At 42.2% G+C, this 144,179-nt stretch overlaps 1 protein-coding gene across 3 annotated transcripts; it reads right to left on the minus strand.

Annotated features, from left to right (window-relative positions):
- Positions 1 to 23,816: 23,816 nt before the first annotated feature.
- LOC112228033 (enhancer of polycomb homolog 1) lies at positions 23,817 to 97,704 on the minus strand. Of its 3 annotated transcripts, XM_024393156.2 has the most exons (15): positions 97,409 to 97,704; positions 85,479 to 85,586; positions 59,488 to 59,647; positions 48,182 to 48,327; positions 47,827 to 48,033; positions 47,369 to 47,517; positions 45,886 to 46,042; positions 40,354 to 40,512; positions 38,243 to 38,332; positions 37,873 to 38,021; positions 34,890 to 35,311; positions 26,594 to 26,748; positions 26,228 to 26,363; positions 25,598 to 26,021; positions 23,817 to 25,360 (listed from the first exon to the last, which is right to left on the minus strand). In XM_024393156.2, the coding sequence occupies exons 3-15, from the start codon at positions 59,585 to 59,587 to the stop codon at positions 25,288 to 25,290; spliced, it is 2,367 nt and encodes a 788-aa protein (XP_024248924.1). In that variant the 5' UTR covers positions 59,588 to 59,647; positions 85,479 to 85,586; positions 97,409 to 97,704; the 3' UTR covers positions 23,817 to 25,287. The 3 variants fall into 3 exon arrangements, with proteins under 3 accessions (XP_024248924.1, XP_024248922.1, XP_024248923.1); XM_024393154.2 differs by lacking the exons at positions 85,479 to 85,586; positions 97,409 to 97,704 and adding an exon at positions 72,002 to 72,467; XM_024393155.2 differs by lacking the exons at positions 59,488 to 59,647; positions 85,479 to 85,586; positions 97,409 to 97,704 and adding an exon at positions 51,881 to 52,056.
- Positions 97,705 to 144,179: the final 46,475 nt, after the last annotated feature.

The raw sequence follows: 144,179 nt of genomic DNA on the forward strand, positions 1-144,179 counted from the left end.
AACGAGAAAGGTCAGCTTTAGACTACTGGAATTCTTTGCAGTTTGGTCCTTTTCACTTAAAAAAAAAGGATGAAAATGTTTGCACTCTGGATAAGAGAGTCTACTAATGACTAAAATGTAATGCATTCCTTCTGCAACGGAATTGAATGATCAAAGATGAATACAGAGTTTAATGGTAAAAAATCTAAACAATTCCACTTCTCCAAACTGTCATAGATGTAACCATTCCCAGTTGGTCCTTTACCAAGCTTGAAACAATGTATGGGTCAGCCAAAAAGCAGGAATCCACTATTTTTTGCTATTTTGATAGGTGAGGCTTATTTGATCGAATAGAAGTTTCATAATGCTTACGTGGTTACACTACGTTTGACCAGGGCCAATGGTCAAAAGCAGCGCACTCACTATATAGGGAATAAGGTACCATTGGCGACACATCCGGAACATAATCAGAACTGATTATGTGAAATAAATAAACTGAACAAGTGGTCCCCAGATAGACAGTGCATCCCAAATGACACCATATTCCCTATATAGATCTGGGCAAATGTAGTGCACTACATAGGGAATATGGTGCCATTTGGGATGTATACCATATTTCTTGGAGAAAGCTGCTGCCTGCTGCAACAGAGGGGGTTCAGGGGTGTAGGAGATCAGGAGATTCCACTTTGGGGATGTTTGACATCACTTTGAGAAATTGAAAGGTTTTTAGTCTGTTCTCTGCTTTGTGATAGAATTATATAAAATCCAGTCAAACCATGGCAATAATATTTCCAACACATAAACCAGAGCCAGTACATGGTGGATGCTATAGTCCTCCACTGTTGGTGGATGGGATGAGTTTACCCTTTCTGTAAAGTCTTCATTCATGTTCATTCTTTCCTCATCGATTTATCAAACACTGCCACCTGGTGGTTAGGATCAGTCTTTCAATGAGGAATGGTTTTAAGATTGAGGGCCATGGCTATCAGCGTTTCAGATGAAACATAAACCTGCTATGAAATGATGACATTCTTATGTAGATTTTTAACTTATACGCACGCCCAGACGCAGGCACACGCAAACATACAAACGCTCTAGAATGAAAGCGTACCCAAACACGGTTCAGCCCAGCTTGTACCAAAACGCACACACTCTCTCATTCACTCACTCACTCACTCACTCACTCACTCACTCACTCACTCACTCACTCACTCACTCACTCACTCACTCACTCACTCACTCACTCACTCACTCACTCACTCACTCACTCTCTCTGAGAATGCCATCCTGTCCATCTCCCAACAGAACAGCCTCTTAATTATGGAGGTCTCTGCTGCTGCCAATTAGTGTAGCAGTCCCACTGGTCTTAATTATACAAACTACACTGATAATGACTACAACACAAACACACGCTGTCATTAGACTGGCTGCACACAAACACTGTGCATGTAATTCAAAACAACATGATGTTATACACAATTGCTGGAAAATAGAGCAGATTCTTAGTATTGAATTCACAATATGTTCTGAAGATTAAAAAGGATTATTCATCTAGGTATGGTACACAGTCACCTTGCTATTCATATGAGCTATTCATAAAATAAAAGATGGTATTGAGATGTTCTAGACATTCATCTAAAGCGGTTTTTCACGAAGGTGTGGAGTACTTAGATAAGTAGCTGTGTGAAAAGTAATACATTTTTTAGGGGACCACTAGATGGCAGATGGAGCTCTAGTCTGAAAATGGGTAAATTTAGATAGTCTGGTTGATACCGAACTCAAAATCCTGCTGACTTCATAATCTGGAAAAGCTGTTTTGATGTTGTCGGCACGATGCGTTGATAATGAATGAGGGCTGTACTTTACTGGTTGGTTCTCCCATGTGTCTTTCTCACTCAAACCCCCACAGGCACAGCCACACACACAGTTCCCTGTGTTGTTTTTGTGTTATTGTGAACAAGCCAACTCTTTCTACTGACACACTGGACTAATCATTCTTGAAGTACGTTGACGACACTATTATCAATGGAACCATTGGAATTTATGGCTCAATTATTCTCATACTTTGAAATCAGGTTGTGAGAAAATGTCTTCTTTTGGATTATTTTGTTGACGAGAGGCAAACCTTCTTATTCTGCCAGCCCTTTTAAACACACACCACCAAACTCTGTTTGGCTAAAATCAATCAGTGCTTTAACCTCTTTGACTGGGGTCATACAATTTCCTCTATAACCCCACCCTCTCTGTCTGGGTCTACAGTAATTACCAGGCCATTTACTGAGTGACGTTCATGCCACACTGTCACGCGAATCATTTCTGAGCTAAGGGAGTGGTGAAAAAGCAATTCTGTGCAAAAGCGGGCCCCCAGGTGTGCGGTTGATGGAGATAACAGGAATTTTCTGTGTGCGCGTGCGTTACACTGACTCCTTTCCTTGATTATACATGTACACGGGGCTGGACATCACACACACACATTCACTCTCAGAAGGATGGATATAGGATACAAAAAGATGAGGGCCAATTCAGGATTATCCAGGGCCACACTCCAGTGTTAATACCACATTCAATCACATTGATTCAAGATACAATTTGAAGGTTGTTACAATTTGTTCCCGAGGCAACCAGAAAGGAAGGAATACACTGTAGCAAGGAAAAACATCAACTGAGTCTGAAATAAATGTAATGTTTGTTTTCCCTGTAATTCTACCATTCATTCATGATGCCCATTTAATCTCTGCTTCCTTCGATATGCTCCCCATTAAATTCCCTTAAAGCAATACAGTGGCTTGTAAGAAAGTACTTTTTTCTTCTTCTTTTTTTTTTTACAGTGAAACTCATTCTCACATTTCACTCTTTCTGTTCCCTTTTTTCCACAGTGAAAAAGAAACATTCACTCCAAATGACATCTTTTGTTTTATTTCTTATCAAAGACATTGTTTTGATGCAAGAACATGATATCAGTTTAAATGTTACTCTGCTATAATACGATACAGATCCTTATTTTTTTTTAAAGCGGAACACATTACACTACGGGGGAGGAAGATGATGTTATTCTCCATTTCAGTTTTCCTCGTTATTTCACATATAATCCCAAAGGCTGGCAACAACAAAAAAAAGCTCTGGCACACAAAAGGACTAAACCACTTTGATCCAGAAGACTGATTAAATATAACTACACTTGTTTCTAAACAAGCTTTGATGTGAAAGACTATGATAACAGCACCACTGCAATATGGGACACACGACTCCAGACTCACGAACCAAGCAATCTACATATTCTGGACAAGAAGGTTTTGGATTGGTTCACCGTTTTTCATTTCCTTCATTGAGAAATATGAGATGTAACCAATAAAGTGAATAGTTTGTTTATTTCAGATAAACACTCAATCTCAGGATGGATCAATAATCAACCTAAAATCAAAACAAGGATTGGGGATCCACACTAACTTGCCCAGTTACTTAATTGCCATTAGGAACTATGTAAAACGAGACTATAATATCTATGGGATTGTGTGCTCTGTCTTTGAATGTGACTCAATCGATGAACAGGCACCCTGTTATTCATGTTATCCTGTTACCTATCCTCGAGAAACTGTGACTCTACATATGAGGGGTGCACATCAGAACAACCCCTTGTGACCCAAGTTTCAATCCATTATTTGTTCAATTGTTGCCATGAGGTTATGTCATTAGGGTGGGACTAGGGAACCAGATTGATACTTTGTCTATCTTATGTTCTGAATGGGATAACCAGGGGTAATCTGGTAAAAGGTTGATCTCTGTGCAGAGGTTGATCTCTGTGCAGATCTGGTCATTGGAAACTAGAGTGTTGGTCAGGGCCTGATTAGTGCTAGTCCCCTAGTATAGTTTAGTGCAGTTACCATAAGATATCTCCAGATTAGGGCTAAAATGTTTGTTAAAACGTTATTCAACGGATTAAAATGTTACTTACTCAAAGGTTAAACCTGGACAATACAACAAGCACTGTGCAGGCAGAGGAGATTGTTGTTTTCCACAAATGCTATAACTGAATAGACAAAAATAACCATTGTTATTAATAGAAAAGGCTTCTGATAGCTTCACCAATGACTTGGTTAAATATCAGAAATGATTTATTGTGATACTTTCATTCAGTCCCCTCACTCTTCTCATTTCGCGAGTGTTACTTCATCCTAGTACATGGAAAAGAATGATCTGATTATAGCCAAACAGCATGCTTATCGCAAAAACCATTCCACTACCACTGCATTGGTTGACATGACTGACCAGTGGCTCAATGCTATGGATAATGGCAAATTTGTAGGTGTACTATTTTTATATTTCGGTGCAGCATTTGATTTAGTGGATCATTAAATAATTTTGACAAAATTAATGCATTATGGTTTTAAGGAGGTAGCATTGAAATGGGTCAGTCATATCTAACTGACAGGAAACAGTCCACCTATATCAATGGTTCAATTTCTTCCCCTCAAGTGTTAAACTGTGGAATACCGCAGGGCAGCTGCCTTGGGCCACTTCTTTCATTTAATATATACCAACGACCTTCCCTATGCCTTAGTTGAAACTCAAGCTACTATATTTGCAGATGATACTACAATTTATGCAGCAAGACAATCGGTTCAACAGGTACAGCAGGCTTTACAAGGAGATTTGGAGAATATCAGGAAGTGGGTTTGCTAAAACAAACTTGTTTTAAACACCAAGAAAACCAAAGTTATGTTGGTTTGTTACACTAGGAAAAGGCCAAAACAGCATGGGATACAATTAAGTATGGGAGGAGTACAAATTGAAGAAGTGGCAGAAACCAGACTACTGGGAGTGCAGCTAGACAACTGCTTATCATGGTCATCTCAAATAAGTAATCTATGGAAAACAAAATATTAAAACAGCATGCATAATCAGAAGGATAGCTAAATATTTACCAGGAAAAATTCTCCAGCAAATAACACAAGCTTTAATTGAGAGTCAGGTGAACTACTGTTCAGTGTTCTGGGGAAATGCATCATCAAGAGAAGTTAGGAGGCTGCAGAATGCACAGAATAAAGCAGCAAGGATTGTTTTAAGGTGGAGATATGGTTCTTCTGTTGCAGTCATGCGCAGTGTTCTTGGTTGGTCATCAATCAACAAGATAATTGAAAAAAACATGCTTATTTTATTTCATAATATACATAATTTAAAACGGCCAAGTTCTATTCACAACGGTATTCAGTTGGTAAGAGACAGACATTCCGTAAATACTAGGAATAGATTGTCCACCATCTATGCGTTAACCAGAAAGAAAAGAGAAATAGGTAAAAGAACATTTCGATTTAGAGCAATAAAGAAATTGAATAAATTAACTGAGCAAACTAGAAACCTTTCAATATATACATTTAAACATTATTTTAATATATATATAATATAATACATAGAAATGTTGTGGGACTATAGTAGATGAAGAATCAATATTTTTTTAGATTGAGTATTTATTGGGTCATTATGCTAGTATATTATGTATGTTTCTAATAGTGTGTTATATTTGAAATGTGTTTGTATTATAAATTCTATTTGAATGTTTAAGGACTCTTGGAAAATTAGTCCAAATGGTCACTAAAAGAGATCCAAATCAAATCAAATCAAATCCTAGGGCACGCCAAACGCCCAAACCAAAGCAAGGGGCGATTAGGGACTGTGATACCTGCTCATGAATACATTTCAGATGGGATATGTCCCAAATGGCAGCTTAGGTAACACTGTATTTGAATAGTCCATCTTTAGATGCTCAAGAGACTATCAGTAACATTTCAACTATCTACTAACCTTAGCTCTAACTCTAACCTTAACCGTTATCCTAATCCTAAACTTAACCCTTAACCTAACCCTAACCGTAACCATAGCAAGCAGTTGCATCTAGAACTACAGATGGAAAATCCAGACTATCCAAATAAAGTGTGTGAAAACCTTGTGAAGACTTACAGAAAATGTTTGACCTCTGTCATTGCCAACAAAGGGTATATAACAAAGTATTGAGATAAACTTTTGTTATTGACCAAATACTTATTTTCCACCATAATTTGCAAATAAATTCATTGAAAATCCTACAATGTGGTTTTCTGGATTTTTTTCCCTCATTTTGTCTGTCATAGTTGAAGTGTATCTATGATGAAAATTACAGGCCTCTCTCATCTTTTTAAGTGGGAGAACTTGCACAATTCGTGGCTGACTAAATACTTTTTTGCCCCACTGTATAGTGTACTTTTGGTCATGAACTGTACATTTTCCAATTGTAAATGTAACCTTTATTTAACTAGGCAAGCCAGTTAAAAACTAATTCTTATTTACAATGACGGCCTACACCGGACGACGCTGGGTCAATTGTGTGCCACCCTTTGGAACTCCCAATCACGGCCGGTTGTGATACAGCCTGGAATTGAACCAGGGTGTCTATAGTGATGCCTCAAGCACTGAGATGCAGTGCATTAGATCGCTGCGCCTTAGACTGCTGCGCCACTAGGGACACCAGCATGATCACAGTTTGCCAGTGAACTGAATCAGTCCAATTTGCATGTCAGGTAGCCTACGGAGTCAAAGATTTTGTCCCAAATGGTACCATATTCCCATTATAGTGCATTACTTTTGACCAGAGCCCTATGGGCCCTCACAAAATGTAGTGCACTATATAGGGAATAGGTTTCCATTTGGGTTTTACCCGAAGGTTCCACAGCAAATAAGCAATGAACTGAGAGTAGTGGGAGAGAGGAGAGTTGAACGAATAGCCCACCACACACAATGGATAGGAAGTCAGCTGAATGCGATTTGAAGGGGTGAGGGTAGGGATTAGGTGAGTGTGAGATGCGCTGGCTGGCTGGCTGGCTGGCTGGCTGGCTGGCGTGTGTGCGCGTGTGTGCGTGTGTGCGTGTGTGCGTGTGTGCGTGCGTGCGCGCGTGTGTGCGTGTGTGTGTGTGTGTGTGTGTGTGTGAGGAGGGATTCTCCCCCAGGACTGGAGGCAATCCTAATCCACGTCATTAACCACACACACTAGAGCGATCATTAGATAGACACACACAGCTCGTTTGTATATGCCTATTTGCATAGCATACACACTCTGATGAACAAACAGTCACACACAGTGGTAAAACACACAGGCATTCATTAATTCTAACACACAAATATATCAATGCTTGCATCATGTATAAATAACAAATAAAACAGCCTATTTTTTATTATAATGCACTGACTATACCAAACACTAGGAACACCTTCTTAATATTAATTCCCCTTTTGCCCTCAGAACAGCATCAGTTCATTGGAGCATGGACTCTACAAGGTGTCGAAAGAGTTCCACAGGGATGCTCATGCTCATGTAGACTCCAATGCTTCGCACAATTGTGTTAAGTTGGTTGGATGTCCTTTAGGTGGTGGACCATTCTTCATACACACGGCAAACTGTTAAACGTGAGAAACCCAGCAGCATTGCAGTTCTTGACACAAACCAGTGCACTTGGCACCAACTACCATACGCCGTTCAAATGCACTTAAATATTTTGACTTTCCCATTCACCCTCTGAATGGCATACATACACAATACATGTCTCAATTGTCTCAAGGCTTTAAAAATCCTTCTTTAACCTGTCTCCTCCCCTTCATCTACACTGATTGAAGTGGATTTAACAAGTGACATCAATAAGGGATCATAGCTTTCACCTGGATTCACCTGGTCAGTCTATGCATTGGAAAGAGCAGGTGTTCTTCTGTTTTGTATACTCAGTGTATATTCATAGCTGCCAGTAACTATCTGTAAAGATGCATAAGAAATAGAGGAAATAGAATGGAATGTTGCGAAGGAATAGAATAGAATGTTGAGTAAAGCCAGAAAGGTTTAGTGACACAGCAATGGGCTCTATATGGGACACACACTCCTCAGATCCTGTGCCAAACTGTGTGGGTGTAACACACACACACTGCCTGGGTGTAACACACACACACACACAAAACCTTTGTGTTACAATCTATAAATATTGTTTCTGTGTAAATCTTTAAGCGGTTTGGCAGAATTCATACTTTTGACATAAGCTGCCTATTTATTTATGCTGTCTTTTCCATATTGGCAAAAAAACAACAATAACAAACTGCTTCGTAGATATAACAGTTTAAATGAATAGTAACTCAGATTTTTTATCATCCATTTAGCTCTGATGGTTAGAAGAAATTGGACCGATACAACCAAGCAGAACAATGCAACCTTTGTAACCTAAATGATCAACATGTATCCATGGACTACAGACCAGGTGGTCCATGTTGACACGTGGCTGCCTATTTAGCCACACACCATGCCCCAGATCTGTGTGTGCTAATGGCTCTCTCTTCCCTGCATCATGACACATACCATGGTCCACCACTTTCTAAATGACTCCCTATTTCCTATTTAGTGCCGATACCATAGGTCAAAAGTAGTGCGAATAGGGTGTCTTTTGGGACACATGTTATGTCAGGTGTCCAGAGTTTAGGTTGAGCAGTCTGTAGTCTGCTCAACTTAAACTCTGTAGTCAAGTAGTCTGATGTATGTACAGTATATACAGTAACATACAGTGGGATTAGTTACAGTGCCTTCATAAAGTATTCACACCCCTTGATTTTTTCCACATTTTGTTGTGTTTCAGCCTGAATTTAAATATATTCAATTTAGATGTTGTGTCACTGGCCTACATGCAATAACCCATAATGTCAAAGTGGAATTATGTATTTAGAAATGTTTACAAATTTTAAAAAATGTTAAAGCTGAAATGTCTTGAGTCAATAAGTATTCAACCCTTTTGTTAAGGCAAGCCTAAAAAATTCAGGAGTAAAAATATGCTTAACAAGTCACAATAAGTTGCATGGACTCACTCAGTGTGCAATAATAGTGTCTAACATGATTTTTGAATGACTACCTCATCTCTGTACCCCACACATACAATTATCTGTAAGGCCCCTTAGTCGAGCAGTGAATTTCAAGCACAGATTAAACCACAAAGACAGAGAAGGTTTTCCAATGCTTCGGAAAGAAGGGCACCTATTGGTAGATGGGTAAAAAAACAACAACATTGAATATCCCTTTGAGCATGGTGAAGTTATTAATTACACTTTGGATGGTGTATCAATATACCCAGTGACTACAAAGATACAGGCGTCCTTCCTAACTCAGTTGCCAGAGAGGAAGGACACCCTAGTGATTTCACCACGAAGCCAATGGTGACTTTTAAACAATTACAGAGTTTAATGGCTGTGATGGATCAACAACACTGCGGTTACACCACAATACTAACCTAAATGACAGTGTGGAAAGAAGGAAGCCTCTACAGAATACAAATACTCCAAAATGTGCATACTGTAACAAGGCACTTAAGTAAAACTGCCCCAAAAATTGTCAAAGAAATGTACTTTATGTCCTGAATACAAAGCGTTATGTTTGGGGAAAATCCATCACTGAGTACCACTCTTCATATTTTCAAGAATGGTCGTGGCGGCAAGAGTGTTGACAGAATTTTTGGAGACCATGAAAAAAACCTGCCGGGCCCCTAACATAGAAATCAGAATGTTTCAGATTAAGATAACGTACTGAACAGTAAGTTTAATTAAATGTACTAACTATAAGCTTCTGCTGCTCTCTACTACAATTGTGCAGATTCTAGTTTCCACCCTCATCATTTTCCTATATTAACAGTATTGCAAATATTCACAAAAGTTCTCTGTGTCATGAGATTTTTATGATGCTTTATTATAAATAACTACACAATTGGTGACTTATTTTTAATATATGGTATTGTAGTCAGTTTTAATGAAGAAATTACCAATGATCTATGTTTCAGATGAAATAATTGATTACCAACTCTTATGAACAAGGCTAAACCTCTTCTGCCCTATGCATAATTCCTAAATATATGCCTAAATATCACCCCCAAAATAAAACAAAATCCAGAACTATGTGGACTGCAGGCATAAATGTGGTACCTGCAGAGAACAAGCATCTGTGAAACTGCAACTGTGGTGTCAAGACCTTATGTGAGCATTCCTGAGTAAGTTCAACAGGAGATAAACAGTCACATCCACAATCCTTTCTAGAAGTGCCTTGTTTTTATACATTCCTGACTGGATTTGTTTCTGCAGCTGACTGTCTATACCTGTAGCTGTTGTTACGGTATGCTGCAGATTTTTTTCCATTTCCAGTAACAGTTCTTGTGAGACACACATTTCTCATGCTCTGGTAGTGTGTCATACATTCTCTGCCATTTCACTGATGATATCTTATAGCCATCCTTACTATTCAGAGAACTGGGTGATGGTTTACTTTGCTCATGAGAAAAAATAAAACATGGAATGCAATATAATGCCTTTACACTCTTACTATAAATAAGCCAGTCTCTCCGCACCTTTTCTCTTCCGTTTGCTGACTTACTGTACTGTAAATAGTTGGGGAATAGCTTGCCTTCTGAGTCTGGGGGCATGACTTTTTTTTACAGTTCTCCTCACCACACCTGTTGTCTAGTCTGCAAACAATAGCTTCTCTTTCATGGTCTTGTACTTTCTCTGGCCACAGTGCTGGATCATCTAAAACCTCATCTTCCTCACTTTGAATCTGTCCATACTCTTCCTTTCCCTTATTACTTGCTTGTTCAATCTCTTCTGTCACTCCTTCACTGGCACTGCTGCTACTCCTTAACTCCTCTTCCTCCTTCCTGCTCTCCTCTGCATCAGAGTCTGTCTGACAGCTTTTTGCTGAGGTTCTGCCTACCTGGGTCACTCTAGGCACTAGGAAGTGGGTAAACAAAGGGAATGTTTGGGTTAATGTTCTCTCCTACAAAGGTTACCATACTAAAAATCTACTGCTGAAAGAAAAAAAGTTTTAATAATATACATATCAAATAGGATACGTATTTAAGTGTGTCTAAGTCATCATGTGCCTAACTTTACAAGTTAAAAATGGTCTAGTTATGCTGCTGCTACAAAACAACTGCCTCACCTCCAAGATCCACTGTTTCAACTTCATGTAGTAGACACACGTTGGGATGATTGGATAGAGAAGCCTGATCTGATTATGGTTATACGTTTTAATTTTCATCACAGATTTTTAAAACACCTTTAAAATTATAAACAAATCATTCTCTAAACATTTAGGGGGCCCTACCAGGCGAGGGCTCCATGAATCATTCATGTTTTCCCCACCTTAATGATGCCCTTGGGTGGCTGCATCATGTTATGAGTATGCTTGTCATCGGTAAGGACTAGGGATTTTTTTTTTTTTTTTTTGGGGGAAATAGAGCTAAGCACAGGCAAAATCTGAGAGAAAACCTGGTTCAGACCTCCTTCCAACAGACACTGGGAGACAAATTCACCTTTCAGCAGGACAATTACTTATTGGTGGACACAAGACCAAATATACACTGGAGTTGCTTACCAAGATGACATTGATTGTTCTTTAGTGGCCTAGTTACAGTTTTGAATTAAATTGGCTTGGAAATCTACAGCAAGACTAGAAAATGGCTGTGTAGCAATGATCAACAACTAATTTGACAGAGCTTGAAGAATATTGTACAATCCAGGAGTGCAAATATTGTACAATCCAGGAGTGCAAAGCTCTTAGAGACTTACCCAGAAAGACTCACAGCTGTAATCACTGCCAAATGTGATTCTAACATGTATTGGTTCAGTGGTGTGACTCAGTGGTGTGAAAATGTATGTAAATGAGATATTTCTCTATTTCATGAAAAACAAAATGCAAACAAATTCAAAAACATGTTTTCAATTTGTCATTATGGGGGTATTGCATGTAGATGGGTGAGAAAAAAAGCTATTTAATACATTTTGAATTCAGTCAAAAAACAACAAAATGTGGAATAAGTCAAGGGGTATGAATACTTTCTGAAGACACTATATTCTTGTTACAGTATGTAAGGACTCTTGAACAGGAGGACAAAAGGTGATGCAAAGGACTTCTACAATATTTGTCGACATAGGCAAATAAAATAAAAATACCAGCAAAGACAGCAGATAAACCATTGCAATCACGGTAATTATTATGTTCAAACTGCATTCTGTATTTCAAGATGAAGTACCATCGATTGACCATTGACAGGAAGAATGTATGTCCTTGTAGAAAATTGCTTTTCAAAATGTTCCAGTTTTTTACATTTTATCCTAAGATGAGGAAGGAAGGTGGATTTACCAGAAATTACGTTTTACTGTCAGTCTCAGAAAAAAAGGAAGTAGATGCCATCTCTAGTAGACTTGGGGAGCTGGTATCTAGCTGAGATGCTAGATAATGGCCACATGCAGGTAGCATTTTATGAACGGGGAGACAAACAACTTCAAAAACCACTGTTGGGAGGAAGTAGCCTACCTGGCATATATAGAGATGTTTTTGTCTTTAAACTGAACCGTAAAAAGCCCTCTTTGTTTGTCTGGATCAGAGCTTCAAATGCAGCAGAGAGAGAGAGAGAGAGCGCGGGAGAGAGGACATACCATCCCCCTTAAAGCTACTGAAGCCTGTTCTGAGAGGGGCCCTCTTTGGTGGGTGGTAGAGGGAAGGGAGGGATGTAGCTAGGGAGGAGAGGCAGGTGCTGAGGAACAGTGACACTGTTGTGGGTCCTCTCAGTCTCTCTACTCTCATCCCTCTCTCCATCTCTCACTCCCACCATCACCAGGAAACAGGTGTGTGTGAATCCCTGCCTCCCTGTCTGTCAACTCTCTGCCTCTATCCCTCCATCTCTTCATTCCCTCCTCTCGCTCTCTTTCTCTCTCTCTCTCTCTCTCTCTCTCTCTCTCTCCCTCTCTCTCTCCCCCTCTCCCTCCCCCTCTCTCTCTCTCTCTCTCTCTCTCTCTCTCTCTCTCATGCATGCTGTTTTAGAATGCAGTTTATTGACAAAATATATTTTTGTGTATTATATTCTCATCATCTTCAAGGTCTCTTTCTGTCACACACAAATTCTGAATCCCCTGAGTCTATCAGACCCTGGACTATAGAGGAGACAGGGTGCCATTTGGGACGCCCACATTCCTTTATCACCTGAACATGAGCTCATCAACCCCTTGGAACCCTGCGTGCGTGACAACATCGTCAATGTGACAACATCGTCATAACAACATCGTCAAAGGTAATGTGTTCTGATAGGAGCCATAAAAGTAAATTAAACAGCAATCAACTTCCATTTGGGTTGGCGTTGATGACTAGCACATGGCGATAATGCTGAATTTATTCATTCATGCTGCTCTGCTGAGGTCACCACAGCACAGAGGCAGAGTACAATCCACCAATAATAACATGAACACATTTCTAATTTAAGGCGTAATGTTATCATTTCAGTGTGTCAATGTGAAGTAGGCCTAGGCTGCGTCCTAAATGGCACCCCATTCCCTATATAGTGCATGATATAAGGAAAAGGGTGCCAAAAGGGTGCCACATTGCCTTTGACTGTTGGATGGATCAATCATAGATAGACGCAAGGCTGAGCTGTCTATTCAAATCAAATAAAATAAAATGTTATTTGTCACATACACATGGTTAGCAGATGTTAATGCGAGTGTAGCGAAATGCTTGTGCTTCTAGTTCCGACAATGCAGTAATAACCAACAAGTAATCTAACTAACAATTCCAAAACTACTGTCTTATACACAGTGTAAGGGGATAAAGAATATGTACATAAGGATATATGAATGAGTGATGGTACAGAGGAGCATAGGCAAGATACAGTAGATGGTATCGAGTACAGTATATACATATGAGGTGAGTATGTAAACAAAGTGGCATAGTTAAAGTGGCTAGTGATACATGTATTACATAAGGATGCAGTCGATGATATAGAGTACAGTATATACGTATGCATATGAGATGAATAATGTAGGGTAAGTAACATTATATAAGGTAGCATTGTTTAAAGTGGCTAGTGATATATTTACATCAATTCCCATTATTAAAGTGGCTGGAGTTGAGTCAGTGTCAGTGTCAGTGTGTTGGCAGCAGCCACTCAATGTTAGTGGTGGCTGTTTAACAGTCTGATGGCCTTGAGATAGAAGCTGTTTTTCAGTCTCTCGGTCCCAGCTTTGATGCACCTGTACTGACCTCGCCTTCTGGATGATAGCGGGGTGAACAGGCAGTGGCTCGGGTGGTTGATGTCCTTGATGATCTTTATGGCCTTCCTGTAACATCGGGTGGTGTAGGTGTCCTGGAGAGCAGGTAGTTTGCCCCCAGTGATGCGTTGTGCAGACCTCACTACCCTCTGGAGAGCCTTACGGTTGTGGGCGGAGCAGTTGCCGTACCAGGCGGTGATACAGCCCGCCAGGATGCTCTCGATTGTGCATCTGTAGAAGTTTGTGAGTGCTTTTGGTGACATGCCGAATTTCTTCAGCCTCCTGAGGTTGAAGAGGCACTGCTGCGCCTTCTTCACAATGCTGTCTGTGTGAGTGGACCAATTCAGTTTGTCTGTGATGTGTATGCCGAGGAACTTAAAACTTGCTACCCTCTCCACTACTGTTCCATTGATGTGGATAGGGGGGTGTTCCCTCTGCTGTTTCCTGAAGTCCACAATCATCTCCTTAGTTTTGTTGACGTTGAGTGTGAGGTTATTTCCTGACACCACACTCCGAGGGCCTTCACCTCCTCCCTGTAGGCCGTCTCGTCGTTGTTGGTAATCAAGCCTACCACTGTTGTGTCGTCCGCAAACTTGATGATTGAGTTGGAGGCATGCGTGGCCACGCAGTCGTGGGTGAACAGGGAGTACAGGAGAGGGCTCAGAACGCACCCTTGTGGGGCCCCAGTGTTGAGGATCAGTGGGGTGGAGATGTTGTTGCCTACCCTCACCACCTGGGGGCGGCCCGTCAGGAAGTCCAGTACCCAGTTGCACAGGGCGGGGTCGAGACCCAGGGTCTCGAGCTTGATGACGAGCTTGGAGGGTACTATGGTGTTGAATGCCGAGCTGTAGTCGATGAACAGCATTCTCACATAGGTATTCCTCTTGTCCAGATGGGTTAGGGCAGTGTGCAGTGTGGTTGAGATTGCATCGTCTGTGGACCTATTTGGGCGGTAAGCAAATTGGAGTGGGTCTAGGGTGTCAGGTAGGGTGGAGGTGATATGGTCCTTGACTAGTCTCTCAAAGCACTTCATGATGACGGAAGTGAGTGCTACGGGGCGGTAGTCGTTTAGCTCAGTTACCTTAGCTTTCTTGGGAACAGGAACAATGGTGGCCCTCTTGAAGCATGTGGGAACAGCAGACTGGTATAGGGATTGATTGAATATGTCCGTAAACACACCGGCCAGCTGGTCTGCGCATGCTCTGAGGGCGCAGCTGGGGATGCCGTCTGGGCCTGCAGCCTTGCGAGGGTTAACACGTTTAAATGTCTTACTCACCTCGGCTGCAGTGAAGGAGAGTCCGCATGTTTTCGTTGCAGGCCGTGTCAGTGGCACTGTATTGTCCTCAAAGCGGGCAAAAAAGTTATTTAGTCTGCCTGGGAGCAAGACATCCTGGTCCGTGACTGGGCTGGGTTTCTTCCTGTAGTCCGTGATTGACTGTAGACCCTGCCACATGCCTCTTGTGTCTGAGCCGTTGAATTGAGATTCTACTTTGTCTCTGTACTGACGCTTAGCTTGTTTGATAGCCTTGCGGAGGGAATAGCTGCACTGTTTGTGTTCGGTCATGTTACCAGTCACCTTGCCCTGATTAAAAGCAGTGGTTCGCGCTTTCAGTTTCACGCGAATGCTGCCATCAATCCACGGTTTCTGGTTAGGGAATGTTTTAATCGTTGCTATGGGAACGACATCTTCAACTCGCACACCGAATCAGCGTATTCGTCAATATTGTTATCTGACGCAATACGAAACATCTCCCAGTCCACGTGATGGAAGCAGTCTTGGAGTGTCGAGTCAGCTTGGTCGGACCATCGTTGGACAGACCTCAGCGTGGGAGCCTCTTGTTTTAGTTTCTGTCTGTAGGCAGGGATCAACAAAATGGAGTCGTGGTCAGCTTTTCCGAAAGGAGGGCGGGGCAGGGCCTTATATGCGTCGCGGAAGTTAGAGTAACAATGATCCAAGGTTTTTCCACCCCTGGTTGCGCAATCGATATGCTGATAAAATTTAGGGAGTCTATTGACACAGATAATGTGACAATTGGCTGCTCTCATTACATAATGTGTTGAGCAATGTTCATACTGTTGGTAAAACAATCATACGTCCCAAACAGCACCTTATTCCCAATGTAGTGCACTACTTTTGACCATATGGATCTGGCCAAAAGTAGTGCATAGGCCCTGGTCAAAAGTAGTGCACTTACATTGGGAATAAGGTGCTATTTGGGATGCAGACCATGTCTTCATAATTGGTGGAACAGGTGTCGCTGTATACAATCCTAAGCGTCCATTCTCCGACGGACTCAAATGCAATGTATTTTTAATTTGTCTTTTATTGTTGACACACTGACACTCTGAAGCCTTGCTGCTTAGCAACAGAAGCCTGCCGGCTGCTGTTTTTCAAACTTTTGTCAGGGAAAGACCATCCTCTTCCTGTCCCCTGGGATAGATGGAAAGGTCACATCACTCATCCACTAGTCTATCCACAGAAGATGTACCTGTCTGTCAATACAGAGGAAGGAGGAGTGTTTGCCATTGCCTGTCTGTCTGTTGGCACAAAACATCCATTTTGGGACAATGGGAAAAGCATCCATACATGCATGTAACCTGGCACTGATATCCACACTGAATATCGCTCTGTTTCACTATTGTTTGGGTGCGTCCCAAATGTCACTCTATTCTGCCATTTGGGACACATATTTGACTTTGCAGAGTGTCCCAGTGTCTATTGGACTTCCGATCTAGAGTCCTCCTCTGAACTAGTTTTTAAACGATCCTCTCCCAAAGGAAAATAACATGACAATAAATATACTTTATTCTTCCCAGAAGGGAAATTGGTAACATTTTACTTAAATTAACTTTATGTTTTTAGCTACAACAGAAAAGTATTAAATAAATATAATAAACCCTAACATCTTTTTGAAAAGGCATCTAATTTGACATTTCAGGGACGAGAGTTTCAGTCCTCCATCGTCACCTTGTTGTGAATCCTCTCACCCAACACACAGCTCATACATTCATGCATTCTCCCAGACGAAGCAATCAGGACCCGGATGGTTTTCCGTCCCTTTGACTTTCGTAAATGTAATGGTTTATCAATAAAGCAGCTCATTTAAAGCAGGCCGAACACACACTGCAGAAGCCCAGTGTGAATGTGAAAGCCCCCCCCCCCAAAAAAAATGGCACCCTATTCCCTACATAGGCCCTATGGGTCCTGGTCAAAAGTAGAGCACTATATAGGCAATAGGGTGACATTTGGAACACAGGCCATGTCTAAGTCTGAATTAGCATGCTATTCACTGCTGGTCATTCTGAGCAGCCCTTTTCCATTAAAGGCATTATTGATGGAGTAGTGCACATAAAATGTTATAATAATTCTAGGGCTTTTGTGCCAAGTAATAAGCGACGTGATAGATAAAATGATGAAATGGGTGTGCCTCCCAATTAGCTCCCTATTCCCTTTAGAGTGCGCTACTTTTGACATAGGCTCTGGTCAAATGTAGTGCACTATATAGAGAATATGGGTGCCATTTGAGATGCAACAGGGGAGTTGGCCTGAGGGGGATGTGTTGTGAGAGGCTGTACAGTACAATACTGGAGGCTGTTATTCAATCACAAAACTAACCGACCATCCGCCTCTCTCCCAGTCAGTAAGTACCTCTTCTGAAGTGACAGGACAGCATCACCCCTCTCTGCTTCACAGGAGAGCTGTCTGACTGCCTAAATGACTGACACACACACACTGATTACAAAGCTACTTACTGTACCATAAACTATCTGTAGATTCAGTACCAGTCCCACTCATATAACTCTCTGCTGCTCTATACATAGTACTGTATCAAACCCTCCTTACTCATTTCTAAGAAAACTGAATCAGAAAAGTATGGATCTTGAAGATGAGGGTAAAACGTTGCTGTGGCAACTGCGCTCACATAGTTGAAACTGAATGACACAGGAATTAAATTGCTATCCCTAACTATTGCTTGCAAGAATAATCAAGCATGTGCAATCTTCCTCACTAGTACAAAATTATTGGAAAATTGCTAATCTAATCATCCAGAAAGTATCAAGATGGAGAAACAATTTATTATTGCCTATGTGCCTCTGATTGTTCTTCCGAGGCCCCTATATACCACCTAACTTACCTCTATCTATCTCTCTGTCCCCCTCTCTCTGTCTCTCTCACAAACGCATGTGCTCGCACGCGCTCGCTCGCTCGCACGCACGCAAGCATTTCAAGTTCATTTATGGAATAAGAGTTTATATGCAGTTTGACGCCCGGTTTGAGGTGGATGTCTGCTTTACCTTTTTTAATTTTCTATTTGTCAGAGGAAGGCCCTAAAAATTGTCAAAGACCCCAGACACCCCGGAACAGTCTACTGCCGCATGGCAAGCGGTACCGGAGTGCCAAGTCTAGGACAAAAAAGGCTTCTCAACAGTTTTTACCCCCAAGCCATCAGACTCCCGAACAGGTAATCAAATGGCTACCTGGACTATTTACATTGTGTGCCCCCAACCCCCCTTTTACACTGCTGCTACTCTCTGTTTATCAAATATGCATAGTCACTTTAACCATACATTCATGTACATACTACCTCAATTGGCCTGACCAACCAGTGCTCCCGCACATTGGCTAACCGGGCTATCTGAATTGTGTCCCGCCACCAACCCCTCTTTTACGCTACTGCTACTCTCTGTTCATCATATATGCATAGTCACTTTAACCATATCTACATGTACATACCACCTCAATCAGCCTGGCTAACCGGTGTCTGCATGTAGCCTCGCTACTTTTATAGCCTCGTTACTGTTATTTTTCACTGTCTTTTTACTGTTGTTTTTATTTCTTTACTTACCTATTGTTCACCTAATACCTTTTTTATACTATTGGTTAGAGCCTGTAAGTAAGCATTTCACTGTAAGGTCTACTACACCTGTTGTGTTTGGCACAAATAAACTTTGATTTGATCATTCTGTCCTATAGTTTGTGTCCCCAGGGCAGCCCAGATTGACTAATTTCCTGTGTCACTGCAGCCCATCTTCATCAGGTTCACATGACACTGAGAAAACTCAGTGACTCACAAACGCACAAACGCACAAACACACGTGTGCAGAAATACCCAGTTTAGATTCAAAAACATTTTCAGCTTGCAGATAAAACATCTATACACCTACGGAAACACAAACATACACATCAATTACTGATTGAGCTCTCTTGCTGGAATAAACAGTACTAGAAAAATATCCAACAGTGAACACTCTTAGACCGGCCAATAAAAACCCAGTGTTCCTGTTAAAAACCCAATGTTACTTATAACTCTGTAAAAAGCTGCCATAAGTGTTTTCAAAAGTGTTTTCTCCTCTTGAGCAGAGTAACACTCATGGAACCAAGCAAAGAGAATGGCCTCTCTCTATATTGAGTGCAATTTTCTCTCAAGGATGGCACAAGCACAATAGCACAGGCTGGCTGCTACATCTAGCCTGGCTGGCCCCAAACTCCTCACATGGAGGAGAATCAAGTTTGTTTCAGCCTAGCAAAGGTGAGTGGGTGTTGCAGAGCAGACATCCAGTGAAAAGGAACATTTTAATACAGATTGATCTCACACCACAACTGTGTCCATGGTGACAACAGTGGAGAGTAGTTCTGGCTCTGAATTATTCTGTAGCTACGTAACAAGTGGCACCCGTTTCCCTATAGAGTACACTCCTTTTGACCAGAGCCCTATGGACCCCGGTTAAAAGTAGTGCACTACAAAGGGAAAAGAGTGCCATTTGTGACATAACCACAGAATCATTCAGGGCCCAAAACTACTCACCGCTCATACCGTTGGAATGCAGATTCTGTTTACCACGGCATCATGTTCACAGCTTCAAACAATGCACAATGCATGTCAAGGTGAAGACAGAACCAGCTTGAAATCAGACCGGAGTCTGACTACATCACCTCACTAGAATAAAATAGGATTTTATCCCAAATGGCACCCTATTCCTTTTATAGTGCATTACTTTTGCCCAGGGTCCAAGAGGTTTTTATGTTCCTCCATCTCTCTCAGCATCTACCCTACTGAGACAGGAATCATAATTAATCCTTGAGTAACACGATCATGTTATACAGGAAAGGCTATCTCTCTCCAGATGTAAAATTATTTCTGAGTTAAAGAGGGACCACAGATGTTTCCATTGCATTGACAGGGAAGTCATATCATAGAGAGCACCATGGTATGAATCAATAACGTCCTGACTCCTTTTCAGACTACTCTCCACCTATTGGCCAGGGTGAGGGGGGACAGAGAGAGAGAGGGGGTCGAGAGTGGGACAGCGAGGGGGTAGAGAGAAAGAGGAAAAGAGGGGGAGAAAGAGAGCGAGGGGTTAAACCTGCTTGGCCATCAGCCCTTCCAATCCCCTCCCTGATGAAGACATCTGATCCAGTGGTGGTAAACAGCTGGATCTTGTGTTGCCATTAGGGTTATTTTGGGCAGCGCTTTACATTTTTTCCTATACTCTGAATGCTAAACCCATGCCAGGGAGAGAGAGAGTTTTATATTTAAGCTGTTTGCGTCGAAGAGTTAATGTAAAGCAGAGTAATTCTACCATGTGCTACATGGATGTATGTTGACAGCACAGCATTGTCATGGTGAATCTTCCCGGGGAGCAGTGTGTGTGTGTGTGTGTTGGTGGGAGGGTAGGTCACGTGTGGCTCAGTTGGTAGTGCATGGCGCTTGCAACATCAGAGTTGAGGGGTTCCATTCCCATGGGATACCAGTATGAAAATGTAAGCACTCTAGTGTAAGTTGTTCTAAGAGCGTCTGCTAAATGTTTGTATGTGCTGTTTTTTTTTTCTTCACACATGAGCGTGGAGCAGCCGAGCGCCCTGCATTGTGTTGGAGGTATGGCCTGTGTGCCAAATCGTACTCAAAACAGTGCACTATATAGGGGTTACAGGTTACCATTTGGGACACTACGCAGTAAGTTAATCATTGATTCCACAGAAGCGGAGCGGACCCCCTCAGCCCAGCCAAGGTAATTCAGTCCCTCTTAAACCACCAGTCAAGCTTTGTCATTACAATGTTCTTAGGGCACGTCCCAAATGGCACCCTATTCCCTACATAGTGCACTACTTTTGAACAGGCCTTGAGAGCAACTAATTGTCAGTGTGAACTGGAGCGACATGACACAACTTCCGAAAAAAGCTGAGCAGACAAAACGCAAACTGCAGAGGACATTTTACTTAATCAAAGGAGTTCCAGTCTGCCGTGAAGCATTTATTCATGTATACGGGTAAGTCTAACGTTAGCTTCATGTACATATATTATTCATATCTTATTTTGTTAGAAAGTTGTTTGCATTGCTAGTTAATGCCTACTGTTAGCTAGTTAACATTAGCTAGCTAGTTAAGTGGCTAAATTGCTTGGTATCCAATCCAGCTAATGTTAAAAATCGTATCTCATTTTGTCAGAAATCCATTTGTATTGCTAGTTAAAGGCTAGCTAGCCAACCTTAAACCTTGAAGACTTCTACTTACACCACACTACCTTAACCATTCAGTTTTGCTCATGGCCTCATGTGAATACTTAGAGATGGGTGGGGGTAAGGCTTAAGAACAATGCTTAATGGGCGTACTACAAAAAGAGCTAGAGAGCAAGTGTGGAATAACAAGTTGTCCTATTCAAATAAACAGAACTTTCACAAGTTTCCCCCAACTGCAGTGTATGATATACCATTTGAAGCTCTGAGTCCGTCATTTTATAAAATGTACAAAAAAAGCCCATTTATAAATGGTACACAAGACTCAATTGGGAAATGTAGTCACAAATGACATGTTAACAAAGACTTAAAAGTGAAGACATAATTGAGGCGCAGCGGTGGAGGGTTTACTCCTTAAAGGCAATCGTGCCGCAAATAGAATTCGAATTCAGTCACCATGTGGATCACACCCAGTGGTGGAAAAAGTACTCAATTGTCATACTAAAAGTAAAGATGCCTTTATAGAAAATGAAGTGAAAGTCACCCAGTAAAATACGACTTAAGTAAAAGTTCTAAAGTATCAAAAATGTATTTAATTGCTAAAAAAGTATCAAAAGTAAAAGTATAAATCTTGGCCTCCCGGGTGGTGCAGTGGTCTAGGGCTGTGCCACCAGAGACTCTGGGTTTGCGCCCAGGCTGTCAGCTGCGACCGAGATGTCCATGGGGCTACGCACAATTGGCCGAGTGTCGTCCAGGTTAGGCCGGTAGGGATATCCTTGTCTCAAAGTGCACTAGCGACTCCTGTGGCGGACTGGGCGCAGTGCGTGCTAACCAGGTCACCAAGTGCACAGTGTTTCCTCCGACACATTGGTGCGGCTGGCTTCCAGGTTGGATGCGCACGAGCCGCACTGTGTTAAGAAGCAATGTGGCTTGGTTGGGTAGTGTTTCGGTGGACACATGGCTTTCGACCTGCGTCTCTCCCGAGCCTGTACGGGAGTTGTAGTGATGAGACAAGATAGTAACTACTAACAATTGGATACCACAAAATTGGGGAAAAAGGGGGGAAAACTGATTTTTATTAACCAGACGGTACAATTGTCTTTTTTTACAGATGGGCACACTCAAAAATACATAATTTACAAACAAAGCATGTGGACACCTGTTCGTCTAAAATCTCATTACAAAATCATGGGCATTAATATGGAATTTGTCCCCCCTTTGCTGCTCCACTCCTCTGTGAAGGCTTTCTTCAAGATGTTGAGGCTTGTTTCCATTCAGCCACCAGAGCATTAGTGAGGTCGGGCACTGATGTTGGGCAATTTAGCCTGGCTCACAGTTGACATTCCAATTCATCCCAAAGGTTTCGATGGGGTTGGGGTCAGGGCTCTGAGCAGGCCAGTCAAGTTCTTCCACACAGATCGATAGAACCCATTTCTGTATGTGTGCACAGGGGCATTGTCATGCTAAAAAAGGAAAGGGCTTTCCCCAAACGGTTGCCACGAAGTTGGAAGCACAGAATTGTCTAGAATGTCATTGTATGCTCTAGCCCAAACCATGAACAGCCCCAGACAATTATTCCTCATCCACCAAACTTTAGTTGGCACTACGCATTCGGGCAGGTAGTGTTCTCCTGGCTTTCGCCAAACCCAGATTCATCCTTTGGTGAAGCTGATTCATCACTCCAGAAAATGCTTTTCCACTGCTCCAGAGTCCAATGACGGCAAACTTTACACCACTCCAGCCGATGCTTGGCATCGCGCACCGTGTTCTTAGGCTGCTAGGCCATGGAAACCCAGCTCATGTCAGTTATTGTGCTGAAGTTGCTTCCAGGGGAGTTCGGAACTTGGTCGTGAGTATTGCAGAGGACAGATGATTTTTACGTGCTAGAGCACTCGGCGGTCCCATTCTGTGAGCTTGTGTGGCCAACAACTTTGTGGCTGAGCAGTTGTTGCTCCTAGACGTTTCTACTTCACAATAACAGCACATACAGTCGACAGGGGTAGCTCTAGCAGGGCAGAAATTTGACAAACTGACTTGTCGGAAAAGTGGCATCCTATGACGGTGCCACTTCAGTAAGGCCATTCTACTGCCAATGTTTGTCTATGGAGATGGCATGGGTGTGTTCGATTTCATACACCTGAGAGCACCTCCAAACAATACCATTACTCCAATACACACACAACACTGTATGACATGAGTAGTTTCAAAATGACACATTTTTTATTCAGATGTAGATTTTTAGCTTACACACCCACACACGACCATGACATTCAACCAACAAAAGACAGCGAGCCACATAATCCACATAATGCCCTGGGCTTTATTGTCTGATTTTATCGTGAGAGTTCGGCCACTTTTTTTTCACACAAAAATATATTTTTTCAGCCTCCAGGTGGGACAAGAAAACTTCAAGGATAAATCCTGCCATTGGACTGGGTATTCAGATTGTGACGACACAGACAAGTACTACTAGCAGCACTGTCTTTGTGCCTTACTCTTCACAGAAGAGAACACATAGTTCCCCAAGGGAAGGCACCCGATACTTGTGGTTTTTGGCCTTGCATCCTTCTGGGGAGAAAAGAGAAACGCACCCTTTCTCAATTAGCTAACCCCCTTCAAGATTTTTCTTGTCAGAAATTGGAATGATGATACACGTACAGCAATTTTAACTGTCATTCACCGCCCTTATAACCTATGCATGAACAATTAACAAAATAATGAAGTCTTTCAATACGAAGCTTAATCATTTTTTACCACAAGAAAAATACAAAAATAACAATTCTGTTTACAAAAGAAATGAATTGTGAGAGGGGGGAGAGATACCATTGCATGAAAACTAGGGACAAATTATACAAAAGCAGCATTAAATATCAATCAAATCATTAGAAAAAATAGTGCTTTGAATCAGAAGCAGCAGGAAGAGACTTCATCCCTAGTTTTGTTACTTGTATCGGGATAACAATGTAATTGGAAGATACCGGGAAGAGATATAACCACACGAAGTAAAGTGAACCAAAGCTGACCTCCTCCTCTGGCTCCCCTCATCCCCAAAGAGTCTCTTTATGTCACTATTGAATTCCATATGATCCAAAGAAGTACAGGGACCCAAAAGGGGGAAAACCTGCTTTGTGTTCACAATATACAAATACCCAGGAGTCCGTAGCTATCTAACATTTACTACAGCACAGGAACCAATGAAGGTACAGTGTACAAATAAACAAAAGAAAAAAACTGTAAACACAGCACAATAAATAGATAACAGCAGGCTCTGCAACATGCAAGTGATGAAACGTCTTAATTTGAAACTTTCATCTATAGTTTATCGCTTTTTTCTTTTCATTCCCAAGTGCAAAACATCACAAATGAATAAGTTTCTATATTCAAGTAACGTATATACAAGGGGGTATTACAAATATGTAGTTATAGTACAGATACTATTTTGCCATATTCATATTTTACAAGATGTCAATTTTTACTCATTAACGAATACAAAAACAAAACAAATATTAAAAAAGCATGAGATGAGAATTGCAACAATACATTCCCACAGTTGCCGTGGAAACGTGTCTGTCCATACTACGCATGTAGTCTTATGTGTGTGGAGTCCCACCTGCTGCCCTATTTGCATTCCCAATGCTACGGTGCACAGCACCTAAAGAGTGAACTCAGAGGGTAGCAGCAGACTCTAAGCAAAGAACTGGTTGTGCAGCAGAGGGTTGGGTAGTGTTGGGGCTGCCTGTCATGGCAGCTAGCTGCACCACCACCACTCTGCTACGTCACCTCCATGGCCACTGTGTTGTCAGTTATACTGTTAAGAGCTGGCTTGTCTTGATTGTGATTATCTCTGGAGGAGGAATACAAACAGTGTCAAACTTTTGTTATAATACACAGCTCCCACTAGACACATGGCTTAGGCATGACATTAGGCAATCAAGACATGGCACCAGATTCAATATAAAAAGTACACTACTTTTGACCACTTCCCAAAGGGCTGTGGTGAAATGTAGTGCACTACAGAGAATAGGCTACCATTTGCGAGACATACATAGTACATCAGTCAGAGAATGTCAACTCATCTCACCTGGATCCTATGTCCATGGTAGAAGCCCCGGTGACATTGTTGGGCATCTGACAGTTGGTGTTGGCAGCCATCTTTAAGGCAGAGGAGGGCATGACTCCCAGGGCCCTGGGTATGTGGCGTGTGGTGGTGCCGCCCAGGCTGGGGAGGGCAGGGGAGGAGGATGAGGGGGGAACGCTCAGACGGATGTTATTCGCAATCAGGACCTGAGTGGTGGTGGGGGAGGTGTTTGCAGCATTATTACCCAGGTGGGTGTGATGGGTATTGGGAGGGAATGTGAGAGAAGAGGCCGTGACGGGGGACGGAGAGGTAGAGGAGTGGTTGGACGAGGGCTGGAGGAAGGTGGTGGTTGATGGAGGAGGGGTGAGAGTCTGGTTGCTGTTAGGGTGGTGGGTGGTGCTGGCCAGGTGTAAGCTCTTGTACACTCCTGAGAGAGATGGGGAAAGACAAAATACATTTACAAGAGATCAATTGAGGAAGTGTTCAATGTAACACTTGACTTGCAATGACTGATAAGTGGCCGACTAAGTCACTCTGGATAAGAGCGTCTGCTAAAATTACTAACATTTAACTCCCCAGTCTCATTTATTTCATTTGCTATGAAGTGAACAACAGATCAGCGGTGCTGCTCACCTGAGCCTGGGAGGACCCCGTTGACTCCACTTCCCAGAACCCCCTCCTCCTTGAAGGCCATCAGCTGGTCCGTGGTCACCAGGGCAGAGGCAGCAAACTGGGCGCTGGCCGAGTCTAATGTCTTAGAGATTATACACTGGAGGGGAGGGAGGACAAAGCGACCAAGTCAGACATTCTACATACCATTGAAGAAATAAAATGCTCAAAAGGAATGATATCAGTGTTTCCCCTAATATATTTTATGAAGGGGCTAGAGGGGGGCCTGCCATGCCTTTACAATGGTAGGGGAAACGCTGGGTGAAATACACATCGACAGGGCTATTTTGGAGCTTTGTGTGTGGTGTGTGTAAAGGAGTGGTGTCTGACCTGTGTGTTGGGTGGTGTTGCTGTGGATGTTGTAGTAGTAGAGGATGTGTCTGTGTTGGGCTGTGTCTGTTGCTGATGTTGAATCTGCTCCAGCTGCTGTTTCTGCATCAGGGCCAGCTGCTCCTGGTGCTGCTGGTACTGCTCTGCTGTGAACGCTACACAGATACAGGATAACAGTGTTATAACACACAAGGGTTATACACACAGGAGAATGAAGAGTGGAGGTAATATGCAGATCCTAGATATCTCTCCACCAGTCATAGATAAAGCAAAGAAATACCTGCAGTGCACACGGTAGGCTATATGCCACTCCCATATATACAAAACATTTAGTCTTATCGCCTCCTTCAAGGCTGACTGACCTTGTAGCTTGTCATCTAGATCAACATTCAATATCTTCACCAAGCTGGTGTGAAGTACCAGTGGTCTGGCTTTGGCTCCAAGTGAGAGCAGGTCTGTGTGCGTCTTGCTGATTTCCATCTCTAAGGCAGCCGAGCGTTCTAGGCAGCTGAGCGTGTATACAGACCGGTAAAAAGTGTGTGACAATGAGTTTGTTTTGCGTCGCAATATATGCTGATATTCTGGCGAGAGTAAATAGCTGCATGTAACTCATCAGCTAAGAAGAACATGAAGTCGCTCGACTGCCTGTTTGTACAAACATGTCAATAATGTATTTTGTGTAAAACATGTAAGTAGCTGCATTTAGCCTACTCCCCTCCTGAAGAACCAACATGAAATGGTGCTTATACTTACTGAGGCACGGAATGCAATAGTTCTAACAGTTGTGTAAAACATGAAGTTGGTAGGCTAATCCATGAACGAAGGCAATCAGAGGGGGGAGTGGCAGTGGAGCACTCCACACAGCTGGTACGTAGGCAGCGGAGTGAGCACTCGGCTACGGGAAAAAAATGCTCAGAAATATAGATTTTTAGCCTGGGAAAATTGGGATACAGAAACTCTATCGTAGCCACTCCATTATCTAAAATACATTCTCAATACACATCCTACACTTAACCAGCCGCTCTGCTTTGGGAGTAAATCTTTCCAGGTTTGAGATGGGGAATGTAACCTCTAATCAGGTCACTATGTCAAAGTGTTGACTTGAGTCCATACAAATACATCCTTCAGAACAATTGAGCCTGAAGATTGCTTTATCAGGAGAAAAAAACAGGTTAGCTATGAACTACCTTCTATGGTTATCCTTTGATCTAAGCAAAACAGGTGTCAAAGCCACTGAATTGCCAGAACATAACCTACTCGAAAACAAATCCGCCTAGGGACATCAAAAGCCGACAAGGTGAACACAGCAACGCTCACATGGCAAAAAATGCCTCCCCAAAATTGTAATGCAGTTTAATGCCTGGCCTAGCACAACACAAGGGGGTATGAAAAGAAAACACACATTTGAGCGTTCTGACATCAAACAGCATTCTAAAACGTACATTCCTGTGAGGTATATTTTGACCTTTAGACACTAACATGACTATCACGGTTAAACTCCAATCAAGCCAATATTCTAGCTTGAGACACTGCAGTATGCAGCAGACTCCCCCTCTACTCTATGGCCAATGACCCTGACACCCCAGCACCTCTTCTGAATCTATTTACACAACATTTATACAACACCTGAGCCAGGAGAACAGGAATGAATGTATTCTCAGGAATGAATGTATTCTAATAAGGAAGCATTCATTGTATGAATTAGAGCTGTCCCCAACTTTAAAACGCATCTGTTGACCAAGAGTAGTCTGTCCTTTCAACCAAATGATTGGTAGATATTTTTAAGCATGCATTTTTCATATATAAACATTTATTTCTGATGAAATAATTAAGACAAATGAATTGAGGGAGCCAGAGATCAAGATAACCAGAAAAAATGAAAAACTTTGCGACCCTCCTCCTCCCGTTTGCAGATCTGAATTACTGAGAAGCGCCACAGCTCATTAGTGATGGGGAGTTAAAACTAAAAATCAGACAACCCCAGTTGGGCACATTTATACATAGGCCTGGGCTACCTGGCCTAACTTCTAGCAGTGTTTTCCATTGGAATTTTCCACCTCATATTAACTTCTTATGGCTTGGGGGCGCTATTTTCACATCCGGTTGAAAAGTGTGCCCAAAGTAAACTGCCTGCTACTCAGGCCCAGAAGCTAGGATATGCATATTATTAGTAGATTTGGATAGAAAACACTGAAAGTTTCTAAAACTGATGTCTGAATATAACAGAACTCTGAAAATCTGAGGTTTGCGGTTTTTCAAGTGATTGCCTATCCAATATACAGTGTACATTTGGCCCGATTGCACTTCCTACTGCTTCCACTAGACGTCAACAGTCTTCAAAACCTTGTTTGATGCTTCTACTGTGAAGGGGGAGCGAATAAGAGCTGTTTGAATCAGGGGTCTGGCAGAATGCCTTGAGTTTAGTCACGCAAGCTCCGTTCTTTTTCATTTCTAAACACAAAGGAATTGTCCGGTTGGAATATTATTGAAGATTTATGATAAAAACACCCTAAAGATTTATTCTATACATCGGTTGACATGCTTCTTTTGACTTTGTCGTCTGAACTTAGTGCTCGCGCCTTGTGCTTTTGGATTACTGGACGAAACGCTAACAAAAAGGGAGGTATTTGGACATAAATGATAGACTTTATCGAACAAAACAAACATTTATTGTGGAACTGGGATTCCTGGGAGTGCATTCTGATGAAGATCAAAGGTAAGTGAATATTTATAATGTTATTTCTTACTTCTGTTGACTCCAACATGGCGGATATTTCTTTGGCTGGATTGGGCTCTGAGCGCCGTACTCAGATTATGCTTTTTCCGTAAAGTAAAAAAAAAATCTGACACAGCGGTTGCATTAACCTGTTATGGCTGGATCGCCGTACAGGGATCAACATCAGGGGAAATTTCAGAGTGACAACTTCGTAACATTAAACATTCTTGAAAATGCAAGTGTCTTACACCCTTCAAAAGATTAGAATCTTGGTAAACTACATTTTCCAATTTAAAATAGCCATTACAGAGAACAATTACCATGCTTTTGTTTGAGAAGAGCAATCAACAACAAGAACATTTTCCGCCATGACAGTTTTTACACATTCACATCTGAAGGTATAAAATTATGACTTACATTCTGATATCTTGCTCTTATTTCTCTTCCTGAGGGTCCCAGTGATCAAATTAAGTGCCGTTTTCTTTGATAACATCAATTTTTATAGCCTAAATCGAAACATTTTGTAAACCGTTTGTGCCGTGAATTCCATCTCTATCAATTTTCTACGGAGCATTCGACGTGATTACCCACCGTAAACAATCGTTTTTCTAGTCATGGTTGGTTTCAGTGCATTCCTCTGGATGTTTGCAACACAGCCAAACGTCATAGTTTTTTTTTGCGGGGAGTATTGACCGAAGTGAACTGATTTGAAGACAACGAGTACCTTACGCACCAATAATTTTAGTGAAGCTTCATTGATTGACTATATTTCTGCCCAATGACCACTGATCTTCTTGAAATCTAGCTGGGTAGATAGCCAATGAGCTGAGGTAAACGCCAGTATGTAATGGTTTTGGGTTGGACCACAATTCCTTGTTTGTAATCGCACGTGCAGGGAACTCCATTCTCACCTTGACGATCAGAGGAGTTGCTGTAAAGCTTTTTACGTGCAGCTGTATTTCGGAAAGTTGTAGTTTCAACGATTTCATTGAAGATATCATGGCGAATAAATCATGTAAAGCGAAGTCAAACTCTAAAGTGAAAGTGAAAAAGTGAAAGTGGGACAGATTTTTTGTTTGAGGAATCTTTGAGTGTTATGATTCAAACTAACTGAGGAGCTGTTTCTGCAAGGACAGGACGGACTTCTGGACGGGTAAGTGCTAATGCCGTTTTATGAAATATATAAATATAAATAAATAAATAAATATATAAATTGCAATGAAATGTGTGGTTTGTTTGTATGTATATTTATATATATATTTTTTCCCATGTCAGATTATATTTTCCATTTTTTTATTCAAATGGAATGGAGTAGAACAGCAAACACACACATGCAGCAAACACACACCATTGCGCCTGCTACTCCTCTTCATTTCCATATGAAATAGCCATTGGGTGCTGCGGGCGAGTGCAGGCCCACCACAATGGCTGGAGTTGAATGGAACAGCACTTCACCTTAGTGACTGTTCCCTCTGCTCTATACAATACATATGTTTATTTTATGTGATGATAAAAGGCTCATACAATACAAATATTTTTTTTATGTTTTCTTTCACAGTGATAGCGACTCCGACTGGGAGCCCCCGGTGCCAAGCTGCCCGCTCTACCTCTGCCCCCAGTGGTGTTCATATGCCACAGTTCATTACTGCAGGCATGACTGTGCCTCAGGGCCAAAGGGGCACAGCATGGAGGCGTCATTGTGTTCTGTGTCGCATGAAATGCACCACTTGTTCAGTTTGCCTCTGCATTACATCAGAAAGAGACTGCTATGGGACATGGCACAGACAGCAAAATATTGTGACGAGGACTTCCAGGGGTATACTGTTTTTTTTGTTTTTCTAATATTTTTTTAAAACATTTTTTTGTGTGTGTGTTAGAATTGCTTTTTGATATGTTGTATATAGTTGTTTGCACTGCTGTATATAGTTATAGGTCATTTCACCAATTCGGCCACTTGGGCACATTTGGGCAACTTGTGTGGGACACCTGGGTGACTTCATGCTAAATGTCATGTAGCTCACCCATTCCTGAAGTTATCAGTCTGAAACGTTGCACACCTACAGTTGCCCTCTTGTGTTATCCATCAAAATTATATCCAGCATCCTATTCTAGTACATGTGAAAGATGATACTACAACAATAAAAAACAGAAAAGGTATGCTCTTTCTTTCTCTTTTCTTCCACCAGATCTACTGTGTTATATTCTTCTACATTCAATTAACATTTCCACAAACTTCAGAATGTTTCCATTCAAATGATACCAAGAATATGCATATCCTTGCCTCTGGGGCTGAGCTACAGGCAGTTAGATTAGGGTATGTCTTCAGGCGGAAATTGAGAACAAAGGGATGCAGCCATAACAGGTTAAGGAGAAGTCTTTCTTTAATTCTGTGAATAACACTTGTATATTTTATTAATGTTTATTATGATTATTTCTGCTAAATCAGCGGATGTTTTGGAATCAAAACATTACTGCACGTAACGCTCCAATGTAAACAGATTTTTGGATATAAATATGCACATTATCGAACAAAACATACATGTATTGTGTAACATGAAGTCCTATGAGTGTCATCTGATGAAGATCAAAGGTTAGTGATTCATTTTCTCTGACTCGACTCCTCTCGTTGGCTGGAAAAATGGCAGAGTTTTTCCTGTGACTTGGTGGTGACCTAACAATCATTTGTGGAGCTTTCACTGTAAAGCATTTTTGAAATCAGACACTGTGGCTGGATTAACGAGAATTTTATCTTTAAAATAGTGCCTAATACTTGTATGTTTGAGAAATTTGATTCATGAGATCTGTTGATTTGTATTTGGCGCCCTGCAATTTCATTCATTCCGCTATCGAAACCCCAGTCCTAGACATGGTTAAATAATTTCTAACTTGTTAACAATTCTGCTAGTTAGTTTTTGCTACCATGTGGATTTTTAGCTTGCTTCAGCCTGCGAACTGAGTGTTAATTCACCCATTTCCATACGTTTCATTTTGAAACATTTATCTTACAAATAAGTCGTTTAATTAATCAAACTGCTTAACTATTTATATGTACATGGAATTGTAGGTGTTTTTTAAACAATTTCCCCCCCTAATCTTCACAGGAAAATGCCACGGGCACTATCTGATGCGTGGCGACATTTCACTGCAGCTAAGGTATAGGGAAAAGCTGTGTACATTTGCAAATACTGTGTCAAATCATATGTTTAGAATGCAACAAAGACGCAGAATCATCTGGCCTAGTGCATAAAGTCCCCTCAGCGCTCACAACAAGCAACCTCTGACATAAGTCCCTCCTCCTAATCAAGGTAAAAAATTATGAATCAGACACCTTATCGATAGCAACAGCTCATGGTCCTCCTGGAATCAGAAGATTTTTTTACTCAATGGAGGAACTTGGTCAGAAAAATGCTGATGGATGTCTTGCTCGAACTGTGTATGCAACAGGTTCACCTTTGATGCTCACAGGCAATGTGTATCGGAAGAGATATCACAATGTTCATCGTCCAACATACACCCCTCCTACCAGACATACTCTGTCTACTCATTTGCTGGATGCAGAGTTCAACAGAGTTCAAGTAAATGTCAAGCAAATCATAGAGAATGCAGACTGTATTGCAATCATCTCTGATGGGGAGTTGAATGTTTGCGGGCAAGGAATAATTAACTACATCATCTCCACCCCTCAACCAGTATTCTACAAGAGCATAGACACAAGGGACAACAGACACGGACGGTCTCTACATTGCAGATAAGCTGATAAGCTGAAGGCAGTCAATGCCCTTGGACCACAGAAGGCACTTGCACTGCTGTGAACATGAAGGTTGCTTGGTCTAAAGTGGATGGAGTCCTACCCTCACATCACACCCATTGGCTATGCTGCTCATGCATTGAATCTGCTCCTCAAGGACATCATGGCACTGAAAACCATGGATACACTACAAGAGAGCTAAGGAAATGGTTAGGTATGTGAAGGGTCATCAAGTTAAAGCAGCAATCTACCTCACCAAGCAAAGTGAGAAGAATAAGAGCACCACATTGAAGCTGCCCAGCAACACCTGAGTTTCTTAGAAATGGCCATATCACAATCTGCCTATATGGACAGCCCCATCAAGAGGATCCTCCTGGATGATGTATTTTGGTAGAGTGGTAAGCAGCCAGAAACTCCTGAAACCCATAGCAATAATCGTTGCACGGATTGAGGGAGACAATGCCATCCTGTCTGATGTTCAGACTCTGCTTGCAGATGTAACAGAAGAAAACTGTACTGCCCTGCCCACTTCACTGTTGTGCCAAGCAGAGGAAACTGTGGTTCTGAAATACATCAAAAAGCATGAAGAGTTCTGCCTGAAGCCCATACACGCCACAGCATACATGTTGCACGCCAAGTATGCTGGCAAGAGCATCCTGTCTGGTGCAGCTAAATACAAATATATTGTATGTCACAATCATTATTAAAAAATAAATTCAAAAGTTCCCCCCCCAAGCTTGGGCTCATATATAGGCCTATGTGTATGCACAAGCTCCAACATGCCTATGGATGTTTGGAATTAAATCAATCAACTTATGAAGTTGTCCATTTTGTTGCGTTAGGCTTCGACGCATCCCCAAAAACCATGTTATACACTCAGTTACAACCTGTTGAACTTCTCTTTCTTCAAATTGATCAATCAGTGCGTTTTAAAGTGAGATGTGATTTTCGATTGCATGTGCATTGATGTCAGTGGTTAGCGGGATAAATAGAGCCCTGAGAACCAAGCCATTAGCGAATTGATGGTCTTTAGCGATTTGCGTATTCCCAAGACAACCAGAGTGCACAAAAGGAGATTACGGTCATGACTCATGACCGCTGGTGCTGTGACAGTAATAAGGTCACCGCAACAGACCTACGGTCACAGCAACAGACATGCGCGCACGCACACACACACGGTCAATGAAAATATGGCAGCTCACAATTCAAGTCATGGAGACATTTTACAATTACACCCCTCCCCACACACACACACCTGCTGAATTCAGATTTTTCCCACTCAACCTTCATAGCTCTTCCAGAACAGAAAAACTATTCAAGAGATTATGATCGTGTAACAAGGTCAAAACAAAACAACCACCTCCTTTACCTGCCTGACAAACTCTTTACAATCTCTAAAGATAATTTCTAAAAAGAGAATGCGTATCCTGCATAACATCGACATAGTGCCCTAATGCAAGAGGGTGGAATGCGGCACCCCTTTCCCCTTATAGTGCACCATTTTTGTGTGTTTTTTTTACCAAAGCCCTATGGGCCCTGGGTCAAAAGCATCTCAGAGTAGGAGCGCTAATCTAGGATCAGGTTCTCTCTACTATTCGTTATATTTAAAAGTCAAAACAGAATGTCAGAAACACACCCCATCACAGGGCTGGGGTCAATCCCATGAACATTCAGGAATCAGAAGCAAATTAGCATGCACCGTTAGGCGTAAAGCAAAGTAGTGAGTGACAGAAACAAAGTACTCTCAAGCAGGCTACCTGATGCCTGAATACTAGCATAAACCTCCTTAGGTAGGGATGAGTGCTCCAGCACAGGACAGTGGACTAACTCACCGGTGACGGGGGTAGCTCCAGGGCCAGTGCAGGGTCGGGTGTTAACTCCACTCCCAAGGAGCTTGCTATGTCCCGAGGACGTAGTTCGGTTAAATCCTCTATAGCGTGAGATGTCGCCTCCACCCAGGGGGTGATGGGATAGTGTCCGCGGCCTAAAGTGCCTCCAGCGGCACGACTTAATGTTCAAAAGAATTTCACTGAGGTCCACAGATGACGACAAAGAGGGGATGGAGGAGGAGGGGTGGTGGTTGTTGGAAGTATTGGTTCGGACCGAGGTATTGGCGTCTGAGGTACTGGCTGGCTCTACGTTGCGGAGAGGAGAGCTTGTGGAAGATGAGTCTTGAAGTGGTTCGGTTTCGGGGTCCGAGTCCAGGCTGTGGAAAATGCTGTCCAGGTCTGTGTGTGCTCTGTCCAGTAACAGCCTGAAACATAATCAGAAAGACACTCTTTACAAATCACAGTAGGGACGCAAATTCCAGTCAATTTTGCTGCCTACTAAGCGGCCCCCATTGACGGGTTAACAAACAGTTAAACTAGTTCCAGTAAAATTACACGACAACCCCAAAATCTCTGCATGGGTACAAGGAATGAACATTTTTCATTACTAGCTTAAGAAATTTGACAATAGCAAGTCTATCTTCTCATTATTGAACATGCAACTAAACTACTGTTATGAAGTAGACAATGTAATACATTGCATTTCCGACAGTGTGGGAAAACAGTGTTCTAAAAAAGACGCACCTAGTGCAAGCAGGTTCATGTGACAGAGATAAACATCTCCTTTAGAAACTTAGTGGGGAAATCTGAACATGCAAGAGAAAGATAGGAAATCTAAACATGCAAGAACTAGGATAGGTTGTTTAAATGATAACAATTGTGCCTTTGGCTTCAGGACAATGAAAGGAAGTTTATGAAAACCAGTAGAACAGGAGAGTAATGCTAAGAAACTTTTCGGTTGCTAGCTTAGCCATTGTTCGCTGCTGCATGCTGCTCCTCTGTCTCTCCCTCTTTAGCAGCCAGTGTTGCAAATTTGAGTTCAGACCCCTCCAACAACTTTTCTTGGTAGAGGAGACTAGCGTCAAATTCAGCTACTTTTCAGGCTGCCTTTGGGGAGTTTTGACAGAGGATTTCTATGGTTTTGAAAACATTTAGCGAGTTTCCCCACTCAATTCTGCTTCAAACGAGAGTGGGAAAAGCTGTCTATGAAACAGATGTCACAGCAACGGCACACACACAGGTAAAGAAGCACAAGCTGAGGGGGTGTGTGCCAGGTGAGGGGACCGCAGTTGGGCTTCAGCAAGGCAAATTGGTGCTGTGGCGTCATCGGGGCAACTGCAAAACGTCATTTAGTGATTTATCTGAAAAATAGTCTGCAACACTGGCTGCTACAGTCTGCGTCGCTTAGTAACATGTCTCCGCTCTGGTTTGCTCGTAGAGACCAGGTGTTCAAACTTTCACTCAGGCCCCCCTCCAGCAACAGGGAACATATCACGCCTGCGTGGACACCACATCCATTTCTATAGGCACAAGTACTGTTAATGAACAACACCCCTCTTGTTGGTGGAGAGTCATGTCTAATGTATATTCATGTGATATTTAAGCGACTCAAACATAAAAAAAATCTATGGGCTAAAAAACCTAGCTAAAAATGTTGTGACATGGGCCAGTTGATCTGGACATTTCTGACAAGTTATAAATAGCTCGCTAAGGTGTGCACTGACTGACATGGCAAGAGGAAAACTGATTATGGTTTACCCAATTTCAAAATTGCACCTTGTGCATCCTACTATTACAACTTTCAAGAGTAAGTTGAAAGCCGGACTGAGTTTCTTAAAAAATATATATACACTACATGGCTAAAAGTATGCTACAGCATACAATGACATTCTAGATGATTCTGTGCTTCCAACTTTGTGGCAACAGTTTGTGGAAGGCCCTTTCCTGTTTCAGCATGACAATGTCATCGTGCACAAAGCGAGGTCTACGCAGAAATGGTTTGTCGAGATCAGTATGGAAGAACTTGACTGGCCTGCACAGAGCCCTGATCTCAAACCCATCGAACACCTTTGGGATGAATTGGAATGCCGACGGAGTCAGGCCTGATCACCCAACATCAGTGCCCGACCTCTAATGGTCATGGCTGAATGGAAGCAAGTCATGCATGTTCCAACATCTAGTGGAAAAGCCTTCCCAGAAGAGTGGAGGCTATTACAGCAGCAAAAGGGGGACCAATTCCATATTAACGCCCATGATTTTGGAATGAGATGTTCGGCGAGGAAGTGTCCACATACTTTTGGTCATGTAGTGTATTTTTTTGTCTGGGGGAGTAGCAATGTATCCATCTAATTGTTTCCGGCACTGAGCAAATTTCAGGTCTGCTGAGCACAAACGTGAGCTTGTGAAAATTCTGTGCAACTTTCAACGCACATTTACTATGATCACTGTGGCTATACCCACTTTAAGTTACAGTTTTAACAGTGGCCAAGTAGGCTACTGTGGCTATTTCATCATAATGTAGGCCTACCATCAAAAACTCTGGAGAAAATTAATCCCATAACATAGTAACATGGAAATAGCTGTTCTATCATTCAACCTACAGTAGCAGCCAATGTGTGGTTTTCAATGTAGGCTTACGTTCCATCAGACTTTTGAATAAAAAAAGAAAAACATGCAGGGCTTGACATAAACCTGTTTATCCACTTCAATCCACTTCTAACAACAATTTTGTCAAATGTGAGTTGGGGCCCTAGAGGAAAAAAGGTTGGGAACTCCCTGTCCTAAACGCCATCAAGCACAGAAATAGGGTCCTGTCAAACGAACGGCTACTATACCAGGCTAGTAGAGCCACAAGGTGAGATTTGGGATGTGTCCCAAATGGAATCCTATTACCTTTAGAGCTGAGCCCAAAAGTACAGCATTACATATGGAATAGGGTGCCATCTAGGACACAGCCTTAGGGAGCAATAAGGGCGCCTGAACTCACCTGCCCCCTCTGCCCGTGCGCCGCCGTGCCAACCCTACGCAGCGCCGGGGCACCGTTAGAGACGTGAGACAGTAGCGGAAACGAGGGTCCCCCAAACCGCCCTCCGACGGGCTGACCCATGGCCAGTTACCACTCTGGTCCAGGCGAGACTGAGACAGGGAGAGAGAGGAGAGCGAGAGAAGATAGTTCGAGACAAAGGAGGAAAGCTCCATCAGAAAGGCATTGGTGTGGCCAGCAGAATGTGGAAGATAAAAAAGCAGCAGGACCAGTGGCAACCCTGGCTGTGTGTGGCTGGCCGTCCGAGAGAGCGCCGTAAGGGCTATAAATAGAGCAGTTGAGTCACAGGAGGGCAGGCAGCTACTCTACTCACAGCATAGTACTGACAGCCGGCCTTCCTCCGGAACACAAAGCAGCCATCTGGGTCATTCTCCTCCTCTGCCTCCGAGGAACCTGAATGGATCTAAACATAAACACAGAGGGGGAATGGGTGAGTTACATTAAGAGGCAGAGACCATAAGAACAACGTGGCTGGCTACCTAGACAACAGCCACGATTGTGATCATGTCCCCAACTACTGCTACTTCTACTAGTTCTACTACTAGATCTTCTTCTACCACTACTAGTTCTTCTTCTACTAGTTCTTCTTCTAACACTACTAGTTCGACTAGTGCTTGCTCTGCCACTACTAGTTCTTCTTCTTCTACTCCTACTAGTTCTACTACTCCTTCTACTCCTACTAGTTCTACTACTCCTTCTACTCCTACTACTCCTTCTACTCCTACTAGTTCTACTACTCCTACTAGTTCTACTACTCCTTCTACTCCTACTAGTTACTACTCCTTCTACCAATACTAGTTCTTCTTCTTCTTCTTCTACCACTACTAGTTCTTCTTCTACCACTACTAGTTCTTCTTCTACTAGTTCTTCTTCTACTAGTTCTTCTTCTACCACTACTAGTTCTTCTTCTGCTTGCTCTACTCCTACTAGTTCTTCTTCTTCTTCTACCACTACTAGTTCTTCTTCTTCTACTCCTAGTTCTACTACTCCTTCTACTCCTACTAGTTCTTCTTCTTCTTCTTCTACCACTACTAGTTCTTCTTCTACCACTACTAGTTCTTCTTCTACTAGTTCTTCTTCTACTAGTTCTTCTTCTACCACTACTAGTTCGACTAGTGCTTGCTCTACTCCTACTAGTTCTTCTTCTTCTTCTACCACTACTAGTTCTTCTTCTTCTTCTTCTTCTTCTACCACTACTAGTTCTTCTTCTTCTTCTTCTTCTTCTACCACTACTAGTTCTTCTTCTTCTTCTTCTTCTACCACTACTAGTTCTTCTTCTTCTTCTTCTTCTACCACTACTAGTTCTTCTTCTTCTTCTTCTACCACTACTAGTTCTTCTTCTTCTTCTTCTACCACTACTAGTTCTTCTTCTTCTTCTTCTACCACTACTAGTTCTTCTTCTTCTTCTTCTACCACTACTAGTTCTTCTTCTTCTTCTTCTACCACTACTAGTTCTTCTTCTTCTTCTACCACTACTAGTTCTTCTTCTTCTTCTACCACTACTAGTTCTTCTTCTTCTTCTACCACTACTAGTTCTTCTTCTTCTTCTACCACTACTAGTTCTTCTTCTTCTTCTACCACTACTAGTTCTTCTTCTTCTTCTACCACTACTAGTCCTTCTACCACTACTAGTTCTTCTTCTTCTTCTACCACTACTAGTTCTTCTTCTTCTTCTTCTTCTACCACTACTAGTCCTTCTTCTACCACTACTAGTCCTTCTTCTACCACTACTAGTCCTTCTTCTACCACTACTAGTCCTTCTTCTACCACTACTAGTCCTTCTTCTACCACTACTAGTCCTTCTTCTACCACTACTAGTCCTTCTTCTACCACTACTAGTCCTTCTTCTACCACTACTAGTCCTTCTTCTACCACTACTAGTCCTTCTTCTACCACTACTAGTTCTTCTTCTTCTTCTACCACTACTAGTTGTTCTTCTTCTTCTTCTACCACTACTAGTTGTTCTTCTTCTTCTACCACTACTAGTTGTTCTTCTTCTTCTACCACTACTAGTTCTTCTTCTTCTACCACTACTAGTTCTTCTTCTTCTACCACTACTAGTTCTTCTTCTACCACTACTAGTTCTTCTTCTACCACTACTAGTTCTTCTTCTACCACTACTAGTTCTTCTTCTACCACTACTATTTCTTCTTCTACCACTACTAGTTCTTCTTCTACCACTACTAGTTCTTCTTCTACCACTACTAGTTGTACAACTGCAGCTACTACTGCAGCTACTACTACTACTACTGCAGCAACTACTACTACCACCAAATACAGACCGATACTTAACACCATCGCCTTCACTACCATCATCTATGCCCTAAAAGGCATCCCATTTCGTAAACAGTAAATAAATAAGGTATAGGGTGCCATTTAGGACGCATCACTCATCGCCACCAGCAGTGTTATTTATGAGTTCACCTGGGAAAAGGGTTCGTCGTCAGAGCTGGGGAAGTCGTACTGGTTGAGGTCCTTGGGGTTGAACACAGAGGGGCCAGAGTGTTGGGGTGCAGAGAGAGGAGGAATCTTAGGCTTCTTCTCGTACTTCCTCTTCATTCGGACCACTTCAGTTTTCTCTGGCTGGAAGAATATAGAAGACTAATTAATGGTCCATTTACTTCACGAGCAACAGAAATGTGTCTGAGCCCTGTAGAATTTCTTATGGAGGTGGTGCTGTGATGGGGAGAACCATTTAGAAACAGAAGTGTAGTGAGTTAAGACTCATTGATATGCAGATGGTGGGCGAGGCATGTGCCATATCCTTCTGCCCAGACAGATGGTGCCTCTCCCTGACCAGACCCACCCACACCACTGCTGAGGGTTAGTGAACTGAACTCCCCTTCAACCCAAGGCCCCAGGGGGAAAAGGCAGGGAGAAATGCTACAATACGGTGGAGCAGGGTGTGTCATAAGTCAAAACAATGGAAGGAACGAAAGCAAAGGGACAGCGGGGTTTGGACTCGGAGTGTGGAGGGTCAGCGTTACATCAACGCATGAGGGTGGGAGAGAAACAATAGAGTCGCTCATCACCCAGTGATAAGTAGTATAGGGATGCACATCTTTCAATTTCAAGATGATATGTACCTTGGGGCTGGGCAATATATTGAATTATTTCCAAAATGTCTGTATCGCATGAAGCAAGTATTTTTTTTATAAGCGTTTACATCCTGTAACAAGTGGTTTCAAATGAGCTATTTGCATTCGAGGTTTGGTCCAACAGTCTCGGTCATATGGAAAGTGGAATACGATGATACATTATTTTACTGTAATAGAGAAGTTAACTTTTCTAACAATACCATGTCTCAACTCCTCAAATTGCACGCAGAGCAAATGCTACAAAAACAGGAAACGGAAGCATCAATGAACATTGATTATGGAAACGTAATGCTTAGTTTGTCTCGTGCGGCATTGCGGAACCACGTACCGATAGCAGCATTTTAGCCATGAGGAATGCTTTTCCAACAGTCTTCAAGGAGTTCCCACATATGCTGAGCACTACTTGCCAGCTTTTCCTTCACAATGCGGTCCAACTCATCCCAAATCATCTCAATTGGGTTGAGGTTGGGTGATTGTGGAGGCCAGGTCATCTGATGCAGCACCATCACTCTCCTTGGTCAAATAGCCCTTACACAGCCTGGAGATGTGTTTTGGGTCATTGTCCTGTTGAAAAACAAATGATAGTCCCACTAAGCGCAAACCAGATGGGATGGCATATTGCTGCAGAATGGCGTGGTAGCCATGCTGGTTAAGAGTGCCCTGAATTGATGAGATCCTGAGGCCCATTGTAGTGCCATTTATCCGCCGCCAACACCTCATGTTTCAGCATGCTAAGGTCGCAAGGCTCTGTACACAATTCCTGGAAGCTGAAAATGTCCCAGTTCTTTCATGGCCTACATACTCGAGACATGTCACCCATCAAGCATGTTTGGGATGCTCTGGATTGACGTGTACAACAGCGTCCAGTTCCTGACAATATTCAGTAACTTTGCACAGCCGTTTAAGAGTGGGACAACATTCCACCGGCCACAATCATGTGAAATTCATAGATTAGGGCCTAATTTATGCATTTCAATTGACTGATTCCCTTGTATGAAATAACGCAAATGTCAGAAATCTGACATAGTTGCGTTTATATTTTTGTTCAGAATAGTAAAGCTGTTACTGAAGATGCCATAACGATTTTCAGTCTCCTTATCAATACAACAGCTATGGGAACATCTGCATCTTGAGGGCCTAAAATGAACAAGGCCACCTCCGGGTCAATTTTGGCATTGGCAGGTAAGATGTCCATTTCACCAGCCACTCTGTGTCGGGTGGTCAGGGCTCCACAGTGTGAGTAATTCACTTGCATTTGTGAATAAAAGTAGTCAAGTATGACCACATTTACAGTTGAAGTCAGAAGTTTACATACACCTTAGCCAAATACATTTACTCAGTTTATCACAATTCCTGACATTTAATCCTTGTAAAAATTCCTTGTCTTGGGTCAGTTAGGATCACCACTTTATTTTAAGAATGTGAAATGTCAGAATAAAAGTAGAGAATGATTTCAGCTTTTATTTCTTTCATCACATTCCCAGTGGACTAGGGGCGTACGTACACTCAATTAGTACTTAGTAGAATTGCCTTTAAATTATTTAACTTCGGTCAAACGTTTCAGGTAGACCTTCCACAAGCTAACCACAATAAGTTGGGTGAATTTTGGCCCATTCCTACTGACAGAGCTGGTGTAACAATCTGGTTTGTAGGCCTCCTTGCTCGCACATGCTTTTTCAGTTCTGCCCACAAATTTTCTATGGGATTTAGATCAGGGCTTTGTGATGGCCACACCAATACCTTGGTTTTGTTGTCCTTAAGCCATTTTGCCACAACTTTGGAAGTATGCTTGGGGTCATTGTCCATTTGGAAGACCCATTTGCGACCAAGCTTTAACTTTAACTGATGTCTTGAGATGTTGCTTCAATATATCCACATACTTTCCCTCCCTCATCATGCCATCTATTTTGTGAAGTGCACCAGTCCCTCCTGCAGCAAAGCACCCCCACAACACGATGCCGCCGACCCCGTGCTTCACGGTTGGGATGGCGTTCTTCGGCTTGCAAGCCGCCTCCTTTTTCCTCCAAAAATAACAATGGTCATTATGGCCAAACAGTTCTATTTTGTTTCATCAGACCAGCGGACATTTGTCCAAAAAGCACAATCTTTGTCCCCATGTGCAGTTGCAAACCGTAGTCTGGCTTTTTTATGGCGCTTTTGGAGCAGTGGCTTCTTCCTTGCTGAGCGGCCTTTCGGGTTATGTCGATATAGAACTTGTTTTACTGTGGATATAGATACGTTGCTGTTGTTCTGGGATTGATTTGCACTATTCGCACCAAAGTACGTTCATCTCTAGGAGACAGAACACGTCTCCTTCCTAAATGCTATGACGGCTGCATGGTCCCATTGTGTTTATACTTCAGTGCAATTGTTTGCACAATCAATCCCTATACCAGTCTGCTGTTCCCACATGCTTCAAGACGGCCACCATTGTTCCTGTTCCCAAGAAAGCTAAGGTAACTGAGCTAAACGACTACCGCCCCGTAGCACTCACTTCCGTCATCATGAAGTGCTTTGAGAGACTAGTCAAGGACCATATCACCTCCACCCTACCTGACACCCTAGACCCACTCCAATTTGCTTACCGCCCAAATAGGTCCACAGACGATGCAATCTCAACCACACTGCACACTGCCCTAACCCATCTGGACAAGAGGAATACCTATGTGAGAATGCTGTTCATCGACTACAGCTCGGCATTCAACACCATAGTACCCTCCAAGCTCGTCATCAAGCTCGAGACCCTGGGTCTCGACCCCGGGTCTCGACCCCGCCCTGTGCAACTGGGTACTGGACTTCCTGACGGGCCGCCCCCAGGTGGTGAGGGTGGGCAACAACATCTCCACCCCGCTGATCCTCAACACTGGGGCCCCACAAGGGTGCGTTCTGAGCCCTCTCCTGTACTCCCTGTTCACCCACGACTGCGTGGCCATGCACGCCTCCAACTCAATCATCAAGTTTGCGGACGACACAACAGTGGTAGGCTTGATTACCAACAACGACGAGACGGCCTACAGGGAGGAGGTGAGGGCCCTCGGAGTGTGGTGTCAGGAAAATAACCTCACTCAACGGCAACAAAACTAAGGAGATGATTGTGGACTTCAGGAAACAGCAGAGGGAACACCCCCCTATCCACATCGATGGAACAGTAGTGGAGAGGGTAGCAAGTTAAGTTCCTCGGCATACACATCACAGACAAACTGAATTGGTCCACTCACACAGACAGCATAGTGAAGAAGGCGCAGCAGCGCCTCTTCAACCTCAGGAGGCTGAAGAAATTCGGCTTGTCACCAAAAGCACTCACAAACTTCTACAGATGCACAATCGAGAGCATCCTGGCGGGCTGTATCACCACCTGGTACGGCAACTGCTCCGCCCACAACCGTAAGGCTCTCCAGAGGGTAGTGAGGTCTGCACAACGCATCACCGGGGGCAAACTACCTGCCCTCCAGGACACCTACACCACCCGATGTTACAGGAAGGCCATAAAGATCATCAAGGACATCAACCACCCGAGCCACTGCCTGTTCACCCCGCTATCATCCAGAAGGCGAGGTCAGTACAGGTGCATCAAAGCTGGGACCGAGAGACTGAAAAACAGCTTCTATCTCAAGGCCATCAGACTGTTAAACAGCCACCACTAACATTGAGTGGCTGCTGCCAACACACGGACACTGACTCAACTCCAGCCACTTTAATAATGGGAATTGATGTAAATATATCACTAGCCACTTTAAACAATGCTACCTTATATAATGTTACTTACCCTACATTATTCATCTCATATGCATACGTATATACTGTACTCTATATCATCGACTGCATCCTTATGTAATACATGTATCACTAGCCACTTTGTTTACATACTCACCTCATATGTATATACTGTACTCGATACCATCTACTGTATCTTGCCTATGCTCCTCTGTACCATCACTCTGTACCATCATTCATATATCCTTATGTACATATTCTTTATCCCCTTACACTGTGTATAAGACAGTAGTTTTGGAATTGTTAGTTAGATTACTTGTTGGTTATTACTGCATTGTCAGAACTAGAAGCACAAGCATTTCGCTACACTCTCATTAACATCTGCTAACCATGTGTATGTGACAAATAAAATTTGATTTGAACGTGGTACCTTCAGGCTTTTGGAAATTGTTCCCAAAGATGAACCAGACTTGTGGAGGTCTACAATTTTTTGGTGTGATTTCTTTTGATTTTCCCATGATATCAAGCAAAGAGGCACTGACTTTGAATGTAGGCCTTGAAATACATCTACAGGTACACCTCCAATTGACTCAATTAGCCTATCAGAAGCTTCTAAAGCCATGACATTTTCTGGAATTTTCCAAGCTGTTTAAAGGCACAGTCAACTTAGTGTATGTAAACTTCTGACCCACTGGAATTGTGATATATTGAATTATAAGTGAAATAATCTGTAAACAATTGTTGGAAAAATTGCTTGTGTCATGCACAAAGTAGATGTCCTAAACGACTTGCCAAAACTATAGTTTGTTAACAAGAAATTTGTGGACTGTTTGAAAAACGAGTTTTAATGACTCCAACCTAAGTGTACGTAAACCTTCGACTTCCAACTGTATATCGTAAAATAAATGCTGTTTTTATATAATTTTCAGTTTTTCATAACTGGTAAAATAATTGCACAACGTTAAACTTCAAATACTATATAGCCTTCCTCGAGCTGCAACACTGCCTGCCTGGCTGGGGGCTATGCACGTGTGAAGAGCTGAGTAAAACATTCATTTTTAGAAGCGTTGCACACAGGCTAAACAGTTGGTCTAATTTACTTGGCTGGTGGACAAAAAAGTACATTTTATGCCCTGTGTCTTACCTTCGTTTTGTAGTCCTTCATGTCCATGTGGTCTTGGTGGCGGTACTGGTTGCTGTTGGAGAGGGGAATGATGGGTATCGTGTAGATGGGCTTCACCAGAGCCCTCTGGGCCAGGGCCTCAGCCATCACCTCACTGCCGTAGTCAGGCATGCCGTTCCTGGGAAAGACATACGGAGATAAAGGGGGCTTGATTAAGAAAGACTCGGAGAAAGGCCGTTTTGGGTCAAAACATTGCACAATAAAACAGTGTGCCATCTTTTTTTATGTCTTCACTTTTCGTACTCTGCACCTGCAGGTTACTGGATGCGGATAGGCTACACCATTTCTACATTTGAGAAAATGACCAGGAAAGTACAGTGAAGGAAGTTAGCTACCTGTGTCTCTGCCATGCCACTGACACACCTTTTAGCATATGAGTGCAAAACATCTCCCATCAAAAATAGAATATCCCAATATAACTAAGTAAAAATAAAAGGGAGCCACCATAGGAATAAAGGGAGCCACCAGCTGATAACAGGCGAAAATTGCAATGTCACTACAAATCAGAAGCACTACAAATCAGAAAGTCTGAAGTCAGTGACAGCTACTTTCAGATGAAATCCATTCCATTCTAATACGTGATATTTGGATTGTTAAGTCCCAAATGGCACCCTATTTCCGATATAGTGCACTACTTTTGTCCAGAGCCCAATGTGCCCTCTTCAAAAGTAGTGCACTATATAGGAAATAGGCTGCCATTTGGGACGCATTATAGACTGCTCCACAAGGGAACAACAAGCCCCAAAATAAGTATTAAGAAATATAATACGCAAATAACCAACAGTAAGCCCAGCTTATTCTATTCCATTCCATTCCGTGCCGACAATGCCATGTTTTTTTAATGGGCAGCAGTGTAACGAGTCAAAGTCAATGAGCTCATTGCTTCAACCTTACTGCAAAAATAAGGTGAACTCTATTTGATAATGCATGCAAAACAGAGCACTGAACGATGCTGCCAATTAATGAGCAGCAGAGCCTGTCTCCTTAAAAAAAAAAATGCTAATACCATCATACAAGATGCTTCCCATATTCCCTATCCTGTGCACTACTTTTGACCAGGGCCCATAGTGTACTAGGGAATGAGGTGCCATTTGGGACGCATACTGTATGATGGGTATTAGCACGTCTTTTTTTGAACAATCATAGCAGTTTTAATCAACCAGACAGGCTACTGCAGATTGCCACAGATACAAAATGGCCGGTTTGTCAAAAAAAAACCTGTTCAGTTAATAGTCTGCTACAATCGCGGAGAAAATAACTGTTTCATTGATTTCAGGGACAATTCATTCATAATCCACAACAGCAGAAAAATCCATTAACTAAATCCCAGAGAGAAATGGTGGGGTTTTGATTACAAAGTTATCCATTCTTTTCTCATGGTGATGACCTCATCAGTCTCCCTCATTCATATGAATAAAACGTAAAAATATCAAATATGTATCACCTCTTCTCTACAATCTCCAGGGTGAGGTGGAGCAGCTCTCTCTTGCTCTTCTCCCTCCTCTTAATCATCTCCAGAATAGTGACGGCTCGGCTCAGATCCCTCCGCAGTTTCAGCATCTTCTCATACCCAGCCTCGTCATTCTTACGGTTCTGCAGACACAAGTTAGATGTTAACATCTATGTTGGTGCAGGAATAAAGCATGGGAGCAGCATTTAAGTTAGGCATTTTCCTACTTTAAAATGTTAACTGGGTTCTCTGCTATACTGTCACTTCCTGAGAATAGTTCATTGCTAAATTACACACTAGTGAATACAGAAAGGTGGGTAAGAACATTCCCTCAACCATGCCCTGGGTTGCAACGCCCTGTGAAAAGGCCACCTTTCTGAAAGTGAAATGGTTTATTATACTTGCATGCAGCCCTTGTTCAGTTCCGTCATCCTACCTAGGATGTGGCTCACCTTTCTAGTCTGCATCTTCTCGGTCCTCCTGCGGAAGGCCACGTAGGGGTCTGAGGTGCTAGATCCGTCCCTCTTCTCCTGCTTCACCGTGGGGATGAGAGAACTGCTCTTACAGTTTTTCCTTTTCCTGGTCCAGTAGTCAAACACCTCCTTGATCAGCTCGTCATCCTCCTTCAGCAGCAGCTTTGCCTCCTGCAGGTTCACAAGCTGAGCAGACAACACACATTTAGTCACACTGTTCTTTCTAGTACTCAAGCCTTTCAACTTTTTTATTATCAAATAAGCAGAAAAGGTAGTCGACAAAAGGTTTGATAAACACTGGCATACGTCCCATTTTCTGAGAGAACTGCCATACCTGCGTGCCACTGCCTTTCTCCAGCCGGTCGATCATGTCCTCAAACTGCAGAGAGGTGATCTCCATCTTCTTCTTCAGATTATTCACAAACACCTCATCCTCTGAATCCAGGTCGTAGTCCGGCTGCTCTGTATCCAAGCTGAAAGCTGTGAGAAGACAGGTTGAAGTAAACAAAAAATAACCAACGTGTTTTTTAAAATATATTGTTTTAGGTGGTAGACCAGCTTTAATATATTGCAGATAAATTGTGTGATCTAACAATGTAATTATATGTATCCTTTCAAATTCCCCATATTTTCTTTTGTAATAAATATGTTCCTTTATTATTTCTCCCTGACCTTACCACCTCTCCCCTAATTGGAGTAAACTAAATGGACAACACCACGTAGGCTTCTACTTCCAGCTTAAGAAACGTCCTCCATCTGTTGACTGCATTTATTTTCAGCAAACTTAACATGTGTAAATATTTGAATGAACATAAGATTCAACAACTCAGACAAGCTGAACAAGTTCTACAGACATGTGACTAACAGAAATGTAACAATGTGTCTGTCCCTGGACAAAGGAGGGGAGTCAAAAACAAAAGTCAGTCAGTATCTGGTGTGGCCACCAGCTGCATTAAGTATTTCAGTGCATCTTCTCCTCATGGACTGCACCAGATTTGCCAGGTCTTGCTGTGAGTTGTTACCCCATTCTTCCAAGGCACCTGCAAGTTCCCGGACGTTTCTGGGGGAATGGCCCTAGCCCTCACCCTCCGATCCAACATGTCCCAGACATGCTCAATGGGATTGAGATCTGGGCTCTTCGCTGGCCATGGCAGAACACTGACATTTCAGTTTAGCAGGAAAAAACACACAGAACGAGCAGTATGGCTGGTGGCATTGTCATGCTGGAGGGTCATGTCAGGATCCGGCAGGAAGGGTACCACGAGGGAGGAGGATGTCTTCACTGTAACGCACAGCGTTGAGATTGTACGGACACTGCAATTTATTGCCCTGGCCACATCTGCAGTCCTCATGCTTCCTTGCAGCATGCCTAAGGCACATTCACGCAGATGAGCAGGGACTCTGGGCATCTTTCTTTTGGCGTTTTTCAGAGGCAGTAGAAAGGCCTCTTGAGTGTCCTACGTTTTCATACCGGACCTTAATTGCCTACCGTGTGTAAGCTGTTAGTGTTTTAATGACCGCTCCACAGACGCATGTTCATTAACTGTTTATGGTTCACTGAACAAGCATGGGAAATGGTGTTTAACCCCTTTACAATGAAGATCTGTGAAGTTATTTGGATTTTCACTAATTATCTTTGAAAGACAAGGTGCTGAAAGGGACATTTTTATTTGCAGAGTACATAATATATACATTTTACAGCAGTATATTTTACATTAGTTATATTTTGACTTTAGTCCCAGCGTTCAGCTACCCTCAACTCCTCCCATCTATCTCTGAAGACCATCCAGTTTTGATATCTTACTGACATATTTTTTCCACTGTGCTGTTCCTCTAAAGTTGTTAACTTTTCCATTCTAATAGTTTCTACAGATTGTAAATGAAAAAAACATTTTTGCTGTGAGTATTCTATTACTGATCAATTGACTAGGACTTCTCAAAATCACCCAGCAATGCTATTTGCAGCGTTAGCTCCAAGTAAATGTGAAATGAAAATCTCCTAACTGTTTTGCAACCTGTATGGCACAGCTCTACATGTTTTGGTCATTAAATGAAACTGGTATACTTTATCACAATTTTGGTCTTTTATGCAGGGCCGAAAGAAGTTCCTTAACTTCTCCGCGTTACACTTGCCTCCTCTGTTTGAAGTAATGCTGCAATTAGTTGGATAAACTTTTTGATAGAGCTGCATGTGTAACAACTCCACCAGTCCTATTTATGATATGTACAAACTTCATCCCCCAAATGTTTGTCTTTTTTCTTTATAAATTTGTATATTTGAGTTTAACCATAATATTTGTTCAAATATTTCTGCCTTTTGTGGCTCAAACTGAAATTGCAACCAGCAATTGGCTGGTTATAAAAATAGATATATTTTGGAGATAACTTAATCTTCAAATAACCAAAAGTGAGAGGCTATCTGAATGAAGGGGAAAAGGTCATTTTTGAACACAAGATGAGACATTCTTACTAATCTGCTTGAGAACCAGTTCAGATTTAAGTATAGTTTTTGTATGACTAGAGCCTTTAGTAAGAGATCCAATGCTTTAATATTTAAAATAATTTCTCTCCTCCGAATTCATTATATACAGTGCTTCAGAAAGTATTCACACCCCTCGACTTTACGTACTTTGTGTTGCAGCCTGAATTTAAAATGGATTAAATTAAGATTTGTTTAGTCACTGGCCTACACAATATCCCCATAATGTCAAATTGTTACCATGTTATCCAAATTCTTTGCCAAATAAACATTTTAAGCTGAAATGTCTTGAGTCAGTAAGTATTCAACCCCTTTGTTATTGCAAGCCTAAATTTGTTCAGGAGTAAAAAATGTGCTTAACAAGTCACATAATAAGTTTCATGGACTGTGTGCAATTATGGTGTTTAACATGATTTTGAATGACTGCCTCATCTCTGTACCCCACACATACAATTCTCTGTAAGGTCCCTAAGTCGAGCAGTGGATTTCAAACAGATTCAACTACAAAGACCAGGGAGGTTTTCCAATTGGTTGTAAAAAAAAAAAGTAAAAAAAAGGCATTAAATATCCCTTTGAGCATGTTGAAGTTATTAATTACACTTTGGATGGTGTATCAACACACCCAAAAAAAACAGGTGTCCTTCCTCACGAACTGCTTTGCTTTATCTTGGCCAGGTCGCAATTGTAAATGAGAACTTGTTCTCAACTTGCCTACCTGGTTAAATAAAGGTGAAATAAAATAAATAAAATAAAACTTGCCGGAGAGGAAGGAAACAGCTCAGGGATTTCACCATGAGGCCAATGGTGACTTTAAAACAGTTACAGCTTAAATGGCTGTGATAGGACAAAACTGAGGATGGATCATCAACATTGCTCCATAATACTAACCTAATTGACAGTGTGAAAAGAACAAAGCCTGCACAGAATAAAAATATTCCAAAACATGCATTATGTTTGCAACAAGGCACTCAAGTAATACTGCAAAAAATGTGGCACAGCAATTCACTTTTTGTCCCGAATACAAAGAGTTGTGTTTAGGGCAAATCCAAAACACTTTACCGAGTACCACTCTACATATTTTCAAGCATAGTGGTGGCTGCATCATGTTATGGGTATGCTTGTAATCGTAAAGGACTTGAGTTTCTCAAGATAAAAAAAGAGAAAGCAACAGAGCTCAAAACACAGGTAAAATCCAAGCGGAAAACCTGATTCGGTCTGCTTTCCAACAGACACTGGGAGATGAATTCACCTTTCAGCAGGGCAATAACCTAAAAGGTCAAATCTACACCGCAGTTGCTTACCAAGACGTGTGGTCAAGTTACAGTTGACTTAAATATCCTGGCAAAACCTGAAATGGTTGTCTAGCAATGATCAACAACCAATTTGACAGACCTTGAGGAATTAAAAAATAATAATAAAATGGGCAAATGCTGCACAATCCAGGTGCGGAAAGCACTAAGAGACTTACACAAACATTCACAGCTTTAAAATCGCTGCCAAAGATGATTACATACAGCCGGGAAGAACTATTGGATAAGAGCAACGTCAACTTACCAACATTACGACCAGGAATACGACTTTCCCGAAGCGGATCCTCTGTTCGGAACACCACCCAGGACAATGGATCTGATCCCCAGTAGCCGACCCAAAACACCGCCGCAGCAGACGGAACGGCCTTCTGGTCAGGCTCCGTAGACGTGCACATCGTTCCAGAGTATACTACTCGCCAATGTCCAGTCTCTAGGTAGACGAAATACGAGCAAGGGTTGCCTTCCAGAGAGACAGAAACATGGCTCTCTCGGGATATGTTGTCGGAATCGGTTCAGCCAGCGGGCTTCTCCATGCATCGCGCCGACAGAAATAAACATCTCTAGGAAGAGGAAGGGCGGGGTGTATGCTTTATGATTAACAACTCATGGTGTAATCATAACAACATACAGGAACTCAAGTCCTTCTGCTCACCCGACCTAGAATTCCTTACAATCAAATGCCGGCCATTTTACCTACCAAGAGAATTCTCACCCGTTATAGTCACAGCTGTGTACGTTCCCCCACAAGTGAACGGCCCTCAAGCAACTTCCCTGGACTCTATGTAAACTATACATCCGGAGGCTGCATTTGTTGCTGGGGATTTTAACAAAGCAAATTTGAGCACAAGGCTACCTACATTCTATCAGCATATTGATTGCACGACACACAGGGATTATTCTCTCGACCACTGCTACTCTAACTCCGCATACAAAGCCCTCCCCTGCTCTCCCATTCGGCAAATCTGACCACGACGCCATCTTGCTCGTTCCGTCTAATAGGCAGAAACTCAAACTAGATGTACCAGTGACTAGAACCATTCAACCCTGGTCTGACCAATAGGAAACAACGCTTCAAAATAGTTTTGATCGCGCGGACTGGAATATGTTGGTCAACCTCAGAACAACATTGACCAATACGCTGACTTGGTGAGTGCGTTTATAAAGAAATGCATTGGCGCTAACCATTGTGACTATTAAAACCTACCCTAAGAAGAAAATGTGGATGGATGGACGCATTCGCACTAAACTGAAAGTGCGATGCACTGCATTTAACCATGGAAAGGGGTCTGGGAATATGGTTGAATATAAACAGTGTAGTTATTCCCTCTGCAAGGCAATCAAACAGGCAAAATGCCGGTACAGGGATGAGGTGGAATTGTAATTCAACGGCTCAGACACGAGACGTATGTGGCAGGGTCCACAGGAAATCACGGACTACAAAAACAGCCACGTCACAGACACTGACGTCACGCTTCCAGACAAACTAAAACACATTCTTTGCCCGCTTTGAGGATAATACTGTGCCACCGTAACGGCTTGCTAACAAAGACTGCGTCCCCCCTCTCTTCCTCCGTGGCTGACGTGAGTAAAACATTTAAATGTGTTAACCCTCGCAAGGCTGCTGGCCCAGACGGCATCCCTGGCCACATCCTTAGAGCATGCGCAGACCAGCTAGCTGGTGTGTTTACAGACATATTCAATCGCTAACTGTCCCAGGCTGTTGTCCCCACATGCTTCAAGAAGGCTACCATTGTTCCTGTACCCAAGAAGGCAAAGAACTGAACTACTACCGTCCTGGAGCACTCACTTCTGTCAACATAAAGTGCTTTGAGAGGCTAGTCAAGGATCATATCGCACCCACCTTAACGGCCACCCTAGATCCACTTCAGTTTGCATACCGCCCCAACTGGTCCACAGATGACAGAATCACCATCACATTGCCCTATCCCATCTGGACAAAAAGAATACCCATGTAAGAATGCTGTTCATTGACTACAGCTCAGCATTCAACACCATAGTACCTTCCAAGCTCTTCATCAAGCTGGAGGCCCTGGGTCTCAACCCCACCCTGTGCAATTTAAAAATGGAGAAATTCATCCTAAAAATATAAATTAACTCCCGTGGCATAATTGTGTTAGTGTTTGCAACAATATATAGAATAATGGGCGATATACTGCATCTAAAAAAATATTTTAACTTTTGTTCGGACTTCTGCGCTTCAATGTCATTAAGTATAACAAAAGTAAAAAGCCATTTTAAAGCATATCACATGATAGTAATCATGAAACTAATTGACATAATTTGAGTCAATCGTAGTTGAACCTGTGGATGGTTTCAAGGCCTTCAAACTCAGTGTCTCTTTGCTTGAAATCATGGGAAAATCTAAAGAAATCAGCCAAGACTTCCGATTTTTTTATTTATTTTTAGACCTCCACATCTGGTTCATCCTTGGTAGCAATTTCCAAACGCCTGAAGGTAACACGTTCATCTGTACAAACAATAGCACGCAAGTATAAACACAATGGGACCACGCAGCCGTCATACCGTTCAGGAAGGAGACGCGTTCTGTCTCCTAGAGATGAATGTACTTTGGTACGAAAAGTGCAAATCAATCCCAGAACAAAAGCAAAGGACCAGGTGAAGATGCTGGAGGAAACAGGTACAAAAGTATCTATATCCACAGTAAAACAAGTCCTATATCAACATATCCTGAAAGGCCGCTCAGCAAGGAAGAAACTGCCATAAAAAAGCCAGACTACGGTTTGCAACTGCACATGGGGACAAAGATCGTACTTTTTGGACAAATGTCCCCTGGTCTGGTGAAACAAAAATAGAACTGTTTGGCCATAATGACCATTGTTATGTTTGGAGGAAATAGGAGGCTTGCAAGCCGAAGAACACCATCCCGACCGTGAAGCACGGGGGTGGCAGCATCATGTTGTGTGCCCAGACGGCACAACTTTGCTGCAGGCAATGCAAAAGGCAATGCTACCGAATACTAATCGAGTGTATGTAAACTTCTGACTAGTGGGAATGTGATGAAAGAAATAAAAGCTGAAATAAATCACTATTTTTCTGACAGTTCACATTCTTAAAATAAAAGTGTTGATCCTAACTGACCTAAGACTAGGAATATTTACTAGGATTAAATGTCAGGAACTGTGAAAAACTGAGTTTAAATGTATTTGGCTAAGGTGTATGTAAACTTCCGACTTCAACTGTATGTGGTACTCAAAATAAAATGTTATTTTTTCTGGGTAGTTATATTTCTGCCAAGCATGGATATAATAACATTGTGATTACAAAAAAAATAGCCATAGTTATTATATATTTTTTAAACACTATGTTATACTGAATCACAATAAAAATGAATTGGCTTTATTCTTGAATATAACTAATAAGGGATTAGGTGACACATTTTTTTGCTACTTTGAAAATATTACACGCCTTTGACCCATATACTGCATTTTATACCGTCTACTGGACCTTGCCTATGCCGCCATGGCTCATCCATATACTTATATGTACATATTCTCATTCATCCCTTTAGATGTGTGTATTCTGTAGTTGGGGAATTGTTAGATATTACTGCAATGTTGGAACTAGAAGCACAAGCATTTCGCTACACTCTCATTAATATCGGCTAACCATGTGTAAGTGACTAATAAAAGTTTGATTGGTTTGATTAGTACTTACTCAGGGGTATGAATAATTAAGTAAATTAGATATCCGTATTTCATTTTCAATATGTTTGCAAAAACATCTTAAAAGGTGTTTTTACATTGTCATTATAGGGTAGTGTTAGTAAATTGGTGAGAATAAAAAAATAAGTCAGTATTTATAATTAATGTTTAATTCCGGCTGTAACAAAATGTGGAATACGTCAAGGGCTATGAATACTTTCTGAGGGCACATAGGCCCGTTTCAATTGTGTCTGGCTTGCGGTTTCAAATAAAGCAGAATATTTTGTGCTCATGTAATTAATAAAAAAAAGTTGTCAGAAGTAGGCAGGGCCATAAGTAAATAGGTAAACTAGGATATGAATAAAGAATGAATCAAGGTGATTTTTCCACAAATACACAGGTATTGTCCTTTCCACGGTAGCAAAATCTTTAACAATTTTACCAGCTTTCTACACCGAAGAAAAATATACAACACAATATGTAAAGTGTTGGTCCCATGTTTATTGAGCTAGGGGGGGAAACCCTGACATTTTCCAAACGTGAAAAAATAGTCTCAAATTGTGCACAAATTTGTTTACATGCCTGTTAGTGTGCATTTCTTATTTGCCAAGATAATCTATCCACCTAATAGGGTGGTATATCAAGAAGCTGATTCAACAGCACAATCATTACACAGATGCATCTTGTGCTGGGGACAATAGATAGAGTTTTAAAATGTGCGGTTTTGACAAAAGGCAATGCCACAGCGAACAATTGGCATGCTGATTGCAGTAATGTCCATCAGAGCTGTAGCCAGAGAATTGAATGTTAATTTCTCTACCATAACCCTCCAACATCATTTTAGAGAATTTGGCAGTATGTCCAATCACAGGCCACAATCAACAGCCTGATCAACTCTATGCGAAGGAGATGTGACGCGCTGTGGTTTTGTGATCCACACCACTACCTAAAAAAAACGTTTATTTTGATATATTGTAACCAACAGACGCATATCTGTATTCCCAGCTATGTGGAATCCATAGATTAGGTCCTAATGACTTCATTACAATTCTATGTTGCATTTATATTTTTTTTGTTCAGTATATTTATAAATAGTATACGTAAAAAACAAAATAGAATGAATTATTTAACAAAATTCCCTAACTAGAAAAGTGAATTTATAGTTTACTTATAAACTGTTGGATTTTTGGGATTTTACCCATTTTATTATTTACGGTCATCCGTGTCAGTCTTAGAGTCTAGTTGGTTCTTTTAGAGTTTGGTTTTTCATTTTGTCTGTGTTAACTCTATGCCATGTTTTGGTGTTGACTGCGTCAGTAGTATGTTAATAAAATTCTCTAACCTTACAAGTTGTTTTGAGTTATGATCCAGTTTGGATGATTTTGGCCAGGAGTGCGCAGATCAGCGATAAAGCACATTAATTTCTACGCTTTTTTTTTTTTACAAGGCATTCTGCACCGCCATCTTCAGTCCATACTCGTGCCTTTTAGCCCAAGAACATGTTCCAACACTTCAAGTGGTAGTGCTTCCCAAATGGCACCCAATTCCCTATATAGTGCACTACTTTTTAACAGATCACCAGGGCCCTAGAAAAACAGTGTACTTATAGTGAATAGGGGTTACAGAAAGATGACCATAGGAACTCTGGTAAAAACACACGTCTCTAAATTTAGCACAGACCACAAATCAGCAGCTTAATGCGGCGAACTCCAGAAATACACTAAGCTTGCAAAAAGCCTGCCCTCCCTTTGCATTTTGGTTCGACATGAAAGCCCCTTAGAAAAAAAAACAGAGCTGACAGGAGTGTTTGTGAGCTGGGGCTGAGAGGGGGTCCCCCGGGCTTAGACTATTCAGTGTCCCACACCCCCTGCCTAGCCTGTGCCCCTCTACCTTCCCATATGTGCCCTCTTTCACTGTGCGAGTGTGCTCAAATGTTTTCAGACCACAGGACACCTCTGGATCACACTGCTGCTATTAGAGAAACCCCAGGGGCTGACAATCACTTAAAGGTCCAATGCAGCCAATTTAATCTCAATATCAAATTCTTTGAGTAACAATTAAGTACCGTACAACCTTAATTTTGTATTGAAAACAGAAACAAAAAACAGGTGCTTAAAGGGCAATTTCTCAAACAAGGATTTTACTACGACTGTCTGTTAGTGGTCTGAGTTGGAAGGGGAAAACTAAAAGAAAATAGCCTTTATTGGCAGAGAGGTTTGAAACGCTATCTTATTGATGTATTGCACCTAACTAATTTACCGCATGGTGATGTCAACATTGAAGGCCAAAACTCCATCCCACCAAAAAAGAAATTTCAGGGTCTTTTGAAACTACTCTTAAACTAAAACTACATTATCATAATTTTCACAATTTCACACTATTACTCCAACCTTAGTGTGGAAATATATACAATGCTCAAAAAAAATAAAGGGAACACTTAAACACAATGTAACTCCAAGTCAATCACACTTCTGTGGAAGCAACACTGATTGACAATAAATTTCACATGCTGTTATGCAAATGAAATAGACAACAGGTGGAAATTATAGGCAATTAGCAAGACACCCCCAATAAAGGAGTCGCTGCAGGTGATAACCACAGACCACTTCTCAGTTCCTATGCTTCCTGGCTGATGTTTTGGTCACTTTTGAATGCTGGCGGTGCTTTCACTCTAGTGGTAGCATGAGACGGAGTCTACAACCCACACAAGTGGCTCAGGTAGTGCAGCTCATCCAGGATGGACCATTAATGTGAGCTGTGGCAAGAAGGTTTGCTGTGTTTGTCAGCGTAGTGTCCAGAGCATGGAGGCGCTACCAGGAGACAGGCCAGTACATCAGGAGATGTGGAGGAGGCCGTAGGAGGGCAACAACCCAGCAGCAGGACCGCTACCTCCGCCTTTGTGCAAGGAGGAGCACTGCCAGAGCCCTGCCAAATTACCTCCAGCAGGCCACAAATGTGCATGTGTCTGCTCAAACGGTCAGAAACAGACTCCATGAGGGTGGTATGAGGGCACGACGTCCACAGGTGGGAGTTCTGCTTACAAGCCCAACACCGTGCAGGACGTTTTTAATTTGCCAGAGAACACCAAGATTGGCAAATTCGCCACTGGCGCCCTGTGCTCTTCACAGATGAAAGCAGGTTCACACTGAGCACGTGACAGACTGGAGTCTGGAGACGCTGTGGAGAACGTTCTGCTGCCTGCAACATCCTTCAGCATGACCGGTTTGGCGGTGGGTCAGTCATGGTGTTGGTTGGCATTTCTTTGGGGGGGCCGCACAGCCCTCCATGTGCTCGCCAGAGGTAGCCAGACTGCCATTAGGTACCGAGATGAGATCCTCAGACCCCTTGTGAGACCATATGCTGGTGCAGTTGGATCTGGGTTCCTCCTAATGCAAGACAATGCTAGACCTCATGTGGCTGGAGTGTGTCAGCAGTTCCTGCAAGAGGAAGACATTGATGCTATGGACTGGCCCGCCCGTTCCCCAGACCTGAATCCAATTGAGCACAACAGGGACATCATTTCTCGCTCCATCCACCAACGCCACGTTGCACCACAGACTATCCAGGAGTTGGCGGATTCTTTAGTCCAGGTCTGGGAGGAGATCCCTCAGGAGACCATCCGCCACCTCATCAGGAGCATGCCCAGGCGTTGTAGGGAGGTCATACAGGCACGTGGAGGCCACATACTACTGAGCCTCATTTTGACTTGTTTTAAGGACATTACATCAAAGTTGGATCAGCCTGTAGTGTGGTTTTCCACTTAAATTTTGAGTGTCACTCCAAATCCAGACCTCCATGGGTTGATAAATTAGATTTCCATTGATAATTTGTGTGATTTTGTTGTCAGCACATTCAACTATGTAAAGAAAAAAGTATTTAATACGAATATTTAATTCATTCAGATCTAGGATGTGTTATTTTAGTGTTCCCTTTATTTTTTTGAGCAGTGTATATAACATAGCAACACCACATTTTGACTGCACTGGGGCTTTAAACATACCCCAGACAGAGCACACATGCACTGCAAACAAACAGCAGCATGAACACAAACTGCAGTATGTGCACACACTCAAGAGAAGAAAAACAAACATCTACCGACTGACCAAAGAGACAACAGAAAAACAAAGAATGCTGACAAACAGGCTACATGAACAGTAATACTCCTTACGTTGTATGTGAATGAGCTGCTTTGGCATCTTGAAGTCCCCAGGGTATAGGGACTCGTAGTAGGCGATGTTGCTCCCTGCTTCGGGGACGGGGATGACCATGTTGTCCCGTTTCTCCCCATACACCTGCTGTGCCGAGATAGCCCGCTGTAGATGGTGCTCCTGTGGGGGAGGAAGGTAAAGGTCAGTAGGCCTACACTACAACTGCGGCAGTTAAAAAATAAATTATACGTAATTACACCAAAAATCAAACTGAGCACGCTTTCTCATGTTTCAAAAACAATGATTAACAGTAAGTAATAATGGGGTATAAGTGCTTAATTTCATTTTTGTGACCTGCGTCTTTTAACCAATGTTAAAATAAATAATTTAGATACAATAATAAAAACAAACATATCTACAACTGAACATTAAGCATCAACAAAGTGCCTGTCCTGCCACAAAATGCTGAGTGATATTGCGTATTTATTATTATAGTTCAGGGATCCACGCTGACATTTTTTACAATGAGTACATGATGTACGCCTAAGTAGAAGCACACAAATAAAATGTAGGCAACAAAGAACTTTCTTCTGATACTCGTCAGTCTATTCTTGTTCTGAGAAATGAAGGCTATTCCATTCTATTCAAGGAATAGCCTTCATCTCTCAGAACAAGAATAGACTGATGAGTTTCAGAATTAAGTTGTTTCTTGCCATTTTAAGCCTGTAATCGAAAACACAAATGATGATGCTCCAGATACTCAACGAGTCTAAAGGCCAGTTTTATTGCTTCTTTAACAAGCACAACAGTTTTCATAATTGCAAAAGTGTTTTCTAATGGCCAATTAGCCTTATAAAATGACAAAATTGGATTAGCTAACACAACGTGCCATTGGAACACAGGAGTGATGGTTTCTGATAATGGGCCTCTGTATGCATATGTAGACATTCCATTAATTTTCTGGCGTTTCCAACTACAATAGGCATTTTACGTTTATTTTCTGTCCGGAGCTCACATTGCCTCCATTGTTTTCCTTACAAACGTGTGTGGATGTGTGCATCAAAGTAAGTGCCTTATTTTCTGTATATCGTGTTGTCGTTTCTACTGTAGCATGAAATATGTATGTATGCATGCTTGCATGTATGTATTTACAGTTTTATTCACCTTTTCATGTACTGGTGACAAATAATGCATTCCAATTATTGCATAAATTGTAATGGACACCTATGATGCGTGTAAAATACTTCTTTGAAGGTCGTACTAATTATAATGAGCTAATGCTAAGCTATTTGCCAGCTATGCGTGGCGCCATGTTTGTTGACATTATATAATGCATTCTGGCTGTCACGTAAACGTCTGTCAGACGTTGAGGTCAAGGAATGGTTCACTCATCTTTCGAGTAAACTTCCAGAAGTGAATGAAGGTAAGTAACTGATCGTAGACGACACACCCCCTTCAAAATGCATACTGTAAACAGACCAAACTAAATCTTGTCTCTTATACATGGTGGCACACACAAACTACCCATTGACGGATTACAACGTTGAGCTCACCTGTGACGTATTATAAATAGTAATTGGTATTAGATCATTCATATTGTGGTCTCTGTCAGCCTAAAGTTTCCTAATATGCTTGTGTTACATCAATGTCTCCTCAGTTAGCGCTTGGACGAATGTAGTCCACATTTTCTGGTTTGGATGATTATGTATGCTGTTGCTATTTCTGTGAATGTCTTAATATTGCATTCCAAAATAAACTTGTCACATTCAGGACATAACTTTGTAAGGACTGTGTTTGTGCAAAATGGTTCTAAAAAAAAGTGTGGCTAGCTCAAACGCTTACTGTTGCGTCAATCGACACTGGACGTTCTTGGTGAGCTTTTTAATCCAACCGGTTTAAGCATGCGTGGCAGGGACCACCGTAGAAGGTTCACACATGTTTGTTGGTACCTGTGAAAAGGTTAAGCACCCCCCAGCAATTCAACATATAGGCTTACACCCCCGACTATCCAGCAGTAGGTCCATTGTCCCCATCCGAGGTCACATTCACAGTACTCATCCAATTTTAATTCACATTATGGGGGAAATCAATTCAGGGGACTTCGAGGTCGGACATCCTCAGATCAACTCAAAACAATATCAGTACAGGCGAGTCTAAAAACTTTGGGATTCATGTACACGCAATCAAGTTCTCATTAGGTTGGTTGAGTAGCTAGAAACAGTTGGGCTGTCCCAGACACTAAAAAAAATTGTGTTCAACCGCAAGTGTTTTTTTTCGATCAATTGATTGGTAGAAAATGTAAAACATGTATTTTTCCATATACAGACACACCCTATGTGGGTTACTTTAGCCCTATTCGCAGGGGACTAGTATTACTATTGGACATCGGTCATGTAATTATCACCCCAGCATGTCCGTTGTTTTTTACAGTGGACGATTTGGGCGGGATTAGTTTTACCCCTGTAATATTTTTTTCCCCCTCATTCAAAATTAACTGTTATGACGTCAGCCTGGAGGCTCTTCTAGAATATTATATAATATTAATATTGGATAACTTTCTTGCCAAGTAAAAATTACCAAGATGGCAGAGTCGGACAGTACAAGAAATTACGGATGTAGCGATTTGTGCTTGTGCACAACTACATTAACTTCTTTGGGGTAGGGGGCAGTATTGGGTGGCTTGGATGAAAATCGTGCCCAAATTAAGCTGCCTGCTACTCAGCCGTAAAAGCTAGAATATGCATATAATTAGTACATTTGGATTGAAAACATTGAAGATTCTAAAACTGTTTGAATGATGTCTGTGAGTATAACAGAACTCATATGGCAGGCAAAAACCTGAGAAAAAATCCAACCAGGAAGTGGAAAATCTGAGGTTTGTAGTTTTTCAACTCAGCCCCCATTGAAGATACAGGGTGATATTAGTTGTGTTTCACTTCCCAAGGCTTCCACTAGATTCCACAGTATTTAGAACCTGTTTTGAGGATTTTACTCTAAAGGAGGGACTCATAAGAGCTCTTTGAGTGAGTGGTCTGGCAGAGTGCCACAGCCTCAGTCTGGCGCACTCGCGTGAAAAGGTAGCTAGTTCCATTGCTTTTCTGCAGACATAGGAATTCTACGGTCGGAACATTATTGAACATTTATGATAAAAACATCTTAAAGATGGATTCTATACTTAGTTTGACAAGTTTCTACGACCTGTAATATAACTTTTTGAACTTTTCGCCCGATGTTCGGCTGGACCCGAACGCACATTTGGATTTGTTTACCAAACGGCCTAACAAAAGAAGCTATTTGAACATAAATGATGGACTTGATGGAACAAATCAAACATTTGTCGTCGAACTGGGATTCCTGGGAGTGCATTCTGATGAAGATCAAAGGTAAGTGAATATTTATAATGCCATTTCTGACTAATGTTGACTGCGCAACACGGTGGATATTTATTTTGGCTGTTTTGGGCTCTGAGCGCTGTACTCAGATTATGCTTTTCTGTAAAGTTTTTTGAAATCTGACACAGCGGTTGCATTATGGAGAAGTTTATCTAAAGTTCCATGCAAAACACTTGTATTTTCATCAACATTTATAATGAGTATTTCTGCAAATTGATGTGGCTCTCTGCAAAATCACTGCATGATTTGGAACTACTGAACATAACACGCCAATGTAAAATGAGATTTTTTGGATATAAATATGCCCTTTAACGAACAAAACATACATGTATTGTGTAACATGAAGTCCTATGAGTGTCATCTGATGAAGATAATCAACGGTTAGTGATTAATTTGATCTCTATGTGCTTTTTGTGACTCCTCTCTTTGGCTGGAAAAAATGGCTGGGTTTTTCTGTGACTTGGTGGTGACCTAACAATTGTTTGTGGAGCTTTCGCTGCAAAGCATTTTTGAAATCAGACACTGTTGCTCGATTAACGAGAATTGTATCTTTAAAATGGTGTAAAATGCTTGTATGTTTGAGAAATCTGATTTATGAGATTTCTGTTGATTTGTATTTGGCGCCCTGCAATTTCATTGGCTGTTTGCTAGCGGAACCTCGTTCCCAGACAGGTTAAGGCAGCTTGCTGCCGAAAACAGTTTTTTTATTTTTTATAACAAACAATGCAAACAGTGCATCAGAGCAAGACTGAACATCCTATTACAACTACAATATAAACAGAGATCTGAAGCTAGTCTACAAACATTAACAGGCCAGTCTTAGGTCTTCTGTTAGCAGTTGAAGCAAATCATGTGGCAACACCCAGCTCACATTCCCTTCAACACAAGGCACGATTAATCAAATTCAGAACAAATATTTGATATTGACATGTGCAATATCCATAAATAGCAAGAGGCTGCGATTTTAATGTAATTATTATAATTTTTTTTACAATCCATTAATACAACAAAAAAATAGACTTACGATACCACCAATGAGATGCGCTAGACTCTATTCATTCACTCTCTACATGCAGAGGATGCTGACTAATCACAAGCAGGCTCTCACGTGGCATGGCATGTACATGCTGGCCAATCACAAATGTCCCTGTGTACAGTTAGACGCTGGTGATGAGAGAAAGGGCTTTACCTCAGTAAACCTCGGAATTATGAAAGCTGCGAGTGCTAACGAGATTGATTTGGTGCCAAAGAAAGGCGTCTTCAGTGGTATGGCAGTATTTATGCTACAGACAAACCAATATCAACCAAATGCAAGTGTTGCACAAAATGTGCTTCCTTCAGTGTTGTGGCGACTAACGTATTCAAATCATTTATAGAACCATCCCCTACTTTACGACAATTGCAAGGTGAAAAAAGCTCTCGACAGCAGCAAAGCCCCTCAGCTACAGCCAGCCACCTATGTTAAACAGGGATGGATTGCTGGTGGGACGGGTTTGGCCGGCAGGGATGTTCTTATCCCATCGCACTCTAGCGACTCCTGTGGCGGGCCGGGCGCAATGCACACTGACACGATCGCCAGGTGTACTGTGTTTCCTCCGACACATTGGGGCGGCTGGCTTCCGGGTTAAGCGGACATTGTGTCAAGAAGCAGCGCGGCTTGGCTGGGTTGCGTTACGGCTCTCAACCTTCGCCTCTCCCCAGTCCGTACGGGAGTTGAAGAGATGAAACAAGACTAACTACCAACTGGGAAAATAAATTAATAAAAGACAAAGGCCGTAACCTACCACATAGCCAAAGACATGGCTCCTATTTACACAGTAAGCAAAGACAGCTTCAAGTAGATAAGGAGATACAGGACAGGAGATCCAAGACTCCACCTAGCACGTTTCTCCCAAGTCGTGTGAAGCATTATATCTGCTTGTTGACTTGTATCATATCCATATTAACTTGCTCTGCATTACACATGCAGCCATTAGCCATTTCTTTCCCACAGTTTAAAGCAGCATTTGGACAAGGCCATCCAGGCCCACCCAGCTTAGCACTAACTCATCACGACAACCACCAGCTGCATGTACACACCTAACCTTGAGAAACAGGAACAGATAAGCACACACATAATCTTCTTCTTAGCTGAACATTGTGTGACAAAGAAAGGCACGACGAGACTCAGAGGGATGACGGACGGCCCAACAGGACCAATCCGAGAAGACAGCACCCCAACCCGGACCAACCAGAAGACCAGAACTTCTAGACTCAACCTACTTTCTGTACTGTATATAACATACATGCACTCTGTTATCGGGGCTTCTTTCTGGAGGTTCCTTATGAGCTGAATGAACGGGCCCGTATACGCTGTACCAGATATCTTCACTCATAATTAAACTGTCGCTTGTTATACAATCTACTACTGTGTCCGAATCGATCCTTGACTGTCTCGCCCTCCTGCATATCCCTTATCAACAGTCGCCATCCCAACACTGCATAACAACATTTAAGGAGAAGTTGAAACAGAGCTCACACGTTGATTACACGCCTACAACAGACCTTTAGTTTACAAGATCAAATGAGCCCTACAGTAAGATACATTAGTTTGACAGTACACTTATTAATGAGTTTCAACTGAGAGGGCGGTGCTTGCAAACATTATAGACTACTTCCCTGGAGATCACACAGGAGAAAAAGTTGCTCTGGGGTTGAGACACTTTAGACGCCTAGGGCCTGAATAAGGAGCAGCAAGTGTGCATAACGCTAATGGCGCAAACTTTGTAAAGGCCACACCTTGCAATTAGTAAGCTACATTTCCTGGTTGCCAAAATTTGTATTGTTTGCCTAATTTCAGTTTGTGACAAAACAACATCTACAGTTGAACTCGGAAGTTTACATACAACTTAGCCAAATACATTTAACCTTAGTTTCACTACTCCTGACATTTAATCCAAGTAAAAATTCCCCGTCTTAGGTCAGTTAGGATCACTACTTTTTTATTTTATTTTTTAGAATTTCCCTTTCTCACGATGCCATCTATTTTGTGAAGTGCACCAGTCCCTCCTGCAACAAAGCAGCCCCACAACATTATGCTGCCACCCCAGTGCTTCACAGTTGGTATGGCGGTCTTTGGCTTGCAAGCTAGAGGTTGACCGATTCTGATTTTTCCCTGCCGATACCAATTATTTATTGGAGGACCAAAAAAGCTGATACCGATTAATCGGACGATTTTTTCCTATTTTTTTTATTTGTAATAATGACAATTACAACAATACTGAATGAACACTTATGTAACACATCAACAAAATCAATTTAGCCTCAAGTAAATAATGATTCATGTACAATTGTTTAAATAATGCAAAAACAAAGTGTTGGAGAAGTAAAAGTGCAATATGTGCTATGTAAGAAAGCTAACGTTTCAGTTCCTTGCTCAGAACACATGAAAGCTGGTGCTTCCTTTTAACATGAGTCTTCAATATTCCCAGGTAAGAAGTTTTAGGTTGTAGTTATTATAGGAATTATAGGACTATTTCCCTCTATACCATTTGTATTTCATTAACCTTTGACTATTGGATGTTCTTATAGGCACTTTAGTATTGCCAGTGTAACAGTATAGCTTCCGTCCCTCTCCTCGCTCCTTCCTGGGCTCGAACCAGCAACACAACGACAACAGCCACCATCGAGGCAGCCTTACCCATGCAGAGCAAGGGAAACAACCACCCCAAGGCTCAGAGCGAGTGACGTTTGAAACGCTATTAGCGCACGCTAACTAGCTAGCCATTTCACATCGGTTACACCAGCCTCATCTCGGGAGTTGATAGGCTTGAAGTCATAAACAGCGCAATGCTTGACGCACAACGAAGAGCTGCTGGCAAAACGCATGAAAGTGCTGTTTGAATTAATGTTTACGCACCTGCTTCTGCCCACCACCGCTCAGTCAGATACTTATATACTTGTATGCTCAGTCAGATTATATGCAATGCAGGACACGCTAGATAATATCATCAACCATGTGTAGTTAACTAGTGATTATGATTGATTGTTTTTTTTAAATGCTAGCTAGCAACTTACCTTGGCTTACTGCATTCGCGTAACAGGCAGTCTCCTTATGGAGTACAACGAGAGAGGGGCAGGTCGTTATTGCGTTGGACTAGTTAACTGTAAGGTTGCAAGATTGAATCTCCAAGATGACAAGGTGAAAAATCTGTCGTTCTGCCCCTGAACAATGCAGTTAACCCACCGTTCCAGTCTGGCTTTTTTATGGCGGTTTCTTCCTTGCTGAGCAGCCTTTCGGATTATGTCGATATGGGACTCATTTTACTGTGGATTTCGATACTTTTGTGCCCGTTTCCTCCAGCATCTTCACAAGGTCCTTTGCTGTTGTTCTGGGATTGATTTGCACTTTTCACACCAAAGTACGTTCAGGATGAACCATACTTGGAGGTTTGCTGATTTCTTTTGATTTTCCCATGATGTCAAGCACAGAGGCACTGAGTTTGAATGTAAGCATTGAAATACATCCACAGGTACACCTCCAATTGACTCAAATGATGTCTATTAGCCTATCAGAAGCTTCTAAGCAGTGACAACATTTTCTGGAATTTTCCAAGCTGTTTATAGGCAGTCAACTTAGTGTATGTAAAATGTCTGACCCACTGGAATTGTGATACAGTGAATTATAAGTGAAATAATCTGTCTGTAAACAATTGTTGGAAAAATTACTTGTGTCATGCACAAAGCAGATGTCCTAACCGACTTGCCAAAACTATAGTTTGTTAACAAGAAATTTGTGGAGTGGTTGTAAAACGAGTTTTAATGACTCCAACCTAAGTGTACGTAAAATTCCAACTTCAACTGTAAACCACTACGAAATATGTTTTTCATCATCAAAAATATTGTATTTTCAGCAGTTTGAAGTTGGTGTAGAAAACAGAAAGTAAAAGCCAAACTTAACAGGAAGCATAAAATTATAAAGCATAAAAAACTCAACATATTCAAGCACGGTCAGATCGACCACGCGGTGGCGCTATAACGCACCCATGTTAATATAGCTTAATCTGTTGATTCCATGTGATGAAATTTGGCACACATGCTCAGGGATATGAGTCTACCTAACCTGTAAAGTATGGTTCAGTTATGCCGCATGGTGGCGCTGTTAGACATGAAAAAGTCATGCAAACTCATTGGCTCATATCAGCCATATTGTTTGCGCTAGAGTCCTGGAAAAAGTTGCATTTAAGACATGGGTACAGAGATGACATAACAAATTTGGTGCCAAATCGGTCCAGGAGAAGACGTTTTAAAGTCAACATCTTTGAAAATAGTCCAAAATACTTCATAAGCATAATGTTTATTGGATAATTTGTTCAATGTGTTGTTCTGATATTTGGTAAGTGTGGTAAACAGTACAGAAGTAGCTCATCTTTGCGCAATGTTTCCAATTTGTCCCGATGGTGGCACAGTGGGCTTATAGTTGAATCCTGGCAACCATTGCGGCACTCACTAATTTATAAAATAATACACTCCAGACAACCATATTGGAAGGACAGACTGTTGCTTTAGTAATGTGACCATGTCAGACAGGATGTTCATATCAGATATGATAGCATATAAAGTAAATAAAGAATAAAACTCTCAATGAGCCGTTTATGAATGTCTCAGCATGGCCCCAAATCACCCCCATGAGGCCTAAGGCAGCACACACGCCGCTGAACTCCGTGCAGGGTGAAAACTTGCATAAGGAACCAATTGGAAGCAGGCCTAAGCCAGACTCCTTTGCAGGCTCCTCTGGAGAACGCGAGGCAGCGACCCACTAACCTGAATCACAGCTGACCTGACGATAGCAAAATTACTCACAGCTGCTTGACTGAGCTTAGTGAAGTTGGGGACCTTCCTCTATTAATGTGTACGCACATGGTAGTGATAAAGGATGTCTGTGAATGAAACAACCAATGAACAAAATAGTCACCGCAGGGAGAAGGACCGTACATTAGATCATTTAGCTAGCTTATCCTCAGGTAGCCTACCTTCTTTTGGCCTAGCAGCATTAGCTAAGGCCGGTGCAACATGTAGGGTGGGTGATAAATAGAAAAGCACCCTGTCATGAAAATCCATGATACAGAAACCTTGCTACAAGCATCAGCTTACTTGTCTCAGTGCTCGTATTTGTGACATCATGCCAACTCCATGTTTTGGCATGACAATGTCAAGAGCAGAAACATCTGATACCATTAGACTACCTGATACACACAGCTAGGACACCTGGGCTAAAACAGAAACACAGGTGGGAAAGTTTTGCAGCCTATTTTCACAGAGACATGCATTTCCCTCAATGTAATGTTCCCGAGGAACAGGATGTAGACGCCAATAAAAAAGTGTGGCCTCCAGCAGGTGTTCATTAGACAAGCTGATTGCGGTTTACATAGTCATTAAAACTAGTTTTTCAACCATTCCACAAATTTCTTGTTAACAAACTATAGTTTTGGCAAGTCGGTTAGGACATCTACTTTGTGCATGACAAGTCATTTCTCCAACACTTGTTTCCAGACAGATTATTTCACTTATAATAACTGCTTCACAATTCCAGTGGGTCAGAAGTTTACATACACTAAGTTGACTGTGCCTTTAAACAGCCTGGAAAATTCCAGAAAATTATACCAGCCCTCTTCCTGTAGATCTAGGGTTCAGTCCAACCCTAATTTAGCATCGCTGATTCAGCTAATTTAGGTCTTGTTGAGCAGCTAATTAGTAGAATCAGGTGTGTTTAATTTAGGGTTGACTGAAAACCCACAGAGCTGTAGATCTCCAGGAAGAGGGTTGGGCAGCCCTGATATTTTTATTTTACTTGGCAAGTTTTGAAGTTAATTTCCTGCAATGTATGCTTTGGCCACAAATACATGTATAGGATGTGTCAACATTATTTGGGTTCGAGTTAATAGAATATTAACTTTAAAGGTGAGATTGACTGGACAGTTACTTTAAATTAAAAAAACATTTTGGGGGAACAAGAAATATTGAGTTGAAAATTAGAGAACTGCCCATAAAAATAAAGTCCTGTGAGCCTCACAGGCCCATGTTGTGCAGGGTTAACAAGATCAATTGTAGATCAGGGATGGGAAACTAGTCCGAGGGCTGGAGCTGTGTGCCCCCCCCCCCATCCCTAGAAAAACACAGCTGATTACACAAACTGCATTCCAAACAAAAGATTAGTTTAGTGTGTTAGCTGGGACAAAAGGGTTACACCAATCAGGCCCCCGAGGACTGGAGTAGCCCATCCCTGTTGTAGATTAATATCACATTGTATTGTTTTACAGCCTCATCCTATTCCAAGGATCCTTTGGCCAAAATATGTTTAATCAGTTTTAAAAAATGGAGGATGGGGACCCACTGCAGTACCTTCATTGACCTCACTTTGAGAACCCCTGGCCTAGTGCTCACCCATCAAACAAATCCAAGACCTCATACAGATTTTGCACAGTCCATTCAGTAACCAAGTAGCTTAATTGTGCAAAGAGAAATCCACCAAGACAAAAATAATAATTTTAGACTAAATGGAACTAGAGGACAGTCAAGGAAAAAGACATAGGTCAAGCCAAACAGTCTTCGATTTCTTAGAGGGGTAAGAAAACCCTGTTCCTGGAGTGCTGCGTGATTTTGTTTAAACTAGGGACAACACCTGCCCAACTGAGCTAATTGACCTGCACACCTGGTCTTCCAAGTTGGTTAAATCAAAAAAAGGGTTGCCTACCCATGTCCTAGAGCAAAGCATGATGGGGAAACAACACTTCCAACATTGCATAAAACATTGAGACGTATAAAATATATATGCTGTTGATTCCTATATGGTTTCACTATAGACAGCCAGCCACAGAGTTTTGCTTTCCAGATTTAAAACAACCTGGTCAGGGGAAGCTAGCTAGCAGTTCATCCATTCAGTCTGCCCCAGTCAACCAGCGCCAAGACTGTGTCCCAGATGTCACAACTTCTGGACCACTAACCCAATGTACAGTAAGACAAAAGTAATGCACTATAAAGAGAATAGTCCAGGTTTTCCATCCAGTTCCCACCGGGGTAGATGAAGGTCAGACAGCAAAGTAGCCATGCTGCATATCACTTGAGCCCCTGTAGTAAAACACCCCTCTCCTCTGTCACTCCAGGAGGTTACATAACAGAGAGCACAGGAAGGGAGATGGGGCTGGCGGTATTCTTCTGGTAGTTAAATTGACTGCACTACTGCTCCCCCATCCCTCCGATGCTCTAGTTGAGACATTGCCGATCATCACACCAAAATGCTCAAAATTGGTCACTGGGTTTGTTTTGGATTATATGCACACCACATCAGCACTCAGATCTGCTATATTATATTCAGGAGATCATTACCCTTAGGCAGGTGCTCTTTACTTCCATAACTAGTTTACTACAGCCTCACTCTGAGGTGCTTTATGAATACCTGGACTGGCTTCTAAATTGCAGATTCTGTCAGTTGTAGTTCAAGCTTGAAAGAATTTGACTATGGGTATACATTCCAACAGAATCAATGTCCCTGTCAATTTGAGACACTTGGCTAAGCATAGCTTTTGTGCACACATATGTATTCAAAAAAAAAGCCTGTGCAGTCTGGCAAGAGGTATCAGCGCCGTAGAGTTTGCACGTTTCTGTTCAGTTATTGACTGGTAGTGCCAGTCGCACAGCGTCGTGCGTGTGATGGTTGTTTTACCGATCTGTCCAACTGTGTAGCCCATTCAAAACATGCATAGGAAAGACATGTCGACTCAGTGTCTCCCCCTGGTATTTGTTCGTGGTAATGGCACCACTTCAAAGCCCATCCCCAACTGTGTTTTTGGCAAAGACAACGTAAACAAAATGGCGAAAGCGAAAAGAATCACGTGACCCCTTTGTGTTTTCCAATGTAAATCCAAGTGAAATAAGTGGATGCAACACGGCTTACTAGCCTACATTCGAAAAAATACACGGCTGGGATAATGTTGACGGTAAAATTTCGGTGTTACACGCACATTTCGTCGCAATTTACACTTAAGAGAAAACCGACACGGCAGCCATTTTGTGCAAACTTGCGCAGGCAAGATAGGGGCGACCCCGATAGTGAACATAGTGCAAACATCTTAAATATGAATCTGACAGCGATAATAAAACATACCGATTCCTCCTCTTTCTCCATCCCAGTTGGCATTTGCGGCACTGCCCGATTGATAGAGGCATATTCGTGCAGGTCAGGCAAGTCCTCGCAGCGGAAAACGGGTAGAAGCTTGGTAGCGTCCAGCGCCCGTGCCCGAAACGACAATTTACTCATTTTTTATAATGTGAGATGCAGCATAAATCTACCGATCTAATAATGTTCACAGCAGTACTGGTTTGAGTTCTCATGGATGGATCTGTGATGTTCATCAGAAGTCAACCGTTCGCTTGGTACCAGGGCAGGTATACGGCGATGCGAACGGGAGCCGGGAAGGCCCGGATTTTGGTCGATTACTACTATCGGTCTCTTTTTTTCCGAGGCTCCACTCTCCCTCCCTGTTTCAATACGCCATAGCCAACATGGCGGACATTACAAATTCTTGCAGCTGTCCCTTCGCTCCTGGCGGCCCAACCCCCGATCACACAACAGCCATTCCCTTACGGTATCGCGCGCATGCGTGCTCGCGGAGCCCCGAGGGGCGGGAACACTAGGGGAAGGGGATATCACTAGTTACCACAGCCAGAAAGTAAAACCCCGCCTATTTCTACAATTTCTTCTCAAATGTGATATAAAAAAAACTAAACCACACTCCTACATTTAAATTAAAACCAAAAAACGATATGTTTTCATGAACTTTTACGACAGTCAATTTTGACGTTGTGGTAACTAGTGGAAACCTAGTGAAAGGAGAGTACTCACGCTCCCTCCGTAGAAACGGACTGATATTCACATATTAGGATAGGCAGCTGAAAACCACTGTGCGATACCGGGGAACGAAATCACTTGCAGTACTAATGTACTTTTTATTGAACAGTATAGAGACAGACAGCCCTGCAGTGATAATTAATATTTTGCACAAAACGTGTATCAAAAAAAAAAAAAATGCAATACACAGTACCAGTCAAAAGTTTGGACACACCTACTCATTCAAGGGTTTTTCTTTATTTTTACTATTTCCCACATCGTAGAATAAAAGTGAAGGCATCAAAACTATGAAATAACACATATGGACTCATGTAGTAAGCAAAATCGTGTTAAACAAATCAAAATATATTTTATATGTGAGATTCTTCAAAGTTGCCACCCATTATGACAGCTTTGCAAATTCTTGGCATCCTATCAACCAGCTTCACATTGAATGCTTTTCCAACGGTCTTGAAGAGTTCCCACAAGGGATGCCCGATACATCGGCAAGCACATCAGAATCGTACGATATTAGCTAAAAATGTCTCGTTTAACAAACGATTTGCAAAACCGATGTCAAAGCGGATGTCAATGCATACCTATATAACGTAGGTACATGATGTAATGAACCACAAAAAAATCTAGAGCTACACGTGCCACACAGCATTCCTATCGAGCAGTCAACAAGTCGAGCAGTCATTTGAAAGAGTAAGAACATTTCAGCAAGACAACTCAAAAGGCGAAATCAATTAACGGCAAGATAATGGAATTCATTCCCCTTGACAATCAACCGTTCCAAATCACATACACATGGTTAGCAGATGTTAATGCGAGTGTAGCTAGTTTGTGCTTCTAGTTCCGACAATGCAGTAATAACCAACGAGTAATCTAACCTATGCTTCCCGGCTGATGTTTTGGTCACTTTTGAATGCTGGCGGTGCTTTCACTCTAGTGTTAGCATGAGACGGAGTCTACAACCCACACAAGTGGCTCGGGTAGTGCAGCTCATCCAGGATGGCACATCAATGCGAGCTGTGGCAAGAAGGTTTTCTGTGTATGTCAGCGTAGTGTCCAGAGCATGGAGGCGCTACCAGGAGACAGGCCAGTACATCAGGAGACGTGGAGGAGGCCGTAGGAGGGCAACAACCCAGCAGTAGGACCGCTACCTCCGCCTTTGTGCAAGGAGGAGCAGGAGGAGCACTGCCAGAGCCCTGCAAAATGACCTCCAGCAGGCCACAAATGTGCATGTGTCTGCTCAAACAGTCAGAAACAGACTCCATGAGGGTGGTATGAGGGCCCGACGTCCACAGGTGGGGGTTGTGCTTACGACAGCCCAACACCATGCAGGACGTTTGGCATTTGCCAGAGAACACCATGATTGGCAAATTCGCCACAGGCGCCCTGTCCTCTTCACAGATGAAAGCAGGTTCACACTGAGCACGTGACAGACGTGACAGTCTGGAGATGCCGTGGAGAACATTCTGCTGCCTGCAACATCCTCCAGCATGACCGGTTTGGCGGTGGGTCAGTCATTGCGCCCCCCCAAGCCCTCCATATGCTCGCCAGAGGTAGCCTGACTGCCATTAGGTACCGAGATAAGATCCTCAGACCCCTTGTGAGACCATATGCTGGTGCAGTTGGCCCTGGGTTCCTCCTAATGCAAGACAATGCTAGACCTCATGTGGCTGGAGTGTGTCAGCAGTTCCTGCAAGAGGAAGGCATTGATGCTATGGACTGGCCTGCCCGTTCCCCAGACCTGAATCCAATTGAGCACATCTGGGACATCATGTCTCGCGCCATCCACCAACGCCACATTGCACCACAGACTGTCCAGGAGTTGGCGGATGCTTTAGTCCAGGTCTGGGAGGAGATCCCTCAGGAGACCATCCGCCACCTCATCAGGAGCATGCCCAGGCGTTGTAGGGAGGTCATACAGGCACGTGGAGGCCACATACTACTGAGCCTCATTTTTACTTGTTTTAAGGACATTACATCAAAGTTGGATCAGCCTGTGGTGTGGTTTTCCACTTAAATTTTGAGTGTGACTCCAAATCCAGACCTCCATGGGTTGATAAATTTGATTTCCATTGATAATTTTTGTGTGATTTTGTTGTCAGCACATTCAACTATGTAAAGAAAAAAGTATTTAAGAATATTTCATTCAGATCTAGGATGTGTAATTTTAGTGTTCCCTTTATTTTCTGAGCAGTGTATATATATATGTATATATTTATTTTACCTTTATTTAACCAGGCAAGTCAGTTAAGAACAAATTCTTATTTTCAATGATGGCCTAGGAACAGCCTTGTTCAGGGACAGAACGACGATTTGTACATTGTCAGCTCGTGGATTTGAACTTGCAACCTTTCGGTTACTAGTCCAAAGCTCTAACCACTAGGCTGCCGCCCCATATGAATGAGTGATGGTACAGAACGGCATAGGCAGGATGCAGTAGATGGTATCGAGTACAGTATATACATATGAGATGAGTAATGTAGGGTATGTAAACATTATATTAAGTGGCATTGTTTTTTTGTTACCTTTATTTAATCACCGGTGGTGATTTGCTGTGAGGTAGCGGAGAAACAGTCTATAACTTGGGTGACTGGAGTCTGACAATTTTACGTGCATTCCTCTGACACTGCCCATGATCTCAGTCCTGGATGGCAGGAAGCTTGGCCCCAGTGATGTACTGGGCCATACGCACTACCCCTGTAGCGCCTTACGGTCAGATGTCGAGCAGTTGTCATACCAGGCTGTGATGCAACCGGTCAGGATGCTCTCAATGGTGCAGCTGTAGAACTTCTTGAGGATCTGGTGACCATGCCAAATCTTTCCAGTCTCCTGAGGGGAAAAAGGTTTTGTCAAGCCCTCTTCACGACTGTCTTGGTATGTTTGGACCATGATAGTTTGTTGGTGATGTGGACACCAAGGAACTTGAAACTCTCAACCTTCTCCACTACAGCTCAGTTAATGGGAGCTTGTTCTGCCCTGCCTTTTCCTGTAGTCCACGATCAGCTCCTTAGTCTTGCTCACATTGAGGTAGAGGTTGTTGTCCTGGCACAATGCCAGTTCTCTGACCTCCCTATAGGCCGTCTCATCGTTGTCAGTGATCAGGCCTACCACTGTTGTGTCATCAGCAAACTTGATGGAGATGGAGTCGTGCCTGGCCATGCAATCACCCCTACCACCTGGGGGCGGCCTGTCAGGAAGTCCAGGATCCAGTTGCAGAGGGAGGCGTTTAGTCCCAGGGTCCTTTGCTTAGTGATGAGCTTTGAGGGCACTATGGTGTTGAACGCTGAGCTGAAGTCAATGAATAGCATTCTCACATAGGTGTTCCTTTTGTCCAGGTGTGAAAGGGCAGTGTGGAGTGCAATAGAGATTGCATCATCTGTGGATCTTTTAGGGCGGTATGCAAGTTGGAGTGGGTCTAGGGTTTCTGGGATAATGGTGTTGATGTGAGCCATTACCAGCCTTTCAAAGCATTTCACGGCTACAGACCTGAGTGCTACAGGTTGGTAGTCATTTAGGTAGGTTACCTTAGTATTATTTGGCATAGAGCCTATGGTGGTCTGCTTGAAACATGTTGGTATTACAGAATGACAGGGAGGGGTTGAAAATGTCAGTGAAGACACTTGCCAGTTGGTCAGCGCATGCTCTTAGTACAAGTCCTGGTAATCAGTCTGGCCCTGCTGCCTTGTGAATGCTGACCTGTTTAAAAGGTCTTACTCACTTCAGCTGCGGAGAGCGTGATCACACAGTCGTCTGGAACAGCTGATCTCATGCATGTTTCAGTGTTACTTGCCTCAAAGCGAGCATCGAAGTAATTTAGCTCATCTCATAGGCTCGTGTCACTGGGCAGGTCTCGGCTGTGCTTCTCTTTATAGTCTGTAATAGTTTGCAAGCCCTGCCACATCCGTCGGAGCCAGTGTGGTATGATTCGATCTTAGTCCTGTGTTGACGCTTTGCCTGTTTGATGGTTCGTCGGAGGACATTGCAGGATTTCTTATAAGCTTCCGGGTTAGAGTCCCGTTTCTTGAAAGCAGCAGCTCGAGCCTTTAGCTCAGTGCAGATGTTGGCTGTAATCCATGGCTTCTGGTTGGGATATGTACGTCCAGTCTCTGTGGGGATGACATCATTGATGCACATATTGATGAAGCCAGTGTCTGATGTAGTGTACTCCAATGCCATTGGAAGAGTCACGGAACATATTCCAGTCTGTGCTATCAAAACAGTCCTGTTGCTTTCCATCTGACCACTTTTTTATTATCAGGAGGATAGAATTATGGTCAGACTTATCAAATAGCCAGTCTGGCTATCAAGTCAGTTCACCAAATTTCTGTGCTGCTAGAGCTGCCCTGGTCAACTGTAAATGCGGTTATTATGAAGTTGAAATGTCTAGGAGCAACAACGGCTTAGCCGCGAAGTGGTAGGCCACACAAGCTCACAGACCGGGGCCGCTGAAGCGTGTAAAAATAGTCTGTCCTCGGTTGCAACAGTCACTACAGAGTTCCAAACTGCCTCTGGAAGCAACATCAGCAAAATAACCGTTTGTCGTTAGTTTCACAAACTTGGTTTCCATGACTGAGCAGCCGCACACAAGCCTAAGATCACCATGCGCAATGCCAAGAGTTGGCTGGTGTGGTGTAAAGCTTGCTGCCATTGGACTCTGGAGCAGTGGAAACGCATTCTCTGGAGTGATGAATCACGCTCACCATCTGGCAGTCCGACGGCCAAATTTGGATTTGACGATTGCATTGGGGCAGGTACCGTTCTCTTGGCATAGTGCCAACTGTAAAGTTTGGTGGAGGAAGAATAATGGTCTGGGTCGTTTTTATTTATTTTTTATATATAGTTTGGGCATGGCCCCTTAGTTCTACTGAAGGGAAATCATAACGCTAAAGCATACAATGACATTCTATCTAGGAGATTCTGTGCTTCCAACTTTGTGGCAACAGTTTGTGGAAGGCCCTTTCCTGTTTCAGCATGACAATGCCCATGTGCACAAAGTCAGGTCCATATAGAAATGGTTTGTCGCGATCGGTGTGAAAGAACTTGACTGGCCTACACAGAGCCCTGACCTCAACCCTATCTTACACCTTTGGGATGAATTGGAACACCGACGCAAGCCAGTGCCCAACCTCACTAATGCTAATGGCTTAATGGAAGTTAGTCCCCGCAGCAAATGTCCCAACATCTAGTGGAAAGCCTTCCCAGAAGAGTGGAGGCTGTTATTGCAGCAAAGGGGGGAACCAACTCCATATTAATGCCCATGATTTTTTAATGAGTTGTTCGACGAGCAAGGGTCCACATACTTGGTCATGTAGTGTAACTCATTTTAACTGTAAAACAAACAAAAGTTTCTACAAGTTTACAAGGAATGCACAAACTCTAGATGGGCTACTTGAGAAGTTGAACACAAGTGCAGCAGACTGGTGTGAGAAATGATGACCCTGGCCGTGACCTCACTCCCTGCGGGTGTCTCAGGGGAAGTTGGGTTAGGCAAGAAATCTTTTATTTGTCAGATAAGCCTAATAAAACTGGTGTAGACCTTACCGTGAAATGCTTGCTTAAGAGCCCTTCCCAACAATACAGAGTTTAAAAATAAAATGGTAACACAAGAGGAATAAAATAAAATACAAGAATGGAGCTATATAAAAGGGAATACCAGTACCAGATCAATGTGCAGAGGTACAAGGTATTTGAGATAGATATGTACATGACGGCAGGGTAAAGTGACTAGGCATCAGGGTTGATAAGAGTCAAATAAGAGAGTAGCAGCTGCAAATGATGTGTAAAAAGTGTGTAATGTGTATTTGTGTTGTTGGTATGCGTGTGTGTATGCTGTGTCTGTGAATGTGTCAATGTAGTGTGTGTGTGTGTGTGTAGATGGCGATATGTAGATATATAATATAGTCTAGTGAGTGTGTGTGTGTGTAGGGTCAGTGCAGATAGTTTGGGTACCATTAATTGACTATTCACCAGTCTGGCTATTTAGCAGTCCTATGGCTTGGGGGTAGAAGCTGTTTCAGAACCTGTTTGCCGGAGAGTAGCAGAGCGAAGTCTATGGCTTGGGTGGCTGGAGTCTTCTGCAATTTTTCAGGCCCTCTGACACCTCCTGATATAGAGGTCCTGGATGGCAGGGAGCTCAGCCCCAGTGGTGTACTTGGCTGTCCGCACCACCCTCTAACGCTTTGCGGTCAAGGGCGTGCATTTGCCATACCAAGCAGTGATGCGGCCAGTCAAGATGCTCTCGATGGTGCAGCTGTAGAACTTTGAGGATCCAAGGGTCCATAAATATTTTTAGCCTCCCGGGGGGGAAAGACACTGCCGTGCAGGTGTGTGTGGACCATGTTAAGTCCTTAGTGATGTAAACCCCAAGGAACTTGAAGCTCTCAACCTATTCCACAACAGCCCAGTCGATGTGGATGTGCTCTCCCCTCTTACTCCTATAGTTCACAATCTGCTCCTTGGTCTTACTGACACTTGTAACAGGACAAATATACGCATCTCCCCAAATTATTTGATAACCAAATTTGAAAAGCAAACCACGACTCAGTGTACTGTAATTTTAGGGGACCTATATGTTAGTCAATGTCGCCCTCTTGTGGTACTGCAAAGCGTTGGTTTTGACATACTTCAACTGGTCTTCTATATTGAACAAAAATATTTAAAAAACACAACATGCAACAATATCAACAGTTATAATGAGTTACAGTTCATAAGGAAAATCAGTAAAACCAGGTGAAAAAGCCTGGAGTTGGTCCTGGTCATTTGTTTAATCTTTGCATTCTAAAATAATTATTAACAGGCATCTAAAATGAGTGTACAAAACATTAAGAACACCTTCCAAATATTGAGTACTGTAGTTTAATTATTTTTTGAGTAGACAATGTTTCCGAATTCACAGGCAGTGCAGCCTATTTAGGTTGGGGAAAAGTAAATGCAAAACATGAATTTAAACTGTTTACAGGTCCACAATTTGCAATCATTTTGTCTTTCAGAAACAGTCAGTGACATTTGCTGTAGCCTGAAAAATAAAATATTCTGTATGCATCCCCAAAAACATTTGATGTTCCCCAATGATATTTCCTTTAGATACTGTGTCTTTGCCTACTTCCAAAATATAGTCACCATAAAAGGTGAATGACGGGCGATTATCAGGCGACCTTACAATGCTCGTTCACAATCGATTTTACGACAGGTTTGATTTATAACCGGAACAAATATGGTGATGAGAGGAAGCCCAGTGGCCGGCAGTGGGAGAAGATAGATTTTGGCCGACATTATGCTAATTTTCCTATTGATGAAACACTTGATTTCAATACAGCTTTCTGTTCACAAAACTTGAATCTGTTACTAACAGTGGGCCAATTTATTGCATTGTTGAGAAACAGTGCTTGCGCAAATCGAGTTATTGCGCACGCACATTTCAGAGTGTAGGCGTTCCCAAATGGAAATATGCTCATTTATGCTGCAGTAGTTTGTGTGTCGGGGGGCTGGGTTTAGTCTGTTATATCTGGAGTATTTCTCCTGTCTTATCCGGTGCTCTGTGTGAATTTAAGTATGCTCTCTCTAATTCTCTCTCTCACTCTGGCCCTGAGCCATAGGACCATGCCTCAGGACTACCTGGCCTGATGACTCCTTGCTGTCCCCAGTAGACTTCGTCGTGCTGCTGCTCCAGTTTCAACTGTTCAGCCTGCGGCTATGGAACCCTGACCTGTTCACTGGACATGCTACCTGTCCCAGACCAGCTGTTTTCAACTCTCTAGAGACAGCAAGTCGGTAGAGATACTCTGAATGATCGGCTATGAAAAGCCATCTGACATTTACTCCTGAGGTGATGACCTGTTGCACCCTCGACAAGCACTGGGATTATTATTATTTGACCCTTCTGGTCATCTATGAACATTTGAACATCTTGGCCATGTTCTGTTATAATCTCCACCCGGCACAGCCAGAAGAGGACTGGCCATCCCTCATAGCCTGGTTCCTCTGTAGGTTTCTTCCTAAGTTCTGGCCTTTCTAAGGAGCTTTTCCAAGCCACCGTGGTTCTACACCTGCATTGCTTGCTGTTTGGGGTTTTAGGCTGGGTTTCTACACAGCACTTTGTGACATCAGCTGATGTAAGAAGGGCTTTATAAATACATTTGATTGAAATACATGCTAGAACACGCAAATAGGGTCTCGCTAGCTCGTTCTTGGCTCTGTCCACCTCTCTGCTTGTTCTGTCACTGATTAATTTGCTCCCATTGGAAACGACAGGTTGTGGTCCATCTTGGGTTAGTTATAAACATTTTAAAAAGATTTTGTATTAACATTTGCAGCGCCATTGTGGGCTTCCACCATTTTAATTTAGTCAACTGGGTGGGACTTCCAACTTCATTGGCTGATCACTCCTGGTGACCCTGTTGGAGTCATGTCCAACTGGTTCTTCAGGAGAGATCAGCCAATTGTAAGGAAGAAAATGTGCTACTTCCAAATTGAGATAGCATCTGTGATTGAGGCTATAATGGCACAGATACAAAGACGAGTCCTCGATCTCTCTCTATGACCTAATGCTGGTAACCATGTATGCCTATGCTGATTGATAGAATCAGGTGTGGATATTTGCTCCTTAAAAGGGATAATCCACCCCCAGAAATAAAAAAAATCATGCAATGCTTGTCAATTTGGTGAAAGCCTTAGTTCTATCAGTGGGTAAAATAATTTCCCCCATGATTTAACTTCTAAGTTGTCCATCTGTGAAATCAGGAAATCGTGTAGGAATGTGTCATGGTTACATGGTTTTCGTTACTGGGGATAACACACTATCACGTCATAAGGCTTTTAAAACAATTACCTGCACTCCAGATCGCCAAATTAGACAATAGATGGTATGGGAATACTTGTTAAGAACACATTCATTAGTTTAGATTGTCACAACAAAGTATATACAGTGCATTCGGAAAGTATTCAGACCCCTTGACTTTTTCCACATTTTGTTACAGCCTTATTCTACAATTAATAAAAAATTCAAAAACATCAATCGACAAACAATATCCCATAATGACTAAGCAGAAAGAGGTTTGTTTTTTTTGCAAATGTATTAAGAATAAAAAAACAGATATCCCATTTACATAAGTCAGTACTTTAACCTTTGGCAGCAATTACAGCCTCGAGTCTTCTTGGGCATGACGCTACAAGCTTGGCACACCTTTACTTGAAGAGTTTGTCTTTGCAGATCCTCTCAAGCTCTGTCAGGTTGGATGGGGAGCGTCGCTGCACAGCTATTTTCAGGTCTCTCCAGAGACGTTCGATGACGTTCAAGACCAGGCTCTGGCTGGGCCAATAAAGGACATTCAGACACTTGTCCCGAAGTCACTCCTGGGTTGGCTTCGCTGTGTGCTTAGGGTCATTGTCCTGTTGGAAGATGAACATTCGCCCCAGTCCGAGGTCCTGAGCGTTCTGGAGCAGGTTTTCTTCAAGGATCTCTCTGTACTTTGCTCCATTCATCTTTGCCTCAATCCTGACTAGTCTCCCAGTCCCTGTTGCTGAAAAACATACTCACAGCATGATGCTGCCACCACCATTCACCGTAGGGATGGTGCCAGGTTTCCTCCAGACATGACACTTGGCATTCAGGCCAAAGAGTTCAATTTTGGTTTCATCAGACCAGAGAATCTTGGCTCTCATGGTCCGGGTCTTTAGGCAAACTCCAAGCGGGCTGTCATATGCCTTTTACTGAGGAGTGGCTTCCGTCTCACCACTCTAAAATAAAGGCCTCATTAGTGGAGTGCTGCAGAGATGCGTGTCCTTCTGGAAGGTTCTCCCATCTCCACAGAGGAATTCTAGAGCTCTGTCAGAGTGACCATTGGGTTCTTGGTCACCTCCCTGACCAAGGCCCTTCTTTCCCGATTGCTCAGTTTGGCCAGGCGGCCAGCTATAGAAATAGTCTTGGTGGTTCCAAACTTATTCCATTTAAGAATGATGGGGTCCACTGTGTTCTTGGAGATCTTCAACATTGCAGACATTTTTTGGTACCCTTATCCAGACCTGTGCCTCGACACAATCCTGTCTTGGAGATCTACGGACAATTCCTTCCACCTCATGCATTAGTTTTTGCTCAGACATGCAGTCAACTGTGGGACCTTATACAGACAGATGTGTTTCTTTCCAAATCATGTCCAATCCATTGAATTTACCACAGGTGGACTCCAATCAAGTTGTAGAAACAGCAAGGATTATCAATGGAAACAGGATGAACCTGAGCTCAATTTCGAGACTCATAGCAAAGGGTGTGAAAACTTATGTAAATACAGTCTTTTTTTAAATGATAAATTAGCAAAAATGTCAACCTGTTTTCACTCTGTCATTATGGGGTATTGTGTGTAGATTGATGAGGAAAATTTGTAATTTAATCCATTTTAGAATAAGGCTGTAACTAGTGATGCACCAATATGACATTTTTGGCAGATACCGATATCCAATATTTTCCTTGCCAAAAACCCTGATACCGATATTTAAAATTTGAGCAGCCTTTTAAGCATTCTGGTACAGTTACACACACACACACACACACACACACACACACAGGTCTAAGGAACTGCATCTCAGTGCAAGAGACGAAACAACAGTCCCTGGTTCGAATCCAGGCTGTACCACATCCGGCCGTGAAAACAGCACTACAATGTTTCATTAGCTACAGTTACCTAGCTAACTATACAGCTAGATGTCATCTAAAATAACTTTAATTTATAAGACAGTTCTTATTTGATTAATGGTGGTTGGACCCATCTATGTGAAGTTGGCACAATAAGGATTAGCCACAATAGTGGACTTTGCGGTTAGCCTTCAAAATAAAAGTATGGCATAATTCCACTATTTGTATGACTGTCAATGACACTTTTATTTTGAAGACAAACTGCAAATTCCACTATTGTGCCTAATCCTTATTGTGGCACATAACCCGGTCAGGTCGAGCCTTAATAGCCAGATGAAGCTCGGTGGCTGCTTACAACGTTAGATTTGGGCAACAGGGTTAAGTAGCTGGCTAGCTATTTATCTTCATGAACTGAAGTTCAATTTCAATATGGTGCCAGGTTTCCTCCTGTGTGCAAGTAGAGATACTAGGGTGCAAAAGAGCAAAAATAAATAATATGGGGATGAGGTAGTTGGGTGGGCTATTTACAGATGGGCTGTGCACAGGTGCAGTGATCGGTAAGCTGCTCTGACAGCTGATGCTTAAAGTTAGTGAGGGAGATATGAGTCTCCAGCTTCAGAGATTTTTGCAGTTCGTTCCAGTCATTGGCAGCAGAGAACTGGAAGGAGAGGCAGCCAAAGGAGGCTTTGGGGATCACCAGTGAAATATACCTGCTGGAGCGTGTGCTACGAGTGGGTGTTGTTATGGTGACCAGTGAGCTGAGATAAGGCAGGGCTTTACCTAGCATAGATGACCTGATGCCAGTGGGTCTGGTGACGCATATGAAGCGAGAGCCAGCCAACGAGTGCATACAGGTCGCAGTGGTGGGTAGTACATGGGGCTTTGGTGATGAAACAGATGGCACTGTGATAGACTGCATCCAATTTGCTGAGTAGTGTTGGAGGCTATTTTGTAAATTACATCGCCGAAGTCAAGGATAGTCAGTTTTACGAGGGTATGTTTAGCAGCATGAGTGAAGGAGGCTTTGTTTTGCGAAATAGGAATCCAATTCTAGATTGGAGATGCTTTATGTGAGTCTGGAAGGAGAGTTTTCAGTCTAGCCAGACACCTAGGTATTTGTAGTTGTCCACATATTCTAAGTCAGAACCTTTCAGAGTAGTGATGCTAGTCGGGCGGGCAGCAATCGGTTGAAGAGCATGCATTAACTAGCGTTTAAGAGCATATGGAGGCCACGGAAGGAGTGTTATATGGCATTGAAGCTCGTTTGGAGGTTTGTTAACAGTGTCCAAAGAAGGGCCAGAAGTATACAGAATGGTGTCATCTGCGTAAAGGTGGATCAGAGAATCACCAGCAGCAAATTACTGCAGTTTCTACTGGTCATTGTTTTCAGGCTGGTTGTATTGGTGTTAGCCTTAGCTTGGTATATAGCTATCTCCCCTAGAAGTTGTGGTCAAACAAATGATGCTTTATTACCAACACGGTATTGTTTACACATTGTTCGTGTCCGGGGTTTGCTTGTTTGCAGACTTTTTTGTACAGCTTTGACAGTGCAACTATCTTTTTACACGCAAAGACCCAAACAGCGTTCCATAGTATGTACTGTATGTTGAGAAGCCAATAGCAGTGACGCTATTACTGTGTAACTCCAGTAGGGCAACATCTGAAAAATAGTGCACTAGGTGGTGTGTACCGGAGCTCGACCAGTGGGCGAAAGCCAACATCACCCACGAGAGAACGGTTGATTGTCAAGGGCAATGAATTACATTATCTTGACGTTAATGGAGTTTGCCTTTTGAGTTGTCTCACTGAAATGTTCTTACTCTTTCAAATGACTGCTCGACTTGTTGACTGCTCGATCCACACAGCAGACATTGTGGGCTAGGTTAGGAATGCTGTGTGGCACTTGTAGCGCAAAATTCTACGTGGCGTCATTACATCATGTACCTACGTTATATAGGTATGCACGGTAGCTTTAACATCGGTTTTTAACTTCGGCGTTGAACTAAATTCCGATATATCATGCATCCCCAGCTGTAACACAACAAAATGTGGGAAAAGGGAAGGGGGTACTTTCCGAAGGCACTGTATGAATGCATTATAGCTTAATCTCACCTGTACTGATAGGAGGGTGTGGTCTCCTGCCTGTAGAGTGGGGGTGTGTAGTCCACACACTAAGAACGTACTCCATGCTTATCATCCATTTGGGAATGGGATAGTGGCCTGGAAAGCAGAGACCGAAATGAAACTGATGTCATTGTGTACATGTTGTCCAAAGGACGTTAAACCTATACCCTCAAATTCAAAATCTGGATCTTAAAAGGAAGTTCCACTGCTTCTCACCCCCATTATTCCCCACTATTAGGGACTGGTTTGGATCTGGAACACCAGGTCAGTGCAATTAATTAGGTAGAACAGAAAACCAGCAGTTTTCCGACCTCGTAGGGTAGTTGTCCCAGGGATATACCCATGTTTGGAGTTGTACTGTAGATGATGTATTGTCACTAGCTAGATTCAAGTCACAAGCATTTTGTTACACCCACAATAATATCTGCTAAATATGAGTATGTGACCAATAACATTTGATTTAATGTAGCCAGCAAGAGCATCAGCATGTGTGGCTACTAGCCAGTCAACCATTACCATTTCACTTAGCAGTATGATATTATGCTGGAAGCACGATAACAGATTTAAGAGTCCCCCTGTAAAGACATGCTAAATGTTGGGAATATCAAAAACAAATAGTTTCCCCCAGTATTGCAACCACCTTCGAAAAAAATCTATTGATAAATGAAATTCGTCAAATTATACTACAGATAGTGTAGGCTGTATTTGAAGAAATACACTTAATAAAATATAAGTTTCTAGAATTACTCAATAGTCTTAAACTTCAAATTTGTCTCGTGCTGGGCAACGGGTTTAATACAGAGTACTGGTGACTCCTTACTCCACCCACTGCAATGTAGGGCTGGGAAATTGTTCAAATTAATATTTGTGTGATATTTCAAAAGCCTGTATCGCAAGAATCAAGGTTGTGTTATTTTCCCTTTTTATGAGAGAGTTTGTGTCTGCTTGTTCTCATGTTGTATTTTTGGTCTCGTCTCATTTGCTCCTCCATGCTGTGTACCATCCCCATTCACACAAGAGATGTTTATATAATGACAAGATTATTTTTTTTATGTAACCTTTATTTAGTCAGTTAAGAACAACATCTTATTTACAATGACTGCCTACCCCGGGCAAACCCTAACGATGCAAGGCCAATTGTCCGGTTGTGATACAGCCTGGAATCGAACCAGGGTCTGTAGTGACACCTCTAGCACTGAGATGTAATGCCTCAGACCGCTGCACTACTCGAGATGTACGTCTTCGCACTTACAATTTAAGTTGTCCCAAAGCGACAAGATTATTCCAAAATAAGCACATAGAAACACATTGCCCTTATTTTGAACATATTTTAGCAAGGGAAACCTCTCGCTTCACCTCTTCGGTTTATACACAAAGCCCATCCCCCTGTCTCTCATTCCAACAAAGTTGAAACCACATCTTTCTCTTTGGCAAGCAGTTTCAACTCACTATTTCCATTTGAGGCTTGGTCCAAAATAATCTCTAATATGGACACCAAAACACATTGAGACATTATTTGAGTTCATTGTTTTAAACAATACACTTTTTAGGTCTCACCTACTCAAATTACACGCAGTAGACAACTAAGATGATAGTATCAATTTACATGAATTGCTGAAAATGAATGCTCCGTTTTACAGCTTGCCTCATTTTAGCCAAAGAAAGTTTTACTAGCTGTCTAGTCTGTTTTATGAAAGTGCAATAAGCATAAAACAATTTAAGAAATTGGCAAATTTTTACAAATAAGGCAGGCCACTTGATTTCAACATCTGAACAAAGTGGACAGGCTAACATGCTTTCCAAACAGTTGGAGACAGGATGTGTTCATAACAATAACTGTTCAACCTTGTTAGCTAGCAAATAGATCCAAGTTGGCTAAACTTGAAATATAACGACTAGCTGGCTAATCACCAGCACGTGGGCTTGAGAGGTTGTTGATGAGATCTATATTAATTTTCTATAGCCCAATGCCTGCTACAATAAGTTAGTCATCATTAGTGAATGTGCATTATGCATGGCTCTAGTTAAATTTGGAACAAAATAAATACATTTTCAAACTTAAAAGCTAGATCAGTGATTATTGCAAAAAAAAAGCAAGTTCAAATAATTTTATTATTAGGGGTTCTTATGGTTGTGGAAGGCCTATATTTAGCCTAGGTATAACTTCACAAGCCCTCAATTCATTCGACTATTGCTGTGTATTTGACCTTTAAGTTCTATGTTTTTTTTTTAAAACGTTAAAAAAAACAGTTTAGATGATTTTTAAACCATATTGCCCAACCCTACTGCAATGCAATACACATTATACATATTGGGTTGTAGAGGACAGAAAAAAAAACACTTTACTCGTCTCAGCTAAAGTGGGGTGGGAAATACTCAGCAGTCTTTACTAACCAAATGTGTAGTTTTGGAGGGGGACTGTGTCGTACATACCCAGCAGCACTTTGTTCGCCACCCCCTCCATAGCCTCAATGCAATAAGCTAATAGACTTTACATGGGATATATTGGCTTGTAGTGAGAACTGGTCTACCTGTCTCAGCTAAAGAGGTGTGGAAAATACTCAGTAGGGTCTCTACTAGTGTTGCACGGTATACCAGTCCCACGGCTATATCACGGTACCAAAACTTTATGTAAATGTTTTTATTAAATAACTTGTCCCTATCTATCTAAAGAACCCGCTGGCGCCTGTTATAAAATGTTCATAGTCAGTTTATAGGTTCTGTTTAATTGTTGAAGGAACAGCAACTAGTCTCGTATGCACCGCTCCAATAATGTCCACTTCACTTTCACGCACATATCATGTGTGGCAGCTGTGAACAGCCAGCTGCATCCCCTACCAGCCCTCACTCACCTGCTCCTCTCTGTCCGCATCTCTTCCGCCATCAGTTTTTAAATATATATAATTTAGCGGTGATGGAGAGCGAGGATGGAGACCCTGATCAGTCTTCTGCTGTTACATTAGAGCAGCACGAGCTAAAGTGATACATTGTATATAATTGAATCCCTGGTATAACCAAGAGCACAAGCCAGTCTGAGTATAGGCTTTGTAAGTTCACTGTCAAGCAGCAGTGCCAGAGAAGAAAAACAGCTTCGCGACAGACATGCTTGCAGCGTTACAGCATAGCAAACAGCTTGTCTCTAGCTCAAAATAAATAAATGAATCATAACCAGAGCTACCTATTTTCTACTTGCAGGATGTTGCACGCATTTGATCGAATTTCACAAACCATGTCATATTAGGTATTCTTTTTTATTGCACAGGAATTAAAAGGAAAAGTGTCTGCCACTCATGAATGATTCAAAAAAGGTAGGATTCATATAGGCCTAAATTATATTTAAAAATATATATTTCTGGTGCCAAACATTTTAGTTGGGAGCAGTGTGTGTGTGTATATGTTTGTGGGCGAGAGAGTGGTGTCAAAATAAAATTTTATTGGTCACATACGCATGGTTAGCAGACGTTAATGTGAGTGTAGCGAAATGCTTGTGCTTCTAGTTCTGAACATGCAGTAATATCTAACAAGTAATCTAACAATTTCACAACAACTACCTTATACATGCAAGTGTAAAGGAATGAACAAGAATATGTACCGTAATTTCCGGACTATAAGCCGCTACTTTTTCCCCACGCGTTGAACCTCGCAGTTTATACAATGACACGGCTAATTTATGGATTTTTCCCACTTTCACAAGATTCATGCCGCCAAAAAACTGAGCACCATCACATAATGTGACGTAAATCAAGCGCGCTCAAACTTCCCATCATTCTGATTACGGTAGTCATTTTGTCACCCTCATCATGGCAAAGACACGGAGAAATGCATATGATGCAGCTTTCAAGTTGAAGGCGATCGATCTGACTGTTGGAAAAGGAAATAGAGCTGCTGACAGCGTGGAGCATTGTCAAAAAATCCACTATCATCAACAGGTTTCGAAAGGCTGGACTGCTGCGTGTTGAAGAGGGCAGCGATCCAACATCGGATGAAGCAATTCTGAGGCTATTCAACTCCGACACCGAAGGAGATGACTTCAGTGGTTTCAGTGCACAGGAGGAGGAAGATAGTGACCATTGACTTTCTCGGTAGGCTGTTTAATTTTTGTTACAAGCCGTGTTTCGTTAAAGCCTATTTATTTTTGTTACAAGCCGTGTTTCGTTTAAAGGTAGTGTAAAGTTAATTTGTTTCAATGTACCGGTAGGCACCTGCGGCATATAGACATGTGCGGCTTATTTATGTACAAAATACATATTTTTTAATAATTCAGTGGGTGCGGTTTATATTCAGGTGCGCTTAATAGTCCAGCAATTACGGTACATAACTGCCTTGTTCAGAGGCAGAACGACAGATTTTTACCTTTACCTTTTTACCGTCAGCTCGGATTCAATCTTGCAGTTAACTAGTCCAACGCCCTAACCACCTGCCTCTCATTGCACTCCACGAGGAGCCTGCCTGTTACGCGAATGCAGTAAGAAGCCATGGTAAGTTGCTAGCTAGCATTAAACTTATCTTATAAAATCTATCAATCAATCATAATCACAAGTTAACTACACATGGTTGATGATATTACTAGTTTATCTAGTGTGTCCTGCGCTGCATATAATCGATGCGGTGCGCATTTGCGAAAAATTGTTGCTCCAAAGTGTACCTTACCATAAACACCAATGCCGTTCTTAAAATCAATCAATCAAAATCAAAATCAATCAAAATCAATATATTTTTAAACCTGCATATTTAGTTAATATTGCCTGCTAACATGAATTTATTTTAACTAGGGAAATTGTATCACTTCTCTTGCAACAGAGTCAGGGCATATGCAGCAGTTTGGGCCGCCTGGCTCGTTGAGAACTGTGTGAAGCCCATTTCTTCCTAACAAAGATAGCCAACTTCGCCAAACGGGGGATGATTTAACAAAAGCGAAAAAAGCACAATTACGAAAAAAGCACAATTGTTGCACGACTGAACCTAACCCTAAACATCAATGCCTTTCTTAAAATCAATACACAGAAGTACACGGCTCAAAAAAATAAAGGGAACACTAAAATTACACATCCTAGATCTGAATGAATGAAATATTCTTATTAAATACTATTTTCTTTACATAGTTGAATGTGCTGACAACAAAATCACACAAAAATTATCAATGGAAATCAAATCTATCAACCCATGGAGGTCTGGATTTGGAGTCACACTCAAAATTTAAGTGGAAAACCACACTACAGGCTGATCCAACTTTGATGTAATGTCCTTAAAACAAGTCAAAATGAGGCTCATTAGTCTGTGTGGCCTCCACGTGCCTGTATGACCTCCCTACAACGCCTGGGCATGCTCCTGATGAGGTGGCGGATGGTCTCCTGAGGGATCTCCTCCCAGACCTGGACTAAAGCATTCGCCAACTCCTGGACAGTCTGTGGTGCAACATGGCGTTGGTGGATGGAGCGAGACATGGTGTCCCAGATGTGCTCAATTGGATTTAGGTCTGGGGAACGGGCGGGCCAGTCCATAGCATCAATGCCTTCCTCTTGCAGGAACTGCTGACACACTCCAGCCACATGAGGTCTAGCATTGTCTTGCATTAGGAGGAACCCAGATCCAACCGCACCAGCATATGGTCTCACAAGGGGTCTGAGGATCTTATCTCGGTACCTAATGGCAGTCAGGCTACCTCTGGCGAGCACATGGAGGGCTGTGCGGCCCCCCCAAAGAAATGCCCCCCCACACCATGACTGACCCAACGCCAAACCGGTCATGCTGGAGGATGTTGCAGGCAGCAGAACGTTCTCCACGGCGTCTCCAGACTGTCACATGTGCTCAGTGTGAACCTGCTTTCATCTGTGAAGAGCACAGGTCGCCAGTGGCAAATTTGCCAATCATAGTGTTCTCTGGCAAATGCCAAAGGTCCTGCACGGTGTTGGGCTGTAAGCACAACCCCCACCTGTGGACGTCGGGCCCTCATGCCACCTTCATGGAGACTGTTTCTGACCGTTTGAGCAGACACATTCACAATTGTGGCCTGCTGGAGGTCATTCTGCAGGGCTCTGGCAGTGCTCCTCCTTGCACAAAGGCGGAGGTAGCGGTCCTGCTGCTGGGTTGTTGCCCTCCTACGGCCTCCTCCACATCTCCTGATGTACTGGCCTGTCTTCTGGTAGCGCCTCCATGCTCTGGACACTACGCTGACAGACACAGCAAACCTTCTTGCCACAGCTCGCATTGATGTGCCATCCTGGATGAGCTGCACTACCTGAGCCACTTGTGTGGGTTGTAGACTCCGTCTCATGCTACCACTAGAGTGAAAGCACCGCCAGCATTCAAAAGTGACCAAAACATCAGCCAGGAAGCATAGGACCTGAGAAGTGGTCTGTGGTCACCACCTGCAGAACCACTCCTTTATTGGTGGATGTCTTGCTAATTGCCTATAATTTCCACCTGTTATCTAATCCATTTGCACAACAGCATGTGAAATTTATTGTCAATCAGTGTTGCTTCCTAAGTGGACAGTGTGATTTCACAGAAGTGTGATTGACTTGGAGTTATATTGTGTTGTTTAAGTGTTCCCTTTATTTTTTGAGCAGTGTATATATTTTTAAACTGCATATTTAGCTAAAATAAATCCAGGTGAAATGTTGTCACTTCTCTTGCATTCATGGCACGCAGAGTCCGGGTATATGCAACAGTTTGGGCCGCCTGGCTCGTTGCAAACTAATTTGTACAGTGTAACAGCAATATTTAGACTTATGGATGCCACCCGTTAGATAAAATACAAAACAGTTCCGTATTTCACTGAAAGAATAAACATTTTGTTTTTGAAATGATAGTTTCCAGATTCGACCATATTAATGACCAAAGGCTCGTATTTGTGTGTGTTATGTTATAATTAAGTCGATGATTTGACAGAGCAATCTGACTGAGCGATGGTCAGCAGCAGCAGGCTCTTAAGCATTCATTCAAATAGCACTTTTGTGCGTTTTGCCAGCAGCTCTTCGCTGTGCTTCAAGTATTGCGCTGTTTATGACTTCAAGCCTATCAACTCCCGAGATTAGGCTGGTGTAACCGATGTGAAATGGCTAGCTAGTTAGCGGGGTGCGCGCTAATAGCATTTCAAACATCACTCGCTCTGAGACTTGGAGTGGTTGTTCTGCAAGGGCCGTGATTTTGTGGAGCGATGGGTAACGATGCTTCGAGGGTGGATGTTGTCGATGTGTTCCTGGTTCGAGTCCAGGTAGAGGCGAGAGGGACGGCAGCTATACTGTTACACTGGCAATACTAAAGTGCCTATAAGAACATCCAATAGTCAAAAGGTATATGAAATACAAATGGTATAGAAAGAAATAGTCCTATAAATACTATATTAACTACAACCTAAAACTTCTTACCTGGAAATATTGAAGTCTCATGTTAAAAGGGACCACCAGCTTTCATATGTTCTCATGTTCTGAGCAAGGAACTTTAAATGTTAGCTTTCTTACATGGCACATATTGCACTTTTACATTCTTCTCCAACACTTTGTTTTTGCATTATTTAAATCAAATTGAACCAATTTCATTATTTATTTGAGGCTAAAAGGATTTTTATTGATGTATTATATTAACTTAAAATAAGTGTTCATTCAGTATTGTTGTAATAGTCATTATTACAAATAAATATATATATTTATTTTTTTATGGCGAATTAATTGGTATTGGCTTTTTTGGTCCTCCAATAATCGCTATCGGCATTGACATTTAAAAAAAAAAATATATTTTTATTTTTAAATCGGTCGACCTCTAGCTTATACAGTGGGGAGAACAAGTATTTGATAACCTGCCGATTTTGCAGGTTTTCCTACTTACAAAGCATATATAGAGGTCTGTAATTTTTTTTATCATCGGTACACTTCAACTGTGAGAGACGGGATCTAAAACAAAAATCCAGAAAATCACATTGTATGATTTTTAAGTAATTAATTTGCATTTACTTGTTCTCCTCACTGTACATCAATGTTGTTGTTCGACGCTATCCGGAACATATCCCAGTCCACGTGATCGAAGCAATCTTGAAGCGTGGAATCAGATTATTCAACTTTGTTCCGACCAGACCTGAGCATGGGCGTTTCTGTCAATAGGCTGGGAGCAACAAAATGGAGTCATGGTCAGATTTGCATAAAGAAGGGCGAGGGAGGGCTTTGCATGCGTCGCAGAAGTTAGAGTAACAATGATCCAGAATTTTTCCAGCCCGGGTCGCGCATTTGAAATGCTGATAAAAATTTAGGGAGCCTTGTTTTCAGATTAGCCTTGTTAAAATCCCCAGCCTCAGAATGTTTCCAGTTTACATAGAGCCCAATGAAGTTCTTTCAGGGCCGTTGAGGTGTCTGCTGGGGTGTACACGACTGATTATAAATCGAAGAGAATTCTCTTGGTCGATAATGCGGTCGGCATTTGATTGAAAGAAATTCTAGGTCAGGTGAACAAAAGGACTTGAGTTCCTGTAGGTTGTTATGATCACACCACACTCGTTAATCATAAGGCACACAACCCCGCCCTTCTTCTTACCAGAGAGATGTTTGTTTCTGTCTGCGCGGTGCGTGAAGAAACCAGGTGGCTGTACCGACTCTGATAACGTATCCCGAGTAAGCCATGTTTCCATGAAAGAGAGAATGTTACAATCTCTGATGTCTCTCTGGAAGGCAACCCTTGCTTGGATTTTGTCTACCTTGTTGTCAAGAGACTGGACATTGGCTAGTAGTATACTCGGGAGCGGTGGGCGATGTGCCCGTCTACGGAGCCTGACCAGAAGACCGCTCCGTCTACCCCTTCTGCGTCACCGTTGTTTTGCGACGCCTGCTGGGATCCGATCTATTGTCCTGGGTGGTGGACCAAACAGAGGATTCACTTTGGGAAAGTCGTATTCCTGGCCGTAATGTTGGTAAGTTGACGTTGCTCTTATAGTTCCTCCCGGCTGTATGTAATAAGACTTAAGATTTCCTGGGGTAACAGTGTAAGAAATAATACATGAAAAAACAAGAGAGCGTAGCAAGGCGGCCATCTCTGTCGGCGCCGGATCTCGGCGTGTGTGTGTTTGAGAGAAAGGGAGACAGAGTGTGTGATTTAGAGAGTGTGTGTTAACTTTAGAGTAGGTTTCATGCAGTGTTTTCCCCCTACTGCCACAGTGACATGCAGATCATTATATATATTCCTTCCTCCAACCAAATCACAGGTAGGCCTTATCAAATATTAGCAAAGTAGCCATTCTATGTAGTATTCCATACTGAACAAAAATAAAACGCAACAATTTCAGTTCACATAAGGATTTTAGTCAATTGCTGTTTAATCAGCATATTTACATGCAACACCTTTCAGGTGGATGGATTATCTTGGCAAATTAGAAATGCTCACTAACAGGGATATAAACTAATTTCTGTACAAAATTTGAGAGAAATAAGCTTTTTGTGCATATGGAACATTTCTGGGATCTTTTATTTCAGTTCATAAAACATGGGACTAACACATTACATGTTGCGTTTACATTTTTGTTCAATATATTACACAGTTAACAGTATGAAGTTAATGTGTTGTATTGAGTAGAAGTATGAATATCAATGCCAGATGTGTAGCACATGAGCATTACGTTTAGAAAAAGGGAATAAGGCGAACAGGAATCAAAAGTATCAAAAGTATTAAACGTTTCAGCTAGTAGCTAGCTAGTTATTTTTTATTTAAAATAAAGGTTCAAGGAGTCATACTGATACCAAGGTCTCTTACAGATGGGCCCTGAATGACATCAATTACAAAAGATACACACAAAATATAAAATGCATGCAGAAAGACAAACACTGTCATAAAATACAAACACATTCATCAGTAATAAGATCCTCTATTAGCTTTCTGAATTGCCCTTAAGGTACTAAAACATCAAATGTAAGAACATTTAAGATGGTTTTCTTGGACCTTAGTTGTGGAACAAAAAGTTGATTTACTTAACTCAGTAGAGACAACTGGAATATCAAGATTTCGATAGATACCTGAGATCACGTGTGTTACTCGTATGTCCCAAAATTTAGTAAAGATGTTAGGTACAGTGGGACTTTTTGTAAAAGGGCTTTATAAATGAAAACACACTAAATGACAAAGTATTTTGAAACATGCTTGTCAAAACTCTCATTCAAAAATCATGGGCCTTAATATAGAGTCCCCCTTTGCTGCTATAACAACCCCCCTACACTCGATGTTGGAACATTACTGTGGGAACTTGCTTCCATTCAGCCACAAGAGCATTAGTGAAGTCAGGCACGGGTGTCGGCGATTAGGCCTGACTCAAAGTAGGCATTCCAATTCATCCCAAAGGTGTTCGATGGGGTTGAGGATCTGTGCAGGCCAGTCAAGTTCTTCGACACCGATCTCGACAAACCATTTCAGTATGGACCACACTTTGTGCACGGGGCATTGTCATGCTGAAACAGAAAAGGGTCTTCCCCAAACTGTTGCCACAAGGCTGGAAGCACAGAATCATCTAGAATGTCATTGTACACTGTAAAGTTAAGAATTCCTTTCACTGGTACTAAGGGGCCAAGTCAAGAACCATGAAAAAAAGCTCCAGAAATAAAGGATCCACCAAACTTTACAGCTGGCACTATGTATGCATTGGGGAATGTAGAGTTCTCCTGGCATCCACCAAACCCAGATTAGTCTGTCGGACTGCCAGATGGTGAAGCGTGATTCATCACTCCAGAGAACACGTTGATCTTAGGCTTGTGTGCGGCTGCTCGGATATGGAAACCAATTTCACGATGCTCCCAACGAACAGTTCTTGTTCTGATGTTGCATCCAGAGACAGCTTGGTACTCAGAAGCGAGTGTTGCAACCGAGGACAGACTACTTTTACGCACTACAGCACTCGGCAGTCCCGTTCTGTGAGCTTGTGTGGTCTACCACTTTGTGGCTGAGCCATTATTGCTCCTAGACGTTTCTACTTCACAATAACAGCACTTACAGTCGACGGGGGCAGCTCTAGTAGGGCAGATTTTTTTAGGAACTGACTTGTTGGAAAGAAGGAATCCTATGACGGTGCCACGTTGGAAGTCACTGAGCTCTTCAGTAAGGCCATTCTACTGCCAATGTTTGTCTATGGAGAATTCATGGCGGTGTGCACAATTCTATACACCTGTCTGCAACCGGTGTGGCTGAAATATCCGAATGTACTAATTTGAAGGCGTGTCCACATACATTACTAAACTATATATACACTGAAGTATCCATCAACCTACGTGACATCAAAGAGGGCCAACCAACTTTCTGGTAGAGAATGCAGTGTTCAGAGACACAAAATGGTACAACAATATCGTACGTTAGCGAGATTTGCTTGGTGGTCACTTGACTTGGTTACAAATGTCGAATAATTTGGCTAATTTGCAGTTATAAAAAAAGTAGGTAACTATAGCACCGTTAGCTAGTTGACTGGCTAGGTAAGTTAGCTAGCCAACTTGTCGAGTTAACGTTACGCCCACGATAAAAAAAAACTACATTTAATAACAGCTTTTCAATTCTTGACCTTAGCGAATGTTTGGTCACACAGTCCAGGCAGATGTTGCAGAGCTAACTTAGTTAGCTAACGTTCGTTTTTTTTTCAAGAACGAGAACAGAATGTTAACAGCTAAGTTAAATAACTTTACAAATGTATAGATGAATAAGAAATGTGCGTATCTAGCAGGCTAGATTGTGGGGAAGGGCATTTGATATCCAAGTTACTTTTACACCAGCGTTTTTAAAAACGAGTTGTGAATTAAGACATGGGCGTCGATAGCCAACGTCGTTAGCTTGCTAACATTAGCCAATTTCTTCCTTTTCTTTGGCTAGTTACATTCAAAAACTTGTCAAATGTACATTACAATATTTATTCTAGTATAGATAGTCTGAGAGACAAACCCCACACTAGAAAATGAACTTACCAGAGAAACCACCAGGGAGGACGATGACAACTCTGGTCGACATGAGTCGAATATCCCAGCTAACGTTAGCCATAGGAAACCGTCCGCATTATTAGTTGCTAGCTTTAGCTCAGCAATCCACAAACACTATGCAGTATTTAGAACATAGCTACACATTTCTCTCGGTTGTCATTGTAAATTGTGTGTTGGATCAATATTTTGCTCTCCAACATCAGAACTTTAAGGGATATCATAGCTGTTGCGAAAAATATGTCCAAAAAGATTATAGCTCAGCTGACCAAGCCAACATTTGCATTGTCAAACAGACGGTTTGTGATTGGACAGTTTGAGTGGCACCAATCACCTGTGGCGACGATGAGCTCACTGTTAGTTTACTCCAGTGGACCTAGTAAAAACATTACTGAAATAGATTAATATTATATTCTACTTCTACTCCATTAATTATTGATGAAGGCCAATACTAAGACTGTGAAACGTGTGAATGTATTGTACTAAAATTGAATTGTGTACTCGTATGGCTCATTTGATGTAAATTCCCTGCAGCCAGACAATATACATGGAACATTTAATATGACCTGATAATACGAATTTAGTGTGGAAATGTATTGCTGGAGCAGTAGTGTAGACACATTCATTTACCAGGCAGACAGACACAGTGACAATATTCCATATGAAATACATTGTTGCAATGAGATGCAACATTTTCCTTCCCCACTCAAGGTAAAGGAGTGTTTTGCTAATTCCTTACCCCACCCCCACCCCCTCTCTCCCTTTACCTTCACAGCTTTTTTTGTGCAAAGATCCGTCCTGCTTTCAGCTGCTTCTGGGATGGGCTAATGTTGCAGCCCATATTGCCCATCAGACACAGATGAGAGAGAGAGGGAGAGTCGGAGGAAGCATATGGAATTATCTAGAAATAAACCTCCTCTTGACTAAAAACTTTGCATGTCATAGAGTTCTGTGCTAGCTAGATGTTTGCATCGTGTCACAGAGGGAGGGTAGAACATAGTGATTAATATCACATTCTCAGCAATGTATTCAGCAGCCACCTGGGTTTATACAAATGTTTATGAGAAATTTACTGTAAAAATTCTGTGTCATGTGATCACAAAGAGATCCCTCTTTAGCACTGCCTTGTGGTTTACAGTGAGAACAGTCTAGGAGAGATGATTGTGGCTGAGACAGGTCAATGGGTTTGTAAAGGAGAGACTAAATTTGTCCCAAATGGCTCCCTATTTCTATTTCTTACATACCATTTGGGACACAGATTTAGTCTCTCCTTTACAAACCCATTGACCTGTCTCAGCCACAATCATCTCTCCTAGACTGTTCTCAAATATAATTATTTCAAGATTGCTCTGGTGTACTTTTTTAAAGAATATCTTCAGTGTGGTAATTGGTATTACCGAGAATGAAAACTTTGGGAGCCAAGCTATTCTGAGGAGGTTTATTTTACCTGTAAGATTTATGGGAAGATTGTTCCATTTAATTAGATCTGCTTTCATATTGTTGAGTAAAGTTATCTTTACATGTTTGTTGTCACTTATTAAGCATCCTAAGTACTTGATATTTTTTGTGGTCCACTTAAAGAACTGCTGTAGATCATGAGTTATTACTTTTCTTTTTCCTGTTGCCCAATATTTATTTTTTTCCAGTCAATTTTATATCCTGAGATTTTTTAATCCCTTTTTCTCCTCAATTGGTAGTTACAGTCTTCTCATTGCTGCAACTCCAGTACGGACTAGGGAGAGGTGAAGGTCAAGAGCCGTGCGTCCTCTGTAACACAACCCAACCAAGTCACACTGCTTCTTGACACAATACCCACTTAACCCGGAAGCCAGCCGCACCAATGTGTTGGAGGAAACACCGTACACCTGGCTACCGTGTCAGCATGCAATGCACCCGGCCCACCACAGGAGTCCCTAGTGTGCGATGGGACAATGTCGGCCAAACCCTCCCCTAACCCAGATGACGCTAGGCCAATTGTGCACCTCCCCGGTCTCCCGGTCGCGGACGGCTGTGACAGAGCCTGGACTCAAACCCAGAGTCCGTAGTGGCACAGCTAGCACTGCGATGCAGTGCCTTAGACCACTGCGCCATTCCTGAGGCCCTTATATCCTGAGACTTTACAATATTCTGAAAATATTTTTAGCAAGAGGGGCAGTGAGTTTTCAATATTGTTCAGGTATATCAGGAGATTTTGGGGCAGCAGGTAGCCTAGTTGTTAGAGCATTGGGTTAGTAACCAAAAGGTTGCTGGATTGAATCCCTGAGCTGACAAGGTAAAAATCTGGCTTTCTGCCCCTGAGCAAGGCAGTTAACCCATTGTTCCCCGGTAGGCTGTCATTATAAATAAGAATTTGTTCTTAAATGACTTGCCTAGTTAAATAAAGGTTAAAAATTAATCTGCAAATAAGTTTAGTTTATATGAATGTTTACTGATACCTGTTACATTTGGGTCCTGTCTAAATCTTTCTGCAAGCGGTTTAATTGCCAGTGCAAACAGGAGGGGGGAGAGATGACATTCCTGTCCTGTGCCACTTTCTAAAGCAGTTTCATCAAATAATATATTATATCATTTATATAGCATTTAACATTTTAACATCATAACATTTATATAGCATTTTTACTAAATTTATTATTTTAGCTGGAAAGTTGGAAGCTTCCAAAGTTTTAAATGGAAATGTCATGACTTCTGCCGAAGTCGATCCCTCTCCTTGTTCGGGCGGCGTTCGGCGGTCGATGTCACCGGTCTCTAGCCATCGCTGATCCACCTTTTATTTTCCATTTGTTTTGTCTTTGTTTTCTACACACCTGGTTTCATTCCCCAATTACATGTTCATTTATTTAACCCTCTGTTTCCCCCATGTTTTTGTGCGTGATTGTTTCTTTTGGTACGTTATTGGCTGGTTTCGACGGGTACCGTTTTCACCCATGCGTAATTGATTACCGTTTTTGTTGGTGAGGTGTATTGTTACCTTGTGCCTTTATTTTGAGAAAGTACATTGCTCACTCATTCTGCTCTCTTGCGCCTGACTTCATGCACCAGCTACACCCACCTTCTGACAAGAAAAGGTCATTCAAGACATAATTTCGGCATCAACGGTCATTATTGAAAGATCTATATCTAGTTATTTAGCATATCGTATTAAACTGAAACATGTTCTTGTATTTGTAAGTGTCTATTTTTAATAAACCCTGTTTCATTGATATGTATCAAGTCTGGTGAGACTTGTTATTATTTTGTCACAAATTATTAAACTTATGGGTCTGTAATCAGCATGGCACTCTAGATTTTCCTGTTTTTAAATATAACTCAAGTAACTGTTTGATAAATGAAACTAGAGGGCACTGAATTCAGTGACATGTGGGTGTCATTTCTGTAAATATGAGTGCTACTTTGTCCCAAAATGTTAAATAGAATTCTATGGGAAACCCGTACATTCCTGGTGCTTTTCTCCATGCAAATGTTTTAATAGTGTCTACTATCTATTTTGGGTGATTGCTGCAGCATCCTGACCACCCCTATTTCCTGTGGCTATAGGGGCCATGGGAATATACAATGCCAACACAATCTCACACTCAATTTATGTAAATATTTGCAAAAGTATTTCAGCAGATTTCTTGCGTTTTTGTGCGCATTTGTGTGAAAAAATATATATAATTATATATAAAAATATATAATGACTTAATTCATAGGAAAATACACACATTTTTTTGTGCTACTTCATTCATAGGAAAATACATTTTGGGGGAGCAAACTTTTTTTGTCTCCCACATTGAGTTATATGTAAAAAAGAACCACATTAACAACCCAATATTGATAATCAACCAAGTTGTTACAGAAATACTTGTAAGAGGAGCCTCATGTTTTTTTGTAGTTTTTTTTATGCTGTTTTTCATGCTTGTTTTTGTCCGATTTTATGTGGGTTGTGTAACGGTTTTCTAGGTGTGAAGGAGAGTCGGACCAAAATGCAGCGTGTAGATTGCGATCCATGTTTAATGAACAAATGTAACACGAATCTAAATACAAACACTACAAAACAATAAACGTAACGAAAACCAAAACAGCCTATACTAGTGTAAACTAACACAGAGACAGGAATAAGGACACTAAGGACAATCACCCACGAAAAACTCAAAGAATATGGCTGCCTAAATATGGTTCCCAATCAGAGACAACGATAAACACCTGCCTCTGATTGAGAACCACTTCAGACAGCCATAGACTTAACTAGAACACCCCACTAGCTACAATCCCAATACATACACACCACATACAAAAACCCATGCCACACCCTGGCCTGACCAAATACATGAAGATAAACACAAAATACTTCGACCAGGGCGTGACAGGTTGCCAGATTGGAGTAAAAATCAACATTTTTCTTATTTTCATTTGTGGTATCGATGAAGGTATTTGATTGGGGACTGGGGATACATTTTCATGATGGGGAATTCATTAATCAACAAATGTGGGGAATCAGAGGACCTGCCAATAAAATCTGTTTGGTTTAAATTCCGCCGGTGCTACTGCATGGTATTTGCAACTAAAACTAGTCTGGACTATGATCAATTAATCCATATCAATGCAGTTAAACAGGTTAATGCAAAATAATGAGTTATGTTGGCTTACACTTATGGCACTTCCAAGGCCGTTTCATGATTATTATTACGGTCGCGTCAATCAGGCTATTGTAACAAGGTATATTAGGCCTACTGCCTCTGCCCAGAGCCCTACTAGGCTTTCATGGCCTACTAGACTTTCATGGCAATGGCAATGGCAGTGAGAGCTCACTTTGCCACGTATGAGCCCTGGTTAGAGTCCCTGTTGTAGCTTTCACTTTCTTCCGCTACATTGGTGGCAGCATTGGGATCCCGTCTAGCTCACCTCTAGTTTTGTGATCTAGTGGTGAGAAGCATTTTGTTTTTCAACATTGTGTTGGGTGTAATTACACTGATATATCTAGTGAACAATGGATAAGCAACAATGGGCATGATGGATAGATGTAGTCACTACAGGTGTAATCAAGCCTTACATAAAAGTTTCCTGAAACTGATGTGTTATGCCCTGACCAGTTATTCAGAAGAAAAGCCTCTGTGACTGACTAATTTTAATAAGTTAACTTGCCAATGTGGACCCAAAACAAACACATTCTACACATTTACAAACTACCTGTTTAAAAAACAAATCAAATCAAATCAAATTTTATTGGTCACATAAACACACTTCAGATATTATTGCGGGTGTAGCGAAATGCTTGTGTTCCTTGCTCCAACAGTGTAGTAGTGTTATTACAACCAACCAAGTGTTATTACAACCATGGTGTTCTTTTGTTACTGAAGCTAACAGTGCCTTTGGAAAGTATTCAGACCCCTCGATTTCTTCCACATTTTGTTACATTAAAGCTTTATTCTAAAAGGGATTAAATAAATAAAAATCCTCAGCAATCTACACACAATACCCCATAATGACAAAGTGAAAACAGGCTTTTAAAATGTTTGCTAAAAACATGAAAATAAATAACTTATTTACATAAGTATTCAGACCCTTAGCTATGAGACTCGAAATTGAGCTCAGGTTCATCCTGTTTCCATTGTGTTGCGAATCCTGCCGAAGATGGTGCCTCTTCCTGTTCGGGCGGCGCTCGGTGGTCGTCATTGCCGGCCTACTAGCTGCCACCGATCCGCTTTTATGTTTCATTTAGTGTTGTCTGATTAGTTGCACCTGTTTCTTGTTTAGGTTTTGGGCTATTTAAACCCGGTAGGCCCGGCGGCTTTTGTGCGGGCTTGTTTTTCTGTTATTGGTGTGTGTGATTTTTGTGGATTTTATTTTCCAAACCGTTTTGTGCTGTTTGTTTTGGACTGGGTCTTTTAGCGCCCATGTGTGTGGCGTTGACCGACCTTCTGTTGCTTTGGGAATAAATATATCCACGTATCTAACTACCCTGCTCTCTGCGTCTGACTCCTCCACCCACTACTTCTAGAAGTCTTGACACATTGATCATCCTTGAGATGTTTCTACAACTTGATTGGAGTCCACCTGTGATAAATTCACTTGATTGGACAGGATTTGGAAAGGCACACACCTGTCTATTTAAGGTCCAGCAGTTGATAGTGTATGTCAGAGCAAAAACCAAGCCACGTCGAAGGAATTATCCGTAGAGCTCAGAGAAAGGTTTGTGTCAAGGCACAGATCTGAGGAAGGGTACCAAAACATTTCTGCAGCATTGAAGGTCCCCAAGGACACCTTGGCCTCCATCGTTCTGAAATGGAAGGTGTTTGGAACCACCAAGACTTCCCAGAGCTGGCCGCCCGGGCCAAACTGAGCAATCGGGGGAGAAGGCCCTTGGTCAGGGGGGTGACCAAGAACCCGATGGTCACTCTGACAGAGCTCTAGACTTACTCTGTGGAGATTTGGGAACCTTCCAGAAGGACAACAATCTCTGCAGCACTCCACCAACCAGGCCTTTATGGTAGAGTGGCAAGACGGAAGCCACTCCTCATGACAGCCCCCTTGGAGTTTGCCAAAAGGCACCTAAAGATTCTTAGACCATGAGAAACAAGATTCTCTGGTCTGATGAAACCAAAATTGAACTCTTTGGCCTGAATCCCAAGTGTCATGTCTGGAGGAAACCTGACACCATCCCTATGGTAAAGCATGGTGGTGACAGCATCATGCTGTGGGTATGTTTTTCACCGGCAGGGAACTGGGAGTCTAGTCAGGATGGATGAACGGAACAAGGTACAGAGAGATCCTTGATGAAAACCTGCTCCAGAGAGCTCAGGACCTCAGACTGGGGTGAAGGTTCACCTTCCAACAGGACAACAACCCTAAGCACATGGCCAAGACAACGCAGGCTGCTTAGTACCCGCTCATACTGCCCTACCACAGATCTAAAAGCAGTATTCCGCACAGTCCACCTTGTTGAACATAGGGGTTTCAGGGTGGCCAGATGTGTATCTTTGGACGTGTTCAAAGATAATTGGTTCAAACATGCTCTTAAAATTTCCTCACTGGCCATAGAGGACACCTAACTTATGGACCCAAGAAAGGGATCCCGGATCAGTGGAGGCTGAGCAGCCAGCCTGTGTAATCAGATTTACACAGTATGCTCCACAATGCACATAGAGGGCTAATGGCTCCTGCCTCCTCACAATTGCCCGTGCACCTGTGTATTTTCCTGCCATTTTTGAGGCACCATCGTAACCCTGCCCACGAAGCCAGACATTGGCAAATTGAGCCTCAACAACACATTTAGTTGCCACTATGGAAAAGCACTCGCCTGTTGCCTCTGACACCCTGTATAGCCCAATAAACTCTTATTGAGGGACAAGGTCATGGTCAACATAACGCAGGCAGACACTCTCCTGTTCAGCACCAGAGACATATTGAGTACCATCAACAATGACTGAAAATTGTACAATCGGAAGAGACAAAATCTCAGCTGCAATGCCTCGAATGACTGTATTGGCCATGATGTTCAGAATTTGCTTCTGTGCTTTGGGGCCTGTGTACATTGTGGTACGCTCTGTTAACCATGTCAGTAAAATGGGATCATCCTCTTCTGCCCTAAGTTTCAAAAGCTGGTATAAATTCCCACTGTCATCCGTGTGGCCTCTAAAGGCTGTGCCACTGAGCCACAATGCTGTGCCACTGTCCCCTATAATTGGTGCTGCTGGCAACAAAGTTGACATCTGGTCCTGCCGTAGCTGTGACACTGTCCTCTGAAGTCTATCTCCTTGGCTCTTTCCCGTTCACCACCCTCACTGACACACAGTCTGTCTCCTAGAAAATAAATAAGGTTTTTGCCATACTCTTAACTACCGGTACCCAAAACTACACAATTAATCACAACACTAATACCATTGCCTTAAACAAATCTTAGTTCAGTCACCAGTTTAAGTTGAGAGTGGGGGGTATCCATGGCCTTTTCAAATTATGTCCCTATTTTACAAGTCTAAAAAAGAGAGAACCTTTCACAATGTTGCCAAACAAAGACTCAACAAACTTACAGTACCTGAGACTCCCTGTCTCTTTCAGTCTGTCCCTGCCTATCTGTCCCCAGCTCCGCTGTCTGTGTGCCAGCTGTTGCCTGCTCTGCCTAATGACATCATTATGACAGTTTTACATTAGCATTTCACTTATTTCCCATGAACATTTTATCAACTAGTCTTTGAGATATTAGGCTACTAGTGTTCTTATTTTGCGTTTTGGTGTACTGACAAATGCTCTTGTAACTGTTTTCTTCCGCTGAAGGAGAGGAGGACCAAAATGCAACGTGGTTAGTGTTAAACAGCTTTAATATAGACGATAACCGAGAACACTACAAAACAATAAATGTGAAAACCGAAACAGTCCTGTGTGGTGAAACAAACACAGACACGGAAACAATCACCCACAAAACAACAGTGAAACCCAGGCTACCTAAGTATGATTCTCAATCAGAGACAACTAACGACACCTGCCTCTGATTGAGAACCATACTAGGCCGAACACAGAAAAACAACCTAGACAAAACATAGAATGCCCACCCAACTCACGTCCTGACCAACTAAAACAAACAATTAACACAATAACTAGGGTCAGAACGTGACAGCTCTGATGTCCGTCTTTTTTATTTTTTCTGCCATTTTGCTACCTGTCTGGCTGGCTACACACACACACACACACACACACACACACACACACACACACACACACACACACACACACACACACACACACACACACAGGTGCAGGTTATTTACAGTAGGAGATGGGCTTCGGTCATAAATGTAGGAGACGACTGGTGTCGGTTATAAATGTGTTTTCTTGTATTGAGTGGTATAAGTAAAGAAATGTCTAACATATCCTTTGTTTGAACTACTTACTGGAGGTCAGCCATCAACGATAGACTCTGTCAGATTCCCACACATGCACAGTACCTGCATCATGTTTTTTTAAATACATTTTTTTTATTTCACCTTTATTTAACCAGGTAGGCTAATTGAGAACAAGTTCTCATTTGCAACTGCGACCTGGCCAAGATAAAGCATAGCAGTGTGCCACTGCTGATGGCTAGGGAGGGTGGGAGGCAGTGGATCAAACCATTGTGAGGCAAAGGGACGCAATCTTTTGAAACTTAAAAACGCGCTGTTAAGTGTCTATAATCAGCACAACTGCTTTCATTGCGTATTATTAATATTATTTAAATTACATAGTTATGTTTACAGTGATGTATTGGGGGGGACAAGTCATATTTTTCCCAGGATGGGGGGGTCGTGTGTCCCCCGTCCCCCCTGGGATTGCCGCCTATGGTGTGTGTGTGTGTATTATGGTGTGTATAATAATTTCCCATCATAAAATGTATCCCCATTACCCAATCAAATACCTTCATCGACACCAAAAACAAAAATTCTGTACTTTTTTCTCCAATCTGGCAACCCTCATAAAATTTGACATAGCCTTGAATAAAATGCATTATGAAATAAATGGTGTAATGTACACAAAAAAAGTGGGGCCTTGTACTAAATGCATTATGAAGAAAATTGTGTAATGTCGGGCCCACAAAATATTAAATGCGTTATGAAGAAAATTGTGTAGGCCTACTCCTACACGAAAATAGGGCCTTTTTGTGTACATCAGTATCCCAAAGTTTTAAGTGAAAACAAGCATAGAAAACAGCATTAGTATTAATTTAAAAAACAACAACAACAACGTAAGGCTAATATTATATAATAATTATTTTGGTGACCACTTGTGTAACGATGTGCACTGAGAGGTGGGGAGCAAGTTCAGGGAGTGAGTGTTTTACAAAATAAACACAACATAATACAACATAAGAAACACAAGCAACGCACAGACATGACACAGGAACAGAAACAGGAACAATAACGAGTGGGGATGAAACCAAAGGGAGTGACATAATGTCACGAGAATTATGTTCTCAATGTTCATAAACCCAATTCAATTAACTACTCAGCCTGAAACCCAGAATTTGTGAGAAACTGGTTGAAATGAATCAGACGGAGGCCTAGCTACGATAGTCAGAAAATGTATTTCCGAGAGCGCGCTGCTCTATTGTTCAAAACAATTCATTTTATACTGGCTTCTCACGCACACATATTCACACTAACATACCCACACAATGTCCTGCTACCCAGCCGACAAAGATTAGGGGATTCTGTGAGACTTACTCCCCCTCCTCCCTCAAGATAGGGAGACTGGGAAGTACTGTTAGTGGCCCCAGCTAAGGTCGGCACTGAATCTTGCTCAGAGAGTCTGTCTGTTATTCAAATAAGGTTTATAGACATCAAAAAGAAAGGAGGACCAAGGCACTCTTCATATAATTAATTAAAATGCCTTTATTAGTATGGTATGTTCAATAGAAACCATGTTTTTTAAAAACCGACGCGTTTCGGCTGCATGGCCTTCGTCAGGGAGTACAAAAAATACTATACACATTAAAAGGTGAAATACTGTAGCTAAGTTATCTTAAAAATACAACTCCAAGCTAGAAGTATCAGAAGACTAAAAGGTAGTTCTAACCTTAAATATGACTGGGAGAAGTGTCAAGAATAAGAAAGCAATATATTCCATAGTACACTAGAACACAGCAAAACATGAACAACAACAGTCTAACCATAGCTGAGGGCAAATTAAGCAAAATGTTCACTGGATGACTGCAAATGGACCCATCACAACCTTACAGGAAGGGTGAGAAATCCATATCTTCATTTAAACCAGGGTATTTAGTGGCCTGTAGTTTGTAAATCCCAAAACTTTCCCTTTGGTTTAACCGTTTAAGACAATCCCCTTTTCTAATAGAGGCCGGAATATGATCAATACCCATAGCTTGTAGGGAGGCAGGGTTGCCATGGTGTAGGGACTTGTAGTGCCTTGCCATGGGGTAGTCTTCATTGCCTATCTGTATGGCGTACTTGTGTTCGCTAAACGGTCTTGAAGGCGTCTCTTTGTCCGTCCAATGTAGAACACCTTGCACTGTGGACATTCCAATCTATAGATGACATGAGTGGTTTTACAGTTAATGAAATACTTGAGGTAATACTCCATTTTGGAAGCTGTGTCAACAAAATACTTATTCTGTGCAATATTACTGCAATGGTTGCAATGGTTACATTTAAAGGAGCCCTTGGGTTTGTGGTCAAGCCAAGTTTAACTGTGGACTAATTTGTCATTTAGGGTAGGACATCTCTTAAATCTTATTACTGGTGGCTCAGGAAAGACTTGGCGTAGTAGCGTATCACTTTGGATGATTCCCCAATTATTTTGAATGATTATGTTAATGTTCTCTGCTTCAGTGCTGTATTTTGTAACAAAATACACTCTCTCTGATGTATCACGAGGCACGGTTTATAGACATATTGTACAGACTATGGTCATACATAATTCTAATCAATTTCATACTCATACGATTATACGGCTTCAGGGTGGATTATTCTAGTCATTCATATAAATCCCATCAACACATATATAGGGCAGGTAATCAAGGAGGTGATGGAGTCCAGGTGAGTGTCATTATGCGCCTAACGCTGGTGACATGTGTGCGCCCTAACGAGCAGCCTGGTGACCTAGAGGCCAGAGAGGGAGCACACGTGACAGTACCCCCGTCCGACGCTCTGCTCCAGTCGCAGGACGCCGACCAAGATAACAATCCCAGGGATCAGGAGCAGACCGGTCACCTCCGGTAAGCCTGTCGATCTGGCTGAGACACGGGAGGATGACGACTTAGAGCGCCGGAGAGAGAGCATATGTAACAGTGCCCCAGAGCGGACAGTTCGCATCCGTAGAGGCGCAGAAACCTGACTAACTGGCAGAGTGAACCTGATGAGCCGGCTGAGACCTCCCTGGTTGCCTCGGCTGAAGCACGGGAACATGTTCACCCAGCTTCGGCATGGGAGCCTACAAACCGGCTGAGGCCTCCCAGCTAGCTTCGACTCCAACACCCGACATCACCCCCAACACACAAAAAAACGATGTGCGCTGAGAGTCGGGAAGCAGTTCAGGGAGTGAGTGTTTTGATAAATAAACAAAATATAATACAAAATAAGAAACACGAGCAACGCTTAGACATGACACAGGAACAGAAAGAGGAACAATGACGACTGGGGAAGAAACCAAAGGGAGTGACATATATACAGCGGCTTAAGAAAGTAATTAAAATCCTGGAATTAAAATGGATTTTTGGGAGGTTTGTATCATTTGATTTAAACAACATGCATACCACTTTGAATATGCATCTTTGAAGATGCAACATATTTTTATTTTTATTGTGAAACAAACAAGAAATAAGACAAAAAAACTAGAAACTTGAGCGTGCATAACTATTCACCCCCCCTCTCTATAAGTTTGGCACATCTAGCCGCTGGGAGTTTTGCCCATTATTCAAGGCAAAACTGCTCCAGCTCCTTCAAGTTGGATGGGTTCCGCTGGTGTACAGCAATCTTTAAGTCATACCACAGATTCTCAATTGGATTGAGGTCTGGGCTTTGACTAGGCCATTCAAAGACATTTAAATGTTTCCCCTTAAACCACTCGAGTGTTGCTTAGCAGCAAGCTTAGAGTCATTGTCCTGCTAGAAGGTGAACCTCAGTCCCAGTCTCAAATCTCTGGAAGACTGAAACTTTTGCCAATAATGCCAATAGTATGCAAAGCTGTCATCAAGGCAAAGGGTGGCTACTTTGAACAATATAAAATCTAAAATATATTTGGATTTCTTTAACACTTTCTTGGTTACTACATGATCCATATGTGTTATTTCATAGTTTTGATATCTTCACTATTATTCTACAATGTAGTATGGTTGCGAAAATTACAAGATTATGCAATACTGTAATTGCATCAAATGGTTGTTTTATGCAACAGAATAGAGGGTTCTTATAACTCTATTGTGTCTGTGTGGACTGAAAGTGGACCTTTGGGAGATTTAACACTGACAGAAGATTTACGTTGTCTTTGGGTGATAAGCCTAACAAGACTGCATTCCATAGCATGCATTAATGTTTCTGTACTGGGGTACCAGGGGGAGATGGCTCCAGGGCCAGACCCTGGTCTCTACACAATGAGAACAGCATTTACAGCATATACAGGATTTACAGCATATACAGCATATACAGGATGACCTACCCAATGTCAAGAGGCTGAGGACACACCTGATGGAGGAGATGAGGAACACCACCAGCGACTTCAAAATGGGTATGTGTGTGTGTGCGTGCCTGCCTGCTTGCTTGCCTGGCTACCTGCCTGGCCGTACTGATTGGCCCAGATTTGTGTAATCATTACTGCTAAACAGTATTTTGCATTATTTCCCTGAAGGCTTTGGAGCATTTGTGGACAAGACACAAAATAGTACCACAGAGGGGATGCTCCAGAACCCATGCGAAAGGACTGAGCCCTGGCCCTGCTCCCTTCCATTTTACATGACATTTTAGTCATTTAGCAGACGTTCTTATACAGAGCGACTTACAGCATTCATCTTAAGATAGCTAGGTAGGACAACCACATATCACAGCCTCAATAACGTAGCTATCAGTAGAGTCAGCGATAGAAGGGGGGGATCAAGGTGAGGAGGAGGATTATTTAAGATACTGTTTGAAGATGTATGGTTTCAGATATTTTCGGAAGTTGGGCAGGGACTCTGCTGTTCTAGCTTCTTGGGGAAGCTGGTTCCAACATCGGGGTGCCAGGACAGAGAAGAGCTTGGACTGGGCTGAGCGGGAGCTGCCCTCCCATAGGGGTGGGAGGGCCAAGAGACCTGAGGTGGCAGAATGTAGTGCTCGGGTTGGGATGTAGGGTTTGAGCATAACCTGAAGGTAGGGAGGGACAGTTCCTCTTGCTGTTCCGTAGGTCACTGCTTTGATGTTTGCAGAGAATGAAAGAGTGTTGTCCAGGGTCACGCCAAGGTTCTTTGCACTCTGGGAGGGTGACACTGTGAAACTATCAGCTGTGATGGATAGGTCTGAGCGAGAAGACCTTCCACAGGAGGAAGAGCAGTTACATTTTTTGAGGTTGATCTTGAAGAACATATGAAGATCATCAAAGGTAATTGTAATCAAAGGTAAAGGTAATTGATTAATTTTATAGCTATTTCTGACTTTTGTTACTCCTCTACTTGGCTGGAAAATGTTTGTATGGTTTTGTGTTCCTGGCGCTGTCCTCAGAAAATCACGTGGTATGCTTTCGCCGTAAAGCCTTTTTGAAATCTAACACAGCAGCTGGATTAACAAGAAGTTAAGCTTTATTTTGATGTATTACACTTATATTTTCGTGAATGTTGAATATTTATATTCCTGTAGTTTGAATTTGGCACACTACAATTTCACTGGATGTTGTCAAATAGATCCCGCTGAAGGGATTGGCGTGTGAAGAGATCTCTAAGAGGTTTTAAATCAAATCAAATCAAATCAAATCAAATGTTATTTGTCACATACACATGGTTAGCAGATGTTAATGTGAGTGTAGCGAAATGCTTGTGCTTCTAGTTCCGACAATGCAGTAATAACCAACAAGTAATCTAACTAACAATTCCAAAACTACTGTCTTATACACAGTGTAAGGGGATAAAGAATATGTACATAAGGATATATGAATGAGTGATGGTACAGAGCAGCATAGGCAAGATACAGTAGATGTTATCGAGTACAGTATATACATATGAGATGAGTATGTAAACAAAGTGGCATAGTTAAAGTGGCTAGTGATACATGTATTACATAAGGATGCAGTCGATGATATAGAGTACAGTATATACGTATGCATATGAGATGAATAATGTAGGGTAAGTAACATTATATAAGGTAGCATTGTTAAAATGGCTAGTGATATATTTACATCATTTCCCATCAATTCCCATTATTAAAGTGGCTGGAGTTGAGTCAGTGTCAGTGTCAGTGTGTTGGCAGCAGCCACTCAATGTTAGTGGTGGCTGTTTAACAGTCTGATGGCCTTGAGATAGAAGCTGTTTTTCAGTCTCTCGGTCCCAGCTTTGATGCACCTGTACTGACCTCGCCTTCTGGATGATAGCGGGGTGAACAGGCAGTGGCTCGGGTGGTTGATGTCCTTGATGATCTTTATGGCCTTCCTGTAACATCGGGTGGTGTAGGTGTCCTGGAGGGCAGGTAGTTTGCCCCGGTGATGCGTTGTGCAGACCTCACTACCCTCTGGAGAGCCTTACGGTTGTGGGCGGAGCAGTTGCCGTACCAGGCGGTGATACAGCCCGCCAGGATGCTCTCGATTGTGCATCTGTAGAAGTTTGTGAGTGCTTTTGGTGACAAGCCGAATTTCTTCAGCCTCCTGAGGTTGAAGAGGCGCTGCTGCGCCTTCTTCACGATGCTGTCTGTGTGAGTGGACCAATTCAGTTTGTCTGTGATGTGTATGCCGAGGAACTTAAAACTTGCTACCCTCTCCACTACTGTTCCATCGATGTGGATAAAAGGCAACAATAAAATAACAGTAACAAGGCTATATACAGGGGGTTCCGGTACAGAGTCAACGCGTGGGGGCACAGGTTAGTCAAGGTAATTGAGGTAATATGTACATGAAGGTAGAGGTAAAGTGATGATGTATAGATCATAAAAAGAGAGTAGCAGCAGCGTAAAAAGGGAAGGGGGTCAATGCAAATAGTCCGAGTAGCCATTTGGTTAGCTTTTCAGGAGTCTTATGACTTGGGGTAGAAGCTGTTAAAAAGCCTTTTGGACCTAGACTTGTGAGAGTACTTGGTGAGAGTATGTGGTGCAGGTAGGATGCAATCCAAGAATGTGCAGGGCCTAAGACGCCCAGCCCTGAGAGGAGGATCTGATTGTTTACGATGTCAAATGCTGTGGATAGATCTAGGAGGATGAGAAAAGAGGAGAGAGAAAGTCATCTTTGTCATTGCAGAGAGCCCCCGTGAAACAAAGAAGAGCAGTCTCGGTTGAGTTACCCATCTTGAAGACTGACTGGTTAGGGTCAAGAAGATCATTCTGTGAGAGATAACGAGAAAGTTAATCAGAGACAGCACACTCAAGTGTTTTGGAAAGAAAAGAAAGAAGGGATACAGGTCTGTAGTTTTTGACGTCAGATAAGTTGAGTGTTGGTTTATTGAGGAGGGGAGCAACTTGGGCCATTTTGAAGTCAGAGGGGATGCAGCCAGTGGTCAGCGATGAGTTGATGAGGAAAGGGAGGAATGGGAGAAGGTCCAGAGATGGTCTGGAGGAGGGGATGCGGTCGAGCGACCAGGTTGTAGGTCGGCCAGACCACTAGTTGCAGGATGTAATCTGGAGAGAGAGGGGAGAAAGAGGTCAAGGCGTAGGGTAGTTCTTCCTTTCACTTACCACGACCTCCTGGGCCTCACGGCCAATATAAGTCTGTTCATTGAGCTGATGGGGGGACAGCCGATCTCAGGAAAACTGGACTCAACAGAGGGGAGTCTGGATGCTTGATGTGAATTTTTACGTAATCATCACTGCCCCTCAATGTGGGTCTGGCACCAGTACGGGATAGTCCCGGGTGGTCATCAAGCCCCAGGGCTACAGTAAGGAGGTGGAGACTATGCTGAAGACCATATCTGACTGTCCATGTCAGAGGGATAGGAAAGTTGTGTGGCATGTCAGAGCGTTGTGTGAGAAAGTAAAGCCGAGCATGAAGAATTATGGGAGACATCTTTGTCGCCATGACAACACCTCAGAAGAGTGCAGTGGGCAAGGCATGTGTGTTTCAAGAAAGTGTGTGTTCCATAAAAGCCACAGAAATCCCACCCTGCATGTGTACTATGGGCAGTTCTGTGAGTGCAGTGACTTCCACTATGACCAGTACCGGGCTTACCATGTGGAGATAGGTCTGTGCTCTCTTTCTGACATCTGACATACCGTTTAATCAATCAATCAATCAATCAATCAATCAATCAATCAATCAATCAAATGTATTTATAAAGCCCTTTTTACATCAGCCGATGTCACAAAGTGCTATACAGAAACCCCGTCTAAAACTCCAAACAGCAAGCAATGCAGATGTAGAAGCACAGTGTCTAGGAAAAACTGCAGGAACCTAGGAAGAAACCTTGAGAGGAACCAGGCTCGGAGGGGTGGCCAGTCCTCTTCTGGCTGTGCCGGGTGGAGATTATAACAGTTCTACTGCTTTACATGGGCAGGTCAAGACAAGGGGCACTATTTACACAGTTAAATAGCGCCCCTTGTCTTGACCTGCCCATTTAAAGCAGCAGAATACAACAGTCGACCTGGTCGTGCTGCTGCTCCAGTTTCAACTGTTCTGCTGCGGCTATGGAACCCTGACCTGTTCACCGGACCTGCTGTTTTCGACTCTCACGCTCTACTGCAACTGCCGTCTCTAACTCTGACATTTACTCCTGAGGTGCTGACCTGTTGCACCCTCTACAACCACTGCGATTATTATTATTTGACCCTGCTGGTCGTGTAGGAACGTTGTAATCCGAATGTTAGCAATGCTAAAAAGTACATGTAAAATCCCATAGCGAATGCTAGCTAAATGCTAAAGAGCGCATTGCAAATATTTTTCACAGTGTCTGACATAAACTATTTGCTGGACAGACATCCCAGCTCCTAAAGTTATATAAGTAACTCAAAAATGTGCTGCACGCACAAAGTAAATGTTATACAACAAGGCTCTTGATCCAGGAGGGGATTCTCTGCTGTTACCAAGAGAAGCTTGATTTTGCAAGAAGCTAGCCACTTAGCTAGATAACTAGCTACTAAATTAGCAAACCAAATGTACAACTGCAGAGCATGGTGAGTGGAACTGTATTTTTTTATTGCAGCTCACTAACTCTTTAAAATTACTTACTTGTGTGAAACATTGTTACATTTGCTTTATCTTGGCCAGGTCGCAATTGTAAATGGGAACTTGTTCTCAACTTGCCTACCTGGTTAAATAAAGGTGAAATTAAATTAAATTAAATAAAATACAAAATTTCAACTTTAGGTCAACATTTATTTTGTATATTAAAACCTGAAATGCTTTTTGCAATGGGAAGTAATGGTTGTATATTTCCATCGGGAAATGCTTAATGGTTGTGTTTTTGTATTCTTATGATTGGGACCTACTGACTTATTATGTCCGAGTGAATGCTTATGCTTTAACATCATACTGTCTGTGACTGGTGTCTTTATAATCGGCCCTATGCAGTTGTGTAGTGGTGCCTGGCGAAGTGGGTGTACTTCCGTTACTGGGAGTTACTTCCGGCGCCGACAGAGATGGCCGCCTCGCTTCGCGTTCCTAGGAAACTATGCAGTTTTTTGTTTTTTTACGTGTTATTTCTTACACTAGTACCCCAGGTCATCTTAGGTTTCTTTACATACAGCCGACAAGAACTACTGAATATAAGATCAGCGTCAACTCACCATCAGTACGACCAAGAATATGTTTTTCGCGACGCGGATCCTGTGTTCTGCCTTACAACCAGTGTAACCGAGTGGATCACATGCAGCGACCAAAAAAAAACGACTCAGAAAAAGAGGGAAACGAGCGGTCTTCTGGTCAGACTCCGGAGACGGGCACATCGTGCACCACTCCCTAGCATTCTTCTTGCCAATGTCCAGTCTCTTGACAACAAGGTTGATGAAATCCGAGCAAGGGTAGCATTCCAGAGGGACATCAGAGACTGTAACGTTCTCTGCTTCACGGAAACATGGCTCACTGGAGAGACGCAATCCGTGCAGCCAGCGGGTTTCTCCACGCATCGCGCGGACAGAAACAAACATCTTTCTGGTAAGAAGAGGGGCGGGGCGTATGTCTTATGGCCAACGTGACATGGTGTGATGAAAGAAACATACAGGAACTCAAATCCTTCTGTTCACCTGATTTAGAATTCCTCACAATCAAATGTAGACCGCATTATTATCTACCAAGAGAATTCTCTTCGATTATAATCACAGCCGTATATATCCCCCAAGCAGACACATCGATGGCTCTGAACGAACTTTATTTAACTCTCTGCAAACTGGAAACGATTTATCCGGAGGCTGCATTCATTGTAGCTGGGGATTTTAACAAGGCTAATCTGAAAACAAGACTCCCTAAATTTTATCAGCATATCGATTGCGCAACCAGGGGTGGAAAGACCCTGGATCATTGTTACTCTAACTTCCGCGACGCATATAAGGCCCTGCCCCGCCCCCTTTCGGAAAAGCTGACCACGACTCCATTTTGTTGATCCCTGCCTACAGACAGAAACTAAAACAAGAAGCTCCCACGCTGAGGTCTGTCCAACGCTGGTCCGACCAAGCTGACTCCACACTCCAAGACTGCTTCCATCACGTGGACTGGGAGATGTTTCGTATTGCGTCAGACAACAACATTGACGAATACGCTGATACGGTGTGCGAGTTCATTAGAACATGCGTTGAAGATGTCGTTCCCATAGCAACGATTAAAACATTCCCTAACCAGAAACCGTGGATTGATGGCAGCATTCGTGTGAAACTGAAGGCACGAACCACTGCTTTTAATCAGGGCAAGGTGTCTGGTAACATGGCTGAATACAAACAGTGCAGCTATTCCCTCCGCAAGGCTATCAAACAAGCTAAGCGCCAGTACAGAGACAAAGTAGAATCTCAATTCAACGGCTCAGACACAAGAGGTATGTGGCAGGGTCTACAGTCAATCACGGACTACAGGAAGAAACCCAGCCCAGTCACGGACCAGGATGTCTTGCTCCCAGGCAGACTAAATAACTTTTTTGCCCGCTTTGAGGACAATACAGTGCCACTGACACGGCCTGCAACGGAAACATGCGGTCTCTCCTTCACTGCAGCCGAAGTGAGTAAGACATTTAAACGTGTTAACCCTCGCAAGGCTGCAGGCCCAGACGGCATCCCCAGCCGCGCCCTCAGAGCATGCGCAGACCAGCTGGCCGGTGTGTTTACGGACATATTCAATCAATCCCTATACCAGTCTGCTGTTCCCACATGCTTCAAGAGGGCCACCATTGTTCCTGTTCCCAAGAAAGCTAAGGTAACTGAGCTAAACGACTACCGCCCGTAGCACTCACATCCGTCATCATGAAGTGCTTTGAGAGACTAGTCAAGGACCATATCACCTCCACCCTACCTGACACCCTTGACCCACTCCAATTTGCTTACCGCCCAAATAGGTCCACAGACGATGCAATCTCAACCACACTGCACACTGCCCTAACCCATCTGGACAAGAGGAATACCTATGTGAGAATGCTGTTCATCGACTACAGCTCGGCATTCAACACCATAGTACCCTCCAAGCTCGTCATCAAGCTCGAGACCCTGGGTCTCGACCCCGCCCTGTGCAACTGGGTACTGGACTTCCTGACGGGCCGCCCCAGGTGGTGAGGGTAGGCAACAACATCTCCTCCCCGCTGATCCTCAACACTGGGGCCCCACAAGGGTGCGTTCTGAGCCCTCTCCTGTACTCCCTGTTCACCCACGACTGCGTGGCCATGCACGCCTCCAACTCAATCATCAAGTTTGCGGACGACACAACAGTGGTAGGCTTGATTACCAACACGACGAGACGGCCTACAGGGAGGAGGTGAGGGCCCTCGGAGTGTGGTGTCAGGAAAATAACCTCACACTCAACGTCAACAAAACTAAGGAGATGATTGTGGACTTCAGGAAACAGCAGAGGGAACACCCCCATCCACATCGATGGAACAGTAGTGGAGAGGGTAGCAAGTTTTAAGTTCCTCGGCATACACATCACAGACAAACTGAATTGGTCCACTCACACAGACAGCATCGTGAGGAAGGCGCAGCAGCGCCTCTTCAACCTCAGGAGGCTGAAGAAATTCGGCTTGTCACCAAAAGCACTCACAAACTTCTACAGATGCACAATCGAGAGCATCCTGGCGGGCTGTATCACCGCCTGGTATGGCAACTGCACCGCCCTCAACCGTAAGGCTCTCCAGAGGGTAGTGAGGTCTGCACAACGCATCACCGGGGCAAACTACCTGCCCTCCAGGACACCTACACCACCCGATGCTACAGGAAGGCCATAAAGATCATCAAGGACATCAACCACCCGAGCCACTGCCTGTTCACCCCGCTGTCATCCAGAAGGCGAGGTCAGTACAGGTGCATCAAAGCTGGGACCGAGAGACTGAAAAACAGCTTCTATCTCAAGGCCATCAGACTGTTAAACAGCCACCACTAACATTGAGTGGCTACTGCCAACACACTGTCAATGACACTGACTCTACTCCAGCCACTTTAATCATGGGAATTGATGGGAAATGATGTAAATATATCACTAGCCACTTTAAACAATGCTACCTTATATAATGTTACTTACCCTACATTGTTCATCTCATATGCATACGTTGATACTGTACTCTATATCATCGACTGCATCCTTATGTAATACATGTATCACTAGCCACTTTAACTATGCCACTTGGTTTACATACTTATCTCATATGTATATACGGTACTCGATATCATCTACTGTATCTTGCCTATGCTGCTCTGTACCATCACTCATTCATATATCCTTATGTACATATTCTTTATCCCCTTACACTGTGTATGACAGTAGTTTTTTTTTTTTTTTGGAATTGTTAGTTAGATTACTTGCTCATTATTACTGCATTGTCGGAACTAGAAGCACAAGCATTTCGCTACACTCGCATTAACATCTGCTAACCATGTGTATGTGACAAATAAAATTTGATTTGATTTGATTTGATTTGTACTCTAATTTTGGCAAAAAGTCCCCACCCTGTGTTAAAAATTAAATGTTTTCCAATTGAAAAAATACAAATAAAAATGTGATGTTCTAAGTCCACAAAAATGCTTAAACCACATCAACCTGATTGGCTGGGCCTGTCAGGGACGGGCTCCCCAGTGGGTGGGGCTGTGTCCACACAGGCCAACCCATGCCTAGGCCCCTGATGCAAACAGCCATGATGACAATTGCACACCACAAATAGTCTACTAACCAACTCTTGGGACCTAACTTTTTCAATACCTGGTTTGCATACCCATTGTTGGGTATAGCTTCCACAGGTGTAATGAGAGGGACACAGACAGGTGCTTAGTTAATTTCCTGTATCTGGCCAGACAGAGACGGGGCGCTGCCCACATTCACTCAACCATTAAGCTGCTGTATGTAGGAACAATTTTTATGTCAAAAAATTATAATAATCATTTTAATCTCATGAATGGTCAGTCATTTGAAAGTGTCTACATTTCTCCAGCTCCAATCCTCAGTTGTTTACCAAAAGAGTGATGGGTAACCAGTTTGTTGCTGTTTGAATCCCAGATTACCCCTCTAATAAACCACACTCTGTCATATTCCTGCTGTTTAAAGGCCATTTGAATTATTGACATACAACCCAATGATTATTCATAATGGAAAAGTCAGGCTGTTGAAATGGCAGATTGTGGCTTTAAACTTTGACATTGTTCTCTTCCTCCCGGAGTGCCCATCAGGTTCTGATGTGGTTCTGGTGACTGCAGTGGTGTCTGGCTCCATGATGGTCCTGGATGTGGTCTCTCTACTGCTCTGGAAACTATTTACCTCCCAGCCACGACTGGATGGAGTTCACCCATTTCCATAAAGAACTGGGAGCGATGACCTGGGACAGGGTGCGGGTGCTCTGGCTCACCTTTGACACTATGGAACCTGGTCAAAAGAAGTGCACTATATAGGGAATTGGGTGCCATTTGGGACACAGACAGGGTTTGGCTTTCCCTGATATGGCTGTGGTGTAGACGCCATGAAGGCTACAGCCGTATCAGGACAAGTGTCTCACCAGACTCAAGGGAACTTACTTGTGGAGAATATACAGTACAGTAGAGTAGTTATGTTTGTCTCTTCACTGTCTGAATTAGGATTGTGATGAGATAAATCATTGGGAATCGTATGTAGACCTACTGATATTGTTCTTCCTCTGTTCCATTGCAAGGTGACAACCCGATCTACAAGAGTGCCATCATTGTTGTCAATCCCAAGTATAAAGCTTAATGATGGACGTGTTGCCACCAACTCAAGAAAAATGTACTCATTCTCAGAAATGATTCAAGTGGGCAATGTAAAAATTAACATTATTTACTCTCATAATTTCTTTTGATGCATTCATTCACCCACTGCCACAGGGTTCTTACCCTCTAGTGTCACCTTGTGGACAAATAAAACAGAACATTATATGTCCTCAAAACATGATGATGTAGAATTATATCAAATATTAATTTGATTAAACACTTTTGTTGCATTAACCTCTTGGAGTGACATTTCACCTTAGGTCAGAATTGGAGGAAGGGGAAGGGGGGTGGAAAACAAACATACAGGTGTCAGGCAGATTACATTTAATATTTATATTTACAGCCAATCAATGGCGTAGAGAGGTGATGCAGTGAGGTTTTTCCACACAAATAGGCTATCAGTTACATCTGACTCCATTACTGGACCAGCATCAGTGATAAGGACCCAATGTCCTCTGTACATTTTCCTCTCCACAGTGGAAATTAGCAAGGTGAGCTAGACAGCAAGGCTGTCCCTAAACCCTATTCCCTTAATAGTGCACTACTTTAGTAGGCCCATTTAGGGCTCTGGTCGAAAGTAGTGCAGGAATAGGATGCCATTTTGGATGCAATCCAAGTAATCTCACCTGAAAAAAATAATCATCAATATTAATGCAAAACAACATATCATGAATGTAATTTGTGATAATGCCAGATGAAATGGAGCTTTACTGGCAATTTTTCTTCCCACCCTATTTGCATTTTAATGCACTTTCAAACTTTGGTTTTCTTTTTGTTTTCCTCTCCCTTTAGCCTACTCCTTGAACTGTTTTGATTTGAAATAACATTTTTCAGGTACTCAATTTAAATATTTATGATGGCTTATTACATTGTCACAGAGCAGGGTGTGTCAAGAGATATCACTGTCTGTTAAGCCTCATCCCCCCAGAGTTTCACTTATACTTACTTCATCCTTTTCGTTCCTGGAGGAACATAGGGCCTGTACTAAAGTTTCATTTATACTACACCTGAAAAACAATCTGATGTTTTGCCTATTTTTTTTAAGGCAAAGTCTGATCATCTCTATTGGGGTTGGAGAGGGTTAAGTCTTAGAAAAAGCCTCTGACCCTCATATCAGTCTGTGGTGTGTGAGCAAGCAGGTGTTGAATGAGCCATAGAGGGATCAAAGTGTTGTAGCTGAGCATGGGTCTGTAACTAAGACAGAGTGGCAGCGACAGAACAGGCTAAGGCCTCATCCTGACCCACAGACACAGCTGGAGACTATATCTGCATCCCAAATGGCACTCCCTCTGGTCAAAAGTGGTGCACTTAATAGGGAATAGGGTGCCATTTGGGACAAAGCCTATGATTCAGACTGGGGATGGAGACACTCCGATGTCTGCAGCAGTAAAACAGAAGACTTAGCCTGAACAGCTGTTGGGCTGCTGATGTTACTCTGACTGGGTCTTTGGCAGAGCAGCCCTGGCTGGGTGGTGTTGGTGGGGGAGGAGGAGCCCGCTGGCTAAACCTGCTCAGGGGGCTTCTGGGGCTGGGAGGTGGGCTTCAGAGACTTTCCTAATTCCCTGATTCCCTGGCTGTCGTCTCTAGTTCTGGGTGGTGGGTCTCTGGGTCTGGTTCCTCTCCAGCAGCTCTCTCTCCCGTAGATTGAAATCAACTGTGGCTAGCCCTGGAGCCCATGCTGCTGGGGCATTGGGAGGATGAGGAGGATGAGGGGACTGAGGCCCGAGACACCCTTCGCCAGAGGTTCTGGGAGATGGAGCGGTGCAGGTTGGTCATGGAGGAGGAGCTTGCTGCCATGGTGACCACCCAGGGATGGCGGAGGGACTGGGTGGCGGTGAGGCGAGATGAAGGATCCACCTCTAAGAGGCTCTCAATGAAGAGAGCCAATATGATTTGGCTATTAGATGTACTTTAAAAAAATAGATTTAAAAATGAATAGTTCCACCATATTAAAATGAAAGTTCAGTTAATGTAAAAGGGTTGACCTTAAAATGAGGGACAGAGGTAAATTAATCACTAATGACAAGCTCAGCAAAAAAAAGAAATGGCCCTTTTTCAGGACACTGTCTTTCAAAGATAATTAAATCAAATCCAAATAACTTCACAGATCTTCATTGTAAAGGGTTTAAACACTGTTTCCCATGCTTGTTCAATGAAGCATAACAATTAATGAACATGTACCTGTGGAATGGCCATTAAGACACTAACAGCTTACAGATGGTAGGCAATTAAGGTCACAGTTATGAAAACCTAGGATACTAAGAGGCCTTTCTACTGACTCTGAAAAACACCAAAAGAAAGATGCCCAGGGTCCCTGCTCATCTGTGTAAACGTGTCTTAGGCATGCTGCAAGGAGGCATGAGGACTGCAGATGTGGCCAGGGCAATAAATTGCAATGTCAGTGCAATGACAGTGCTACAGGGAGACAGAACGGAGAGCTGATCGTCCTTGCAGTGGCAGACCACGTGTAACAACATCTGAACAGGATCGGTAGATCTGAACATCACACCTGCTGGACAGGTACAGGATGTCAACAAAACTGCCCGAGTTACACAGCGTACACAGGAACGCACAATCCCTTCATCAGTGCTCAGACTGTCCACAATAGACTGAGAGAGGATGGACTGAGGGCTTGTAGGCTTGTTGTAAGGTAGGTCACAGACATCACCAGCAACAACGTCGCCTATGGGCACAAACCCACCGTCGCTGGACCAGACAGGACTGGCAAAAAGTGCTCTTCACTGACGAGTCGCGATTTTGTCTCACCAGGGGTGATGGTCGGATTCGCGTTTATCGTCGAAGGAATGAGTGTTACACCGAGGTCTGTACTCTGGAGCGGGATCGATTTGGAGGTGGATGGTACGTCATGGTCTGGGGCGGTGTGTCACAGCATCATCGGACTGAGCTTGTTGTCATTGCAGGCAATCTCAGTGCTGTGCGTTACAGACATGGCCCTCCAGCATGACAATGCCACCAGCCATACTGCTCGTTCTGTGCGTGATTTCCTGCAAGACAGGAATGTCAGTGTTCTGCCATGGCCAGTGAAGAGCCCGGATCTCAATCCCATTGAGCACATCGGGGACCTGTTGGATAGGAGGGTGAGGGCTAGGGCCATTCCCGAACAAAAAGTACGGAACTTGCAGGTGCCTTGGTGGAAGAGTGGGGTAACATCTCACAGCAAGAACTGGCAAATCTGGTGCAGTCCATGAGGAGGAGATACACTGCAGTACTTAATGCAGCTGATTGCCACACCAGATACTGACTGTTAATATTGATTTTGATCCCCCCCTTTTTTAGGGACACATTATTTAATTTCTGTTAGTCACATGTCTGTGGAACTTGTTCAGTTTAAGTCTCAGTTGTTGAATCTTATATTCATACAAATATTTACACATGTTAAGTTTGTTGAAAATAAACGCAGTTGACAGTGAGATGACTTTTCTTTTTTTGCTGAGCTGACAATAAAAAATCTTCAGAAATGACTTTGTCAACGCAACAAAATAACTAGGGCTTTACAATGACGGTGAAAACTTGGAGACATTTTGGGGCTAAAGCTGGAATCCTTAATCGTGAAATCACAACGTCGGTTTGCAATATTACAACAACAAAGACGTTTTTCCTTCGGCACTTATTTCGTGGATCAACCCATCTCACGACAAAGAAAAATACTGTTTGACATTTGAGTGGTATAATATTTGTATTATTTGCATTAATAGGTGGCATATCCTTTTGATAAAAGATTTGTCAAATTAATGAAAATGTTAAGTTTCACTTCTCAGTTGAATTGGTATGAATTGGTTTGAATTAAACTCTACTACCTTCAATTCAAATTCAATTCAAATTATGCTTGTTGTGGGGTGTGGCCAATTCAAATTCAATTCAAAATCATTGTTTGCAGACATATGTCTATCTAGGGGGTCTTTTGGTTATTTTGAATTTCAAATGATTCCCCTTGAAATGAACAAAATCACCCTTGTGAATAGATCATCAACATGCAGTAGACTGATTATAATACTTTAGAAATACTTTAAGAACACAATCGACTTGTTTCCTTAACAACCAAACTCATATCAATGTCAATCAACGAAGAGGGAGGAGAAAATTATGACTGTAATTTATCTCCCACTAACCTCTATCACAGAAGGTTGGTGGTACCTTAATTGGGGAGGACAGGCTTGTGGTAATGGCTGGAGCAGAATAAGAGGAATGTTTTTAAATATAACAAACCCATGGCCTCTATGTGTTTGATGCCATTCCATTTCCTCTGTCCCTGCCATTATTGTGAGCCGTCCTTCCCTCAGCAGCCTCCACTAGTTTCTCTATACAATGCCTTCGGAAAGTATTCAGACTCCTTGACTTCTTCCACATTTTGTTACATTACAGCCTTATTCTAAAATGGATAAAATAATTTTTGTGCAAATTTTTAAAAAATGTAATAAAGAAATACCTTATTTACATAAGTATTCAGAGCCTTTGCTTTGAGACTCACTAATTGAGCTCAGGTGCATCCTGTTTCCATTGATCATCCTTGAGCTGTTTCTACAACTTGATTGGAGTCCACTTGTGGTAAATTCAATTGATTGGACATGATTTGTAAAGGCACACACATGTTTATATAAGGTCCCACAGTTGACAGTGCACGTCAGAGCAAAAACCAAGCCGTGAGGTTGAAGGAATTGTCTGTCGAGCTCTGAGACAGGATTGTGTCGAGGCACAGATCTGTGGAAGGGTACCAAAACAATGTTTTGGTGGTAAGAAAGGATGATTGACAATTTTTCATAATTTTTTGACATAAGTTTCATCACTCAGTTATTATATTTTTGTTAAATTTAACAAACCAAATTTTACATTTAGCAAACTTAAGTAAAAATATAAAATATGGTTTGCTGCCCAGCCCTTACTAACTTTATTGCTAAGTAGAGAATGATGACTTTAATCAACTTCATCTCACTCACAATTTCCACAATATCAAAAAAATATAAACCATAACAAATAGACTCACTGACTAGAATAAGGGCAATGCCAACAACCCAAGGAACACCTTTGAATTAATGTTTCTCTTTCTAAACATCACTCTTCAGGGAAGGTCTCGCTCCTCCCCATTTTTATCCATAAATGCATTTCTCCTTTTTTGTCTCTCACCCAGTAATGACAATTAATCAACCATGAAATTGACAATCGTGAGTGTTGCCAGCAAGAGGAATTCAAAGAGAAGCAGGTCTCACATAGACACAGTGTACTAAACTAGAGAGAGCAGAGAGAGAAGTCTGTCTGTATCTGAGCAGAGTAGTCTACTGCGCACAAAGCAGCAACTTACGCATGTTCCTCACAGACTCCTTTTATTATGCTATTTCACACCTGGGAGGCAGATAAGTCAGTCATAGTCACTTTGCCTGGAGGGAGAAACAGGATTTGATTGAGCTCAGTCACAACTAAAGACCACTGTTTGTTCCTCCTAATCATTGTGTTGTTCTGATAATTTATTGTTAATGTCTTGTCTTGACATTCAATATGTCTTGGTCAAAACAGGGTTTCTAACTAAAAATAGAGGTGAAAGCTACATTATCAACACATACAATATTAGTAACTCACACATGGGTTTAAAGTTAAAACAACATGAACCAACTAATATGACCGACGGTCTATATACTGTACAATATGATGGATCTTTATACTTTCTCCAAGTATTGTCTCCCAATATCAATGCAATAAATAAACTGTTCAGAGAGAAAAATTGTGTCAACTTATCTTTGGAAGTGGGCTACCGCCACCTGAAGTAGAAGTTGATTTTCTTGTATTATTTTGTACATTTTCCATGTAAAAAAAAATGGCTTTATTAGGTTTGGTGGAAGGGGCAAGATCCTGAACCATATATCATTGCTTAGGAGAAAGTCAGTTGAGGAGAGAAAGGGACAATAAGCCTACACTCCAAATTGCACGCTACTCCCTACCTACATAATGCACTACTTTTGACCAGAGCCTTATAGGCCCTGGTCAGAAGTAGTGCTCTACATAGGAAATAGGGTGCCATTTGGGAGGTGACCTAATAGGAGAAAAAACTACTGAGAAAGGTTTATTGAGCAACATCTTGTTAGCTGTTAAAGAGCGAGAGGAGGATGTGGAGTGTCAGTTGCTCACTTCAAGCTAGCTTTGTTAGCACCAGGATATATTCTCACCTGACAAACATATAATTACAACGAATGAAGGAAACGCTAGAGGCTAGGATTACAGCTCTGATGTGAATGTGTGGATAATACACTCTGAATAATGTAAAACTGCATGCAAGCCTCTCAGACACTCACTGCTAAAGATTTATTAGCTGCTGTTACGGGAAGTCGAAGCCAAGCAGGGTTTTCCCATAGCAACAAAGACAACCTTATATAACATTAGTACATTTATACCACATTAGTAAATACAGTATATACCACTATAATAGCACTGTAATTTAAGGCCATTGGAATTATGTAGCCTGGTGTTTTAAATTGACTATCTAACTAGCCTGCATGTATAATCTAATGCAGGGGTGGGAAACTCCAGTCCTCGGGGGCCTGACTGCTGTCACTTTTTCTCCATACCTAGCAAACACAGCTGATTAATCAAACTGCATTCTTAACTGAAGATCATGATTAGGTGATTATTGGAGTCAGGTGCGTTAGTTGGGGCTAGGGCAAAACTATGACACCAATCAGGCCCTCGAGGACTGGAATTGCCCACCCTTGCTAATGCCAAACATACATTACCATTAAAAACGAAATAGCATTTTTGGGTGGTATTTTTTTTGAATGTCATGACTAACGTGCAATATAGAGAGGAGATTGTTTTTATATATAATAGTGTATTACATTTGTAAAGCGCTTTTCATTATACAGAATAATTTGCATACAATAAAAAATAAATAAAATAAATGGACACAACTAGACAGGCAACTTTCACAAAGAACACAGCTGATGCTACAAGGGACGAGGACACCAAAGTGCACAGCTATCAACAGAAAGCCTTCCTAAAGAGAAAGGTCTTTAGGACCATTTTAAGGGAGCCCAGCGTCTGTGGTGCCTTCAGGTGGTCCGGCAGAACGTTCCAGAGTCTGGGGGCAGTCGAGCTGAAAGCCCGATCCCCCAAGGTGCGGAGCTTGGTCCTGGTATAGACTGCTGAATTAATTTACAGTCCCCTCACTAGGTGGCAGTCTGGGCTAACCATTAGAAGCATGCATAGCTCTTGCTGCTAAATCTACCATACTGATGTTTGGGTCAGTATTGTGTGGCTTTTGTCAAACTCGTGCTATACTTCATGCTTTATTGCACACACACACACACACACACACACACACACACACACACACACACACACACACACACACACACACACACACACACACACACACACACACACACACACACACACACACACACACACACACACACACACACACACACACACACACAAAAGATGCTCAGGTTAGGCATGAGTAACACTCCATCTTGCGTGAGTGATAAGGTTGAGTGATAAGGTGCAAATAAGCCCAGAGGCAACTTCCTCCCCATGCCCCTGTCCTCAATCCCTCATTGCATCCTCCTTCCCTTCATTCAGTAGGGTATACAGTACATGTGAGTTTCTACTACAGAGCCAGAGGCGAGGGTTGTGAAACCTGTGTCTGTGTGTCTGTGTTTGAGTGTGTGTGTGTGTGTGTGTGTGAAGGAGGACTGGGGTTCAGGCCAGGTGACTATAGGCTGTTTGCACAGAACCCAGCAGGTCTCACCTTTTATTCACTGTTTGCCCCCTGGGTGACACCTGGGCTATCTACCATTTCCTGCCCCGCTTTTTCTCTCTCCTCCTCTCTATCTCCCTTCTTTCTCTTTCTTTCTATTTCCTTCTCTCGTTCTGTCTCCCCCCTGCTATCTTACTCTCTCTGTCTCCATTTCTCTCTCTGTTTCACTCTCTACCTCTGCCTCTCTCTCTCCCTTTCTTGCCCTCTCTCCTCACCATTTACTGTAGGGGAGAGTGGGGTAAGTCGTACCAAAGGGTTAGTTGAACCACCCATTGTTTCTAGAAAACCATGCATTTCATGGAGTCTGTGAAGGAATAAATGGAAATGCTAAGCAACTTAGGTCCCAAAAAACGGATTTTCACAAAGTAATATGAATTTACTGTGTTATAGGTTTCATGATGCTTAGATCCAGTGGTGATCCGTCATTCAGGTCAGGTGGGACTTACTGTACCTGTTTTGCATGTTATTTTGGCATTAATACAGTTGAAGTCGGAAATTTACATACACTTAGGTTGGAGTCATTAAAACTCATTTTTCAACCACTCCACAAATTTCTTGCTAACAAGCTATAGATTTGGCAAGTCGTTTAAGACATCTACTTTGTGCATGACACAAGTAATTTTTCCAACAATTGTTTATAGACAGATTATTTCACTTACAATTCATTGTATCACAATTGGTCAGAAGTTTACATACACTAAGTTGACTATGCCTTTAAACAGCTTGGAACATTCCAGAAAATTATGTAATGGCTTTAAAAGCTTCTGATAGGCTAACTGAGATCATTTGAGTCAATTGGAGATGTACCTATGGATGTATTTCAAGGCCTACCTTCAAACTCAGTGGCTCTTTGCTTGACATCATGGGAAAATCAAAAGAAATCAGCCAAGACCTCAGAGAAAAATGGAGAGTCTGGTTCATCCTTGTGAGGAATTTCCAAACGCCTGAAGGTACCATGTTCATCTGTACAAACAATAGTACGCAAGTATAAACACCATAGGAACACGCAGCCATCATACCGCTCAGGAAGGAGACGCGTTCTGTCTCCTAGAGTGTACTTTGGTGCGAAAAGTGCAAATCAATCCCAGAACAACAGCAAAGGACCTTGTGAAGATGCTGGAGAAAACAGGTACAAAAGTATCTATATCCACAGTAAAACGACTCCTATATCGACATAACCCGAAAGGCCGCTCAGCAAGGAAGAAGCAACTGCTCCAAAACCGCCATGAAAAAGCCAGACTACGGTTTGCAATTGCACATGGGGACAAAGATTGTACTTTATGGAAAAATGTCCTCTGGTCCGATGAAACAAAAATAGAACTGTTTGGCCATAATGACCATCATTATGTTTGGAGGATAAAGGGAGAGGCTTGCAAGCCGAAGAACATCCCAATCGTGAAGCACGGGGGAGGCAGCATCATGTTGTGGGGGTGTTTTTCTGCAAGAGGGACTGGTACACTTTAAAAATAGATGGCATTGTGAGGGAGGAAAATGGTGTGGATATATTGAAGCAACATCTCAAGACATCAGTTAGGAAGTTAATGCTTGGTCGCAAATGGGTCTTCCAAATGGACAATGACCCCAAGCATACTTCCAAAGTTGTGTCAAAATGGCTTATAAGGACAACAAAGTCAAGGTATTGGAGTGGCCATCACAAAGCCTGACCTCAATCCTATAGAAAATTTGTGGGCAGAACTGAAAAAGCGTGTGCGAGCAAGGAGGCCTACAAACCTAACTCAGTTACACAAGCTCTGTCAGGAGGAATGGACCAAAATTCACCCAACTTATTGTGGGAAACTTGTGGAAGGCTACCCGAAAACGTTTGACCCAAGTGAAACAATTTAAAGGCAATGCTACCAAGTACTAATTGAGTGTATGTAAACTTCTGACCCAATGGGAATGTGATGTGAGAAATAAAGCTGAAATAAATAATTCTCTCTTCTATTATTCTGACATTTCACATTCTTAAAATAAAGTGGTGATCCTAACTGACCTAAGACAGGGAATTTTTACTAGTTTTTACTTTTTACTAGGATTAAATGTCAGGAATTTGGCTAAGGTGTGTGACTTTGTGTACGTGTCACATATCAGTTTGCAAATAATGTAAAAATAATATATACATACCATTGAGTTAATAAAGCCGCATACAAACATGGTCTTTTTAAAATTTTTTCTTGAGTTAAGGCAGCTCCAAAATGCATGTGTTAAAGCCTAGCTCAGTGCTTTCTGTGGTGTTGGGGCAAGCCAGCAGAAAATACGGAGTGTTGTGCTGTGATTGGCTCAGTGTTCTGTCACTCATGGGGACGTTAGGTCACTGCCAAGTGTAAGAGGAGACATTGGAAATTCTAGCCCTTCGGCTGCTGCCATAGAAGTGCCCATCCAAGAAGGCTCAAGGTCATCGGACACAGATAAATACGTCAAATCACGTTATGTGTACAGTAGCTTTGATAAGGCTGATCATGTCAACATCATACTTTCACAATCTTAGCTAGCAGTCACCATCATTAATCAAGTCAACAATCTACTGGAAAATCATTTTTAATCCTTATTATATGAAGAGAAATAATAGATAAAACGTATCGGTGCTCATCGGCCATAAACATTACACAAGAAGTTGGAAATCGCTAATTCAATCAGTAGTTTGAAAGAAATCTGTGACGGTGGCTGTGTGGTCCCAAATCTGGGGGCTGTTTTCCAAGTTTAAAATGATCAACATTCAACATTGGCCATGCTGTCAATGAACCATGATTTGTGCCGTGCTCAACTCAGAGGACCGCTGAGCCACCTTCCTGTTCAAGTGAGCTGATCACAACAACGGGAGTCCAAAAATGTATTGCATGCTCCTTCATAAATGACGTAATATGCCAGGGAGATATGTATACTGTAGCTAAGAAAGGTACTAAGTGTATGTTGTGTAGTAAAATGTTAGTAGCCCATGTGCCTCACCCTAATAATTTGGTCTATTTACCCCTCTTAATTTTGCCTACTGGTCTGACTGTTCTACTGTAGACTATAACCTGTTTAAGAAAAATGCAATCATTGAATATTGTACAAGCTTTCATTGTCTGCTTATATGCCCCCTTTATTTATCCTACGTTTCTAACTTGGTATACAGGGAGAGCACAGTAACATCAGCCCATGTTCTGAATTCTGTCACTGTACATTTCAAAAGTGCTAAACAAATAGTTATAGTCTGTCCTAGCTCGTTCATTGTCTTATTCGAAATTACGGATTGCCTCTTATACGCTTGACGTCCCCTTATGCCATAGTTTATACTAGAGGTCGACCGATTATGATTTTTCAACGCCGATACCGATACCGATTATTGGAGGACCAAAAAAATCCGATACGGATTAATTGGCCATTTTTTTTTGCATTTTATTTGTAATAATGACAATTACAATAATACTGAATGAACTCTTATTTTAACGTAATATAATACATCAATTAAAATCAACTTAGCCTCAAATAAATAATGAAACATGTTCAATTTGATTTAAATAATGCAAAAACAAAGTGTTGGAGAAGAAGGTAGAAGTGCAATATCTGCTATGTAAGAAAGCTAACGTTTCAGTTCCTTGCTCAGGAAGGAATGAGAACATATGAAAGCTGGTGGTTCCTTTTAACATGAGACTTCAATATTCCCAGGTAAGAAGTTTTAGGTTGTAGTTATTATAGGAATTATAGGACTATTTCTCTCTATACGATCTGTATTTCATATACCTTTGACTATTGGATGTTCTTATAGGCATATTAGCATTGCCAGTGTAACAGTATAGCTTCCGTCCCTCTCCTCGCCCCTACCTGGGCTCGAACCAGGAACACATCGACAACAGCCACCCTCGAAGCAGCGTTACCTATTGCTCCACAAAAGCCGAAGAGAGCATGGGAAACAACCACCCCAAGTCTCAGAGCAAGTGATGTTTGAAACGCTATTAGCGCACACCCAGCTAACTATCTAGCCATTTCACATCGGTTACACCAGCCTAATCTCGGGAGTTGATAGGCTTGAAGTCATAAACAGCTCAATGCTTGAAGACCTGCTGGCAAAACGCACGAAAGTGCTGTTTGAACGAATGCTTACGAGCCTGCTGCTGCCTACCATTGCTCAGTCAGACTGCTCTATCAAATCATAAACTTAATTATAACATAATAACATACAGACATACATTAATATGGTCGAATCCGGAAACTATCACCTCGAAAACAAGATGTTTATTCTTTCAGTGAAATACGGAACCGTTCTGTATTTTATCTAACGGATGGCATCCATAAGTCTAAATATTCCTGTTTACATTGCACAACCTTCAATATTATGTCATAATTACATCAAATTCTGGCAAATTAGTTTGCAACGAGCCAGGCGGCCCAAACTTTTGCATATACCCTGACTGTGTGTGCAATGAACGCAAGAGAAGTGACACAATTTCACCTGGTTAATACTGCCTGCCAACCTGGATTTCTTTTAGCTAAATATGCAGGTTTAAAAATATATACTTCTGTGTATTGATTTTAAGAAAGGCCTTTATGTTTATGGTTATGTAACGGTTCTCTTGGGGTGAAGTAGAGGCAGACCAAAACGCAGCGTGATTATATTGATTCATGTTTAATAAACAAAGATAAACACGAACACTACAAAACAATAAACGTGGAAAACCAAAAACAGCCCTATCTGGTGCAAAACACAGAGACAGGAACAATCACCCCCAAACACAGTGAAACCCAGGCTACCTGAGTATGATTCTCAATCAGAGACAACTAATGACACCTGCCTCTGATTGAGAACCATACTAGGCCGAAACATAGAAATCCCAAATCATAGAAAATCAAACAGACTGCCCACCCCAACTCACGCCCTGACCATACTAAATAATCACAAAACAAAGGAAATAAAAGGTCAGAACGTGACAGGTTAGGTACACGTTGGAGCAACGACATTCCTTTTTCCAGCGAATGCGCACCGCATCGATTATATGCAACGCAGGACATGCTAGATAAACTAGAAATATCATCAACCATGTGTAGTTAACTAGTGACTATGATTGATTGATTGTTTTTTATAAGATAAGTTTAATGCTAGCTAGCAACTTACCTTGGCTTCTTAGTGAATTCGCGTAACAGGCAGGCTTCTCGTGGAGTACAATAAGAGGCAGATGGTTAGCGCGTTGGACTAGTTAACTGTAAGGTTGCAAGATTGAATCCCCAAGCTGACAAGGTAAAAATCTGCCGCTCTGCCCTTGAACAAGGCAGTTAACCCACCGTTCCTAGGCCGTAATTGAAAAAAATAATGTGTTCTTAACTGACTTGCCTAGTTAAATAAAGGTGTACAAAAAAACGTTTTTATTTAATTTTTTAAATCGGCCAAATCGGTGTCCAAAAATATGGCCCTAAATTATCGGCCATTCCGATTAATCGGTCGACCTCTAGTTTATACATCTCAATTGTCATTTGCAACCACATTTGTTTAAGCAAGTCAGCAATATCAGCTATGTTTTTAAAAAAAGGTAGTAAATGAAGCTGAATGAACTGTTTCGCTGTCAGACAAGGCTGATAGCCAGGTGTAGCAGTGGTAAGATGTTGGGACTGCTGTTGGGACAGCTTTATGTAGGCCCTAACAGTTTGTGGGCACCGTTTGTCACCGTTATAGTGCAATTAATGTATTGTTTAGTGTTGTGTTGTGTAGTGGCTTTGCTGCCATGCATTCCACTTTTTTGTTTTGCCCCACCAAGATCCAAAATCCAGTGAAATATCTGTCTCATTGTTCTATCTGTGGCTCAAATATGAGTAAGAATTACTGGAGGTAACCTTTGTTAGCTTGCTATTACTATAGCACATTTTGTTTGCCCATGATGATGTTATTAAGAGGTATTGACCTCACAGTAAGCCAGATTCGAGTAACTTACATTTCAACTCAAAAGCTGCACTGACAGATAACGTTAAGCTAAATTTACGAACTAACTAATGTGAGGGACTACCCAGTCTAGCTAGCAGTGCTGCTTCATTAGCAACCCAGCAAACACTTCCATGGGGCATAAGAGCCTGTTGTGATTCTGCCTTTCCAGATTGCTAGCAAGAATGACACTGTCATGTGGTGAACCATAAGTGGCTTATTTCAGCATGTTTCATCATGCTATTGATACCATGTCTTGTTTTGAGGTGTTTTCACTGATTCCATGTCAATGCAAATATGGCAAAAAAATTCACTAGCTAGCTAACCAACAACTGTAATGATGTATTTGTAACAACAAGTGGTCATGGTGCAAATGTATTTGTTTTCAATAAACATTGGAGATGAAATATAGCTTACATGTTAACAATCTAAGCCAACCTCATCTATTTTGCCACATGGTTGCATGCATTTTGATTTTGTTGCTAAAGCGACAGAGAGAGAACAAAGGTTTTGTGGTTAGTGAACGGTAAGACAGTTGAATGTTAATCAAGTTTAAGATTGAGTGAACTGCTAATATCATTCAGGAACAGAAATTATCCCAGATTTTACCCCAGTAGTCCTTGCTAAACTTTACCTCTCAAAAAAAATGTCCTGTGTGTATAAATTGTTAAACCCTGAAATGTTCCCATCACTGAAGGCAATCATACAGGCCGCGTTAACCATTCCAGTTCTCTAAGGTGTCTACATACCCAATGACCCAAGAGAGAATGACAATTTATGACAATTTACAAAGATAAACATACTAAAATGCTTGGAAAAGAGTAAAGTCATAGACTTTTGCACCTACAGTTTCATTTGGTTTAATTTCTAATCTTTATGGATGGACTAACATCCTAGTACTGTGTAATATAACTTGCAAACATTTGGAATATTTAGTTGGAGAAAGGATTATATGCTGGTATGTACATGTGTGTAAAATTGTGAAGTGTTGTTACTACAGGGGTGTTGGAGGGGGTGTATTTGTTTTTGTGTAATTAATTAGGTAGAAATATTGTCCTGTAGCCAATTGACTTTGGAATCTGTGATATATTACCACTAATACTATAAAACAAGGATTTTCAAGTGTGTTTGGTGCCTGCTTTGTACATATTATCTTGCGTTTGTACATATTATCTGCATACGTTTTGCCCCCCCCCACTCTACAGTTATAATACATTCCTACTTCTAATACGAGTTTATGCAGTTTCAACATAATCCAAAGGATGGGAGACTAAAATTCCAATCATGCTATACTGCACGTAACTATAATTATTTTTCATGCAAAACATTAATTTGTGGTTTAGGCTGTCACCATTTGGATTACTTTGGAAATGCACAGTGCACACAGCATGACTAACTCACATTAGTTAGCAGTAATGTGACCAACATCAACATGACGCTTTTTTTATTATTGCCAATCAAATATTGGACATGTTTGATGAAAACATTGCAACAAAATGCTAAATACGTTTTCACCCCAAAATTGTAAATGGAAAATTACAATAATAGTTTTGCACTTGTACTTGCTAGTATATATATTTTATTTTTTATTACTGACGCCATATTCCATGGGTTTACTGACCACAATCCATTTGGTTAATATTAATTGCCCCGGAGTCAGCCCCAGGTCTTCAGGGCTGAGCCCCGAATGTTCTGAATGTCTAGTAACGTCCCTGCTTGGCAGTCATTCTAAATACAAGTTGTGGGTGATTAACCATATCAGTCCCAAAACCCCTGCCAAAATCGGCTTTTCATTTATCTGACTATCATTTTTCTGCAAGTTCAGCCCTTATATTTAGCCTCACAATGAATTGTTTTAAACTCTATTTTCAGGACAACCAGGGCTACAAGTAGGCCACAATCCAATTTGACATAAATAATTGGATTCATAAGTTTTATTGGCAAATTTCAATTAAAAAAACAAGGTCTGCCAAAGCAAAAACCTGATAAAAAAAATGAATTTATATGACTGATGTAAGTACAGGAAGTATTTGATCAATGGGAAATGAATATCCAACTAGTAAGTGACAACTGTGTGGAGTTTGGAGTTTGTGACAGCAACTATGTGAGCTTATTACGGTATTATAGACACGATGTCCTTGGATTTCCTATAATCTTCTATATAGAAGAACCCCTTACCTTCTAACAACTCTTGTGTAGCTTGTGAGTGTCAGAGAGCGTCATTGTAGCTCAAACCATTCGGAGTCTACAGACGTTATTGTAAAAAGACCTGGCACAGGGCCCCTTCAGGATCTGCCCTTGTCTCACAAACACCACTCTAGCTCAGTCCCCGTTAATTCACACAGACTAAAAGTTGATAGCAACGTGTCATGAATGTCCTTGGGGCAGTTTCATAGGACGGTAGCACCGAATAACGGTAGCTTTTGAAGTGTACATTTCTCAGTTATTCGTTTTCTACCTGAATGTTGTGTAAAATATATTATTGAATATGAAAATATTTGTGAGAAGATGTAATGTCATGTTGGCCTTCTAAATTAGATACTTGTTTCGTTATAAAGTTTTAGCTAGTCAGTCAGTGGCCACACCCCTGTGAGCCCAGACATTACATCAGGCGTCATAGAACTGCCCCTTTTTCCACAGAGTATAAAACCCACTCCCTACAAAATGTACATTAAGTTAGAGAAAGCCAGGTTGGAATGGCTACAATCCTATAGACCATTAGACCATACTGCTGTAGTTTTGGCTACACGAGTGGAAATGGTTCAACTCTGAGACTATCAATCACAACAGAATAAGAGAAAATCTTAGACGTATAATTACTAGTCTGCAGCTAGAAATGACCTAAGTCTAGTACGAGAATACAGACAACCTCCGAAACTATGAGAACATTTCTGAATGGTTCTATGAAGTATCCATTCTAACCACAAACAACCACTAAGGACATTGTGATGACTGGGGAAGTTAACCAGAGACTCTCTGATGAAACTCCCCCAAGGGGTTGGTGCCCCCCCCCCCTGGGTTGTTCCGTGGAGGAGATCTTTGTGGACTATACTCGGCCTTGTCTCAGGATGGTAAGTTGGTGGTTGAAGATATCCCTCTAGTGGTGTGGGGGCTGTGCTTTGGCAAAGTGGGTGGGGTTATATCCTTCCTGTTTGGCCCTGTCCGGGGGTGTCCTCGGATGGGGCCACAGTGTCTCCTGACCCCTCCTGTCTCAGCCTCCAGTATTTATGCTGCAGTAGTTTATGTGTCGGGGGGCTAGGGTCAGTTTGTTATATCTGGAGTACTTCTCCTGTCCTATTCGGTGTCCTGTGTGAATTTAAGTCTGCTCTCTCTAATTCTCTCTTTCTCTATTCTTTCTCTCTCTCGGAGGACCTGAGCCCTAGGACCATGCCTCAGGACTACCTGACATGATGACTCCTTGCTGTCCCCAGTCCACCAGGCTGTGCTGCTGCTCCAGTTTCAACTGTTCTGCCTTATTATTATTGGACCATGCTGGTCATTTATGAACATTTGAACATCTTGGCCATGTTCTGTTATAATCTCCACCCGGCACAGCCAGAAGAGGACTGGCCAGCCCACATAGCCTGGTTCCTCTCTAGGTTTCTTCCTAGGTTTTGGCCTTTCTAGGGAGTTTTTCCTAGCCACCGTGCTTCTACACCTGCATTGCTTGTTGTTTGGGGTTTTAGGCTGGGTTTCTGTACAGCACTTTGAGATATCAGCTGATGTACGAAGGGCTATATGAATAAATTTGATTTGATTTTGATTTGAACTGACTCTCCAGCAGACGGTATTCCAACAGAGAAGACATACGGGTGTAAATATATACACTACAGTTAAAAAGTTTGAGCTCACTTAGAAATGTCCTTGTTTTTGAAAGAAAAGCACATTTTTTGTCCATTAAAACAACATCAACTTGATCAATACAGTGTAGACAAAAAAATTCAAACGGAAAAGTGGTGCGTGCATAAACTCAGCAAAAAAAGAAACATCCCTTTTTCAGGACCCTGTCTTTCAAAGATCATTCGTAAAAATCCAAATAACTTCACAGATCTTCAATGTAAAGGATTTAAACACTTTTTTCCATGCTTGTTCAATGTACCATAAACAATTAATGAACATGCACTTGTAGAACGGTCATTAAGACACTAACAGCTTACAGACAGTAGGCAATTAAGGTCATAGTTATGAAAATTTAGAACACTAAAGAGGCCTTTCTACTGACTGAAAAACACCAAAAGAAAGATGCCCAGGATCCCTGCTCATCTGCATGAACGTGCCTTAGGCATGCTGCAATTAAGCATGAGGACTGCAGATGTGGCTAGGGCAATAAATGGCAAAGTCAGTACTGTGAGACGCCTAAGACAGCGCTACAGGGAGGCAGGATGGACAGCTGATCATCCTTGCAGTGGCAGGCCACGTGTAACAACACCTGCACAGGATCGGTACATCCGAACATCACACCTGCGGGACAGGTACAGGATGGCAACAACAACTGCCCGAGTTACACCAGGTTACGCACATTCCCTCCATCAGTGCTCAGACTATCCGCAATAGGCTGAGAGAGGCTGGACTGAGGGCTTGTAGGCCTGTTGTAAGGCAGGTCCTCACCAGACATCATCGGCAACAACATCACCTATGGGCACAAACCCACCGTCGCTGGGTCAGACAGGACTGGCAAAAAGTGCTCTTCACTGACAAGTCACGGTTTTGTCCCACCAGGGGTGATGGTCGGATTCGCGTTAATCATGGAAGGAGTGAGCGTTACACCGAGGCCTGTACTCTGGAGCGGGATCGATTTGGAGTTGAAGGGTCCCTCATGGTCTGGGGCGGTGTGTCACAGCATCATCGGACTGAGCTTGCTGTCATTGCAGGCAATCTCAACACGCTACGTTACAGGGAAGACATCCTCCTCCCTCATGTGGCACCCTTCCTGCAGGCTCATCCTGACATGACCCTCCAGCATGACAATGCCACCAGCCATACTGCTCGTTCTGTGCATGATGTCCTGCAAGACAGGAATGTCAGTGTTCTGCCATGGCCAGCGAAGAGCCCGGATCGCAATCCAATTGAGCACGTCTGGGACCTGTTGGATCGGAGGGTGAGGGCTAGGGCCATTCCCCCCAGAAATGTCCAGGAACTTGCAGGTGCCTTGGTGGAAGAGTGGCGTAACATCTCACAGCAAGACCTGGCAAATCTGGTGCAGTCTACGAGGAGGAGGTGCACTGCAGTACTTAATGCAGATACTTACTGCACGTGGGTCTGTTTTTTTTATTTTTTTTAAATGTTACCTTTTCTCCCCAATTTCGTGGTATCCAATTGTTAGTAATTACTATCTTGTCTCATCGCTACAACTCCCATACGGGCTCGGGAGAGACGAAGGTCGAAAGTCATGCGTCCTCCGAAACACAACCCAACAAAGCCACACTGCTTCTTAACACAGGGCGCATCCAACCCGGAAGCCAGCCACACCAATGTGTCGGAGGAAACACTGTGTACCTAGCGACCTTGGTTAGCGTGCACTGCGCCCGGCCCGCCACAGGAGTTGCTGGTGCGCGATGAGACAAGGATATCCCTACCAGCCAAACCCTCCCAATCCCGGACAACGCTAGGCCAATTGTGCGTCGCCCCACAGACCTCCCGGTCGCGGCTGGCTGTGACAGAGCCTGGGCGCGAACCCAGAGTCTCTGGTGGCACAGCTAGCGCTGCGATGCAGTGCCCTAGGCCACGACTGTTACTTTTGACCCCCCTTTGTTCAGGGACACATTATTCAATTTCTGTTAGTAACATGTCTGTGGAACTTGTTCAGTTTATGTCTTAGTTATTGAATCTTGTTATGTTCATACAAATATTAATGTTAAGTTTGCCTTTTGTTGAAAATAAACGCAATTGACAGTGAGAGGACCTTCCTTTTTTTGCTGAGTTTCTGTATTCACCCCCTTTGCCACGAAGCCTGTAAATACAGTGCCTTGCAAAAGTATTCATCCCCCTTGATGGTTTTCCTATTTTGTTGCTGTATTTTAAATGGATTTTATTTGGATTTCATGTAATGGACATACATAAAATAGTCCAAATTGGTGAAGTGAAATTTTAAAAAGTCACCACAACAAACCTGCCAAGAGAGTGCCGCGCACCAAAACTCACGGAGCAGGCAATGAGGGCATTAATCAGAGAGGCAACAAAGAGACCAGATTATTTCTTGTTTCGCGATAAAAAAATATTTTGCATCTTCAAAGTGGTAGGCATGTTGTTTAAACCAAATGATACAAATCCCCCAAAATATCAATTTATTTCCTGGTTATAAAGGCAAAAAATTACGAAAAATGCCAAGGGGGTGAATACTTTCCCAAGCCACTGTCCTCATGTAAATGTGTTGTTTTTTAAAAATATTTTTTACATAGATTAGCAACAATTTCTAGAAACCTGTTTTTGCTTTGTCATGTGAAAAAACAACAATTGAATCAATTTCAGAATAAGCCTGTAACGTAACAAATGTGAAAAAAGTCAAGGGGTCTGAATACTTTCTGCAGGCATTGTAGATTTGATGATGTTGAAATGTTGAAGTCGAAATGCTCGCATAGTGGCCACAGTTCTCATTTTCTTTGGGACTTGCAGTAAATCAATAGCTGTTTAGTGGTCCAAGTATTTTGGGGAAAATGTACTTGCTTGACCATGCTGTAGGTCATGTAAATGTTTGTTACATGCAATATGCTTTGTGGACTTCGTCTGACAGAGGTTGCTTTCCGGTTTTGTGAATCAACAAACAAAGGTGTGGTTGAATTGATTCTGCCGCTGTCTTATTGTCAACTCAATTATCACAACACATACAGTGGCAAGAAAAAGTATGTGAACCATTTGGAAATACCTGGATTTCTGCATAAGTTGGTCATAAAATTTGATCTTCATCTAGGTCACAAACAGTCTGCTTAAACTAATAACACACAAACAATTATACACACCGTGTAAACATTCACAGTGCAGGGTGGGAAAAGTATGTGAACCCTTGGATTTAATAACTGGTTGACCCCCCTTTGGCAGCGATATCTCAACCAAATATTTTCTGTATTTGCTGATCAGACCTGCAGAATTGTCAGGAAGAATTTTGGACCATTCCTCTTTACAAAACTGTTTTAGTTCAGCAATATTCTTGGGATGTCTGGTGTGAACTGCTCTCGGTCATGCCACAGCATCTCAATCGGGTTGAGGGCAGGACTCTGACTGGGCCACTCCAGAACCAGAAGGTGAACCAGAACCAGAAGGTTTCTTCTGTTGAAGCCAATCTGTTGATTTTCTTCTGTGTTTTGGGTCGTTGTCATGTTGCATCTGAGCTTCAATTGGTGGACAGAGCCTAACATTCTCCTGCAACAAAATGTCTTGATAAACTTAGGAAGTCATTTTTCCGTCGACGATAGCAAGCTGTCCAGGCCCTGAGCCAGCAAAGCAGCCCCAAACCATGATGCTCCCTCCACCATACTTTACAGTTGGGATAAGGTTTTGATGTTGGCGTGCTGTGCCTTTTTATCTCCTCACATAGTGTTGTGTGTTCCTTCTAAACAACTCATCTGTAGTTAAATCTGTCCACAAATTATTTTGCCAATAGAGCTGAGGAACATCCAGTTGCACTTTTGCAAATTTCAGATGTGCAGAAATGTTTTTTTTTCTTCCGTGGTGTCCTCCCATGAACACCATTCTTGTTTAGTGTTTTACGTATAGTATACTCAGAGATGTTAGCATGTTCCAGAGATTTTAGCTGACACTCTAGGATTCTTCTTAACTTCATTGAGCATTCTGCTCTGTGCTCTTGCAGTCATCTTTGCAGGATAGCCACTCCTAGAGTGCAGCAACAGTGCTGAACTTTCTCCCATTTATAGACAATTTGTCTTACCGTGGATTGATGAACATCAAGGCTTTTATAGATACTTTTGTAACCCTTTCGAGCTTTATGCAAGTCAACAATTCATAGGTCTTCTGAGATCTCTTTTGTTTGAGGCATGGCAATGCTTCACATCAGGCAATGCTTCTTGTGAATAGCAAACAACATTTTTGTGAGTGTTTTTTATTGGGCAACGTCTCCAATCTCGTCTCATTGATTGGACTCCAGGTTAGCTGACTCCTGACTCCAATTCGCTTTTGGAGAAGTCTTTACCCTAGGGGTTCACATACTTTTTTCCAACCTACACCTGAATGTTTAAATGATGTATTCAATATAGACAAGACAAACACAATGATTTGTGTTTTATTCGTTTAAGCAAACTATGTTTGTCTACTGTTGTGACTTAGATGAAGATCAGATCAAATTTGATGACCAATTTATACAGAAATCCAGTTAATTCCAAAGGGTTCACATACTTTTTTTTGCCACTGTAGCTTTTAATATGGCTTTTTTTTTTACCCACACACTGCTATTGAACTTTGGTACACTAAAAAGGCAAATTTGTACCTTTCCCAAAGGTGCACTTTTGTACCTGTGGACTACAAGTAACAAAGGAACTATCTCGCCCCCTAAGGGTACACTATTGGCTCTTTTAAAGCTAGTGTCCTTAATTGAAACTATAAAAAAGTGGTCACCCACCTCGGTTTTGTTTATAAGCCGAGAGATGGGCCAGGAGAAATGTAACCACTCTCAAATCCATGAAATCCGAATTCTCTAACCATGTTTTGAGGCGATATGGTATTTGATTTCATTTACATTGTTTACAAATATTGGAGTAAAAAAGCTTATATGTTGGGTTCTGATGGGGTACAACAGTTGAACTAAGCTCAGGATGCATTTATAAGTTATATTCTTCAATAATCAATGGGTATCATTAATTTACATGTCCAAAAATGGATGTAGGACCTAAAGAGTCAAGCTTTAAGGTACAAATTGCAAGAGTACAATTATATACCCATAACTAAAGTAACAATGGGCATACTTCGACGATACAATGGCCCCGTTCGACGATACCCCCGGACAGGGCCAACCAGGCAGGATGTAATCCACTTTGCAAAAGCACAGCCCCCACACCACTAGAGGGAGTAACAAACCACCAATTTACTACCCTGAGACAAGGCTGAGTACAGCCCATGAAGATCTCCTCCACCGCACGAGCCTGAGGGGGTGCAAAACCGGACAGGAAGATCACGTCAGTGACTCAACCCACTCAAGTCGAGTATAGTGCAAAAAAGCCTGGCATGAATGATGCACCTCTCCTAGGGACGGCATGGAATAGCACTTTCGCTGCTATGCAGATGACACACTTCGTGATGAAACATGGTAAAGCGACTAACTGATATCTTTCTGACAGATAAGGCAATAATTTGTCCGTGTAGACCAATTAGGGTTTCCAATCTCTCCAAAAGAATGTGTTGATCAATCGTTTCAAAAACGGCACTAAGGTCTAGGAGCACAAGGACAGATGCAGATCCTTGGTCTGGCGTTATTAAATGGTAATTTACCTCCTTCACGAGTGCAGTCTCAGTGCTATGATAGGGTCTAAAATCAGACTGAAGCATTTCGTATAAATTATATATCTTCAAGAAGGAAGCGAGCTGCACAACAGATTTTTCTAAAAAGTTTGAGAGGAATGGGAGATTCGATATAGGCTGATTGTTTTTTTAACGTTTTCCAGGTCAAGGTTTGGCTTTTTCAAGAGAGGCTTTATTACTGCCACTTTTAGTTTGGTACACATCAGGGAGACGTTTATTATGTTCAACATGGGAGGGCCAAGCACAGGAAGTAGCTCTTTCAGTAGTTTAGTTGGAATAGGGTCCATGCAGCTGGAAGGTTTAGAGGCCATGACTGTTTTTGTGAATGTGTTGAGAGATACAGGACTACAAAACTTGAGTGTCTCCATCGATCCTAGGTCCTGGCAGTTCTGTGGAGACTCATGACAACTGAGCATTGGAGAAATACGCAGATTCAAAGAGGAGTCCGTAATTTGCTTTCTAATGATCATGATCTTTTCGTCGAAGAAGTTCATGAATTCATCACTGCTGAAGTGAAAGCCATCCTCTCTTGGGGAATGCTGCTTTAAGTAAGCTTTGCGACAGTATTCCAAAAAATGTGAGGATTGTAGAGCTCATCACTCCCCCTAACTGGGAGAGGACCAGAGACAATTACTCGATGCCAACACATCTTTCTAGCGAAGTTACACGCTGAAGTTATTT

Source organism: Oncorhynchus tshawytscha, linkage group LG29, assembly GCF_018296145.1.
Source record: "Oncorhynchus tshawytscha isolate Ot180627B linkage group LG29, Otsh_v2.0, whole genome shotgun sequence".
NCBI classification, from domain to species: domain Eukaryota; kingdom Metazoa; phylum Chordata; class Actinopteri; order Salmoniformes; family Salmonidae; genus Oncorhynchus; species Oncorhynchus tshawytscha.

Bases quoted from the DNA above. Each gene is read 5' to 3' on its own strand.
- LOC112228033 (XM_024393154.2), bottom strand. From the start codon at position 72,154: ATGAGTAAATTGTCGTTTCGGGCACGGGCGCTGGACGCTACCAAGCTT. The intron at 48,034-48,181 runs GTATGGCAGTTC...TTGTCTGCTCAG, and splicing joins AGAAAGGCAGTGGCACGCAG to CTTGTGAACCTGCAGGAGGC. The intron at 26,364-26,593 runs GTCAGACACCAC...CCTCCCCTCCAG, and splicing joins CAACACCACCCAACACACAG to TGTATAATCTCTAAGACATT.